The sequence below is a fragment of the Histomonas meleagridis genome (genome assembly GCF_020186115.1).
Source record: "Histomonas meleagridis strain 2922-C6/04-10x chromosome Unknown contig_27, whole genome shotgun sequence".
In the NCBI taxonomy this organism is placed as follows: domain Eukaryota; phylum Parabasalia; order Tritrichomonadida; family Dientamoebidae; genus Histomonas; species Histomonas meleagridis.
This window is the reverse complement of record NW_027150844.1, coordinates 47,938-192,116: the sequence shown is the minus strand read 5'-3', so window position 1 is coordinate 192,116 and position 144,179 is coordinate 47,938. Positions and strand designations below refer to the sequence as shown.

Genomic DNA, 144,179 nt, shown 5'->3' with positions numbered 1-144,179 from the left:
AAAAAGATACAATCACCTTCATATCAACCCTTCATGGTGGATAACTAGAAAACAGTAAAAAGCATTTTTTACATATCACAAAATCTCATTTTATCATTTATTTTTTCACATTTTTTTGGAAATTGATTTATCAGATTTTTACTCAATTTTATACAAATTATTTTCAACATAAAATTTATTGTTTACTTAAAAATTATATGATATTGAGTTAATGAATTCTTTGAAATAGACACCAAACGGATCTTCTTCAATATCTGATATTCGAACTCCAGCTTCAAATGTAACTTCGTGTTCATTTTCTTCGATGTTAAATGCGTTTGTGAAATTTACCATGAATACGAATTAATAAAGCAAACAGCAATAAAGTAATAATGATTATTACGATCGAAACAGATACATCTATGACTGTTGCTTTATACGTAGCATAATTTTCAGGTATTATGTCATTCACATATATAATTATAGATGAATTTACATAATAATTATTGTAAAATGAGATTTCAACAATTGTGGATTCATAATAAATACCTTCTGTTTCGATATACGTTAACATTGAGTTGTATTGCGAAGCAGTAAATAATTTCTTATACGTTGAATATTAATTAATATTGATACTGTTTGTGTGAATGAAACTGAACGTGTGATTGTGAGTGAAAAAGAAATGTTACTTAAATATGTCGATTGAAAAGTACCTGAAGAAGATTTAGTATATGTGTTTGATTCAATTTTCGAAAATGATTAAGTGCACTTAAAAAAGAATTCAAAGAAAAATTAGAATTTGAGAATATATTTTACCTTCTGTTTGGATGGGGACACAGCCACCAATGATTGTTCCTTTACTTACATCAAAATACCGAATTTTTCGCCCTGGTATTCATTTGATACCATAACTGAATTAACAGAAATATTATCAAATGCATTATCACTAATTGTTGGTGTATTAGGACAAATCAGTTTTTCACAAATTCTTTCAATTTCTCGAAGCATTCATCGACGCTATATCAGGTCTCTTCATTTTTTGATTATGCCAACTCTTCAATTTGATAATAAAACTAAAACTAAGGTATATCAAATATATGATTATATGTTTATTTAAATATACAAAAACAAATTAAATGAAGCATTGTTTGAAAGTATTTTTAAAAATCATTGACGATCTTTAAATTTCAGATTTAAAATGACAATTTGGAAAATGAATTCTCTGATATTTCCTGTACAGAGTTTTCTTTGATTTCATCTCCAAGCTTTAGCATTGCTTCAACAGTGTTTGCCACATTTGCAAGGTTACAATTCTTGAGCATATTCTTTTGTTCATTGAATTCTCTAATGAGCATTTGCTTTTTGAACATTTGTTCTAAATTTTTCGTTCTTTTTATAATTTTCTGTTCTTTTTCACGATATTTTTTAATTCTCTCCGTTAGTAATCGTTTTTGTGCTTCCATAAATTTTAATTGACTTTTATAAACAGCTAAATTATCAATTGATTCTTGAAGTTGTTCTCTTGCATCATAATTAATTTTATTTGTTTCATTCAACTTATTTTTTTTCTTTTCCAGAATTGAAGGAAAGCTTTCGAGATTTTGATTGAGCTTATTGTGTTTCTGCTGAATGATTTGTAAATTTCCTTTGGATACAAGTAAATCCAATTGTGCACAATCACGTTGAGATTCAATTTCCATTAATAAGTTGCGAACTGTTCCCTTTTTTGATGTTTTCTTATAAAGAATATATTTGTTAAGTTCTATAAGTTGTTCCTTTAGGTTTGAAATAGTGTTTATATGATTTTGATTTTCAGAATTAAGATGCGTAATGTCATCATTAAGCATTTGTATAATTGCTTTTTGATGTTTCAGCTCTAACTCTTTCGAAGCAAGTGATTGAAGTTCTTTAAGATAGTTTTCATCGATTTTTGGATTCTTTTCAAAGAGTTTAATTTCTTTGTTGCGATTCACATTTTCATATTGCTTTTTGGCTTTTAATTCACGATTTTTTGCATCTGATAAAGAGCTTTTAAGAGTTTCATTGAGTTTAAGAAGAGCTTTAGTATCAAAAAGATCAAAAGCAATTAATCTTTTTGTTCGATCTATTTCTGTTTGAGTAATTGCATAATTGTTTGTTTCATTAACAAAATGAATTTCTTCCTCTTCATTTATTATTTTATCATTTAGATTTGTGGCTATTTTATTGATCTCATTATTTAATTCTTCAATTGCTTTTTCCTTTTCTTTTTTGAAAGATATTAAAACATCTAATTTTCGCTTTTTCCCATTTAATGCAGAAACTATTTTTCTATTTTCCATCTCAACTGGTTTCATCATAATAGAACATTGATTTTGTACATTGATAAATGCTAATTGAAGTTGTTTTAATTGATCATCTGTTGTCAATACATCTGTTTCTTCATCTCTTTGAAGAAGTTCTCTTAAACGAAAAACCTCAGACTCCTTTTTTTGAATTAAATTTCGAAGTCCATTTACAATTTTAATTGCTTCTTCTCCACCTTGATTTACCTCTTCAAACTCAACCTTCATAGTTTGAGTATAAAAATTTGTATCAGGATTTTGTGGATTTATGCTTTTTTTCTGTTTTTTCATTTCCCATTTTTTTCTAAACGTCTATTGCACATCCGAAAAAAGTGACGATACACAAAACGGTTTATTTTCAAGGTTAATAAAAGTGCCATTGTACCCTCAAAAATAAACATGTCAAAACTTCCAAAAGTGAATGTGGTTTTCTCCTTGGAACCGATATGTCCGGAAGTTCAAATTTTGATAACTCCCTTCTCAAAAAACACCTCACGCTATTCAAAAAGTTTAAAACCGAATTTTCGGCTTAATTTTCAGTAGGGCGGTCATCACTTTTATGCTTGCTTCAGCACCATCTCGCTCCTTCGCCAAAATCGCAAAGGACCTTTCCACCAACTCAATTACCATCGACCCATCCAAATGTGTTGGCTGTGGCGTTTGCGTTAAAACATGCAAGACAGTTGCCGGACAAGGTGTATTAGCTCTTGTTGATGTAAACGGCAAGAAGAGAATCGGTACAGCTAATGGAAAACCACTTCAAGAATCGACTTGCGTCAAATGTGGTCAATGCACACTTGTTTGCAAACCATCAGCTCTCTCTGAAAAGGACCAAATTTCTGAAGTTGAAAAGGTTCTTAACAATCCAAACGGTAAAGTTGCTGTCTGCCAAACTGCACCAGCTATCCGTATCAATCTTTCTGATGCACTCGGTCTTCCAGCAGGTACTATCAGCACAGGCAAGATGGTTTCAGCTCTCCGCAAGCTTGGCTTCAAGTATGTCTTTGATACCAACTATTCTGCTGATCTTACCATCATGGAAGAAGCAACTGAATTCGTTTCCAGACTTACCAAAGGAACAGGTCCACTTCCAATGTTCACATCCTGCTGCCCTGCATGGGTTAACTATGTTGAACAAAGTGATCCAGATCTTATTCCAAATCTTTCTACATGCCGTTCCCCATTGGGCATGCTCAGCTCAATCACACACTTCGATTTTGCTAAGCGTAAAGGCATTGAAGGTAAAGTCTTCAATGTTGCCATCATGCCATGCACAGCCAAGAAAGATGAAATCGAAAGACCACAATTCTCAACCAAAGGCTTCAAGGAAACCGACTATGTCATTACCACACGTGAACTTATGCGTATGATCAAGAAGCATAAAATAGATTTCAAGAATCTTCCAGATTCAGAGTTCGACGTACCATTCTCAGAAGCCTCTGGTGCCGGTGCTATTTTCTGTGGCTCTGGTGGTGTTATGGAAGCAGCTGTTCGTACTGCATACAACATTGTCACTGGCAAAGAACTTCCAGGAACTGATCTTGTTGCAGTCCGTGGTCATAAGGATGGAATCAAGGTTGCAAGCGTTGATATTGAAGGCACAAAAGTTGGTGTTGCTGTTGCACAAGGAATTGCAAATGCTATGAAGCTCATTAAGATGATCAAAGACAAGGATCCAAAGGTTGCAGATGTCAAATTTGTTGAAGTTATGGCATGCCCAGGTGGATGTGTATGTGGCGGAGGATCCACAAAGGCTAAGACTAAGAAGGCAACTGACGCACGTGTCGACGCTGTATATAAGATTGACACACAATCAAAGGTTCGTTGCTCACACCAGAACCAACAATTGAAGGAATTGTACGATAGATTACTCGAGAAGCCAAACAGCCACCTTGCACACGAATTGCTTCATACACATTACACAAACAAGAAGAAGTAAAAAAGGTTATTCAATCATAATTTGTCTTCGTAATTTGTAAATGCTGAATTTGTAATTGGGCTATTTTAAATCATTAAATTGGTTAACATAAAGAATGTATGCGATTTGCATAGTGTCTTTTTCTTTCTTATGTTGGACTTTTTTTGTAAATTTGATAAAAATGAGAAATTTTAAATTCGTAGTAACTTAAGAGTATATAGAAAAACGTTATTGGTATTCCGCTTGTTTGAAGTATATTGGCTCTGTAAGGCTATTTGAACAATTGGTTTCGAGAAACAAGACAAATGTCGGTTTTATCGTCATAATGCAAAAGGGTTCAACAAAACAGCCCTTGCATTATTTATACCCATACATACTAACTTACACAACCAAAATTTTTGGTATATTGTACAAAGCTCAAAATGTTTGTAAATCCAAAGATTATGGATTATTAATTTCAATGATTTTATATTGTCTATGCATGACCGTAATCACAATCATTGAAGAATGTTTTTCTCTCGTGGTTGGGATGAAAAACATTTTTTTTACACTAAGAATTTTGATAAATATTGGCCTATTTAATCCACTTTTCAATTTTGCAATACACATATATAATCATTTTATTTTGCCAAAGCTTAATGATTCAACACGATTTAAGGAAGTAGAGTTACCCCACAATAAAATCAAATTGATTAATTACAAAAAAATTGTTAATATTTATAACAAAATTTTCGACACGTTACCAAAACCATATACAGGCGAAGACAGTAGCCCTTCAGGTGAAGATGAATACTTCTTAAACCTGAGAAAAAACTAATGATTTATAAAGCGACTTTTTTTCACTTTTTTTCACATAACAGTTAATTTTTTCACAACAATTTTATGCTGCTCTTTTCTCTTTTCCTGAGGATAAAAGATCCACTTGGCCAATATACCACAGTAGTGCGTATTGATGAGAAAGAGCTTCAAAACAAAATTTCTAAGCAAATGACTTCAGTTGTTATTTATACAAATTATACTTCTCCATTGCTAGACTTTATAAATTTCGGTGTGATGAAATATAAAAATTCGATTGATTTTATTATTGCAGAAAATAGTACTAAAAAATCAAAAAAAGGTTATCCTTTAATTCAAGCATATAAAAATGGTAATGTTATCGATCAATTTGATGTATTTGGAAGTGACATTGCCTTTGCTGATTGGTGTAGAAAATTAAGTTATTCAGATAAAAGTGTTATAACAATTTATCATCCAGAAGAACTTCGTCTTATTTTTGAAAACTCATCTACTGTTCTTTTTGGAATTGATCTTCAAAGCCCACCAAAAGAGTATCAAAATGATCTCAAATATTATCAAGTTTCATCATATCTTTTTTCTTTTTTTAATCTTTCTGTTGTCTCAGGTCTTTATGTTTACAGAGGAATTGACCGACAACTTATTCAAGCAACCAAAAATTATCATTCCTATCTCAAAACGCCGATTGTTAATCCAGAAACAACAGATCTCACAAAGCGACCGTTTTTCGCCGGTTATTTTCTGACGCCATACAAAAAGGAGGCGAATTCAGAGGAAATGGCGGTTATCAGGCGGTTAGCCACAGAGTTTCCAGAAGATTTTTATTTTTCACCACTTACAGGAGCCTTATCTTCACTTTTTGCCATACTTTCCAAGTTAAAATTCATGTCATTTCCGTTATTTGTTGTTTGGAACACGACTCATTTTGATGAAAAACGGTTTATAATTAATGATCAAAATTCTTTAAATTTCGAATATTTGAAGAAGTTTTTGACACAAATTAGAAATAACGAGATCGAGCCTACACCAGTTTCGGAGAAAGTTAATCCTAAAGTTGAAATGCAATTAGTGCGATCTAATTTTGCTTCGAAACTTAAGTCGAATTCACTTGTTTTATTTGTTGGAAGAGAAGACGAAAACACTGAAGAATATATGTTGATACTGAATTATATGAGAAACATTCTGAATAATGTGCATTTCTTTGTGTATAATGTGTCTGTGAATGATGTTCCAATCGATTTCGATATCGATGACAACGTTCCAATGTTTGTGTATTTCGCTGACGTTAAAGCGCCTGTTTTCTTGAGAACAAGCAGCATAACAGTTGAGAAACTCGTGGGCTTCGTGGTGGACAACTCAAACAGTGCTGTGAAAAGGCCTTCCGCGGACTTGGAGCGAATTCAAGACGACGTCAGAAAAGAGATGAGAGACAGGAGGACAAAGAGACAATTAAACCAATACGTAGATGACGAACTTTAGAAATAAATAAATTTATCTTTTATTGTAACTTTAATTTTCGTTTCATACAAATATTTGTATTCATAAATTCCCAACGATAGAATCGAATGAATGAAAAATCATCGGATTTAAATTCAAAAACTGAGGTGTGGGAAAGCTCAGTTCAAAACCCTTTGAACAAACTTTTTCAATTTGAACTCAAAGCATTCAAAAGTGTCGCATGGATGAAGCTTTAAAATCACAAAATTTTTTCATTTTCCTACATCAGCTAAATAACACACTTCAGTAACATATAAATAATTACTAACCATGACAATTTGATATAAATTTCAAAACTTTTCCATTTTACGATGCGACAAATAATTTTCATAGCAACTGGCGTTTATACATCATTAGGTTGGTCATCCTGCGCGGGGTCAGCGAGCGGAATATGGTCCTCATCGCGTTGTTCCTTCAAGTGTTTATATCTCATTATAATGAAAACAATAACGAAAATGACAATAACTGCCACAACGACACCAACGATAATGCCAACGATTTTTTGGAGATCTGACATTCCCTCATCGGGCATAATATCAGTACCTTCTGCACGTGATATCATTGCACCTCGAATCCAATCGATGCGGACATTATCAATACTTGTGATGAACTGTATTGACTTGGCGTTAGGGTCACAGCCAATGCCACGTTCGAGGAAATTGTCCGTTATGGCCATTTGGAAGCAATAATCGCCTGCATATGAAGATTGACCATATTTGGATATCAATTCATCATAACTCATATTGCAGATTTCAACACCACTTCTCTTATGGTCATTGATGGACGAAAAGTTTTCTTCTAATTGGAAGTATTCGGTTGGATATGCAAATCCACTTGTTGCAATAATCTCATTGGTGCCAGCGGCAAGTGGAATATCGATGCCTGACACAAAGCAATATCCGGATTCGCATTTGGATGGATTTTCAGGAAATGTATAATTTGATATTAATTGATAACAATGATTGTAATCGCCACTGCCATTGATACTGATGCCACCTGTTTCGCTGTAGCCTTTATTGAAACATGGTGATATGATTTCGGATGTATTTTGAGATTTGGCGATAGATTGTGTATGATTATTTTTAGAGTTGGATGTGCCAAGTGTGCTGTAATATGTGAAGACAGTGATTGTCTTGTTGTCATAATTTACTTTGAAACGATTATCTTTGTATTTATCATCGGTTGAATCAGTTGCATATGTGAATTGAAGATTTCCACCATATGTTGCAACAATGACTTGCTTATCTGTTCCAAGATAGCCAAGAATGGAATTGACTGATATCCAGTAGTAAATACTTTCTTCAATTTGGTTAAGTGTTTCAATGTAACTATCTTCGATTTTGAAATCACAGTTTTCTTTTAAGTAGGTTCTTACCTCATCTATAAGGTTTGTTTGCTCATCATCGTTGAGGCTTCTGAATCCATTAGTTCCAAATAAGTAAAGATCTGAATTTGGAATTTGTTCTGCTGGAATAACTTTTTTAACTTCTGTAAGTAATGGCTCAAGTATTTTTTGAATAAGAGTTTTATCATATGCAGCATAATGAAGCGGGGTTGAAACAGTTCCATTTTCTCCGAGATCTATTTCGGTAATATTAGTATGTTCTTCCCAGCTAAAAACATGAACAGTAGTTTGCGTAGCACCTGCGTCGAATAAAACACCATAATTGATGGAGAAAAAGAAGGAAAGAAGAACCGACAGCATTGCGAGTTATTTGAATCCGGCAAATGTAATGTTCAGAATTTTTCAATTGAAGCTTGTGTTGAAGAACCGTCAAAAGCAAAAATTCCGTTTAAAGAACGTTAGGCCCGTGATGAGAATAGATGTAAACATTGAACCTTTTTTAGAGGAAATTTGGAGGAAAATTGGCTTCACTGACGAAGAAATAGAAGAAGAATATGAAAGGCTTAATCAAAGTATTGCAAGTTTATTAAAGAAATTTCTTAAAAAATCATATGATCATCAACAAAAATTAATGGAAAATATATCTTTAGCAGAAAATGAAATAAAACAAATTAAAATTGATAGTGGTGATGAACTAGAAAATAATTTCGATCACTCTCTTTCGTTAAGACAACAAGTAGAAAATCTAAATTTTCAACTACAAAATTTAAGAAAAAAATATATTAAAAATCAAGATCATTCTGACCAGGAGCTTGAACATTATTTTGATTTACTTGAAATTAATAATTCCAAAGATTTAATTAAAGAATCAGATTCTCAAAAAAACAAACTCATTGTTCGTGTGAAATCAGAGGTAGCAAGAAGATCCGTATTAATGAAGAAGCTTATATTCAACATTCAAGAAATCAGAGATCAACTAAAATTCGATCCTATTGAATGCGTTAATTCTTTAAGTGATGAAACATTTCGCAAACTTGAGTCAGAACTCTTTTCCCTCAAAAAGATTCAATCTCGAAATAAGTCCAAAATCAATAAAATAATTTCAGAAATTAGAACTCTTGAAAATGATATGGAAATAGATGAAGTTTTCCCAATTGACGAAGATCCAAATGATTTAAGCTATTCGCGAATCAAAAAACTGTCAAAGAGGCTTAACGGTCTCAAAAGTGCCGATACAATTTCTCAATCGATTGATCACTTCAAACTCGAATTACATCAATTATGGAGTGAATTACGTATTGAAATTCCTCTTAAAGAATATGTACCAGAGTATTATAGTGATTTATGTAATCTTGAAACATTATATTCATTAAAAGATAAAATGAGAAAACTTGAACAAATCAAAATGAAAATATTAAATTTAACAAAGAAAAAAGAAAAAACACTTCAAAACATTGAAATCCTAAATAACGATGATGGCGGGGAATTCATAAATATTGTCAAAAAAGGTGTTTTAGTCACAAAGCAAAAAGAAAAAGTCCGAAAAATTCTCAATGACAAATTTGAAAGCATAAACAATCAAATAAAAACAACATTAGAAGACATAAAATAATGCTACCACTTAAATCCATTCCAACATATTTATAATAAATTGTTATATTAATCACATACATTTTTAAATTCAAAGTATTTTGAAACTGAAATTTATCATTACAAATAATTTCCAAAATTTTTTTTGTCAAAAAATTATTAAAATTTTAAAATCAAATGTTTGATGTGGTGATTAATTTTTTACTGATGGAAGTTTACATTTCGTCATCTTCCTCTTCTTCACCATCTTCGACTGATTCAGAAGCAACTTCATCATAATCCTTTTCAAGGAGTGCAAGATCTTCACGTGCTTCAGGGAATTCGGCTTCTTCCATACCTTCACCAACGTACCAATGAACGAAAGCTCTTTTAGCATACATAAGGTCGAACTTATGGTCGAGTCTACTCCAAGCTTCGGCAATAGCAGTAGTGTTGGCTAACATGCAAACAGCGCGTTGTACCTTAGCGAGGTCACCACCGGGAACAACAGTTGGAGGCTGATAGTTGATGCCCATCTTGAAACCAGTTGGACACCAATCGACGAATTGGATTGTACGCTTTGTCTTGATCGTAGCGACTGCGGCAGATACGTCCTTAGGCACGACATCGCCACGGTACAATAATGTGCATGCCATATACTTACCGTGACGCGGATCGCATTTGACCATCATATTCGCTGGCTCGAAAAGAGAGTTAGTGATTTCGGCAACTGATAATTGTTCGTGATATGCCTTTTCGGCGGAGATGACTGGCGCATATGAACAGATTGGGAAGTGGATACGTGCATATGGAACAAGGTTTGTTTGGAATTCGTTGAAATCGACGTTGAGTGCACCATCGAAACGAAGAGATGCAGTAAGGGAAGAAACAACTTGACCAATCAAACGGTTCAAGTTGGTGTATGTTGGTCGTTCAATGTCTAATGCACGGCGGCAGATGTCGTAAAGTGCTTCGTTATCGACCATGAATGCACAATCAGAATGATCAATCATAGCATGGGTGGCGAGAATGGAGTTGTATGGCTCGACAACCGCTGTTGAGACTTGTGGTGCCGGATAGACTGTGAATTCGAGCTTGGACTTCTTGCCATAATCAACTGAAAGACGCTCAAGAAGAAGTGAACCAAAACCAGAGCCTGTGCCACCACCGAAGGAGTGGAAGATAAGGAAGCCTTGAAGACCAGTGCATTGGTCAGCGAGTTTACGGATACGATCAAGAGTAAGATCAATGATTTCCTTACCAACGGTATAATGACCACGGGCATAGTTATTAGCTGCGTCTTCTTTGCCGTTGATGAGTTGATCTGGATGGAAAAGTTGACGATATGTACCAGTACGAACTTCATCCATACATGTTGGCTCGAGATCGACAAAGACTGCACGTGGAACGTGTTTGCCTGAGCCTGTTTCGGAGAAGAAGGTGTTGAAGGCATCATCGCAAACGCCGATGGTCTTATCTGATGGCATTTGACCATCAGGTTGGATACCGTGCTCAAGGCAGTAGAGTTCCCAGCAGCCATTACCTATTTGAACGCCGCATTGACCGACATGGATCGAAATTACTTCACGCATTTTGAAGAATGAAATGATAAACGCACGAAATTGAGACCACTTAAATATAAACGGACGAGATAATTCAATAGTTTATAGCCATGAATTGTTCTTGGTTGCTTAAGCAACTTTATCTATTTGTATACACATGGATTTGTCACTTTTATTTTGGAATAAATTCTCTTTAAAATTTTCTCGAAGTCGCTCCATACCCATCAAATATACCAGCACTCCGGGTCATTTGTTATTGTTTTTGGAATTTTTATCTCCCCACTTAGTTTGTTTCAACGTCACTTTCCTGTAAAGTAACCAATGAAATTGAATACTTTACTTGATTTTAGAAATATGTTTTAATAATTTGGAATATGTTTTAATAATTTTATATATGTTTTAATAACTTGGAATATGTTTTAATAATTTGAAACAGCACTTCATATAGCAGTTAAAAATAATAATATAGAAATAGTAAAATTACTTTTAGATAAAGAAGGAATTGATGTTAATGCAAAAAATATTCATTTGAATAATTTGGAATATGTTTTGATAATTTATAATATGTTTTAATAATTTGGAATATGTTTTAATAATATTTGACAGCACTTCAAATTGCACAAAAGAAAGGTTTCACAGAAATAATAAATTTACTCCTTGAAAAAAGTACAAACGAAAATTCTAATTCAGATTCCTCTTCTACAAATATCAAATCTTCATCTTCAATAAGAAATAGAAATGAAGCGCATATTGCTAATAATCAAAATCAACTCAAAGATTGAATGTATGCAGAAAACAAAAGTTGATATAAACATACAAACATATGAAAATCATCGAAATGGCAATATACAACATAACAAATATCCCCACAAAGCAAAACGTAAATTTATAAACACAATAATATTATAAAGTGCATTATAGAAATAGTAAAATTTTGAATACAAATTAAATAAAACCGTTAACGTAAAATAAACGTTTATTGGGGTAACCCCCGCAATATTAACCGCTTTCATTCGATTGAATAAACATTAACTTTATTTTTTATGAATATTATTTTAAAGTGGGATGGATAAACATTATCAGTTCAATGAAATGTTTGATAAATGCAAGATTAGCGAGTGAGTATAACATTTAAATCATTACACAGAAATTTCATGATCAAAATTAACTTTATGATTTCATGTTCAACGTTTTTAAAGAAAGTACTGTTTTTTGGAAGATATTGTTTAATTAAAGTTTGTGTTCCTCAAGGATGTAATTGTTGATCCTCTTGACTCTTGCAATTTCATAGTGATTCAAAATCTCACTGTGCCCTGTGTCCAAGGTTGCGATTTCTTCCATTTCTTCTTTTGTCAATTCGAAATCCCAAACATCAAAGTTTTCTTCCATTCGGTTTTTGTGGACAGTCTTTGGAATTACCACAACGCCACGTTGTATATTCCATCTTAAGGCAACTTGTGCAACTGTTTTATGATGGTTATCTGCAATCTTCTTCATTATTGGATTTGTAAAGAATCCATGGCCGCCTTCAGCAAATGGAGCCCACGCCTCAGGTTGAACGCCGTATTCCTTCATTACGCTAAGGGCATCTTCCTTTTGGAAGAATGGATGACATTCAACTTGGTTAACAGCTGGAACTATTTTGTTGTGCATAATAAGGTCAACAAGTCTGTCTGGATAGAAGTTTGAAACGCCAATTGCACGAATCTTACCTTCAGCATACAATTCTTCCATTGCTCGCCATGAACCATAGTAATCACCGAATATCTCATGGATAAGATACAAATCAATGTATTCAAGTCCAAGACGATCAAGTGATGCTTGGAATGCTTTCTTTGTGTTTTCATATCCTGCATTTTGTACCCAAACTTTAGTAGTAATAAAAAGTTCTTCACGTGGTACGCCAGATTCTTTGATAGCTTCGCCAACAGCTTTCTCATTAAGATAGACTGCGGCTGTATCAATCAGACGATATCCTGTTCGAATTGCATCAAGAACAACTTGCTTACATTGGTCATGATCTGGAATCTGATAGACGCCAAAACCAAGTAAAGGAATTTCAACACCATTGTTGAGCTTTGCTTTTTGCATTCCAAAAAATGAAGTAAAGAATTCGTGTAATGCTTTCAAAATTTATCGGATTGGTCCAGCCAATAAAAAAACAACTTTTTCACATGAAAATTAATGTATTGAATTATTGATATGTATACAAATTATTGAATGAGTTTGTGAGTTTATACTTAATTAAGTATACTTAATTGATTATTCAACAGATGTCAATTTTTTCTGTGCATACCGATGAAAAAATGGTACTTTTTGGTGGTTCATCGTGAATGCCTAACTGTAAGGCATGGCCTAGTATCTACAAGCTTTTCAGAAAATAATAACTCCTATTTTATTGGGCCAAAACCCACTTTCTATTTGTTAATAAATGAAGGATTCGTAATCTAATGCATTTTCTGTTGAACTATCATAAATTTCAAATAGGCTCTATCCTGGAATATAAATTTGCCTAATACATTTTATATTTATTCTAAAAAACTGTCAATCAGAATTCCTAAAAATTTGTAGATAAACAAATATGTCCAAAAATGTGAAGTTAATTATTTATACTGCTTAGTTTAAAAACGCGTATCAAATAAATTACACATGTTTCAAAAATATTAAAATTAAAATTTTAAATATTTAAATTATCTATTTTAGTATAGTGTTTATTATTATTTAAAGCTTGTTAGGCTTCGACAGTAATAACTGATTTATAAAGAAGACTAACAATCTCATCTAGATGTTTTTCACCATTCTTATTTTGTTCCTTTATCAATTTCTTTGTCTTTTTCATCATCTGCTTTTCTTTTTCATCATTTTCTTTTTTGAGGGAAGCTTCTAATTCTTTGAGTGATTTTGCATTTTTGGTTTGAATTTGCTGAATATACTTTTTTGCTTCATCATGTGTCTGACTATGAAGTTCATCTTGTCTTTGGATGGCTGCGTCTAGAACTGCATTTACTTTTTTCTTATTTTCTTGAAGATCTTTGATTACTGAATCCATTTATTTTGTCACTTTTTTGGATGATTGCAAATGACAGTGACTGTGAAAAAATTGACTAAAGACACATATGCTAATCATGCTAGTGATTATGATTGATATGATTTTTTTATAGTTGCAATAAAGATTAAGCCAATCTTCTGGGGTTTAAAAAAAATTCTTAAAACGTTGATTTTTTAGACATTTATTGCTTTTATTAAAAAAATTTATTATGTTGTAGTAACCAATCTTTAGTTATTTTAGAAAAAATTATTTTTTTGTTCTAGCATCCAAGAAAATAGGTTTATTTTTCTTTTGCACAAGATAAAAGCTCCACTGATCAAAGCTGTATTTGTTGGGGATCATGACGTTGGTAAGACATGCTTCTTAATAGCGTTTAATTGTGGTACCTGCGTGTGCAATGTGATCTCTACATTCCTACAGTTCTTGATGGACTTGGAAGCAAACTAATAACCTTAGAAAATCATGAATCTTATATGTTCCAGGCATTTGATTCGCCAGGTTCTGAAGAGCATAAAAAATTGCGGCCATATATTTATCTGAATCCATATACAGATGTTTTTATACTTTGTTTTTCACTTGTCTCACCAAAATCATTTAAAAGTATTCTAGATAACTGGATTCCTGAAATAAAGGAAAGTTGTCCATATATTTTAGTTGGCATGAAAAGTGATCTTCGAGATGATTATATGGATGAATATCTTTGTGTTATTCCAACGAAATAAAAAATATAATCAAAGCACATGATTACATAGAATGTTCATCATTTAAACAACAAAACATAAAAGGAGTCATTCATTCCGCAATTCGTGCTGCTGTAGACAGACGTGAAAATGGAAACGACAACAAAACAGTCAATAATAAAAAGAAAAAGGAACAATGTTCAATTAGTTAAATTAAATGATACATTTGTTTCTCATGATGCAATATATTTCCTTGTTAAAAAATATGAAATTATGAAACTTTATAAAGTTGATTTTGTATTTGCTTGGAACAAAAAGCTTGAGAAAAAAGTCATTATCTCATACGTAAAGATTTAGATATTGTTGAATTTTTTCATTCATTACTATTTTTTCATTTGCGACGTGTATTGCATAAATTTCTGTAAGAGCAAATTGAGTTGATTTAATATATTTTAATAGAATTTAATAATATAATAAAAATTAGAGTATTGATATATAATTAAAGTATATTAGTATTAATAAAAAAAAATATTCATTAATAAAAAAAATAAATGATTATTCACATAAAAATTATTGAATTATTAAAAATGAAATTTTGTGTTTTAAGTATATTAATATATCCCTTTTGCCAAAACATTCCATACGAAGGAGAAAAGCTTTTTGTTACTATATGCCCATTTGATTTCTTTTTCTGTTTTACAAAAAAAACATATGTTGCTTGATATAATTTGCACAATTTGTATCACTTGAAGAAGCATTAATTCTTTTCTCCAAAATATACCTATTCTTACATGAAAATAGCCAAATATATTAAGGTGCCAATTTCATAACAATTTTTATATTACTCAAAATGTGATATTTAGTTGTTTTGCACAAGAAAAATCAAAAATTTAAATTTATAATAAGATCAAGAAATGAAGTTTGTTGGAAAATTTTAATGAATTTTACGATGTTTGTTTAATGAGTTGCAACTTCGAAAACTGTCTTAAGACCAGTTAAGCGGTGGTATGCAGCAGCGAAACCGTTAAGACGATCTTCAACACGTGTCTTGTCATGTGCGTCAAGAGTTACATATGTTGTTTGCTTGCCATCGGTGTCATAGTGAGTACGCTTGGCAACAATGGCAGTTGGGTAAACAACATCATCAAGAAGTCCTTCATGAACAGCACGAAGTGTACGGCCTGCATTACGGATGGCCTTGTAGCGACGGCCTGGTTGTGGTGTCTTTGGAAAAGCACGACGTTTAGCAACGATGACAACTTGTGAATTTCCAAGCTTCTTTTCAAGTTCTGGAACAAGAGCACCTTGGATTTGGTGGTAGGCTGAAATTTGTTTGTATGGAACTTCTACAATAACAACTTTGAGGCCATTGATTGAAACTTCTTTGGCACCTGTGATCTTAAGGAGATTCATAACTTTTTCGTTGGCAGTACCTTTAATTTCGCTGAATGCAGTGGCAACTTGTTGCTCAAGAGCTGTTGCTTCACCCTTTTTAGCTAAAACGCTCATTTACAGAAAGGGCCATGCATAACCGTTAAACCTTCTTTTGGAATTACCCTTTTACCCTTTTTTAACCGATTGAAAGTGGAAAAACCTCATACAGAAGTTATGAAAAAAAAATCATTTGATATTTACTATAACAACAACAATAACTGAGGAAGGACAAAAATTGATGTTCTTTTGGCTAATCTAAATATGTACTAAAAAAATTTTTTTTTTAAAAATTTCATCATAATTCGAAAAGAAAAAATGTTCACCGTGGGGTTCGAACCCACGCCCTCTCGGACTAGTGCCTTAAACTAGCGCCTTGGACCACTCGGCCAGATGAACTTTCGAAAGCTTTTATTATATATGTAATAAAATATATATTTTTAATAAAGCATCACAAAATTGTCTTTATCTATTAAATCACCACAATGTTTTTCTCCAAATAACTATCTATTCTATTTATTCATTATAGATTTAAACACGCTTTTGAATTTTTCTATTTCAGTTGATATGATAAATATCAAAGAAATCATTTGCTGATGAAGTCTATTTTGTATTTCGACATGCCCATCAATATCATTCGTATTTTCGAACTGTACAACAGCTTCATTGAACTGTCGAATCAAATATGGGTCTTCAAAGTTTAATCCGATTGCCTCGAATGCAAGCGCAAGAGATATTCCGAGTTCTGTTGGCCTTAAGCTTCCTGCGTTACGCTTAATAAGTCCATTATTAGCAAGTGCATTAATGCAATTAATTGTTTCTTTCGCATTTTCCATCAAACCATTTTCTTCATACATTTTAATGATATCGATTTCACTGATCGTTTTCGGTAATGTTTTACCTTTGTTTAACTTGATAGATTTAATTGTTAATATTTCTCCATCAAATAAATGATTAGGTTTTTGTTCTGGATATTTTTTATAATTAAAAATATTCAGCCATTGAGGCGATTCGAGTTCCTTAACGGTTGTTTTGAAAATTTCTGAACCTATTGAAAAAGAATAAACGGTCTTCGTAAAAGTGGCATTTTGAGAACAAGTTGCTAAAAAGTGACGCGCAATGAGTTGGTACAATTTAAGTTTTTCCGAGCCAAAATTAGTGTCAGGTGGTACCTTTGTTGGATAAACAGGGAGCTGAGATTCGGACACGTATTTTCCTATTAGAGGTGGATTGATATTTTGCCTTAATGAAGCCGAGATTTGGCTTAAAGGTTGAAATAATGCAATTGTTCTTACAGTGGTTTGGAAGTCGAAATCATCAGGATATGTATCACAGTTACTGAATGGGTATGATATGTATCCTTCTTCATATAGATCATTTGCATATTGAAGTATTGTTTTACTACTAAGATTCAAATATTTCATTGCCAAAATCACCATTTTTGTGCAGTTTAGTGGCAATGGTTTCTCTTTTATCACCTCTTTTTGATTTATTGCAACTTTCACATTTGTAGATTCCGCATTTCTCAAAGATAATGAATAAAGAGCATATGCTGAAAGCTGACAAAAAAGATGCTTTCTAGCCCAGTTAAAAGTTATTTGTTCTTCTTGATTTGATTTACTTGCTTCGACTTTTATTTCGTGGAAAACTTCTGTTTGAAAAATGTTTTTTTCGATTTCGCATTTAACAATTTGCGCAAGAATCGAAAATTGTTGAAGAGAAAGAGATGGCGATCTTTTACTTGTTTGGTAATCTTTAAGAACATCACCAATGACAAAAGAAAGAACTTTGGAAATTCTGAAATTTGTTAATGTTTTGAAGTTGAAAGAGGCTGCTTTAAAGTCATTTATTTGCGATGGAAATTCCATAGCTTTTGTAATGTGATGATGTGATAATGAATTGAATATTGGCCGAAATATTTCGAGACGATTATTACAATTTAAACAATATGTTGCCACTTCTTGAGCCATTAAATCTCCTTCACAAGTGTTCTCGAAAAATAAATAAAGAAGTTCGCTTTTGGCCGAGAAGTCTGATAAAGTTTGAAAAAAAGATTTTTTAGACGGGATCATTTGTATTTCCTTATTAAAAATTTCCAAGGGTACATTTTGGTCAAACTCTATTACAGGTATTAAGATATGACCTTCAACAGATGTAAGCGCAAAATTGATATTACTATCCAGTAGATTTATTTGAAATGTGTAAACCGGATAATTTTTTGTGTTTGAATCACTAACTGCAAAATTATTATTTGACATAATTGCTGCAATAACTTTGGCAATTTTGGGAGTTTGAGCTATCCCAAAAGCCTTTTTTTCCATCCTAAAAATGGGGCGCCCTATTCAATTTCAGCAACAACAAAAAGAAACATTTCATACACATTACTTCTTCTTGTCAAGCATTTTATTCTCCATATAATCGAAACCTTAAAGTTATGCATAAAAATAGTTGAATAATTAGAGATTTCCCAAAATAAAAAGAGTTTTTTTAGTGTTTAATAATTGAAGAAAAATGATAAAAAAATCGAAATCTTAGATTTATTAAGCGTGTGCTTTCCTTACCTCTGCTAGAATAGCTTGTGCATGCTTTAATGCTTCTATAAGTTGTACACACTTGTTTCGTTTCTCTCTTACAATTGGGTCCTCATTAAGATCTGGATTAAGAACAAATCTTTCCACAAGGCGAAGACGTAAGTCATCAACAGAATCCGTGAGAAGGTATTTAAATATTGCCTTTGGAATTGAGTCCATGACTTCTTTTCGTACAACGACATAATATCTGTGAACCAAATCGATAAGTGCTGACACATTGTTCATGACAGAGCCAAAGTCAATCTTGATACCCTGGAAATCTGGGTGAGATGTGTTAATGTAAGCAAGTTGAATATCGATTAATTGATTAATGAATTTCTCGGCTTCTTGTGTCGCTTGAATAACACTGTCTTGAGCCAGAAGTACAATGTTATCTCGAAGGGAGCTGAAACGAGAGAGTTCTGGAACATTAACTGAATTATGAATATCAATTAATGCTTGTTTAACTTCTTGAACACAATCAATGGATGGCTTACGAAGCTTTTCGATTTCGTGATCAATTAAGGTCTGGAATGTTTGTTGCGGGAAGAACATAGAGGTATTAATACCCGCATTGTTTGCAATTAATTTCTGCACTTTTTCAATTTTAACCTCTTTAACCGATGGAATTGAAAGCATTTTTTGAGGGAATTCGTCAACAATAATTGAGATGATTGATGACCCGCCCTCGAGACCGTTTGGCGACAAATTGCTACTTGAGCCATGAAGGAGACCGTTAAATTCTTGCATGTATTTGCTGACAAGATCAAAGAGAAGAAGTTCCTGTTCTTCGAGCGAAATACCAATCGATGCACCATATGTTTGAAGTTCGTTTTTCTTTGCTGCTAAAAGATCATTAACTTGTGCATAAAGTGATGGAATTTTGGATTTAATGTGTTTCATTAAAAGTTCATTAAGAGAACGTGCAAGATATGCAGTACCACAGTTGTCTGCAATATCAGCATATGCTGGATTGCTTGTAAAGAATTTGCGCTCGCTTTCTGCTGCATCTTTAACTTTCTTGTTTGAATTGATATCTTGCTGTGAACGATTGACAACACCAATATAACCAAGCTTTAATGGATAGACACGATTGAGAAGAACATCACGAGCATCTGTGCCTTTATCCATGATATCTAATTTTGTCAATACACCAATTGTACGATTACCTTCTGGGTCAACTTTACGAGCAGCAATAAGAGAATCAGAGTTTGCAAGGTCGGTATTAGCAGGTGTAATTGCAAGGATAATAGCATTGCTTGGTTTGATATAACTCATGACCATATTCTCTATTTGCTCTGAAATATCTTTGGGTTGATCTTCGACAGCGATTTTGGTTAAACCAGGAAGATCAACTAATGTAAGATTGAGAACTGTTGGTGAATAAATTCTTAAATTAATTGGAACATCCTTAACACCTTTGTTTTTACCGCATAAACGATCTGTTTCTGCTTCAATCTCTTGGCGAATCTTGGTGAAGTCAGTATATTTATGACCTTTATCATGAAGAAATTCACCCCATTCACGTGGGTTGTTACCTTCTTCAATGTGAACAAGCTGTAAAATCAGTGGACGACGTGTACAGATACCAGCATTACGTGGAAGGAAATCTTTTTGAACAATAGCTTCTAAAACAGAACTTTTACCTGCAGATTGACAACCAACAACAACAATCTGTGGGAGATCTATTGCATGTGACCCAACTGTTGAAAAAACGTTCTGGAGCTTGTTTAAAACAGGAATTAAGTTTTGCATGGTTAATTATATAAGCGGTTTGGTATAACGATAGGTTTAGTCGAATCTAATTTTCGGTAAACCGTTATTTTTTCGGTGGTCTATGTAAAGTAATGAAAATTGGTTGGGGGTGCCCTGAAATGTGGTAATCAAATAATAATTTGTATTTTCTCATATAATATATTCTGTAAGATAATTCAAAACAGAAAAAAATGAAATGCTGAAAAACATTGTATCAAAAAACCAGAAATATAGAACAAATCAAAATTAAATTTTATGCATTTTTTAGCATATTTTTGCTGTATTATTAAAAGTCATTGTGTAATAATTGGGAACTTCACCAGAAAGAATTAAGTGATTTCATGAAATTACAAAAAATTCTTAGTATCATAACATCAACCGCCAGGTAAAATGAAATTTTTATTTTAGGTCATTTTATGATAAGGTAAAAAATGTAAAAAGGTTCTTCTTCTTCTGGAGTGGTTTTTTGTTTTCATGGAGACGATGAGTTGTAAAGTTTTCAATCGTTGGCTCCAAAAATGGGTGAAGATTCTTCACAACGAGTATTTAATGTACGAGTAATTGACAAAATAGCAATGTTTTTTCTAGGAGTTTTAAATAACACACCTTATGTCATTGGAATTGCATCTGCTCAAAGAATTGCAGCAAGTTATCAACTGGATTCTTATCTTGGAATAGTTCTTTGGGCCAACACTATCAGTGGAATTTTCTCAAGGTTTATCAACAATTTTATGGTTTCTGCAAATGTTTCATACCTAATCAGTTTCTTTATTAATATTGTAATTATGTTATCAGGTTTACTTATATGTGCATTTTCAAAAGTGTTTTGGTTTACATGCATTGGAGTATTTTTTATAGGTTTTTCTTCAAATCTTGGCGAAACAATAATTTTATGTTTCATAACATACAAAAGAAAGCAAATTCTTCTGAAGCCATGGGGATCAGGAACAGGTGGTGCTGGAATTGTTGGTGCTAGTTATTCTCTTATTTGTTCTGCACTCCAAATATCTATTTTTTGGTCATTTATTGCAGCTTCTCCTATAGTTGTATTTTATGGTCTTCTTTTCTATTTGATTGTTGCTCGTTCGCCTGAAGAAAACGCTCAATCTATTGAAACGCATCTCCTTGCCTCCGATTCACCGCTGATCACCACGCAAGAAGAAGAAAAAGTGTCAATGTGCGACTGTCAATATTTGAAAGGGTCGTGGTTCACAATTATGAATTGCGGAGCCGTTTATTTCCTGGAGTACGTTATCCAAGGTGCATTTGCAGATAATTGTCTTGTTAAAGAAGAAAAGAAGAGGTATCAATATATGTACCCACTGTTGAATCTGATGTATCAGATTGGTGTTACTATTTCTAGATCATCATTGATATTATTTACTTTTACAAAAATTTGGATATTGACATTGTTCCAATTAGGAATGTTCATCCTGTGGCTATTCCATGCATTTTACCATTTCATGCCAATTGCTGTTATGATCCCATTAATGATTGTTGTTGGATTATTTGGAGGATGCTCATATGTCAATGCATTCAATATTATAATGAATAACCCAGCTCTAACAACAAAGCAAAAGGAAATGGTAACAAGTTGGAACTCATTCTTCACATCTGTTTTCATCGTTCTTTCCACTTTATTCACGTTTATTGCAGAAAGAACATTTTTGATTCCACCAAAGATTGATTAGAATAAGAATTGTTACTGAAATATAACTATTAAAGCGCACACTTTCATAATTTTTTTTTTCTTTGAGGATAAATTGTCATCAAATAATTTGTCATAAATTTCAAATTCAATGAAACTCTCATTATAAACACATAATACACATTTTAATACTGACTCATGAGCATAGTAAAAGAAAAATAACGATAAATTATAATCGATGGTACTATTTATCACTCGCGATACTTTTGCAGTGTTGGGGGAGGAGGTGGCGGTGGAGGTGGTGGAGGAGGAGGAGCGCCTCCACCTGATGAATCAGCCTTTGGTGCTTTCTCTGCTTTGGCAGGAGGAGCTGGAGCACTATCCATAATAAAAGAATGGAAGTCGTTGCATCCTTCTGTACCTGTTCTAGCTTTCGATGGATATTCTCTCTTTGCTTTTTTGAATGGTGGTGGTGGCCTTGGTGCCTCAGGAAAGGTGTAAGTTGGTGCTACTGGTTTTGGAGGTGGTCTTCTGCATTGCATTGGATCTCCTTCATCTTCGTCGTTAGCAGGCATTGATCCTGGCATTGGCATTCCCGGTACAAAGAGAGCAACTGGAGGAGGGCCACCACCGGTGCTTGGTGGTGGAGGTCCAGGAGTTTGGAAGGTACGAGCAAGGAGCGCCCTTCTTTCCGCGAACGTAGACATTGCCAAATGCTAAAAGTATTGAATTTTTTTTATGATGTTTATTTCGTCACCGCCACAACCGCCGCCAAATTTCAATGTGATCTGTGCTTCCTTTTGAATGAAATAAAACGTTTCTCGGAAATTGAGAAAACTCATTTTCGCTTTTTTTCTCCAGGTTTCTCACGATCATATCGAAACTATAATTAAAAACAATGGAAAACTTATGTGATATTAGTTTTGTGTAAAGAAAATCCAAGTAAATCTTTATCTTATATGGTTAGATTTACAAATTTTAATTTATCATCACAAAAGATAACTAAAAAATATTTAGCTAGACCATAAATTTCGGCTAAAGCTTCAAGAATTTTTGAACTAAAAGTGAAAAATTTTTCATTAACATTGTGTGTACAGAGAAATTAACGTACAAATCTGTACGTTAATGTTAAAAAATGAAAAAAATTTATTCATGGAAAGAATTAGAAAACCTTGGAATATACAAAAAGAACTCCCTTTCGTTTGATTTATCTGCTGTTGAAGTTGATAAGTTTCAAATATTCTTAAATTCACTTTATCAATATGGAAATCTAATAAAAGGTCTTGAATTTAACAGAGACTTATTTGAGAAAAATGGATTTTCAGAAAAGGAAAATAAAAATCCGAAGCCAAAAATTTTAACGCCAACAGGAAATGATCCAAATTCATATCAAACCTTAGTGCGTATTGTTCCAGATTTAATAGGTCTTTTATCAAGAATACTTCCTAAAACAGAGTGCCTTAAGAAACTTAAATTTTGTTCAATTCCAATATTTTCTCCTGAAATTGATGTTTTTTGTCAATCAATGGAACTTTGCAAGTCTCTTCGTGTTTTATGCTTTAGTGGAATCAAGCTTTATGACACTGGCTTCAAGAGGCTATCCCGTTCTCTCCACAAACGCGGAATCATAAAGTTAAAATGTAGAAATTGTGGACTTACCGATGCTATTATTCCGGATTTCATTTCTCTTCTCTCCTGTCATACAAAAATACAAAAAATTGCAGAAGCAAAGGATCAAAGTATTGGAATTATTTGTTTGGCTTCTTTTGATTTTCGAGATAACAATTTCACCAATAAATTTGTTAATGCTATAGAAACTCCTCTTGATGAGTCCCCAGCTCTTATACTCGACCTTAGAGGAAATTTAGAAATTCAACCAAATGATGTCAATTCCCCAAAAATCAGAATTTTTGATCCAATAATTGAAAGCGATAGCTTATCACAGCTACAAAATATCAGTGAAAAAGACCTTATAAAAGAAAATCAAAAATTAAGAGAAAAACTCTTTTATTTGTTACAGCAAAGGAATTATGCATTCATAACAAACGACATTATTGCAATTGGTGATAGGGCGCAAGAGCTTTGTGAATATTGTCGTGCTCTTGAATTTTTAAGTTCAAAATTGGAAGAAAATGTGAAACCAAAAAAGAAAAAGAAGAATATAAAAAGAAAAAAGCATGTTTACCTCAAAAGAAAAAAATCAAAGAAATTAATAAATTGATTTTAATGTGTGTCATGTTTGTTTTTAATAAAGCAATTTCTAAAATTTTTCAGTATATTTTTTAGTTTAAAATGGAGAAAGTTTTGATTATAATCAAATAAATTTGTTGTAGAAAAAAATTATTGGATTGATTGGAATTTTCATTTAACAAAAATATTTGATATAAAAATATAATGTATCATCCATTTATTGCCACTGTATAAATATTTAAGGAAAAAAATAAGTCCCGAATTTTATAATGTTAACATATGTTTTATTTCTCAAAGATATTATAATTGTTGATTATGAAAAAAAATTATTTCGTTTTATTGATTCTTTACTTCTTATTCACAAATGTTATTTTTAGGGCATTTATATAATTTGATATTTCTTCATTATTTTTCACGAAAGGCAATGACCAAATATTATTTTGTTTATCGGTATCTGTCACCAACAATTTTATCACCGCAACAAGTCCGAATGGGTGTGGTGGAGGAGTTGAAGCTCTTTCGAACAAAACCTTCAAGATCATTTCGGAGATGTAATAATTTTTATTTTTATTCTCTGCCGCGTCACTTTTGAATAAAGCAAACAAAAGTCGAATGAATGCATTTGTTTCTTTACAATCGTTTTTAAGTCGATCGAACAAAAGATTAATAATCATTAAAGAGAATTCGGTTGAAGCAATTTGGAATATATTTAATAATATATTAAAAGTATTTGTATCTTCTACTGAATTACTTTGTTTTAAAGAAGGAATTGAATTTGTAATTTGATTAATGAAATATTTTTTGATATAAAACGAATTTTCTTCTTCGAAATTTTCGATTTTATTAATTAAATTATTTAATTCCGTTTTATTAATTTGATTTGATTCCAATAAATTAGTGACATTATTAATGAAATCTTTTGGAATATATTTAATGATTTCTTCATTCGAATTATATATAACATTTTCATTGTTCGTTGGATTAATACTTAAAATTATATTTCGTATTTGAATATAATGAAATGGAATTATTGTTAACATCATTTGCGAGATATAATATATGAAATCTTTAAAGTCATGAATTAATATTAATAAAAACCTTAGAAATGAATTATATATTTGTGTAAATGTATCTTTCGATATAGTATCATCAATACGCGTTAATATTACAATGTAATCAATGAATATTATACTGTACGAAATCCATAAATTTCGATTTTGTAACATTTTATAAACAAAATATTTATCTGTGATTAACTCAATCCATGAAAATGTAAATGTTGGAATAATTAATGGCCGTAATTGATGTAAAATGATTGTATATGTTTGTAATATTTCATTATCTTCTAAACAAAATGTTAATATTAATCGTAATATAAAATAATATTTACGCATATCATATCCAATAACATTAGAATTACCTTTAATAATATACAATAAGGAATCTAATATATTACTAATAATATTGTGATTCATTTTCTCAACTTGATTTAAACATTGAATAAATTGATAAATTATTTTTTCGTTCTGTGTAAAAAATAAATATATGAAAAAGTTCTTCCCTTTTTGAATACACTTTGATATGATTTCTGATAATTCAATTTCATTGATTTGAGAAGAATTCAATAAGTTTTTGAAACTTTGTAAGCCGCTTTCAATTTCATTCAAATCCATTGAAATTTCTTCAATTGGATCAAACGTTGAAATGTTTTGAAGTTTTGTAGAGTTAAATAATTGATTTGAAGGTGTTTCTATATTATTATATAAATCTATTAAGTCCTTAAAGTAATTATATACTTGATTATTTTGGTTTAATTGGTTTAATTGATTTGGATAATTTTCTTTTAGAAATCTTTGCTTACAAGAATTTAATCCTTCTAAAGTCGAAAAAACATTTTCAGGATGAACTTTATCATTTTTTTCCAACAATATATGTATCGTATTAATTATGAAACAAACGTTTTTAAAGTTAAATGGATCAGCGTTTAATAATTCGGAGAACAAAATATTTAATTTATTTATATTTATTAATCCGAAATTTAAAAACTTATTAATGATAAAAGTCGATCGAATTATAGTTTTAATCCACGAAATTGTATAATTTTGTGATTTAATTATATAAGAATTAGGTATTGATTTTATAATTTTATATAAGAATTTACAAATGATTTCTTCAAATACTATAGGTAAACCTTTTGTTAATGACTTATAAAATGTTTTTAATATACTTAAAAATCGTTCAAATGTAATTGACTTATTATTAAAGTCGGGAATTTGATTAAGGAAATTATCAACAACTATTTCATTTGGTAATTCGATTACATTCTTTTCATTATTTGTATTACTTGAAAATAATTTAAATAATTGTTGTAAGTAATGATCGAATTCTTGATCCGATAAAATTTGTTTATCTTGATTCGGCTCTGTTTTAGGATAAGGTTGAATAGTTAAATTAATACCAATTAAATCATTATATATTTGTAACATTTGATAATAAAACTCTTGTTTTAATTGATAACTATGATGATTTATTATTGTTACATTAATGTTCATTTTCTTTCGTGTTTCATTCGGTTGTTCAATTGATTTTTGTACATTCTTCCATGAAAGGATTTTAATTATATCTCGTAAAAATTGTTCAATCCATGAATAATTAATTTCGACAATGTTTTCGATTAATTTATGTGTAACTCCTTCAATGTTTAGTTTTAATATACTTAAGAAATGTCTTGAGATTTCAATCGGTGAAGTAAATATCGTTAAACCAGATGATAATTGATTTGTTAATGTTAATGCCATTTCCATAATATAATTAATATCTGTTTCAGGATATAATATAAAATCTTTTAATATTAATGTAGTAGCTGTAGATGAAGCAATATTTGAAAGTTTAATACCTTCAGAACGTATTAAATTTATAATTTTTTGTATTAATAATTTTTTAATTTTCTCTTTTAATTCATTATTATTATTAAATAGTTTTATATCGGGTAATATTAAATATTTCGATATAAATTGATATAAAAAATTCTCATCGAAATTAATTAATAATTCAATATCATTAATAGTAGAAACAAAACTTTGTAATGAAAAATATGGTAATATATAATCGAAATTATTAATAATTTTATCAGGATATAATAATGGTATAGAATTAAAGTCATTTATAGTTACATGCATTCGATCAAATAAACTTAAAATATGATTCTTAATTAACATCTTAATTCCATCAGTAATATAAATTGATGCTAAAATATATAATATTGATGATGTATAAGGATTTGGAGGTAAGAAATATGTTGAACTTAAGTTAAATATAACACAAATAAATGGTACAATTCCATATAATTTGCCTTGTAATATACCATGTAAAAGTATTTGCTTTAAGTCTAAATATTTGGATAATATCGGTCGATTAATTGCTAATGTAATGTTTCCAATTAATTGTCCTAATATTAATAACTTTCGATGAATAAAACTTCCTTCATATTGATCAAAGTCTTTCGATTGAATATGTTGATATACTTGAAATGAAGCAGCTTGAAATATATTATTAATGAATTTACCAGAGCTTAAGATTGGTCGTATAATATATTTAAGAAATTGTGGAATATCTTGTATTAAATTTATGATATAATTAGCTATATAATCATGATATGTAGGAAATGTAATTAATATCGTGGATAATTGTGTATAATCATTCTTAATTTCTTGTATAATTTTACAGATTTTTGGTGGCGGTGAATTTAATGTTTGGAATCGTTTAAGTATTGGATTAACTTTTAATACATTTGCTTTGTTCGATTTGATAGGTTTATTCAAAATTTGACTCACTTTTTGTACTTTATCAAATAATTTTAAATTTATTTGTCGTAATTTAGTTTCATGTATTAAATCAAATACAAAATGAGGATATTGATGTAGTTTTGGTATTAATTCTTGTATTATATTTGTTACGAATAAAATTATTTCAGAATTTGTTGAATTATTTAATGAATTTTTTATATAATTAAATATAAAATCGATTTGTTTTGATTTTAATAAATGATTTATAATTAAATTACCAATTAAAATCGATAATTTTTGTATATCAGAAGTTACATGTTTTTCAATATAATTAAATTCTTCTATTAAATAATGTATAATATATGAAAACAAATAAGGATCAGTTGTTTTATATTCTTGTAATATATTTATAAACTCTTTATTAGTTATTTCATCTAAAAATAACTTCGAGAAAATCGATTTCGATTCATTTTTCATTTCATTAATTTTTTCTTCTGATAATTTTTGTACAAATGAAAAACTTTTTATTTCAGATCGAATTGATTTACATGCTCTATAAGTTCTTTGTATTGATATTTTCACATCTGATGGATAATTCTCGAAATTATTTGATAAGTATTCGAACAATGAATTTAACACATCGTTTTGTAATTGTAAAGTTGAAGGAATTGTTTCCAAAATTCGATTTTTTATGAATTCCATTATTTTTATTATAGAGTTTATAGAATATTTATTAACATAATTAATAATGAAATCTTTAATTTTATATTTATAATGGAAATCAGATAAAAATGCTAAATCAGTTACAAAGTTTATATCAGGCAAAAACAATAATGACTTTAATTTATCATTAAATATTTCATATATTAACTCGATTTTACTTTGGTTTTTATTATATAAATTTAAAATTAACATTTCAATAAATGATTGTGAATTTTTCCATAAAAAATTTATTACATTTTGCGACGAATTTTGTAATACTTTTAGAAATGGATTTAATGAAATTAATTTAATTTCATTTGTCTTTTCTATGTTTTGTTGTCCTAATAATGTAATTAATAATGCCGGATATTTACTTTCGAGTCCATTTAAATATGTTTCTAATGATGTAATATCATTTTTTATTAATGAAATAAATCGTTCTGCAAAGTCATATGATAACCAACTCTTATTAATTTGCGAAAATATATTCGATTGTAATTCTAATTGATGAAGATTTATTAAATTAGTTCCTTTAGAGAAATCTAAATTCATAATGTTAATCTGTGTAAATGAACTTAAAAATGAAAATTGTAATGTTTCATTTTCCCATTTTCGTATGAAGATTTCAGATGGTATTAATTGGCGATCAAAAAAACAACTTAAACATGAAAATATTAAATGTATCGAATCTGTTGGTAATGGCTGAAATTTTGGTATATCAAAAAATTCAACCATTTTCGTAAAGTTAATTTTCTTTTCAATAAATATTTCTTTATATATATTAAATATATTATTTCGTTGATGGACTTCAAGTTTATCAAAATATTGTTTTATGTTACTTCCAGGTATAGATATGGATAACACAAATGACGCTGCATGGCTTTCATTAAAATCGGGATAGAAATTAAAGAGTTGCCGGAGTTTAGTGAGTGATACCAAAAATGACGTGTCGGTTTCTGACATCACTTTGATAAGGGGAACGTTTATTTTGGGCGGTGAAAAAATTTCTTTTTGGATCAATGGAATGGGTGCGTAAACAGATAGATATGGTAAGAATGAACGAGCTGATAACTTATCTTTGTTTAATTGTGTGAAAGAAAACTTTTTGGTGATACTACAAATATTATATATTAACTCATCATTTAAAAAGAAATTCTGCGTTTTAAGATATTCTGGTAAAATTGTGTTCTCGAAAAATGAAATTGCTACTTCTGAATGAACTGAAAAACATCCATAAACTGAAAGGATAAATCCTGTTTCATCTGTTAATTGTTTTATGATTTCACTAGGATAGGTAGAAAATGAATCAAAGAATTTTATCATTAGTTGTTTGAAATGAGGATGATCTTGAAATTTTTGAATAATTATCTTTAAACATTGTTTAATGATTTGCATTTTTTGGTTCGAGGGATTTTCTCCGATCATTTCGAAAAATGTATTTAATGAATAACACAAAACATTCATATCTGTGTTTTGAATAACGGAAATTATTTGTTCTGATAAAATTGTTGGGCTCAAACGATTAAAATCAGCTTTGATGATTTTGTTGATGTATTGGGATCCATAAATGAAAGAAGAAGGCGAATGAGCTGAATGAGACATTTTGACCTATGTGTCACTTTTCGAAAAAGTGCCGGCCGTTTCGTTTTTTTTGAACATTTTTTGCACGAAAAATTAGAAAAAAAAATATTTATATTTTAATCAGATTCATCTGGGAGCTTAGCAGGAATTTCTTCTTCTATATCAAGGAGTTGTTTCATTCTTTTTGTTTCCATTTCTTCTCTTCTTCTTGCTTTTTCTTCTTGTTCTTTTTCCATATCCTTTTTAATCATATCATCAAATTTCTGTATTATTTCCGTTGCCTCATCCATGAGGTTCCGTGGAATCTTTAATTCTTCGCATTGGTTTGGTTGTTTCTTTTCAATTTTTCTCTTTATCTGTTTTTCATGTGCTTCTCCAATAAGAGATATAGCAGTACCAGGCTTTCCAGCTCTTGCTGTTCTACCAACTCTATGAATATATCTTTCTATTTCATTTGGTATTGTAAAATTAATAACATATTCTATGTCTGAAATATCTAAACCACGTGCTGCAAGATCTGATGCAAGAAGAATCCGTACCTTATTTTCTGTAAAGTCTTGAACTGATTGTAGACGATCTGGTTGTGGAAGATCTGCATGAAGTTCTGCTGCTTTCAGACCTGCATAATTAAATAGCAAGCAGGCATAATGCGCTAACTGCTTTGTTGGAAGAAAAACAAGTGTTTTTCTTTGGCATTTGTTTTTACATAACGCAACCAAAGCTGGCATTCGTTTTTCAAAGCTTTTAACTTTGACAAATTGCTGAGTTAGGGTGGGTGAAACCTCCATAAAGTAGTCAACGGTTATTTTGAGTGTGTTCTTTTGGACTTTGTTGATCAGCTTGTTAACTTGATCTGAGAGTGTAGCAGTAAAAAGAAGTGTTTGATGTTCTTCTGGAAGTTTGGAATTGATTGCAGTTAGTTCTGCTTCGAATCCTCGTCCAAGAAGTCTATCTGCTTCATCAAGAACATAATACTTAATATGATTGGCTGTAATTATGTTGTCGTTAAAAAGTTGATCAACTATACGTCCAGGTGTAGCAAAAATGATATCTGGAATTGGATCTAAACGCCTTGCTTGTTCTTCTGCTGAAACACCACCAACAACAAGTGCTCCTGTGACTCTGGAATATTTAGAAATTTGTTCGAAAACTTTGTGAAGTTGAATTGTAAGTTCACGAGTGGGTGACATAATTAATGCTTTTGGTCCAGGTAATCCTCGGTATGGAATAAGCATGTGAATAATTGGAATTAAAAATGCCGCTGATTTACCAGATCCTGTGATGGCAGTAGCACAAACATCATGTCCCTCAAGAATTGGTTTAATGGATTTTAATTGAACAGGCGTTGGATTCACATAACCCATTTCATTTATTGCACGAATAATTGGACGGGCAAGTTTGAATTCTATAAAAGAGTGTCCATCATTATTTTCTTTCATCAAAATCTTGTGGTCAAGAGAAAAACCGTTTAAAATCCTACTTTTGTCAACAATTTTTGTGAGAAAATAAAAATGTCTTCTATCTGATGCAAGATCTTGCATTAAGGTGTATCCACACCGTGTCGACGAAGAATTGCTAAAAAATAATTGTTTTTGTAACCAAAAGAAAAGCTCTATCATAAAATATGAAGATATGAAAATTTTTTGGATCAAAGTTTAATGTTTAAGCAGTAAGAGCAGATGCTGTTTGGGCGTTGTACTTCCAGTTTGGTGCAATGATACGCCTTGCCTTGTAATAACGAGCAAGACGATGGATACGAGATTCGATAAGGATAAGTCGATACTTTCCATCAATATCATGGCTAGACCTTTCGAGGTGCTTGCGGACATTGACTGCCTTCTTAATTAAATAATATAATTCTTCTGGAAGAGCTGGTGCTAAGCCGTTGGCCTTTAAAATACGGAGAACCTTGTTACCGGTAACTGCGCGAACTTGACCAACTCCGTGGCTATCACGAAGCTTTTCACCAATTTGTGATGGTCTGATTCCTTTCTTGGCATAATCACAAATGAGTTGGACAACATTTTCGCCTGAAAGTTGAAGCCAGTGTGGAGCTGTTCTGCGGTATGGGATGGTTGAACCTGAAATACCTTTGCCTGGGGAATGGAGACGACCCATTGTTCGAAAGGCTGACCATAACCGTTAATTTTGCACTTTTGGAAAATTTTCTTGGAGAAACTAATCTAAAATAAAATGGGTATGAGTTGTATGATTTGTGTGTTGGTATGGTTTAAATTGTAAATTTGTTGAATTAAATGAAAACTCTTGAAATATTAAATGTTAAATTGGTACTTCAAATCTTATTGGATAAGACTAACGTTTTGTAAAAAATTTATTTCGAGCAAACGAGTTTTTATCTGTTTATTTAAAAATACATGGTAAAGTTTAATTAGCTTTTTGCATATCTTCAACTAGGAAGACCGGAAGACAACAAAATGGATCATCAAAGAACGACAAAACGTCTATTGAGCTTGACGCGGGAATCATTTGTTTTGGAGAATAAAAGGATGTTGGATCGACCAAAGATGTTTCTTCAATATTAGGAGAAGAAAACGTATATGATTTCGAATGGTGTAGCTCTTCTTCTAGTATTGGCTGTGGTGTTACAGGAGAATAAGCTTTAATTGACCATTCTCTAGCTTGACTTTGATCTGCTTCCAATACTGGAATCACTTCAAATAACTCATTAAGTGGTTTGGCTGACGGAACATATCCAATCTTGTTCAATGACCTATTTAGATCAGAATTTGACATTTTAAGGAAGGAACAAAGGGTTCGAGAATTAATAGCAATTCCTGATGGTACCCAACAAATGCCACAAGCGAGTGCTCTTCTCCATTGATTTGTAGCACCATTTTGAACGAATGTTTTGATTTCGGATATTTTCTCCAAAAATGTCTGTTTTTCTTCTCGTATCCTCCTCCTAAGCTCCTCGAATATGTATTTCTCTTCACCAATAAGCTCGATTTCACTGTTATGCTCAAAGGGTATTTGACCTTCCATCAAAAATTTCCTTATATGAAAAGTGAGGAAGGGATTTGAGAGAGTTTGAAAAGACTTCTCAAAAAATTGAATTATTTTTTAATTCAATTTTGAACGAATGTTAAACAGCTTCATTCTGGTAACACCACAATTTTTGTTCACCAACCGTATTTGAAACCGTTTTTTAAGGCTGATCACCCCTTATTCAAATTTGCCGTTCTCAAAGCAACTTTCGCAATCGTGCGAGATGAGTGGTTTGTAATTATTGCCTTATTTTTCAATTCGTTTTTAGGCATTGATAAAGATTTAAGATTTCCTTTCATTACGTAATGAAAGAAGAATTGTCTTTTCAATGTCATCAATGGGTACAATAACCGCCGATACCGTTTGTTCACAAAAAACAACAAAATTTCAAAGGATTTTTCAGAAAATAAAAAACAACAAAATTTTGACGAATTTTTATTTCATGATTTGCTTAACAATGATTCTAAATTTAATATATTTAGAAATGATCAACAATGGTACGGGTCTTGGAAATAAGTTGCTGCTATTACATAATCAAGATGATATCGTCCAAATGTTAGAATCTGATATAATCAAATTTAAAAGTCAACATAATAAAAATAATTCTTCTAATTTGTGTATCCGGTGTTCAGACTTTTTAAGGATGATAAGACATGAGATTTTATATCAAGATTTATCTTTTCACACAAGGAACAAAAAACAGACATTATATAACATGTGGATTTCCTATAATAGCTTAATCAAAACAGCTTTGTTTGAATGTCATTTTAATAAGTTTTCACAAAGGAATAACTCAGAAATAATTCATTATATAACAAAACAGCCTCAACAACATAAACATATATATAACACTTATTATAATTATCTGTATTATTTAGCAATTTTTGTTTTTATTTATTGTTTCTTTAATGTTTTCTTCTGTAATATAAAGTGTTGGGCGAAATTAATATGCACTTATTAAAAAAGTATTTTCTTTTTATTTTCTCTATGTTTTTTATGCATTCTGAAGCAATATTATTCGATTCTACAACAAACACACTAACAATCTCAAGTACTGATAATATTTCAGACTCCCAAAATTTCAAAGAAACAGTTATTAAAGTAATTTTTTTAAGTGGAGTTACATTAATACAAACCAGTGCATTCTCCAATTGGAAATCACTAACGACAGTTGAACTTTGTAATACAATTGTAACAATTGGTAATTCCTCATTTTATAACTGTTCAAGTTTAAAAAACATAACAATTCCAAATTCAGTGTTATCAATAGGACGAGCAGCATTTCAACAATGTATAAGCTTAGAAACTATTAAAATTTATGGAAATATTTCATTGATTGATGATTATACGTTTTATATTTGCACTAAAATGACTTCTATAATACTACCAAATACAATATCATCGTTCATTTGAATTATGCTCAAGTTTGAAAAATATTATAATAGAAAATGTTGAAATAATTGGATTAAGAGCATTTGATGAATGTTATAATTTGGAAATGATTATTATTGGCAATAAATTAAAAATAATTGATTATTATGCATTTAATTACTGCATAAGCTTAAAAAATTTTACAATTCCAAGTTCTGTTACTTCTTTTGAACCTGCAGTATTTCAACATTGTTATAATATGGAAACTGTTGAAGTTTATGGAAATATTTCATTCATTAGTGTTTATACATTTTTCAATTGTAGTAAAATGAATTCCATAATTCTATCAAATACGATAATATCAATTGCTCAATATTCATTTTATTTATGTTCGAGTTTAAAAAATATTAGTATAGAAAATGTCCAAGAAATTGGTTATAACGTATTTGTTAAATGTTATAATTTGGAAATAATTATTATTGGAGATAAATTGAAAACAATTGGAAACTTTGCATTTGATTCCTGTACAAGTTTAAAAAATTTCTCATTTCCAAATTCTGTTACCTCAATAGGAACTGCTGCATTACAGTTATGCTATAGCATGGTAATTATTGAAATTTATGGAAATATTAGATTAATTAATGATTATACTTTTTCTACTTGTAGAGCACTAACAAATATAACAATTCCTAAACCTGTTACTTCCATTGGTGATTTTGCATTCCCAGCATGCACAAGTTTAGAAACAATTATTATTGAAGGAAATTTAAAATCAATTGGAAATTCTGCATTTCTATATTGTTATAACTTGACATGTATATATTATTATGGAAGCAACTCACCAACTGTAGGAACGAATGCATTTTCTAACATTAAAACACAAACAATAATGGTTACATCTGTATATATGGATGTTTCATTTGGTACACTTAATATAAGTAACATAACAATTAATGAATGTCTTTCTCCATCACTTACATTTACACAATCAAACACATATTCCAATTCATTTACAAAATCTAATACCTTTACGAAATTCAATACATATTCCAATGCATTTATACAATCAAATGGATTTACAAAATCAAATATATTTAAAGAAACATTTATCTATAATACAACTATTTCAATTTCTATAACTTTAACGAATACTTTCTTAATCACAGAATCATTCTCATTTTTACGAACATATCAAATGAGTACATATACACTTTCAAATACTAATTCTATAAATACATATATTTATGTTACATTCATTTATTACGAATATACAGTTGTGAGTTATTCAACATATCACAATTTTAATTCAAGTTTTTATGTAATTTTCCAATATAGTGAACAAATAAAAAGAAATAATATGACAATTTATATTGTTATTAGTGTTTTAATTGCAGTAATTATTATTTCATTACTTATTGTTTTAATAATAAGGCTTCGACAACGTAATAATAATAAAATTAGTGAAGAAGTTCTATCAGAAAATTCTAATGAAATAAATGCAAATGGTGATTTCTCAATAGGATTTATCCAACATAATATTGAAGATGATCCATTTGCAAAGGATTTTAACGAAAATAATATGATCAATAAAATTTAAATTATTCTTATCTAAATTACTAAGGTAAATTAATTAGTCACGAACAACGTCAATACAAAAAACTATAGATAATTTCTATTTAAAATTTGTTCATAAAAAATATTTCTGTTATTCAAATCGCTGAATATAGTTTAACTATTTAAGTTAAACATTATTGTACGTTCCATCTTTTCATACTATTATTAAATCAAAATAACTGAACATTGTTACATATTGATTGGTATTATATTTGTTTATTTTAAGAATCAATATCAATCAAACAGATTTATTATTTATTTTATATCAAACAGCTCTTTAATACTTCAAAAATCTTCTTACTTAAAATATATTTCGAATCACATAAAATATATATTTTACTTATCTAACTCGTTTTTAATTTTCTCCAACAACGCATTACTTTCATTGCAGTCCTCGTTAAACTGCGCCAACTTCAGTGCCTCATTCATTCTATTATCCATTATCATCAACTGTATCGCCATTGCGTGCGCCTTACATTTCCCTTCTATAGAGTCAGCAGCGCAAGTTATCGCAACGTTTAATTGTTTCTTATCTTCTTCTTTATTCTCCAACTCGAATTTCTTCACGAATTTCGCAACGCCGACGAAACACGGGAAGAAACGATTACCGTTTTTCAAGAAGAGAAGTGTAACAATTGGGAGGAACTCCGCAACGTACACGTATTTATACAAGTACTTACACCAATCGAATATTATCTCAGACATCTCATAACAATCACATTCTATTATACCATTTTCTAGCCAAGTCGTTGCTAGATTTAACGCGTAAATTTCACGCTCATTTATATCGATAGAAGAAGTCATAACTTCTTGGATATCCAAATATGTTTGGATGAAAGTTTTTGAGTTTTTTAATTCGTTTATTACTTTTAATATTTCTGTGTTTTGTTCCGATATTTTATAGATGTTATATAAACATTTATTTAATGCATTAAATGATGCAAATGTTAATGATGAAAACAATTTATTAAAAGAATTTAATGTTAAAATTTGTTGTTTCTTTAATTCGGCGTTATTTAATATTATATTTATTGTATTATAACATGTTTCTGTTATTGGATATATCAATGAAAACTGTAAAATCTTTTTAAGTATTAAATTATAATTATCTTTAACAAGTAAAATTTGTTTGTTTTGATAATTAGTTAAAAAGTCATTAAATATTCGAATCCCAAATAAAAACAATGATGGATAAGAATTAACGTCGAAATATATATTAAAAAGTTTTAATAAAGTTTTAAGATCAAAAATATTATCTTTATCACATATAATTAATGATTGATATAATGGACAAAACTCCGGCGAAATAGGCGAAAGATTTGCCATTATAATATGTACTAACGAAATGATTTTTACATTAACAAATTTAGTGGATATTAAATATAAACATATCGATGATTGATATGAAAGTTCTAATAATGTTTTACTTTCGATAAGTTGTAATAATGCATCGACAATTTCTTCATCAAGTTTTACTACTTTCGAGATAATAATATTTAAAATTGTCATACAAAAACGTAATTTGTTTTTGTTTTCAATGATTTGTATGAACTTTATCATTGATTTGATATAATTTGTTTCATTAAGTTGAATATGATAAATACTTTTTGTTAAGTTATAAAAATGTTTTTTAGTTATTTTATTTAATGAGATTAAATATTCCAAATATTTATCGGAATCAATTGATATTAATTCTATCATTAAATCAATTGGAATTATATCATAATTTTGTGTATATATATTATAATAATTATTAACTTCAGGAGAATTAATGTTTCGAAGATATTTAATAATTTCTGATGCAATATTAATAGGAAATGTTATATTATTTTCAGTGAAATTAATTAATATTTTATTGTTAATGGAATATTGAAGTATAATTTTTATAGTTTTAATATCATTTTTCTTAATATACATTTTTAATAATTTCACAATTTGTTCTTTCGTAAATTGATATGTATTATATTTTAATTGTATTATAATTGTTGGATCATTAATTAAATATTCATTATATAAATTAATTTTTTGGTATTTAAAACTTCGATTTTCGCCTTGTAATTTGACTTGTTTATGTAAAAGTGAATCATTTTCTTCTTTTTTATAATCATTTGAAATGAAAACATTAAAAGTATTTAATTGTTCTTCATTTAACTTAATATTTTTCATTGAATAATCCACAAATTCAATTAAAACTTTTTTGCAATCTATTAAATCACCATGTTCACATGCATATTTCATATAAATATTACATAATATTCGAACGTATTCCATATCTTGAATCATACATAATACTGAAATAGCAGAATCAATACCAATAAACATTTCTTCTGTCGTGAATAATATCCAATATTTTTCTATTAATTTAAGTCCTTCAATAGGAAACAATTTAATAATTTGTTGTACAAGTTTAATAGCAAATTTCCCTTCGATTGCAGTATGCGGAATTTTTAACAAAAACTTTAACGCATTATAAGCAGGCGATAATAAAATTTTGTGTTGTAATGAATGTTCTGATATCACATCAAAATTTTTACTTTGGATATCAATTCGAATCATTTTCATTACTTTCTTTAGATTAAAATTCGACAAATTAATTTCCCATGAATTAAAACCTGAAACTTCTTCAACTGATCCAACAATGATTAATAATGATGACAACAAAAGGTTTTGTACTGTTTTTATATCTAAACTTGAATCATAACAACTTAAAAAGTTAAATATCGATGAAAGTACATTAATATTCTTCATACAAAATGAATAATAATCAATGAATAAATATATTAAATAATTTAAATGATCACGTGAATAATATGGAAATGAATTTAAGATGTATGATAATGTCTCTAAGATTTTAACCATTGATTTCTCATTATAAAAATCAATTTGTTGTGCTATTAATAATGTAATTCGTTCGAAGTTTATTGGCGTAATAAATGATTTAATTAAATCACGAACGCGTTGTAATATTCGATCATTCTTCGATAAAAGTAAATCAATTAATATATGAAGAATTCGATTAATGTCAATGAATTCTTGTAATTTATCTTTCGGTATAATACTTATTAACTTTAATATATCATTTGTTAAAAACCAATTGTTCTTGTCGATCTTTCGTATGATTTTATTTAATATATTTGTTAGTTTTTCATGTTGTACATTCGCATATAATACATTAAAACTTTTGGAAATGCCTTGTAATGAAGCTGAACAACAATCTGAAAATTCTTTTGTAATATACTTTGATAAAATATCTAATACTTGTTCTGATTTACTTGGATCAATAAACAAATAATTCGATAATGCTTTGATTTTTGATGCTTTTGTTAAACTTCCATCTGTTTCATTAGGAAGACAAAATTCATATGGACAATTTAATAAATAAAATGAAGGCCTAGTTAATAAGTTATGCGCTTCAACTAATATAGTTTGTTCTTCTCGTGATGTCTTAAGTGTGATTCGAAATGTTTCTTTTTCTTCGTGAATCATTTCAATTGTAAACAAATTTGACTTAATTGACAAAATTTGAATTGCGCTGTCGGTTTCTGTGAAATTTGATGAGGGGTTTGAGAGGATAAAAAGAGATGCCTTTAAAACAGATGTCAAATGAAGATCGTCTGAATTAGTGTTAATGTTTGTTAAGATAAATGCTATTAATGGTAAATATTCCTTGAAGTCACCCTTGGATTCAACATATGAAAAAACTTCATTCATTAATTTGACTTCATCATGTTTGATAATGGATAATACAATTTTAAGGATGTGTCGGTTAGATGTGTTTTTTGTTGTTTCTAAAAATGATTGAAGTAATGATTGATACCATTCAAACCCAAGATTTCCTAAATTGGATATAATGGATGATAGGTGTTCAGAAAAAACTGGATCTGATATTTTGAAATGATGAAAAACTGGAGTCGTGTCAAGAAATTTTTCTAAATAAGGATACGCAACATGATTTGAGATAAAGGCAAACGAAGCAGCAATGATTCCGGAGCTCTTAAGATCAATAGTTGAATCCATAGAAATATCAGAAAATGTTTCCTTTATCATGATTGGATAATATGGAAGTAATTTCAAGAGAAATGCACCTGTCGATCGATATGAAGCAATACGAACGCTACTAGATTGATGTGATGCAGCAAATAGAAGGAATTTCCAAATGCTTTTTAATGCTTTTTCTTTTTGATCATCTTTTAAAGACTCAATAAAAGTTGAATTAACTTTATTTTGAATATCAACTAGCAGACGCATTATTTCATTTGGCTGAGCTGATTCATTTTTCGCTTGTTCAATTTCCCCCAGCAACCTTTCCATCCCCAACTGTAATTCAGTACTTTATCCAACTGCTATCGTCTGCTTTATTTCTTTTGCGTTCCAAATTTTGCACAAATATTGTACTCAATTTTCCAGTTTTTCGTCTTCAATGGTTTATCATTAAATATGTAATGTGATGTGAAATGATGACAAATATGAAATATGAAAACAATAAAATTTTATTATGATCGTTTAAATATTATAAATTTATCAAATTACTGTATGAATAAATTGTAGTTATCACATTTTTTGTAGCAATAATTTTTTTATTAAATTTTGCATCAAAACCCAAAATATTGAATTTATTGTAGATATAAAAAGCTCGATTATTCAAATCTTTTTCTTTTGTAATTTGTATAAGTAAAGGAGAAAAATGAAAGATAAAAAAGATTGATTTAGATTCATTTATCTTTTTCATGAATTAATTTAGATACATCATCAAAACCTTTTCTAGAAAATGATGCTATCATAAGTACTGTTCAAAATATTTTGAAGAATTTCCAAATATCATTTTAAAATATTTTAAATAAATATTAAATAAAATAAACAAATATTTTCCGCATTAATATCAATTCCTTCTTGTTCAAGAAGTAATTGAACTATTTCTGTATAACCTCTACTAGATGCATAACTAAGTGCTGTTTTAAATAATATAAATAATTTCCAAATATAATATTGAAATATAAAATTATTAAAATAAATTTTATATAAAACAAATAAGTATCTTTAGCATTAATATCAATTCCTTCTTGTTCAAGAAGTAAATGAACTATTTCTGTATAATGATTTTTACAAGCAATCATAAGTACTGTTTCAAATAATTTATGCAATTTCCAAGGATTATTTTGAAATCCAAAGTTTTTTATTTAAACTTTATGTAAAACAAAAAAGCATCTTTAATATTAAAATCAATTCCTTCTTGTTTAAGAAATAACTTAACAATTTGTATATGATTATAGTAAGTTGCATGATAAAGCGCTGTCCAAAAAAATTTAAATAATTTCCAAATATTATTTTGAAACATTAAATTATTAATATAAACTTTTAATAAAACAAATAAATATCTTTGTCATTAATATCAATTTTATTTTGTTCAAGAATTAATTTAACTATTTCTATATGACCTTTTTCAGATGCCATCATAAATGCTGCACAAAATAATTTAAATAATTTCCAAACATTATTTTGAAATTTCAAAATATTTAAATAAATTTTATACAAAATGAATAAATATCTTTTGCATTAATATCAATTTTATTTTGTTCAAGAAGTAATTTAACTATTTCTATATAACAATATTTAGATGCATACATAAGTGCTGTTTTAAATAATTTAAATAATTTCCAAATATTATTTTGAAATTTCAAAATATTTAAATAAATTTTATACAAAATGAATAAATATCTTTAACATTAATATCAATTTTATTTTGTTCAAGAAGTAATTTAACGATTTCTGTATAACCTCTACTAGATGCACAAATAAGTGCTGTTTGAAATAATTTAAATAATTTCCAATTATTATTTTGAAATATAAAATTATTAAAATAAATTTTATACAAAACAAATAAATACTTTTAGCATTAATGTCAATTCCTTTTTGTTCAAGAAGTAATTTAACTATTTCTGTATAACCATATATAGATGCATAAATAAGTGCTGTTTCAAATAATTTAAATAATTTCCAAATATTATGTTAAAATCACAATAAATCATGAAAATAAATATTTTTAGCATTAATATCAATTTTATTTTGTTCAAGAAGTATTTTAACTATATCAGTATGACCATATTCAGATGCATGCATTAGTGCTGTATCAAAAAATATTAATAATTTTTAAATATTATTTTGAAACATAATTAAATTATTGAAACAATTACCTTTAGCATTAATATCGATTTTCTTTTGTTCAAGAAGTATTTTAACTATATCAGTATGACCATTTTTGGATGCATGCATTAGTGCTGTATCAAAAAATATTAATAATTTTTAAATATTATTTTGATATATAAAATTATTGTAATAAATTTTATTTAACACAAAGAAAGATCTTTCGCATTGATATCAAATTTTTGCTCGATAAATAATTTTACAACTTCAAGATGACCTTTTGAGGATGCTGAAATAAATGCTGTAGAAAATGATTTAAAGAATTTCCAAATGTTATTTTGAAACATATTATTATTAAAATAAATTTTATTCATTAAATTACCAATTTTATTACTTTTTATTATGTAATCAACAATTTCAAAATTCCCAGAGTTTGCACATGAAAGGAATATATCATTTGTCAATTGATAATCTTTAAGAAGACATTTTATGATAAATAAATTTCCTGTTAATGATAATTCATTAATAAAAGGATCCAAATTCATTCCTTCTTTTTCTATCAGATAATAAAAAAGTTCATATGAGTTGTTTGTAATGCATTTTTTCAATAAAATATTTAAATTTATGGTTTTAGCAATATTATTTTCATAAAGATATTTGAATGATTCATTTTGGTGCAACTTAATCGCTGCTTCATATGACCAATAAAATGAAGAATGGTTTTGTTTACATAAATGAATTATTTCAATGTTTCCGCCTGCAATTGCATATTTACCTGTGTTATCTATTGAAGAACCATTAATAAGTAAATATTTAAAACATTTTATTGATCCAAAAAATGCTGCATAATCAATTAACGAAACTTTATATTGATTAACAAATGAACATCTTTCATAAAGTGATGGTTCAATCATTTGATTAAAATTAAATTCTTCTTGTGATGATATTTCTTTAAGTTTTTCTATTTCGTCATTTCGAATTATTTTTGCAATTTCATTTGGATTATGTCCTTCTTTAACTAATTGTTTATGAAGTTCATAATCATTTGCCGAAAGTTCAGCATAATTTTCTATAAATTTACTTTTTAGTTGTGAAAGTTCTTTAAAATCTTTTGTGATATGCGAAAAAGTTTTAGTTATATTTTTTAATTCATTAATTTTTTCTATTTTCAAATATTGCATAAAATATAAACAACATTTTTTCGATAACACGCTATTATCAATTAATTTATTTTCAAAAAGTTTTTCTAAAAGATAATTTGATTCTTGTGAATTTATAGAAAGAAGAAATTTTGTAAATATATTTATAATTTGATAGTTACATATTTTCTCATATTTTTTTTCTAATGTTTGGAGAAAAGTAATATAAATATTAAAATTTTTCATACGTGAAACAAATGCTGAATATGCTAATTTACATACAATCAAAAAAACTGAATATAGATGATTTATGCCTAATAAATCATATATTGATTGTACTGATTCTTCAATATTCTCTTTATCCAAATTTAAAATAATTCCTTCAATAGATATAAATTTTGATATTATATCCTTAAATTTGGTTGAAATTTCATTTTTTGATGTTCTTCCAGATTTCATTGTTTTTCATTGACAAACGTATTCTTAAAAACGGTTTGAAATTCAAATTTCTTTTCTAATGTTCCCAACGATAGAATCGAATGAATGAAAAATCATCGTATTTATATTCAAAAACTGTAGTGTTTTGGGGTGCCCTTTCATATGATAGTCTTTTTAAAAACATTTTGTCTTTCTCTTTCATAAATTTATGTGTAAAATATTTCTAAAGGCCAATGATTATTTTCTAAATAAGCTTGTGACGATCATAATTTATAGTATATACTGAAACAATTTAATGCATATTTAGAATCCAAAAAACAATATTTCGTATCTCATACTTTTATTGACACATCAGAACTTTTTATTTTTAGTTTTATTCAATTATAGCATGAGAGAACGTTATCCGGCTTATGTACTATCTTTTCGTATGCCTTTTCGAAGTCCTTTGGCAATATCACGTATCTGTTTCTTCTTACAGCGTGCATTCCTGCTTCCATACAAATGGATGCAATGTCTGCGCCGCTGATCTTGTCTGGTCGTGAAACATAATCTTCTAAGTCCACATCGGGACTTAAGTTCATTTTATTAGTTAACACGCCAAAGATAAGTCGCTTTTGCCTTCGATCAGGAAGTGGAAACTCGATTTTCCTGTCAAGTCGTCCTGGACGCAAAAGAGCGGGATCTAATGTGTCAGCGCGATTTGTCGCCATAATGACCTTAACGTTCGTCGTCTGATCGAATCCATCCATTTGCGCTAAAAGCTCCATTAAGATGCGTTGTATCTCGCGGTCACTTCCGTGTTCGGCATCAAACCGTTTTTGCGCAATGGAATCGATTTCATCAATAAATATGATCGAAGGAGCATGCTCACGAGCAAGCCTAAACGTGTCACGAACCATTCGTGGACCTTCGCCAAGGTATTTTTGCACAAATTCACTGCCGGCAACTGCAATGAATGCAGCTGATGTATGATGAGCAACAGCTTTAGCAAGCATGGTTTTGCCTGTTCCTGGAGGACCATAAAGGAGAACTCCTCGTGGTGGGTCTATACCGATTTGTGTATAGAGATCTAAATGTGTAAGTGGTAATTCAACTGCTTCACGGATTTCTTGTTTTTGCATATCAAGACCACCAATGTCTGCATATGTTACGTCAGGTTTTTGTTCGATAATTTGTACGGCAGTGGTTCCTTCTGGTGGAAGAACATCAACAATTGAATGTGCAGTACGATGAAGTGCAACACTAGTGTTTGGTTTGAGGAGGCGACGGTCAATAGTTTTCATGACACGTACAAGTTCTTTTGAATCAATGAGTGCATAATTTGGATCAACCATTTCAGAAAAGTTTCCTACCTTAAGCGGTACTGACTGAATGCAGGTGACTTCATCTTGTGCACGAATAAGTTCACGACGAAGATAACGAATTTCATCTTTGATATATTCCTCTTTGATATTAAGAAGTTCAAGTTCATCTTCAAGTTCTTTCATGCGGTTGTATTGACTGATTGATTCTTCTTGTTCATTTTTTGCTTCTGTGCTCATTGGTTAATAAAGTAACTATTGTCAAAACCGATTTATAGTTGGCCAAACAAAAAATTATTGGAAACTTTAAAAGTCCAATCAATAAATGAAATAAAATCAACCTCAACACACACACACAAAGCTTTGGAATTGATGATAATAGATTTATAATTTTTTTTGTAATACATATTGATTATCAGAAAAGGAAAATCAAGCGCATTCCTAAGAAATTTATGATTTTTTGGATAAACAAAACAAAAAATTGTAAAACAAAAGAAACAGCACAAAATATATTTTCTGTTGAAAATGATCTCATGGAGAATAGGATATCCATTTTCTCAAGGTTAATTTTGATATTACCTATGAAAATCACTCAGATAAAATGTATAATTTGAAAATAACAAGAATCAATTCTAATAAAAAATATTGTTTTTTTTTTTTTTTTTTATTTAGATAGTACCTGGTATCATATAATAATAGTGTCTGTAAATAGCGTGTCTCTCACGCAATCGTATTGGGGCTCCTGATCTTCATTACTTTCACAATAAATTAAATTTAATGGACGAGCTGGACGTCTGAGTGAGCGACCCAATATTGCTGGGTCCTCTGCAAAGAGAGCATCGTTTGATTTGTAGATCGGAGCATCGAAGATATTGATACAGGACTGCATTTGGGATCGCAAACTGAAAAACCGTGGCCAACAACAGATTGAAAATTGACTTAAACTGAGGTGGTTATATCATAGAATTTAAATTTTCGTGTCACTTTTGATGGTATTAACGGTCGGATGAGATTTATGTGCGGTTCAAAAACTTGTGCCAAAATCAAATGGACTGCCCCAAACTGCCTCAAGTCAGACTTTTTGGGTGGATACGATAAAAACGCACACAAATTTTGTGGTTAGATGTAATTGAATACAAATTACACACAATCTGACAACACAAAAATATATTTAACGATCTACATGAGCAAGTAATTATACTCAATAATTATAAAAATAAATAAAGTATACTTAGTAAAAGTAATATATATTCATTTAACCTCTTCCATTTTATCGTTAAGAAAATAGGCTGTACAATAATACTTTCAATGCATTACAAATAAGGAATGATTTAATATTGGAAATTATTAAAGCCATAAAATTTAATTGATAATTATATGAAACAATTAAAAAATCATTAAAAAAGCAAAATTTTTAATCAAGGAAACAAATTCAAATTATTTTGAAATAACTAAAAAAACATTTATTCCTTTACAAACACATAAGTCGGGAACATTGGCTCTATTCTTTTCTGCGCATTTTCTGCCCAGAACTTTAGTGGATGATACCCTACAGCCAAAGGCAACAACGAAATATCAATTGTTGTTGAAGAATTCGGTTCAATATTTGGAACGTGTACTCTTTTAGCAACTGGCTGAATATATCCACCCTCAAACACCAAGTCAATACTTTTAGCCACGTCATTTGCATTTGTTAACCTAAAAGGCACCGTTGTTGTTTGATTCACCTTTGCGGTTATCGGCGGTATTAGTATTGAAATCCCAAACGTCTCCTTCTCAATGTCTGTCGTCCAAACGGATTTGAACGATAGGCTCTTAACGTTCCAGTTGATGGAAAAGTTCGTTATCAAATGCGGCAGCATTGACGCGCCGATTGACGTGAGTGGAACGAATATAAATATTGATGACAAACTCATCTCGTTTTTGACGGTGCATTTAATGTTGCTTGGATTTGTGATCTTTATGTTGGATTGAAAGTCATGGAGAATTTGTGGATTTTCTGCTTCAATTTCAACATCAGTAGACTCAAGTTCAACAGGAAGATTCATACGTAAGTCACACTCAATGTTAAATTGGAGTATAAGTGAGCCTGTAGTGGGTTCTGACCTGAAGAACACATTAAATGGTGAAAAAATTTGTAACGTGTGAGATTGGATCGACTTTGCTCGTCCTGGTATGTATGCTTCGATTTTAAATTGTGTGCGCATTGTGGGTGGAATAAGGATTTTTAATGGATAAATGATACAATCTGAGTCTGTACGAAATGGTGTCATTGGTGGGAAAGAATGGTTAACAATTGTTTTAATTTGATCGAGATTTGTCATTAATGAAGTTGACATATGGCCAAATGTACTCCTTCTTGATGAAAGGTGAGTACCAACTATTCTCACATTGAAGGAGAGGCAATTTATATGGAAAGCTGATGGTGACGTTTTAATGAAGAGAAATAAATCTTCTCCAGGAACAGCCCATCTTCGTTGAGGGCAATTATCAACATCTTCAAAGCAATGTTCAGGATCTTCTGGTATGATTAATTCAAGTGAAAATGATTCAATTAAATCTGGATCAGCGGGTAGACTTTCCATGTAATTAATCACTGGGAGACGTTATAATAAACTTTTCAAAAACAAAAAATGACATTTCTCACTTTTTGAATTAACCACTTCACAACAGATCAAAAGATTTAATTCTTAAAATATGTTCAGAAAATATTTGTCTAAAATAGACTTTTATTATATACTTTTATCATATTCTTGAAGTAATTTCATAATATCATGGTTGTAATTTTCTTTTGCGATATCATAAGCTGTTTCACAAAATTTGTAGAAATTCTAAATAATATTTTCCAACACAAAAAATGTCATTAAAACATTAATTAAAATTAAAAAACATTTTTGGCCTTTATATCAATTTCTTTATTTTCAAGTAATAACTTCACAATTTCTACTTGATTTGAATTTGCTGCTACAATAAGTGCTGTTTCATATGAATTATGCAAAACTTGGAATGTTGATTTCAAACATCAAATTATTCATATAAAAATCAAATAAATAAAATATATATTACGTTGATTGATATCAATTCCATTTTGACCAATTAATTCTTTAACAATTTCACTAAACCCATTTCTAGCTGCCCACATAAGTGCAGTCCAAAACGATTTGTTTAAACTCCGAATAATATTTTTAAATCTTAAAAAAGAGAATAAAACATTAGTTTTAGTATTAACATCAATTCCCTTTTGTAAAAGAAGTAATTTTACTACTTCAATTTGATTATATCGAGTTGCTAACATTAGTGCTGTCCAATATAACGCATAATAAATCCCATCAAAACTTTATAATAAACTTTAAAATTATTATATTTATATTTTTCGCATTAAGATCAATTCCTCCATGATTAAGAATTAACTTAATAATATCAACATGACCATTTTGTGCTGCATAAGAAAGTGATGACCTAAATACCACAAAGAAAAACCAAATAATTCATATAAATATCAAATAATTAAATTTGATATTAAATAAAGATTTAAAATAGTTTTAATATTAATATCAATTCCATCTTGTTTAAGAAGTAATTCTACAACTTGAACATTACCAAATTGACATGCACGCATAAAAGCTGTACAAAGCAAAACAAAAAAATTCCAAAAAATTAATTAATCAAAAATTATATATGTGAAATTAACATCTTTTTCATTTATATTAATTGTTCCTTTATCAAGAAGTAATTGTATAATTTCACAATTTCCATTGTTAGCTGCAGACATAAATGCGTTAATTCCAAACAAAAAATATCAACATCGAAAATTTGAAAAATACTTTAACAAAAATCACAAAACATTTTTTGCATTAATATCAATTCCTTCTTGTTCAAGAAGGAACTTAACAACGTCGATGTTATTTTTCTGTACTACCCATAAAAGAGAAGTTCTAAACAATTTATATAAATTCCAAATTTTTCCAACAAACCCAAAAACAAAGAAACAATTTTTAAGCAAACAAAATTTATATCTTTTCGATTTATATCAATTCCTTTATCAATAAGATATTTAACAAGATCAACATTACCAGAAATCGAAGAAGAGATTAAAATTTCTTCCGGAACTTTATTTTTCTCAAGAAAATGAATTGTAAGGAAATAATTTCCACATTTTGCGGCATTATTAATCATTGATTCTCTTATTTCCATTCCTTCATTTTCTAAAAATGATAAAACCTCAAAATTATAATTCTTAAGACATAAATTCCCAATTTCACATAAATCTTTGATTTCAATGATTTTATTTTCATAAAGATATCTAAAGATATCATTTCGATGAAATTCGATTGCGAAATTATGTGCCTCATTAAAAGATAAATTCTTTTGTTCACATAAATGAATAATTTCAAGATTTCCACCAGCAATTGCATATTTGCCTGTGTTATTTACTTTAGATCCATTCATAAGTAAATATTTGAAACATTTAACAGCAGAAAAAAATGCTGCATAATCAATTAATGTAACATCTTCTTTGTTAATAAATGAACATCTTTCATAAATTGATGGTTCTATTGTTTGATTAAAATCGAAATTACTTTGTGATGATATTTCTTGAAGTTTTTCGATTTCATCATTTCGAATGACTTTTGCAATTTCATTTGGATTAACTCCTTCCTTAATTAATTGCTTATGAAGTTCCCAATTATCTTTTTCAAATACGGAAATGTTATTAATAAAGTTTTGATCTGCTGTAGTTGGATTGATTTCATATGTCTTTTTGATATGTGAAAAATATAATGTTTTGTTTTTGATGGATTTTGCGTCAATTAAATTATTGTTTATCATCTCGCTTAAAAGATAATTTAACTCTTCGCTCTTGGAGTTAAGATTTAGAATAAAATCAACAAAAAACGTGGTGATTCCAGTTAACTTTTTTTCAATTTCTTTGAAAAAATGAAAAAGTAAATTAGCATCATGTGATTGAGAAATATAAAATGCATATGAGAGTTGACTAATCACGCTGAAAAAAGAATTTGTAACGTGGCTATCAAATAATTGAAGAATTGATAGAATTGAAGATTCAATATTTTCTTCTTTCAAGCCGAAAATAATTTGTTCAATGGATAATAGAGTATTCAAATGCCCTTTTTTCCCAGGTAAATCTTTGGTGCTCATGAAATTGTTTATTAGCAATTATTAATTCAAAACTACCACTTCACTTGGTGAACTCACACTTTTTGATAAATCCCATATAATATTTTCTTAGCCGAAACAAGATAATTCTGTGAAGTCCTTGTGAGGATGTTGGGGATTTTCTAAGTTTAAAAATTTTATTCAAAAATACAATTTTGATTATGTTCATCCAAATTTATAACAGTACTTATGTGTTCAACTTCTATTAATAATGTAGAAATTAAGTTACCTTTTGAAAAGGGAATTGATATTAGTGCTAAAGATATTCATTTTATCTGAAGTTTATTTGAATAATTTCGTATACGAAATAATATTTGGAAATGATTCAAAAAATTAATAACATGCACCAATGTATGCATCTGGAAATGATTATAAAAAATGGATTATTCAATTAATAACAAGCTTAAAATAAATTTGTATGAATAGTTGTTTAATGATAATCAAATATATTAGAAAAAACATATAATAATAACTTTATTTTTGCGTTATAACAATGAACAGTTTAAATGTGTAGTAATATTAAAAAAAAAATTGATGAAATCAAAAAGAATTTTCCCACAAATAATCAAAATGTTTACTATTTATTTTTATTTACCTAATCATTTGTATCACATGTTCAATCTTATCACGATTAGGATATAAATCTACACCGAAAACATTTTTCACAGTGAATTTTGGTGTTTCTGTTTCCTCATCCAAAAGAATTTGCTTTGCGTCAAACGCAAAACTCTCAGGCTTATTTCCAACGAAAATTAATTTGGATACAGATTTACAATTCCTCAAATCCCACAAAATTTGCTTTTTAATTCCGCGATTTGGCGGATCCAAAATCACAACAAAAGAATTTTTTTCATATTTTTTGTCATACAAAACAGTCGGCAAAATTTGTTCTGCTCTTCCCAAAACAAACTCTGTATTTAATATATTATTATATTTCGCATTCTTTAGCGATTCTAAAATCGATTGTTCATCACAGTCAATTCCAATTAATTTATTATTGAACGAACAATTATTTAATAATGAAAGTCCTAAGATCCCAGAACCACAATAAAGATCAATTATAACATTATTATGCTCAAATTTTATAATGTTATTTAATTGTTGAAGTAAAACTTCAGATGATGATTTGTTAATTGGAAACTTAGAAAATATATCAAGCTCAATGCTTAAATTACCAATAGAATCAGAAAGATAATTGTTACCACTTAAATGTATAATAATGGGATTTGAACCATACCCATCTTTACAAAATGTTTGCGCAAGATATAACGAGTTAACGGATTCAGAAAATTCTGTTTTAACTTTTTCAATAATGTTTTGATCGGCTTTGCCATAAATCCCAATCACTAATAAAACATCATTTTCAGAATTGGTTCGAACATGTGCAAACTTCCAAAAACCTTTTTCTAGGGCACGATCAAAAACAGGAAGGTTACTACGAATTGAAAATTCCTTCAAATGATTCGCAATGGTTGGAACACAGATTGGAATTCCAATACAATCATCAACAGGTACAATTATGTCATCATTACGAGAACCAATGTGAAATCCAACTTCAGTTTCACCATTAAAATTAAAGCCAAACAAAAGATCGGTTTTATTTTCGTAATGTGTTTGATTTGGAGATGGAAATATAAAAACTTCGGAAGATAGAGGAATAAGTTGATTTAGAGAAGACAATAGTTTTTGTTTTTTTATCGATATTTGTTCTGAATATTCAACTTTGAATAATGGTGTGATTAATTCATTAATGTTTTTTTGATTGTTTTGATTGGATAGTCTGGCGTTCATACGGTGGCACACTTGTGTTGTCATTGAAAGACTTTTTCGAAGTGGAATGATAATTAATTGTTCATCTTGTGGCTCTTCATTAATAAGTATTTGATATGCTCGCCTCCTTTCCTCGTTGCTATCAAAACGAACAGCTCCATAATTTTGGTTCTTTTTTTTATTTACAGATAAAAAATTGATTTTAAGATAACGCAACCATTTCTCTAATCTTTCTCTATCCCATCGCTTATTTATACCTTGGATATAAAGACCACATGGGTCACCAGGTTCTGGATCATCAATTGATTTTTGATTTAAAGATGTATTTGAATTTTCTGGTAAATTCATTTGAGGCACATTATGTGTGCTTGGTGTGCTACTAGTTTTTATCTGTTTCTCTGTGATATTTGTCTTTTGTGGTGTTGAAAAAATACCACCCATTTTTCTAATCAAATAAACGGTATTTCCTTCCAAAAATCAAATCTTTAAAATTATTATAATTAAATAAACCTGAGTAAAATACGTATTTTACTCTTCAAATTTGGTGTTGGAAAATGTGCTAAAATATTTAAGAAAAATAAATTATATGAATTTGTATTAATTAGCTCTGAAATTCATTTTAAATTTAAAAGCATTACATCACCGTGAGTGGAATTATCAGTGTTTCATTTATTACTGATAAAAAAGCTGGATTTTAGTTTGTTTTTTCTTTGTTGTATAAAAATGATGACATGTAACATGAAAAATTGTTTAATGTAAATAAAGATTTGATCCAACCACTTATCTTTGGAAATATTATGAAGATATTCAAATAAAAAAAATTCTTCAGAAAGAAATCGAAATTAATGATAACATATTTAAATTATTCCAAGAAATGAGAACAATTCTTCATTTGCTTTGCTTGCATCGACACTATTACGTATCCCTAAAATGGATAATCAAATTATTTCACATAAAAAATGAAATATTTTACTCAACAATTTCGTCATATCCAATTGTCTTCGTCTTCTTTTGCGAGCTCTTCCACTATGCTGTCGACATCGTCGTACTGCTTTGTCGTTGACGTCGTTGTCTCCTTAAACTGCAGCTTCACGCTCGACTTTTCCTTTCTGTTATTACTTTTCACCAAAAACGTAACAGCTGCGACGACAATCAAAACGAATGCGACGGCGCCGCAGATTATTCCGATCAGCGCCGCAGTTGTCATTCCGCCCGATGCATCACTTGGACTCAGATACACATACGTGAAGAAGTTCGAGTAATAGCTATAATATGTCGAATATACAATGACTGTGTAACTGTAGTATATGAAATTTGTTTCAACATAAGTTATCATCGAATTACTCAAATAATACGAAAGCGTTTGCGTGCCAAGCGCAGAGTACGTCAGCGAATATGAAACAGACAAAGTAACTGTCAATGTAAACGAAAATGTCTGCGAAATATCGCCGCGAAGTGAAGCAGCGAACGTGTTCGAACTAGAGAATGTGTTCGACGGCGCAAATGGAAGCGTCGGCATCGGCGCGCAGCCTGCAACTGTTGTATCAATGCAAACAGCTAAAGTTCCAAAACATTTATCTTTATATTCACTCAATACCATTACTTGTGTAGCCGTAACATTAATGAAAGCACTATTTTCAACGTTTGGTTCTTGCACTCCATAAAAGTAAATGCACTTTAGCATTACACAACAAGCAAATGCAGAACCCCCAATCTCTTTTACGTTCTCACCGATGATAACATTATATAAATTGGAGCAATTGAAAAAAGCATAACCTCCAATTGATGTAACTGAAGAAGGAACTGTAACATTTGCCAATTTAATGCAATTTGCAAATGCAGAACCCCCAATTTCTTTTACGTTTTCGCCAATCAAAACAGTTTCCAAACTACTGCAACCACTAAAAGCAGAAATTCCAATTGATGTAACCAACGAAGGAATTGTAACATTTGCTAATTTAATGCAATTTGCAAATGCAGAACCCCCAATTTCTTTTACGTTTTCGCCAAACAAAACAGTTTCCAAACTACTGCAACCACTAAAAGCAGAACCTCCAATTGATGTAACTAAATTTCCGATGTAAACATACTGCAGTTTTGGCCATTCACTGAATTCTCCAGAACTAATTGGCAAATTTGCATATATGATAACACAAATAATTGAACTAGAATTTTCATTTGCAAAATCGCTTTCGTTGTATATTATAAGTGTATTGTTTCCACTGAAATAAATTTGGAATGTGTTGGTGAAAAACAAAAGAAAAAGAAATGGAAACAGAACTGTTTTGGAATTTTTTTGCTTTAAAACTTTTTTAAAGTCAAATTTTATGTTTAAAAAATATCTTTTGAAAACAGAAAAAATTACTGTAAGATATCGATTGGAAATGAAAAAGAAGAGACAACAGAGCCACGAAGATAAATAGAAACAACAAAATGAGTCTTTTTGTTTATAATAATCAGAAAATGATAATACACGAATTGACGAAAATATTTTAAAACAACTGATTCCTGTATGAAGCTCATGAGCTTTCATTGGTTTTAGGTTACGAAAAGAACTTATAGAAGATGAAAAAAGAAGATTGAATATGCCTGAGAGATAAAGAACAAAATTATCAATAGTATCATACAAGAAAGAAGAAAGAGCGCAAGATCTTCTCTCATATATTGAGATATTATTTGGTTTGCTTTTACATGTTGATAAAAATAAGAATTTGTTGAGTTGTTTCTGTGTAGAGTTAATTGTGCGGAAGAAATTAAAAGCACAAATAGTAGTAAACGCGTGGGTTATTAAGGTGGTAATCATTAAAGTTGAAAAAAGTAAGAAAGTTGAAATAAATTTTTCAAAAGGTTGCTAGTCTTTGTAATACGATGCTGTGGAGGCAAGGGCCAAAAGCAAAGAGCCAGAAAGACTTTAGAGAAAGCCGAAGAGCATAGGAAAAAGATGATCAGTCACTTCGAATGGCCTCTAACGGTCGTTGTTAATGAGCGTTTTGTCTTTTTGCTCCTCTATTTCATAAAGGCCGATTTGCACAATTTGTTTATCTCTTCCATTTCGACCCCCCTGAAATACGATTAATTCACATTTAAAAAAAAACGATGTTCATTTCAATTTTAAAAAGTTTACATGATAGATTATCTATTATAACTTTTGATGCTTATAATTCATTTATGAAAATTATTTTAAGTGTTTTTACAGGTAAACATTTTATATTTAATATTGCTGTTAATATTTACAATTTTTTTGTTATATATTGTGATTGATCAACAAAATGAAATCTATTTAAAACTAATTTAAAAATGATTAAATATTAATACATATAATACTTTTATTAATTATTTGTTTTAATAATTCGATGTTTTATAACTTCTGCAAACCAATAACACAACATTTCCATTTTTGACACTTTTCGTTGTGAAATATCATATGAAAAAAATACAGGAATGCTAAATCTATCTCTTTCGAATTCGTTTGGAGTTTCCACATTTTCCACACTGCTATTTCAAATTAGTACCATTTCTGCATCAGGGGTTAATTTAAATCGACCACAATTATCAAAAAATGAATTTCAAAATTTCATTCGGCAAGATGTTCATCTAAACTCAGGACAGTTCACTCCGCTAGCTGCTGTTAGTACTAGCAAAGATATGACGACAAGTGTCATATATTTAGGCTGTTCTTTTTTAGTTGCAAATTTGTTAATATTGGCATTTTATTTCTACACAAGGCGTAACGTAAAGAAAGAGCTCGAAGAAGTGGTTGCAATGGGCGTTCAAAATGTTCCGCCTATGAATGAATAAAACAAATGTTTGTTCGAAATCGCATTTTCATATTTCATACAAACAAAAATTTTTATTTATACAAATAATTCAAAATGTTCCGTGTTGAATCGAATTCGTTAACTATCATTCGGTTGTTCTTGCTTAGCTTCATCTTTTTCTTGATTTGTGTTTTATCTTTCTTCATTGTCTTCTTTTTCATTTTGCTTTGTCTTCCGCATTTGTGTCATTTTGGTTTTGCTCATTGTCTTCTCTTCCGTCATTTTCACCTTCATTTGTTTTATCATCTATTTCGCTTTCTCTTTCATCATTTGCTTCATTTTCATCATTGCTTTTGTTTTCTCTTTCTTCGTTTTCATTTATTTCATCGCTGTTTCCACTGTTTTCATTGGGTTTTTCTTCATTTGTTTCATTTTCGCTTTTGTTTTCGTTTTGCATTTCGTTGTTTTCTCTTTCTTCGTTTTCATTTGTTTCATTTTCGTTTTCATTTTTGCTTTCTTCATTTACTTCGTCGTTTTTATCTTTTTCTTCTTTTTCATTTTCACCATTTATTTCATTATTGTTTACATTTTCATCATTACTTTCTTCATTCGTTTCATAATTTTTATCTTTTTCTTCATTATTTTCGCCATGTTTTTGTTTTTCTTCATTTTCATTATCTTTTTCTTCATTTTCATCATTACTTTCTTCATTCGTTTCATCATTTTTATCATTTTCTTCTTCATTTACTTCATTGCTATTTTCTTCATTTTCATTATTACTTTCTTCATTCATTTCAACATTTTTATCATTTTCTTCATTTCCGTTTTCTTCATTTGTCTCATTACTATTTGCACTTTCGCTTTGATTTTCATTACTTTGATATATTTTCTCTTTTTTTTCATCTTCTGCGTCTATGAAATCGTATGGAAACAGCTCTGTCTCTTCGACAAGTTTCCTCAGTTCCGATGCGACTCCTTTATATTTTTCATTTTCGTTATCTCTTCCGGAACTTATTGAAAGTTTTGTAATGTTTGCGACTGATTCTCCGATTTGTTTTTCCATTTCCTGAATTCTTACATCGAAATCCATTACAATTCTATTCGACAGTTCGATCATTTCTTCGTAATCAATTCTTTCTGTTTTAGGTAAATAAGAATCGATTTTTTCGATCATTTTATCGATTTTATTATATTTTTTATTAATGTTTTCTTTTAAGTCATTAAATTTCGTATTTAAATCATCAAAATTGTTCGAAAGTGTCTCCAAACTTTCTCTCATTTGTTGTGCGCCGGAATTTGACATCGATTCGATTTCATTGATTTTCATTTCAAGTGTTTGTAATAAGTTTGATTGACTATGAATAAATGTCATCTCTGTTTTTATTGGTGAAAATTGTTCTTTAATAATTTGCTCACATTCATTTTGTGTATTATTCACAAATTCATTTATCGCATTGTTTTGAACTTCAATTTCTTCATTTATAACATCTTGAAAATGATCAAATTTTTTGATGATTTCTTTCGAATGTGTTTCACGTGTCTTTGATTCAGAATTAATTGCATTGTTTAGTTCTTCGATTGATTGTTTCGAATTATCTCGAATTACTTGAATCGTTGATATGATTTCAGTTTGTAAAGATTTAAAGTTAGCTTCTGAATCATTAATAAGATTATCAATACTAAGATCAATTTTAGAGATCATTTCATTGTTTTCGTTTTGGGTCGCATCAAGTGCGCCCGATATGGAATTTGAAAGGGATTGTGTGGACTCTTTGAAATTTGACTGAAGAGAATTTGCAAGTGAACTGAACTGACTGAAATATTGTGAGGTCTGACGGTTAACTTCTTCGGTTTGGGAATGGAGTGAATTCACCATGGAAATGCGTGTGTTAACTTCGTTTTGGACTTCTTGGCTAAGGTGTTGTGTAACAGATAACATTAGAGATGATGAGTTGCGCTTTAATTTTCGGAAAAGTTCTGATATTTGATTATCAATTTCTTCAAATTCACGATTGGATTTAAGGATAGAAGAATTAGAACTGGATTCACGTGCTTCAAGTTGACTTATTTTTACGAGTGAGTTATTTGATTGATCAACATTTCGATTATTACTTGCTTTTAATTCAAGTAAATCGGATTTAAGAGAGTCTGATGTAGTAGAAAAATGTGATGAAAAATTTGATAAGTGAGAGTTAAGTTGTTGGATAGGATCTTTAATTTGATTAAATCCATTTAACGAATCTTTAATAAGTGATTCAATGTTATTTTTTTGATGAGAAATTTCACTTACAATAGGTCGTGTTGCAGAAATAATTTTTGAATTTTGAATGTCATTGATGTTTTGTTCTAAATATTCAATTGATTGATAAATAGATGGAATTAAATCTTGATTAATTCTGGAAGCTGATTCAGATGTTTGAGATAAAAGTGAATTTTGTTGATGAACTTCTGTTTCAATTGAACGAATTCTTTCTGGAAATGAGTTGACATTATTTCCAGAATATCTAACTTGTTTTCTTGGAAGAATTGGTGTAGGAACAAATTGTGTGGTTGGAGTTTGAAATTTTATTGATGGAATTATTGTGGGATTTAAATTAGATTTTTTTTGAGTTACATATTTCGAAGTAGAAGATGAAGATCTCGATGAAGTTTGTGGAGAAATAATTTGAGGTCTACTTTTTTGAATTGAATTTTGAGTGGGTTGATTTTTAAAAGAATATGAATCTGAATTTGTTGTGGAATACATTGGTGGTGTTTTTAATTTTTGATTTCTTTCATCAATTTGTTGTTGCAAGTCCATTGCATATTGTTTGGCTTGTTGTTGCCTCATCTTTTGGATTCTCTCCCCTTCAAGCTCAAACATTTTGGAATAACGAACAAAAAGTGACACCGAAATATGATAGAACGATAGCATATTCACATGTAACCAAATGATTGATTTTATGCCTTTCGAAGCTCGTCTTTTATTTCTTGAATACAAAATTTAACAAGCTATTATTTAGAGCCAAACTGAAGAAAGATTAAATTTGATATTTTTTTTTTTTTTTTAAATTTTGAATTTTGATGCATCAAGAGATGGATACATATTTGTTGAGAAAACCAAAACTATAAGTCAATAAATATATGCATACATACTTAAGAAAGAAAAAACATGAATGTATGTCAAATAAAATATTTAACAAAAATGATAAATCGCATCATATAAATATGCAAAAGTTTAGGTTTCATTTATAGTGAGATTCCACTAGTATTATCTTTCGTTTGTTTGAGTATTATTCTAATAGCAACAACAGTTACTGCAATAACAGTTATTGCACCAATTACAATTCCAATAATAGCACCACTTCCTAAAAAATTATCTTTTTCATTAGCATCTACTTCTTTATTTGTATTAGATATTTTAAATGCTGGTACATAATTTATTTGATAATTTATATTCTTTACTTCCATTCCAGTGAAAATATGATCCAAATAATGAATTTCTGAATTTTTATCTTTAACATATAAATATAAATCAATTGGGAAATCTTCTACGAATTTATTTGAATTTTGATCAAATTCAACAATTTTATTTGTATCATTAATATATGAATAATAAAACTTAGTTTCATTATAATTATATTTAAATTTAATATAAACGGAATAAGTCTTATGATCATAATTATATTTATAATTTGGATCAGGGTCTTCATCAACAAATTGAACTTTCTTGTGAATATCGCCAAGCGTATAAGTATAATTACGATTTGGATCTGTAAAATAATCAATAACAACTTCGTCTTTAAGGAAACCTGAAATTGTAATACTTCCATCAGTTACATAAATTTTAACTTGATGAGAAGTTTTAGAATCAATTAAATGATAAAACAATACTGAGCGAAAAGCTCTTGAAGCATATTTAAGTTTCCTATTATCTATTGTTGGAATTATTGAATCATGAATTTCTCCAATTTTAACATCATCTAAATAAACATCTGCATAACCAATTCCTTTATAATAATCCCCAAGAATTCCAAATGCACGTTGACCTATTGGAATTTGATATATAATTTCTTCTCCTGGTTTACCTATGAAAGCTTTACCATTATAATAAGGACCTGCTCGAGTTTCAAGCCATTTTGATGATTTCTTAATAACTTTTGTATTTGTTATTGGAATAACTTTATGCGTATAAAATTGATATCCAACTTTAAGTTCGCTTATTGAAGTACGTCCTTTTCTTCCATCTTTCCAAGTTTTAGTGTTATTATAAAATTTAAGTTTAAGATATTTACCTTTATTTACTTTACCTAATGAAATTGTTGGGTTTGAAGATTGATAATAACCTTTCCAAACAATTGATGAATCTAATTTTAATTTTTCTTCTGAATTAGAAATACTAATTTCTAAATAACCATAAACATCAAAATAATTTGTGTTCTGTGACACAGCTAAATAAATAGAATCAAATTCATTTAAATCACCCAAATCAATTTCATAAATATGTGGGAAATCAGGAATTGAATTTTTCCAATAATCAGTTCTATATTCAGTTGCTGGATCATTATCAGTTAAAACAGATTTAATAATATCAATTGTAGGGTCTACTATTTGATTACCTTGACTTGAAGTAGTTACATCTTTAAATACTGAACCTGTTTGTGGGTATTTAATAACTTTCCATTTTGATTGATCATTAAATAAAAATGATACATCATCATAAAGATCCATTCCATATATTTTTTCCTTTTTTGGGATGAATTGACTATAAAATTTATCTTTATCAGGAATATCTTCTTTAACAAACCAATATTCTTCCATAACACGTATATCATTAATATTTCCCTCATAATAACTTAACCATCCTCTTGTAGCTGCATTAGTTGTATACATAACAAATGCAATGTTATATACTTCATTAGTTTTAAGATCAATTGGATCACTTTTACGTGAATTACCCCAATAATTTGCTGATTCTGTTTTCCATACAAAATCTTTTGATGGATCATAATATAAATCATTTTTTGATATATAAAGTTGTGAAGCTCCTTGCGCTTTAAGTACAAAACGATATGTTTCATTTTTAGGTGGACGAATTCTAAATCTGATTACGTCAACTGTGCCATCTGATCTCTTTGCTAAATTAGCATCAGTACTTGAGATAGGTATAATATCATCAGGAACTTTTCCTACAGTTGTTTGATATGCACTTTTTACATTTAAATTAGTTGCAATATTATAATATCTATATGCATAAGCATTAGGTACATATTCTTTAAATTGGCAGATACACCGAGTAATTTCATTAGTTATTATATCTTTATAAGAAACAATTACTTCTTCAACATCAATAATATTTGTAAATGGTAATCGAATATATTTTCCTTTATCTTGTTTAATCCAAAATTTGTCTCTAGTTGATTCAAATTTAGCATCAATATATTCAAATTTACCAAAATTATCATGTGAAATAGAATACATTGTTGTAATAAAATCAATTGTACGATTAATGTTTGGTAAATAAAAAGGTCTTTGAGTAATAAACCCTTGTGTATCACTAGAAAGAAATCCTGATCCATAAGCAGTAGTTACTGGATGGAATTCAGGAAGTTTCATTTTTTCGATTTCTTCAATTGCTTTTTTAGTCAATGCATTATCATCAATACCTTCCCAATTATAATGGTATTTCATGTTTCTACCAAAAACTTTTGAAGCACGAAGCATTTCAGCACCAGCAGTGCCATAAATATTTCTAGGGTAATAACGATCATATTGATCATCATCAATGAATTGTTTCATTTTTTCAATTCCGAAATAATGTAACATAATCGAATATAAGCGTAATTTATTTACTTTATTATTATTCAAGACAGAAAATGAATTAGCATAAGCTAACCAATCGCTAGCACCATCAATAGTTCGAGTTTTGCTTCCTTCATTAATTTGTGCATAAATAATTAAGTTAATTACATTATTAGTAACTTCAAGCCACCCATTATTACTAAGCGCCTTACCCCATGAATCTTGTCTAAGATGATTCATTTCATGTACAATCATCCATGGGTGATACATTAATGAAGAATGTCTTACAAATGAATTAATAGTACCTATTGGGAAGAAACAATTGTTTTTAGCAACAATAGCAACCGCTGATCCTGCAGGAATAAATGTTTCAGAAGTAAGTTGTGGTGGATTAATTATATGCCAAAATTTCGAGTTATCTGAATAACTATCATGTGCTGTCGTTTGTCCAATTTGGTATGCACTACGTAACCATTCACCACAATCATTTATTCGTTGTATAGGACTATTAATTAATGTTTTATATCCTACAATTTCTATGTTGCCGGTATAAAATACAAATATTGGGCCTTTGAATAATGATAATGAATTATTCCATTCAGTATCAGAATGAACTCCATAAACAAAAAATGGATTAATAATGACACCAGTAATGTTAATTTCAACCGGATCATTAGAACTAATATGGAAATATATACTTCCTCCATATGGACTTCCCATAGTACATTTAGATTTCGTAAGCCTCATTTTTTCAAATAAAATTTCATTCAAACGTGTTTTGGATACACCTTCACCATTTGATCCTTTCCAAATCGTTTCAGTGTTTTGATTGAAATCGATTCGTATGTTCTTAGATACAGCTGCTTCTGAGATTTCAATGGTTATTACTTCACCAGGTGGTAAAAAGAATGGAGTTGTATGACGTTTACGTTTTGGTGCTAAAATATATCGAACTTTAACACGTTCCATTTTATCGATTTCTTCTTGTGTTGTATAATATTGCTTTGCTGCAACTGGATGCCAGTATAATTCTTCTTGCTTAACATTTAACGATATATATTTTTTCTTTACATTATATGTTTCAGTTGCTAAAAGATCCCATGTACATGTATTTCGATATGGATGATCTGGCCATGGATAATCATCGTCTTTAATAATTATACTTGTAAAATTAGCTTCTTTGATATGTTTACGTGTTGGTATTTTCAAATTATGTTCCAATATCTCAAATCCATCATGAAATTGAAGATTAACATCATCAATACCAGGACTTCCATAAACAGATCTCCCAAAATTCTCTGCTTTAATGAAAGTTAATAACAATTGAATAAGCATTTTAGTTAATAATAAAAAAAGAATTCTTTCTACATTTTTGATAATAAAACTGAGAGTAAATAACAATTTTATAAATCATTAAACTTCTTTACTTTTGAAAACCACACAGTTACTATAATTTAATACATTCTTTATCATAAATATATTTTATATTTAGAAAGAGACATAAGTATCTATAAATTTGAAAATAACTTATTACTGATTAAAATTTTTAATATAATATATATGTTTTTGAGAAGGTTTGCAATTGAACAAAATATGCATAGAAATTTAGTACTGAAGAAAAAGTGACTCGAGTTAATAAATGGGGCACTCCATTTTTTGTCGATTCAATTCAATTTTTTCTATGCGTTTTATCAAAATAAAAACATTTATGAGAGTAAATCTATTTTATTTCAATCATTCTGCTGCTGGCCTTCTAAAGCATCAGTGGCAAGGGAAACATATTCCTCGGGTGAGGCTTTATTATTTCTGAATGCAATTACCTGACCGATAATTGCAAAATCAAAGAAAAGAAGACCTGCAGCCCCAATAACCCAAGGAAGCTGTCCCCATATATATGGCCAATGATAGTCCTTGCAAAATATTGAAATTGTATATGTAGCATTTCCCAAAATTGCACATATGGAAAACTTGTATGAAAACCCAGTAATCATCCTCCTTTTACAGTTTTTGGCTATCTGAGGTATACGTGAAATAGCGTAAGAGACGCATGAACACCAGCCAAGGATTGTTCCAAATATTTGATCTGAGTCATACGGACCAGATTGTTTGGTAAAAAGGCTAATTGCTGAAGCAGCAGAGGGAAGAAGCAATGGGCTAATAGAAAGTGGATTTTGTTCGTCTATAATTACTTCTTCTTTTTTGGAACATTTGCCTTTAAACCATCTAAGGTAAATATATTGGAATAAAGTGAAAGTATCCACAAGAACATACCATGTCGCTGTTATAATTTGAGTAACTAATTTATGATTTATGATTGCACCTACAAGATTACAGGTATCGCCAAAGAGAAGTAGGCAAATAAATGCAAAAGAAAATCCTTCAGTCTGACCGGTTTTGAAGAATAGGATGATTTGTGGAATTTGAGCATACATCCAAAATAAAGTAGAAGCCAAACCAAAATAAAAACTTGCATTATCTGTTGCTGTAACTACGCATTCACCAAATACTTTATGAATCCAAACGACGTAATTTCCTTCACAAGTACCCATTTGTTGTTTTTTGAAATTTATATGACATTTGAGGTTAAAAGTCAAAAAATTTCAGAAACGTTCAAAAATAAACTATAGAAAAGTGATCACTGCTTAACGTTTAGAAATTAACGTGCGTTACACATCACATCGTTGTTAATTAAGCTTTAACAGTTTTAAAAATAAAAAACAATATAAATCTGAAGTGCTTACATGATCTTTTCTTTATGACGCGATTTATCACCACGTTCGCATACGTTTTTTAAATAGTGTCATTCGGATGCTATGAGAACTCTTTTTATTGTTGCATTACACATCTAACAAAACAATATCTAAGTATTCTTTTAATAAATACAACGTTGATGATATATCTTTCCCAACATTTTTTAGACTCGAAAAATACATCATAAAATCAGATTTCAATGTATTAAAATAATTTATATTCATAAGCGATTTAAATATATACCCGTTGCCTACGACACCAAGAAATTTAAGTTGTGTTCCGGCTTCAAAACCAGAAGCCAAAAATCTCTTAAAAATCTGTTCACCACTAAATTCGTTCTTAGAAATGCATATATATCCTGGAATAAAAAAAGATCGTAGAGAGGGAAATCTTGAAATACCTTATTTAATGAATATGTAATCATAAAAAAAATTATTTTTTACTCAGTGAATTATAGAGATTATTTACCGAAATTTAATTTTAATTCAATAATAACAATATTATATTTATGCATACTCACAATGTAATTTGGAAAAATTTCACAAAATAATTGAAAAAAAATATTATATTAAATTTCTTTTGTTCATAAGAGATGATTTTCTCAAAACATTATTTTGTTTTTTTGATGTAATATATTTTGTGAGTATATCTTAACTCGAATAACACATTTGTTAAAAAGATAAATTCGTTTTAAAATCGGGAAACGTTAAGTCACTTCACATTGTCTGCCTCTGTGGCATTTTTTGAGTGAAATAAATAATTCAAATATAAAAAGTGTTATCACAAAAAACACTCTGCAGTTCACATTCTATTAAATTTTTTTTAAAACATTTTTTTCTTGATTCACCTTTAACGATTAACGTGTTTTTTTATAATTTAGGATTAATATATTCATGAAATTTTATATTTGACAGAAATTAATTAAAATATATTAAGAAAATGAAAATAAATTCATTTCATCAAAAATTTAAAATTCGGTTTGCACAAAATTACAAAAAACACTTCACATCCTTTGACTCCCTTCCATGGAAACTGATGAAGATTTGCTTTTGGATCTTCCCCCAATTGGTGACATCTGTATAGGCAAAAGAACGTCTGACACCGAAGATATATCTTTTCTTTTTAAGATATATCCTTTTGATGATTTTGATTCTCAGGAAAAAGATTTAAACCATCAGCAGCAAGGAAAAGATCCAAAACACTATAATAAGGGAAGGTGGACTGAAGAAGAAAATATAGCATTGTTGAAAGCTTACAAACGGTATCAAAATTATTGGAATATCATTTCATCGCATGTTAAAACACGAACTGCAAGACAGTGCCGTGAACATTGGAAAAATGTTTTGGATTCCAGAATTATAAGAGCCAAATGGACAAAAGATGAAGACAAAATTCTTCTTCAAAAGTACTGTGAATATCCAAATAAATGGACTTCAATTCAGCGATTTCTGCCTTGTCGTTCAATATCTTCAATTAGAGCCAGATACAAATGTTTGAAACTGGGAAAAATTCCATCTGAATGCGGGTCTTTCATCACTCCGCAAATTCCTCATCAACCGAATACTTACAGCCGTAATCGTTACTCAAGCTATGACGTGTTCAATGAGCAAATAAGTTTTGATATCAAATCCAATTCTTTGTGAGAAAATGAACCTCACTCAATCTAGAAATAAACCCAACTTATATACGAATTCTTCTGTTTCTCCAAAATTAATTACCTTTTTTTGATTTCTTTTTTTTATTAAATGTCTGTTTTAATTAACTATATAGTTAAACTCGACTTGCGACTTTCACCCATCGTATATAGCGATCATCCTACGATCTTGATATCATAAATATATAATATATATACATAGTTGCATCTATGATTAATGTAAATCTAAGAATTATATCATGATTAGCACGAGATAAATTTATTCTTTCATTCCAAAAAGTGACAAAAATCGACTTTTACATGGTTTACATTGAACGATAAAAGCAATGATAAGTGACGATAGAAGCGAATTTGAATGACAGTAAATATTATCAAATTTTTACCCATTTCTCAAAGAATACGTTATTCATGTCCGAAAAGTGTATTAAATTTTCATAAAAGCGTGATTTGTTATTCATTTCAAATAATTATATGGAATCCTGACTTTTTTGATAAGTGGTCCAAGAAAATTTAAAACGAAAATATCTCGAAAACGATCCATAGGTGTATAGTAAAAACTTAGTGACATTGCTTCTATTATGTGTAGAGTATAAATAATTCAAAAAATCGAATTTAAAATTTTGATCATTCCATGCTAGCAGATGCGCATCTGTAATCTCAAAATGTTCATTTTCAATTATCTGTTAGAACAACATTTCTATGTAGCTAGTCATTCTATATATCAAGCATCAACATGATTTTTTCTCTCCTTTCATGAAAAATCAATAGAACAACTTGATTTACTTCTCGAGAAAGATGTACCACTACAAATCGCTTAGCCACACCTATTAACGTAATCTATAAACCTAAGTCTAAACTATATATCAATGTGAAAATGTTTTCAACGTCCAATATCAAGAAAACTAATAACAAAATCATTTCATCATGCTTTCTAATATGTAAATAGAATAAAACTTCTATATTTTTTATAATTAATTGCATGCAATTGGATATCTTTTAGCATAAGAGTGAGGTTTCTTGTTTATATATTCTAGGAAGGTCAATTAACGGTAATAAAAATTAACAATCAAACACTGTGCTTTTTATGCAATAAAATTACATAGAATGATACACCATCACTCTTTGATCTTTTATATGTTATAAACGTAGTGGCAAGTGAGAGAGATAGGCGCAAAAGCTTTTCTTTTCACTGCTTCTTAACTTATGAACGATAAGTTTTTCAATTCATAACGATCATGTTAAATCTATTTTGACAAATTTAATGAGCAAAAAAAACAGAGAAAGCGACCCTTTCCAGGCAAATTGGTAGGCTTAAAAAGGATATTTCTAATCTTGAACAATCACTGGGGTACTACAAGAAAAGAACCCAGATACTCGAGAAAATATTAAAAGATTATGATCCCACATTACTTCCATCAAGATATTTTAAGGGTCAAAGGGAGTTTTATGAAGAATATTTAAGGAAATTAAAAACGGTTGACGAGCCCGTAAACAAACCCATATCTTTTGGGGAACAATTATCATTTGAATCACAGAACAATTTTAATTGTTTTCTCAAATCTCGGCAATGGAGTCCCAATGTAATTATATTTTGTTTCATATTAAGAACTCTCGGAAGTAAGTGTTATGACTATCTTCGCTCCGTCATAACATTGCCATGTAAACAGACGCTGTACAATCACTTTAGCCAAATTCAAAATTCGTGGAAGGAGTGTTTAACCAAGTGTTAGGAAACAATCCGCATTATCAACCTATTTAGAAGAAGACATAACATTCAGTATTCTGAAAAAGTGGATATTGTTTTGGGTATAGATGCTATGTCAATGGAACCTGTTACAAAAGAAATTTATGATGCAAAGAGAAGGGACAATAATGCATTTTCAATACGTTTACAACCTTTATCATGCAAGTATAAATGTCTTCTTTTACATGTGTTACCATACAAGAAGGGCAATGCAGATGAAGATGTCAGAATTCGGCTAAGATATCTTGCTGGTTTTTTAGATGCAAATGGTTTAAATGTTCGCTGTATAGCAAGTGACGGTGATTCTGGATACTCTATAATTCATCGCGAACAGTTCAACAAGTGGTGGCCTATTTTAAGAAATAAGGAAATTGAAGATGCACTTGGGATTCTGCAGAATGATGGATTGATAATTGGCAACTTCTTACATCTATTGAAAAATGCTAGAAGCATAATATTATTGAATGGACAAATCTCAATATGTACAGACGGTAAGCTAGCCTTCACCGCGCTCGATATGGAAAAAGTACTACAGCTTGGAGCTCCATTAACAGACACGTCACCAAAGGGAAGGATGAAGGATCATTATTGTTTGAAGATCTTTACTATGGAAAACTTCTTCCAATTGTTACATTCTAGCCACATTAACATGGCGTTTTACATACTTCCGTATGCTCTATGGTCACATGCTATTCGTAATTCATCGCTGTCACCTCAAACACGACTGGATTATCTTTGTTCTTCACTTGATATTTTTGCATATCATGCAAAAAACTTAGACAGGCTAACACCAAATGTACAACAAGTGAAACGTGGTCATGGTACGCAATATTGTTGTTCACTCAATCAATGCATTCGAATTATGAACACATTGATTGGTGTTTTGAGAGAGTTCAGAGCAAGGTCTGATGATCTGTGTCTGGAAAGATTGGGAACACATAATGTTGAATGTCAGTTTGGTTTAATACGTATTATGTGTCATAACAAACACAGCTGGGAAAAGATTATGAGTGCATTTTCACGTCTCATCTTAATGAATGATTTGACAACTGTGATAGGTCGAAAGATCAACATAAGAACCAGGATGAATGTAGGTGGAGTGAAACTTACTGAAGAGCAGGGCAATGTATTTGAGGAGTCAGCCCAAGAGCTAACTATGGAACAAGTGTTTGAGGCTGTTAATGTCGTCATGGAGAGACAAGCTGGAAGTGTAGATATACCATTTGAAACTGCTATTGAGTTATGCCCTGACCTGGCAGAGTTTGTGATGTGGTTGAATAGGATTCATGCTCAGTGGAAGGCGACAGGTGTTAGGTTGGAAGAAACCTACCAAGGAAGTCTAATCAGCAATTGTACAATCTTAGCCAGACTCATTTCATTTTGCAAACATGAGCCTATCTATGATGCAGACCTTGGAGATGAGGATACCAAAGAACAACAATCAGTAAGGTTGAAAGAAAATTTGTTATTTGAGACAACCACACCTACCAGAAACGGATAATAAACGACCGTTTAAATTATAAATCGGGAAAATCGAGCATGTTTTTACTTGTTTGAGTAACAAAGACACGATAACAGGAATAATGCTTTTTATAAACAGAATTAAAATATGAATTGAGACTTGAAGAATAAATAAAAAAAAAAAATAGACAAATTGCGATTCATTATCTTCCAAACCAACGTTGTCATCTATGATATCAACATAACTATCTAACATACTGAGGTACTAGGTAAGATATTGCATGTTCTTTTTTACTTTCCAAGTCCTTTGGTGGATTGGACCACGTATCTTTTCTGAAATTATTTTATTTAATATTAATTTGATGAAAAAATAAACTATATAAATAAATTTCAAAATATTTTAATGATATACTAATTCAATTCAATTAATAATTAATTAAGCCTGATCAGAGAAATTGTTCCACCTTCCGTATTCAAACCTCTCAAATATTGAATGCAGGGTGAAACATCTTTTTTTAACACTATTTTGTGATGTTTACTAACTAAGTGGTTCCCATATCGTTTTAGAACTTTACTCAGTAACCATTAGGCCCTCCTTAATGATTTATAACTTCCTGGAGCCTATTTGGCATCGAATCCACCAAGTTCTTAATGGTGTTATCATCAATTTCATTCTAAAAAGATAATGCAATTTCTATTATTTAGCGTCATGCTGTTGACTCTATTGATAGTGGCATCATTTACAATAGATGGTCTTCGAATTGGAGTAGTTTGAGTGAATACAATTTTATAATTTAAATCATTTCTACCTTTTCTCACAAATTTTCGACAATGTCCAGTTTCCCTGGAAATTTGGGTATTGTTTTTTCCTTGGGATATCGCCTGAATGATTTCCAAACGATTCTTTATCATAGATTCTGGCATCTTGTATTCTATGATTGATAAAATAAACGGTACCCTATCAAATTGGTGGAACAACCTTTTTGATCAGGCTTTAGTAGGGTGAGCGAAAATTCCACAATGGAATTTTTATATAACTCAAAAATATTAATAAACATAGTAATTAAACCCTATATCTCATGTCTTTAATTGGATTCATTCGTATATTTTTTGGATATTTTGATTTTTTGATTTCGAATATTCGCTTGCTTACAAAAAGTTAATATTGCACACAAAAACTGCATTATCACAAAAAAACATGTTGCCACAACCTTTTGTTCATTTTTGTTGAAATAAAGTAATTGTTTTTCGTAAAAATTATTCAATATTTGTTTCTGAATTGGGTTAATTCAATTTATTTCCGATTTTTATCAAAATTTACAAAAATTTCATTTCTTTGTTGAAATGCATTATTTTAATGAATAACTTCGTTCAATAATGATAAAAATTCTTCTGATTTTTATAACAAAGAGTAACATTAATTTCATTTAAATCATTTTTTTATGTTTTTGTGATATTTGATAATATTTTTCAATTCACATGTCACATCATTATATTGAAATTTGTTGTTGATTAAATTAAAAATTTCTCTAAAATATATGCAAGAATTTTGATAAAACTTATATAAATACAAAATATTGATTGTATTCTATGAAATGGTACTTCAAGTTTTAAAATAACATTATGGAATTTTTTGTAAGGAATCAAAATAATATCATATGAAAAAAATTATACATGGTGTAAAATTTTATATAATAAAAATTCCACTATAACTTTATCATTATTTGATAATAAATGAACCAAAATATTCAATTATAATGAATATATTTCAGTATTTTAAGAATTTCGAAAAAATCATTAAATTTGTGATTTCAAATTTTTTTTCTGAATAAATTACAAAATTATATTTATTATGGCACCTCTGTGAAATGGAAAGAATTTGGCTTGATTTCATTCAGGATAATGTTCAATTTTTTGAAATTTTTTTTCGCTTACATCACTCTTCAATAGTTATTATAATATTTTCTGTATATACATATACTTGAAAGATCTGGGACAAAAGATACAATATTTTTTGCATTTTTTTTTTCAATTTTTGTATATTTATAAATATGTTCAATCTGATATATGAACAAATTTAATAGAAAAAACATCGTAACACATAATGTCAAATGATCCATGGATGTACTCTGCAAAGATGCGAAAAACGAAATCCTGAAGCATCATGTAAATATGGGTTTCCCAAAATGTCGTGCAATGAAACTAACTTAGTGTGACATCTGATGGGGATTTGTTACTTCCAAGAAGTGATGAAGACTAAGCCGGCTTAGTTGTAAAATATTCACCTTATTTCTTGATGAAATTGATAAGGCATTGTCATATTCATATTTTGCGAAATTAAAAGCATGCTCATTGTTCTCCAATGCTATTCATTACATTGTATAATTTAATTTCAGAAGAGCTCTTCTAATCTTCGAATTCAGATGGCCCCTCAGATTGGTGAATATCAAACAGCATTTCATGCTAGAATCGTTTCTGTCGATAAAGCAGCCACGAAATTTTTAGGCACAAAGTATTTTGGTTCAGACTGTATAAAATGAAATTCTATTTCATTCCATCAATATATGTTTCTATAAAATCTCCAGAAGCACGTCAAGCAGCGTATTTAGATGGTCAACAAATTCAGATCACGTGGGTAGAAAAATATTTTAGACGTCCTTCTGAACTTGAAAAGATGGGTATTCTAACATTTTTTTCATATTACAATATAAAAAATTTAGGTGTGACAAATGGACGATTAATACAACATATGAAAAATATTGCAAACGAAAATTATGAAGAATACTTGAATCCTCCTATTCGTCCGTTTCGTCCAAAAAATACATGTCGTCCTGCATCGAATTGGGAAGATGAAAATCTAACTCCTAGATAACTTATTTATACAAGGGATCTTTTTCCTGATGAATCACTTTCAGATGCCAAAGCATTATATGTAGAACTTCGAGATTCTCCTCAGATTGTCATAACTGAAAGGTTTACATGCAGATCTGACATAGAAGAATTTGCATATGTTTATATATGCTAAACGGATCATGGAGGTCGGATGAGGAAATGAAAGCAGGCCAGTCAACATGGTTGAAAGCACTTGAATACCATGGATTATCCATTCCAGATGACGATAATTTGAAACAGTATTATGAACTATTAATTAATTATATGCTTAATTACTCAATGTATGATCAATCTGATTTAATCCGAACCATTTCTATGATGATTTATGATATGACTTCTTATCTAAATAATAGCAAAGATCAAGTTCATATGGAGCAATAGGAAAGAATTCAAGAAGTAATTAATGAAAATATGATTCTTTAAAATTATAATGAAAATGTTGAAGATATATCTATAATCCCTCCAGATGTTCTATTAAATGAGCATATAAATTATTCATGGAGGAATGAATTCAAAGCTTTTGCTAATATCAAATTTAACATTAACAAAAATTTGTCAAACGCTGGCCAAAAATATATATTTGGACGAATAACAAAGCGAATATCAAGTGGTCAGCAACTAACAGCATTTATCAGAGGTAAGGCAGAAACAGGAAAAAGTTACCTAATTCAAACAATTATATATTATCTTATTGCTTCTTCCATTCCACATATTGTATGTGCTTCAACAGGTATTGCGGCATGCTTAATCAATTGTAAAACAGTACACTCGGCCTTCGGCATATATAGCAAGAAAGATTCTCATAAAGAAGAAACTGTCTATTGCTCTCTTGATGTTATTAGGCCAAAAGGATATGCGATGACATTTGTTCAAGTGATTATTATTGATGAGGTTACAATGATATCTGATAAGGTCCTTAGTGCTATTGATTTTGGTCTTCGCAAAATAATGAAGCAAAAGAATTCTGGATGTGGTCTTCGACCTTTTGGAGGTAAAAGTATATTGCTGTTTGGTGATGTTGCACAAGTCCCCGCTGTAACCAGCGCTAAAGATGATTTCATTGAAGCATTAAGACAATTTAATGAAAGTGAACCATATATAAATTTAATACAATGGAAACTAAATCAGATTATGCGACAGTCTGAAGAAGAACAAAGTTTCAATAAGTTGCTCGAGAATATTCGTAAACATGATGATGGATCACCATTCAGCGAAGATATTGAATTACTACTGAAGCAAAGATTCATTCCAGGTAATATGGATGAAGTAATTGTCAAAATTGATGAATCCCTTCAATATGACAACGAAAATAGAATGGTAATAACATTTCTTAACAAAATAGCATTATATTATAATAATTATATTTTGATCAAAAGATCAAATATGAACAACAATGTTCGGATAAATCTTCAGGCAAAATTTTGTGTAAGAGAAAAATCTGCATTTTTAGGGCAATTTGATGAATATGATCGAAAGCAAGCACAACCTGCATCTTTAAGATTGGCAACTCAAGGTGAAATTGAAACATTATGTGGTGCTATTAAAAAAAGGTATGTAAATTCAATAATTCCATTTTCCTTAAATATAATCACTGGTGCACGTGTCATCCTTTTTCAAAATATCGATATATCTTCTGGTTTGATTAATGGGACAAGAGGTAAAATGATTGAATACATTGCACAAATAGATGTCATTTCAGTTAAATTCGATCATCAAAGTGAGAACGAACAACCAATACTAATTGCAAGAAGAAAATCCGTTGAACATCAAATTGCTGATGGAAAGGTGATTTTCATGTATCAATTTCATTTGAAATTATCGTGGGCAGTAACAGCCCATAAAAGCCAAGGTCAAACTTTGGGAAATGTTGCAATATATATAGATGAAAAAGCTTTTGCTCATGGATCATCGTATGTTGCATTGTCCAGGGTTAAAAAATTGAACAATGTTGTTTTGTTTGGTCTAGAAGAATGGAAAATAGGTGGGCCAGATTATCATATGAATGTATACATTCAGGCAAAAGGAAATGAACAAACTGAAAATATCGTTTGATCACTAACCATAATACATAAAAAATCAAATGATGATTTTAAGCTCTGAAAAATATATTTAATGTTATAAGTAGTGCATTTTCAATCACATGTTCTAAAAATTATTTATATATGTACTATTGTCACAAATACTTGTTTTTGGAAAAAAAACATTATAAAAATAATGGTGCTATATGCAGCACGTACATTACGTTGAACCCATCTTCTCAATCTCAGATATGAGGAAGACATAAAATAAATTGATCTGGAATAAAATATTGTGCTACAAAGAAAGAAGATAAAAAACTTAGAGATCGAAGCGGCGGCTTTGGTGGTAATATCAAAAAATTAATGAAATATTATCCTTATCGCTCTCCAGGATTAAAAAAATAGTAAATAACGAAAATGAACTTTAAGTAAAATTCTTAACTTTACTTCGCTATTTTTTGTGATAATAATTGGTCGGAAGCAACGGTAATTTCCCGTTGTAAAAAAACATAGAGAATTTGAATGGAAATTAAGCGACATTTGATTCCTCTCAAATATTGATCGTTCATTTCTGATTACCCAAAATATATATGGATAAAAAAAGCGAAATTTAGAACTCCATAAAAAAAAATCTTGAAATTTGCTTGCATTTCCAGAAATATTCAAAGGGTAATTGAATCATATATATAATTTCTTATAAACTATATTATTCATTGAGAAGAAGTAGATCATTTGGATTTAGGATGATTTTTGGTTTGAACATTATTCAAACAAATTTTTACCTGTTAGATAAAAATCAATAATACTTTTATGAAAATCAGAATATGTAATGCCCTTCTAAATTCTTCTGAAATTTGCAAAAAACATTCAGTATTTATTTTGGGACACATTATGCAATTTTAGGTATAAAATTATATATTATAAATGATCCAGAATTATTTTACCTACACAACAGTTATTTTCAATATATAATAATATTCGGAAGGGGATATATCTATAGTTTTCCAGAAATTACTTTTTGTTATTTAAAATAAATAGTGTAATAAGAAATTTTGAAACTTTTTAAAAAGATTTTCGATTTTTTCGAGTAAACCTCAGAAAAATTAACGTACAAATTATTACGATTTGAGTAGACTTTAAAGTTTCATACTCTTACAAAAGAATTTTGAGTTTTGATAAAAATAACGAGATAAAAAACATGTCGTATGCAATTTTACTGGCCAACAATATATTCATGAAATTGAACGAAATTTCATTCGGTTTTAATTCAATGATACTCAATGAAAACGTGAATTACACTTTTTCTGTGAGTTTAATTGTTTCCGGTACGCTCTTTGAGATTCTAATTGCTTGTTTGTGCGAATGTGCAAAAAATAACACTAAAAATAATCAAACAATCATGATTTTCTTTGTGAAATAATCTATCGGCTTTTCAAAAAACATTAATCAAAAAGTATAACACATCTACATCATCATTTTCAAAAAGTTAAATTTCTTTAGATCCAAAATCTTCATTAAATTGAGGCTCAAAACAAACAATGGATGATTTTGATGAATTGATTAATGACCCACAAGCATTTAAACATGCAAACTTTGAAGAGCTTGAAAGCGCGAATCCAAAACTTTTTGAAGAAAAACAAGAGATTTTCTCGAAAACATCATCTCTAACTCCTGAAGAAAATCATAAGTTCAAAAACCAGCAAAAAACGAGGAAATCAATAGAAAGATGGGACGAAGAAGAAGACAACTTATTGTTACATGCTTATGAAAAATTTGGAGGAAATTGGTGTGAAATCGCAAAAATTTTTAAAAATCGAACAGCAAAACAATGCCGTGAACACTACAAGCGTGTTTTAGATCCAAACTTAAAAAAAGGGAACTGGACTGAACAAGAAGATATAATCATTTTAGAATTGTATCAAATGTTAGGACCTAAATGGCAAAACATTGGGAAGCAACTTCATCGTTCTGACAATGCTGTTAAATCCAGGTTTCAATATCTTAATAACAAGATTAGTCCGAATATATTTCATAAATTCCAGAGAAATTCTGTTCCGATAATACACTCACAAGCTTCTTCCATCCCAACAAATTTATATAATGGCCATAGCATTGAACCATATTTTGATTCAATTGAATCAAACTATTCATACAACCAAAGTCATCACTCAATTCCTGCTCCTATGTTTCACCAGCAGCCCAACAATTCGTTCGATTCGCACAGTTTATCGCTTGATGGTGTAATCAATCAACAACCAAATCATTCATTTGGTCAAAATCGCAATTCCTTTCCAGTCCCAAAGATAAGCTACCAGCCAAGCAATTCATTTAATCCCAGTAATTTGTCATATGAGCCCACAATAAATCAAAATCATTTATTTGACTCACATAACATGTTCGCAGCGAACCAAACTCAGAACCATTCGTTTGGACATAATTCGCTTCCTGTTCCTGAGTTAAATATGCAGCAAAACAATTCGTTTGATTCGCATTGTTTGCCTCCAAATGACCATCTTGATGACCAATTTGATATCCCTTTGACATATCCATCTGAGCGGAATGAGATGGGTATCAATAATGACTTTGCTTTAGATTTTTCGGATCAAAATTTCAATGATATGTGGCATTTCCAAAACCAATTTTTATGATTGCCTTTACATCAAATTTGTTTGTCGTAAAATTCATTTCAAATCATGTAATTAATAAAAATTAATAATATACTGTTTTGAATACTTTACCTATTATCCACTTTTTGACAAACTTTGTCTACAGTTTAACGTGCTTTACATTTGTAGTTAGTAATGGTGTTTTTGGGAGACGCATTAACCTTGTAATTATTTTCGGTGGTGAGTATCTTCTGTGCAATTTAGAGGGATTTTTTTGAATTAACAATTGATCAAATAATGAAATTATTCGATTTAGATTTCCCATATTCATTTAATAAAATTATTAGTAATTTGGTTTATTTTGCATTTTATTCTAAGAACGAACTTAATATATATTTAAATTATTTGGAGACAATACAAATAAAAGAAAAAGAAATCCAAAAAAATGTTACAAATATAACAAAAATTTTTAGTAATCATATAAGTATAATAGGTTCGAAAGAATCATATTATATACTTGAGGAAATGATTAGACGAAATTTGTTGATTCTAATATTACTAAAAATATTCGATCATTTTATTTTATGCATTATAAAGTGAACCCTGATATTTATGCTAAAATTTTTAGTCCACCTAATGAAGCATTTTTTACTTATGAAGAACTATCAAAGAATGATTATGAACTTCATAAGCAATTAATTAAAGAAGGACATAATCCAAATGAAATTGCAAAAGTAATTCGAAATGATGAAATAGAAAAACTTCAAGAAATATCATCACAACCAAATTTTGATTTTAATCAAAAAATTGAGCCATCACTTTATGAAAGATGTTCATTTATTAACAAAGATAATGTTACATTAATTGATTATGCAGCATTTTTTTCATCCATTAAATGTTTTAAATATTTACTTATGAATAATGCTAACAATAAAAATATTTATTGGTTTTATATATTATTTCAAAATAATATTTGAAAATTATTTAAATTATTTTATGCATCCATAAATGATGCACCTGAAAATGGTCATATAAAAACAGTTACTTACCTTATTGTACAAGAAGGAATTGATATTAATGCGAAAGATATTTATTTGTTTTATTTAATATTTATTTAAATAATTTCCTATCTCAAAATAATATTTGGAAATTATTCAAATTATATCAAACAATTCATATTGAATTACCTTTAAATGGACATACAGAAATAGTTAAATTACTTCTTGAACAAGAAGGGATTGATGTTAATGCGAAAGATATTTATTTGTTTTATTTGAAATTTGTTTTAATAATTTATTATTTCAAAATAATTTTTGGAAATTATTTAATTTATTTAATACTGCACTTATTTGGGCATCTTTAAAAGGTTATACAGAAGTAGTTAAATTACTTCTTGAACAAGAAGAAATTAATATTAATGCTAAAGATAATATTTATTTTAATAATTTCATATTTCAAAATAATATTTGGAAATTATATAAATTATTTAGAACAGCACTTATTTGGGCATCTGAAAAAGGTCATATAGAAATAGTTAAATTACTTCTTGAACAAGAAGGAATTGATATTAATGCTAAAGATAATATTTATTTTAATAATTTTATATTTCAAAATAATATTTGGAAATAATTTAAATTTTTTAATACATCACTTATTTTGGCATCTAAATATGGTTATACAGAAACAGTTAAATTACTTCTTGAACAAGAGAATATTGATATCGATGCTAAAGATATTTATTTGTTATATTTAAAGTATTTTTAAATAATATGATATTTCATATAAACATTTGGAATCACTTTCAAATATATAAAACAGCGCTTATAATAGCATCAGAAAAGAAAAATGCAGATATTATTCGATTATTTGCAGACAAAATTCAACGTCATAAATGTGATGACATAATAAAACTAAAAGATTCTCAAGGATAAAAGAGGAAATATTTAAATATTGAAATAAACATTTCCTAAATTCAGTTTGAAATATTTAAAAACTAATTCAAGTACTATTGTACTTCTGAGGTACTTGTTCATCAATATTATGGAGCTTCCAGTTGCAATCGTGAAATTAAAGATTTTGTAAAGTGACGAGATTAGGCTTATTTATAATTTAACATGACATCCAAATGGAATGAGTTAAAAAAGCTTTATTCGAAATGTGACTCATTATTAATAACAAGCATCATGTCACTTCATTCGTTGTGTATGAGCATTGTAATATAATATAATTGGGACCGGCGTTACGAGTACTTATCAATAACAATTTTTTTACAATTTGTACCCAACTTTTAATATGATGATAAACTTCATGCAAATAAATAATAGCCCAATATTTCTTGCTCAGCAAATGATAACTCAAGGAAAATTTCAAATTCCAATCTTACCTCAAACACCAAAGATACCCAAACAAATTCCATGTCAAATGCCACAACAAATGCTACAAAAGATACAAAATAACCCGTATTATGTGTCAGAAATATCTCAAGAAAATCTCAAACAATCATTTGATGATTTTAGTTTTGCAAAAACCTGAAGCAGAAATCTTATTATATCCATTTAGCTTTGAAAAGCCTTTAACAGTTTGTGATTCCATATATGAAGGTGATTCCATCATTGAGCAAAAATTCTCTTGGATTGAAGCTTCAATATTGATAAATTCCAGAGCATCAAAACGCTTACTCAGTTTTCTGATTATGTCGAAAAAAGTCACGAAACAGATCCTTCTAAAGATTCATGAAATCACATATGATTGAAAAAAAAATATTTGGAAGGTACCTATAAATATTCGTAAACTGTTCTTCAATTTTTTAACCTTTAATTTGATTTATATGAGTGAAAACAGTCAATTTATTGTTTTTCAAATTTCATTCTTTGAGTTTTGGAAACCGTTTATTTTTATCTCCATGAAACCAAATGAAAGACTAAAGAAGCTACGTGAACAAATGATAGAATTCCATGAAATGTTAAAAAGAGAAGTCAAAGAAAAAGAGAAAAAATCAGCAAAAAAGAAAAAAGTTTCTTCAAAATTAAATAATTATGAATTCAAAAATAAAAAAATATATTCAGATCCAAAGCAAAAATTATCCAGACCAATTAAAAATGAAACACCTAATGAAGATTTAATTCAGAGAAATAAATATAATAAGAAAAAAAATCCATACATTTTTAAAAAAGATTCTTCTTCATCTAACTTCAGTTCTGATAACGATGGAATATTTTATCACACAGCAAAGTATCCAAATCCAAATCCAATTTCTGAATCCCATAAGCAAAATAATAAAATTATTTCTATATCATCTTCTGATTCTTCAAGTACTTATTCCAGTTCTGTTACAATTTCAAGTATTTCATCTTCCTTTGATTCATCTGATTTTTCATCATCAATATCAGATCCAATTTTATTTCATGTTGATCCAAAGTATACTCAACCAAATACATATCATGACTCCTCCAATTCTTCATCATCTTCAAATGATTATTTGAAAATTAGAAAATTGGCATCAAATGCAGCCGCATTATCAATTGCCAAGGATATTCGCATCCAATGGACACCGAAAGATGACACAACAATTCAATCTCCAATTCATGATGAATCTCAATCGCCGATATTAAAACCATCAAAAAAGGCAAAATGCAGTTCTTTAAGTGATGGAAACGAAATCGCAAAAAATTTATTTGGCGAAACTTCATCTTCAGATGAATCACAAAATGAAGATGAAGATGTTGAAAGTATTGCAGATGAATTAATCGAAAAACTGAGATTAAATGTAAAGGAATTAAATTTATCTGATTCCTAATTAAATAATATTTTATAAATAAAGCATTTTCTTTCCATAAATTTTAATTAAATTTATGTATTTAATAATTTTTAATGAAAATGAGTAATCAACATTTAAACCATAAAAAAATTCGATATATTTAAGGATAAAAATCATTCATCGAGTCACAGAAAAATTTAGAATTGTGTATACATAAAATTGAGAATCACATAAAATTCATTGAATCATTTTATCTCTTTAAAGAAATTTTTTAAATCAATGATTTATCTATAATGTTGCATGGAAAACATCAAATCAGATTTTTTATATATTACTGGATGCTTATTTTATATGAAAAACTTCAAAAAGAAAACTATAATGGAGATATTACTGTTATTTTACTAAATGTTTTCGGTAATTCCTTCCTTTTGTTTAAGTAATTCAGCTATTTCATTATTATGATTATCAGATGCATACAAGAGTGCAGTTTGAAAAATTTTGAAAAATTCCCAAATAATTTTTTAAAACATAACATTTTTAATACAAAACTTAAATAAAACACATAAGCATCTTTCACATTAATATCAATTCCCTCATGATTTATAAGTATTTTAACTATTTCAGTATTTCCTTTTAAAGATGCAATCATTAGTGCAGTCCAAAACATCACAAATAATTTCCAAATATTCACATAAAATTTCAAGTTACTGAAATAAATACCAAATAATTCAAAAAAATGTCTTTGGCATTGATATCAATTTTTTCATTTTCAAGAAGATATTTTATTATATCTATATGACCATATTCTGATACATACATAAGTGCTGTTTGAAAATGTACAATCAATTTCCAAACATTATTTTTAAACACCAAAATATTGTTTTGAACTTTTAATAAAACAAAAAAATATCTTCAGCATTAATATCAATTTCTTTTTGTTTAAGAAGTAATTTAACTATTTTTGCATGACCATTTAAAGATGCATACATAAGTGCTGTTTTAAATATTTTAAATAATTTCCAAATGTTATTTTGAAATATCAAATCATTAATATAAATTTCAAATAAAACGATAAAATATCTGTGGCATTAATATCAATTCCTTCTTGTTCAAGAAGTAATTTAACTATTTCTGAATTACCCTTAAAAGATGCAATAATAAGTGCTGTCCAAAATCATTTAAATGATTTCCAAATATTATTTTAAAATTAGGTTATAATAAAACAAATTCGAAATAAAATAATTAAAAATTTTTAAAATTAATATCAATTTTTTTGAGTTCTAAGATATATTCAACAAGTTCAATGTTTCCTGATCCTGATGAATGTACTAAAATATCTTTTGAGATTTGATTTTCTTTTAAAAAGAGTTGGATAAGATATAAATTTCCAACTCTTGCTGCTACGTTAATAACAGAATCATTAATTTTCATTCCTTTTCCTTGTAAAAATAAAAAAATCTCATAATTATGAAATAAAATACATTTTTTCCCTAACTCTTCTAAATTATTAATTTCGCTAATTTTATTTTCATAAATATATTTAAAAATATTATTTCGATGGAATTGAATTGCTGTTTCATATGCATCTTCAAATGTTGAATGATTTTGTTCACATAAATGAATAATTTCTTCATTTCCACTTGCAATTGCATATTTGCCTGTGTTTTCTAATTTTGCTCCATTCATAAGTAAATATTTAAAACATTTAATGGATGAAAAAAATGCTGCATAATCAATTAATGTAATATCCCAATTGTTAATAAATGAACATCTTTCATAAAGTGATGGCTCAATTTTTTGATTAAAATCAAAATTTGGTTGTGATGATATTTCTTGAAGTTTTTCTATTTCATCATTTCGAATTACTTTTGCAATTTCATTTGGATTATGTCCTTCTTTAATTAATTGCTTATGAAGTTCATAATCATTCTTTTTAAGTGAATTTATATTTTTAAAGATTTCCCGATTTCTTGGATTTTTCAATTCGTTGATTTCATCATTTGTCATATATTGCATAAAATATAAATTTTTTTTATTTTTTATGATGTTTGTTCCAATCATATTTTGTTCTATCATATTTACTATGAGATAATTTGTTTCCGAGGAATTAGATTTATTCAGATATTGTGCAAATACATCCAATATTTTAAATTTAGATTGGATTCCTTCTTCAAATGTGTTAATGTATTTAATAAAATCTAAACAAATATCAATGTTATTTTGTTTGATATCAATTATCATGTTAATTATTTTTAAAAGAATTATGTTAAAAGAATATGAATAGCGATAATCAAACACATCAGTGATTGCTTTTAACGATTGTGAAATATTGCTTTTATCTAAATTTAAAATTGTTTGCTCAAGTAATTGAAGTAAATTCCATTCATTCATTGTTTGACCGACTGATTACATATACAAAATTTTCATGTTTCAATAGTTTACACTGAAGGAAAATCTAGATTTGCTAAATATTTCATAAAATTATGTATAAATGCATTTATACATGTGTATTGAGCAAGAAGTGACATACTGAATGCAGTTTAAAATATATATTTTAAACAAGAATTTAGATTGGAAACTTTGGATTAATTTTAAAGAAGCAATTTCCATATTATAATATTACACAAGAAACACAAAAAATTTCTTTATAAATAAATACAAATATTTATAATTTATTTATAGTCGTAAACATAAAATTTATTTTTTCATCAAATCGAAGTAAGAAGTGATTTTGTCGCTTGACTTCGATGATATTTTCTGTGATTCTGATTTTCTTTTATTAAAATAAGGCGACAATGGTCTCGACATACTTTGATCGATTTTTTGGCTACCGCTAATATCTTTTCTTCCAACGAAATAAGGTGAAGTTTCGCCAATGTTTTCGTTAACGATTGGCGAAAGTGTTCTCGTATCGATTTCGCCATTTACAAGTTTTATTAATAAGTCATTTGCTAAATCAGGGCCTAAAAATTCGGGAGATTCGCCTTCTATAGGCTCCAAATTTTTCAGTGTTTTGTCCCGTGGGTCAAATACTTTTTGTGATTTATATGTCAAAACTGCATTCGAGATTTCTTCGGCATAATTCTCGGGAACTTCGTACTTGGATGGTATTCCTGAGAGTAATTTGTCGATTTTGGAACTATAAATTTTGACATATTTGATCGCTGATTGAATCCCCATTCGATTGATATGATGTTCTACATAATCACAACCGGAGAGACAACATACGACAAGAAGTTCATCAATGGTTAAGTGAAGATGTGATAAGACATCTTCGAATTTAATGCATGTGACCATACAATTGTCATCGAACTTAAAAAGTGTAATTGGTGTTTGGTAAGCAATTAAATCACTGTCTTCGGTTAAGACTATATCAACATAACCAATACGTGCAAGATATGCCATTTCTGCATCGGCTTCATATGGTGCTACAATATATTCTATGTTAAATTGTCGGAGTTGTTTGATCCAAGTATAAACTGTAAGTGATGTTATTTCAACGGCTCGTTGATAATATGTATATGCATCAGTAAAACGCCCTAAAGATTCTAACTCTAGTGCCTTTCTTTTGTTTTCTTCGCGGTCTTGATGACGTTTAGCATTGGTATTAGCTTTTTGTGGAAGGCTTTGACCATCAAAAACAACAACAGGAGTAAGTCCACAATTAAGAACTTGGTTAAGCCTACGCATACAGAAGGAAAGAATACGTGTTGTTCCTGGATTTTCAACAAGCTGTTTAGCACATGATATTGCACTACGATGCAACCAAACAAATCCATCAATGGCAATCCTTTTACCTTTGAATTCGCTAAGATTCATACGCTTAGAAACAGAAGAAAGGAGAGGCAAAAGGTTTTGAACTCCCATTGGCACAGAAGTGAACTAATCGATTATTTACGTTAAAAAACGGTTTTGTAAACTGTTGATCAAAAATTGAACTAAACAACAAACTGTTATTTTTTCCTCATTAGAGATATTATATTTATTCTCCCCATTGAAAAGCAAATGAAAGTTATACGCGGATCTCAATTTTAAGTTATAGCTTATAATAATGAAAAAAAATGTGAGAACAGATTTTTCATATTTTCTCGTAAAAATAATTAAAAAAATTGAAACTATTATTTCTAGAATTGCAATGTTTTTCATGAGATATATTCTCATTTTCATCATTTTAATATCAAGAAATGCTCAGATAAACCCAAAAAATTAGAATTTTTAACCGTCCTATCGGCTGCCATTCATTCCACCGTTAAAAGTCAAATTGATAACTAGTGACTTACAACAAAATTAAAGCAATTGACATTATCTATGGTCTAACTAATCTAATTTTTAAATTGTTTCTATGAAGCATAGTCAAAATCGAAATAACATTTTTTAAGACGGATTTTTTCAACTTCACTTTTTAAGTTGATCAACTTCATATCCTTACAAGTATCATCCTATTTTAACGTCACTATATATTTTCGAACTTAAAAAGATTCTTTAAGAGGAAAAGCTATTGATAGTGTGATTTTAGGTAAAAACATTTTTTTGAATATTGCATGGCATTTTGTAAACGTTGTGTACTTTCATTTGAATGATGTTGGTTAAACAAATCGACTATTTATATTCTGAAAAAGTCGAATTTCGTAATTTTTTGTCTCTTAAATCATTTGAAATCACTTTTTTATGCGCAAGTTCAAGGATATTTTATATTCAACGGCTCCTTCCTACTATGAAGAATACACTCACCAAAAAGAAATTTCCAAAATTGATGATGAAGAATTCAAGTCTGCATATCTTCCACATGAGATGAAATGGTATTACTATCTTTATCAATTCATTTGTTTCTTTGTCTTTCTTGGCCCACTTCGTATCGTTATTTCACTGACGGGGTGTATTCTTCTCTTATTGCTTGTTGTTATTATTCGAACAATATTACATCTTACTGGCCATGCCGATAAACTCAAACATTTTTGTTATCGGCTTGCAGTTCTTGGGTTCCGATTTCTTGGTTTTGCGTTTGGAATTCTCTATGTTCATTGCAAAGGAGATGTTGATCCCGAAACACGTATCTTTTTTGCCAATCACACGGCCTTTATTGATCCCTTTTTAGCCTGTACCACGCATTATTTCAGCAGTGTTATGAAGATTGAATTATCACGAAATAAGATAGCCAAGTTAATCTATGAAAACGCCTATCCAATCTATGTAGATCGAAGTGTTTCCACCGGTGCTACACATTACATCATCGAGCGAGCTAATGATCCATCTTTACCACCAATCTTAATATATCCTGAAGGAACACTTACGAACGGCGATTGTTTACTAAAGTTTCATCGCGGCGCATTCTTAACGCACAAGAAAGTGCAGCCGATATCCGTTAGATATTGGCAGCCATTTGTTCCGAAGGGATGGAACACATTTGCGTGGACAGAGCCGAACATTATTAAGCATTTTGCGAGCTTATTGTCTATGCCATTTTCATTTGTGACAATCGAATACATGGAACCAATAACACTCGATAAAGAAGGAGAAGGAGATGTCGAAAAATTCACGAATTACGCGCAGTTGCTTCTGGCGAATAAGTTGGGCGTGAAGGCTGTGAACAGGTCAAGTAACGAAATATTCAAAATAAAGAAGGAAAGTAATGATAAAGTGAAAGAAAAAACGGAATAAAAATTAGTTATAGAAATAAAATGACTTTTGTTTTGCATAATGTTTATGGTTAAATTACTTCTTAAAAATATTATTAGTGATTATTATTGGTTTGCATTTTTACAATTAAAATTTTTCTTTTGGGTAACAGCTTTCTTAACATATGAAATCATTTCTTTAAATATTCGCGTATAATTGAGAAATAGCATTCCGCCAAACCTAAGGCCAAAAATGGGTAGCAAGTTGAAACTTTTTGTTAGACATTCTCTTGAAATAAACTGGTTGTAAAAAATTAGCAGCACTTTTCGATCGGTTTTAATATAATCGCGTTCAGAAAGTGAAAGAGCATCTGAAGATTTTTTGCCGGTTATGCTGATGTTTTCAAAAATCCGTGCAGTCGATAGATAATAATTCAAATTAGTAAACCGTATTGTTCTGAAAATTATTTATCGTTAATAGAATTTTCTATCGTTTTTACTTTTGATTCTAAATTTATGCAAAAGTGGGCTGAGCCACTGATTTTGATCAAAATGCCTAAAAAAATCTCTGAAGACATTACAAGATACCTAAAAAAATCATGTGATATGGAACATATTGTATTTGATTTGAATAAAGATAATGTTGAATCATCTGCTGACGCAATGATGAATTTTTTTGATTCAGTATATCCAAATGCATTTAATAATATTATATCTCAAATGACTTTTTATGCTTTTATTTCAAATTCAAACGATTTTGAGCTTTATCTTGCTTTCATGAAATCTCTGGAAAATAAAGAAAAAGATATTGTTCCAAATGATTACGAAATAATTGAAACATTTATACATTTTATTGATTCTATTGATTCATTTGATACTTATTATATTATTGAAAAATTAATTGAACATAATTTATATAAATTCAAAAAAATTAGCAGAAGATACACTTACAAAAGAATTTACTTTGCGCATTATTTATCAAACTCAGAAATTCAAGGAATAAGAAAAGAAATGTGTATCAACAAAATATTAAAAAACTTAAATTTATTGCATAACAATCCTATTTATAATTTTTTTAGGAACATTGAAGAACTATCAAAGAATGATTGGGAGCTCCATAAGAAATTAATTAAAGAAGGAGAAAATCCAAATGAAATTGCAAAAGTAATTCGAAATGATGAAATAGAAAAACTTCAAGAAATTTCATCACAACCAAATTTTGATTTTAATCAAATAATTGAACCATCACTTTATGAAAGATGTTCATTTATTAACAAAGATAATGTTACATTAATTGATTATGCAGCATTTTTTTCATCCGTTAAATGTTTTAAATATTTACTTATGAACAATGCAAAAGTAGAAAACACAGGCAAATATGCAGTTGCAGGTGGAAATGAAGAAATCATTCATTTATGTGAGCAAAATCATTCATCATTTGAATATGCATATGAAACAGCAATTCAATTCCATCGAAATGATATCTTTAAATATCTTTATGAAAAAAAATTAGACAAACAAAATTATTATTGCTATTTTTATAAACAATTGCTAATCAACTCTGAAAAAGATTATAAAAATCTTTTAGAAATTAAATGTATTCAATATTCCAATTATGAACTTTTTTCATATTTAAACCAAAACAATGAAATAAATATTGACATTATCAATGAATTTGCCGAATCCGGCAACTTATATTTAATCAATTGTTACTTTAAAAACAATAAGATACCAAAAGATATATTAATAAGTGCATCAAAGTCAGGAAACGTAGAACTTGTTAAATATTTTATTGAAGAAAAAGGAATGAATGTTAATACCAAAAGTGACGTTGTTTTTCTGAAATTTAATGTATTCCAAATATATTTCAATTTTTTTTAAATGATTTGTTACACCCCTTATAGCTGCATCTGAAAAAGGGCATGTTGATATCGTAAAATATCTTCTTAATCAAGATGGTATTAAGATTAATGAATATTGTGTTCTTTTTTTTTATAGCATATATAAAAAAATTATTTGTTTCAAAATTATATATGGAATTCCTTAAATTTATTTAATACAGCACTTATGTTAGCGGTTAAAGAAAGTCATAGTGAAATTGTTAAACTACTTCTTCAACAAAAAGGTATATATGTTTATGGTGAACATATTTTTTTGTTATTTTTATCGTTATTTTTGATTCTTTGAAGTTTATATTATTTTTTTGATATTTTTTCTAAAATAATCCAGTTTTATTTATATTTTTGGTATTCATTTTATTTATTTGAAACAGAACTTTCATGCGCTTGTATTAATGGGGATATAGAAACTGTGAAAATGCTCCTTGATCTTAAAAGTTTTGCTTTAGGTAACGGTATTACTTTTTTTTAGTTGAGGTTTCTTAATAAAATTTAAAACAGAAATTGCTTATGCTATAAAATTTGGTTATTTTGAAATCGTTAAATTACTTTTAGATTATGAATATGATGAAAATGATTTTGTTTTTAAAATTTTTATCGATTAAGTTTTAATATTTTGGCGTTTCATATTAATATTTAAAATTTATTTAAATGATTTAGAAAAGCACTTATTAATGCTATTGAATATGGGCAGATTGAAATAGCAAAATATCTTATCGAAAAAAATGAAGTTGATATAAATTATAAAAACGAATCTTATGATTTTAGATATATTTTTTTATTTTATTTAATATTTATAATAATAACTTGATATTTTAAAATAATATTTGGAATTTATAAAGAATATTTTGCACTGCACTTATGATGGCATCAAGAAAAGGAAAAATAGAAATAGTTAAATTACTTCTTGAACAAGAAGGAATTGATATCAATGCGAAAGATATTTATTTGTTTTATTTAATATTTATTTTAATAATTTATTGTTTCAAAATAATATTTGGAAATTATTTAAATTATTTTGGACAGCATTTATGTATGCATCTGAAAATGGTCATACAGAAATAGTTAAATTACTTCTTGAACAAGAAGGAATTGATATTAATGCGGAAAATATTTAATTGTTTTATATAGTTTTTATTTAAATAATTTATTATTTCAAAATAATATTTGGAAATTATTTAAATTATTTAAAACAGCACTTCTGATTGCATCTTCAGAAGGTCGTACAGAAATAGTTAAATTACTTCTTGAACAAGAAGGAATTGATATTAATGCTAAAGATAAAATAAATTTAAATAATTTTATCTTTCAAAATAATATTTGGAAATTATTTAAATTATTTAAAACAGCACTTATTTGGGCATCTGAAAATGGTCATATAGAAATAGTTAAATTACTTCTTGAACAAGAAGGAATTGATATTAATGCGAAAGATATTTATTTGTTTTGTTTAATATAATTTTTAACAATATAATATTTCAAGACAATATTTAAATTTTTATTAAATGTTTTGAAACAGCATTTATTTTAGCATCTAAATATGACAAAATAGAAATAGTTAACTTACTTCTTGAACAAGAAGGTATTGATATTAATGCGAATGATATTTATTTGTTTTATTTATTATTTATTTTAATAATTTGATATTTCAAAACAATATTTGGAAATTATTTAAATTATTTAAAACAGCACTTATTTGGGCATCTGAAAATGGTCATATAGAAATAGTTAAATTACTTCTTGAACAAGAAGGAATTGATATTAATGCGAAAGATATTTATTTGTTTTGTTTAAAATTTCTTTTAATAATTTGATATTTTAAAATAATATTTGGAAATTATTTAATTTATTTAATACTGCACTTATGTTTACATCTGAAAAAGGTTATATAAATATAGTTGAATTACTTCTTGAACAAGAAAATATTGATATTAATGCACACAATTTGTTAGGTATTTCAGCAATTTTTAAAGCAGCAAAAAGAAAGCATAAAAATATTGTTGATATTCTTAAGAAAAAGGAAGGAATTGAATATGATGAAAAAGAATTAAATAAGGCATTAAGAGCAAGAACAAAACGTTTTTAAATAAACAATGATAACAGAAATGCCAATTTTCTTTTAAAATTTTGTCTTCATGTAAAAATTTAGTTTGAAATTTAGACTTATGAAACATGTATTTAGGGTTATTCATAGTTTTGCTTTTAATAAATATAAATTTTTTACAATTTTATATATATCATAATTTTTATTAACATTTTGTTTTTTTATGGTTATCAAAAAGAATAATCAGAATCACTAGATTCCTCATATTCGAAGTACTCATCAAAATAATTGTCAATGTCATGGAAGTCATTGTCATCAGCATATTCCACGTCAATATTCCTTTCTTCAGGATATTCATTTTCATCTTGAAGTTCTCCATATTCATTTCCCATGTCTTCTTCTTCGTAATGACTATCATTGAAGTGGTCTCTTATCTCTGCGTTTTCTGGTGTTTTCTTTTGGATTCGAGTGATTGGTTTAATTTTGATTTGGTTTAATTCTAAGTCATCTATAATCAAGGTACTACCTATATATTCAGTATTGATTTTGCTTTCTACGCGTACTCCAAACTTGGCTTGAGTTTTTCGTTTAATTGGATTTGGTCGAAATTTTGGGAGATCAACAATTTTCATTTTTTTAAAAGACTCAATAACTTCACTTTCATCAAAGTCATTGTTAAAGTACTCGCTTCCAAGAATTGGAAGAGGAGTTGAGAAAGAATTTTGCATTTTCTGTTATACAGTCTTGTTTGGTATTAATAAAAACTCACAAAATCCCAAAAAATTGAAAAAAAATATTATGACATTTTCAAAAATTTTAAACACAATAAATCACATTTTTGTTTGGATAAATGAAATGAGTCCTTGTTGTGTAATTCCTTGTGGTGAATCTGAAATCAGTGATAACATTTCTTGTGCATCTTCTTGAGTTATTTCATGTCCATTTGATTTCATTAATGAAATAATATCTTGTACATCAATAAATGAATTGTTGTTGACATCCATTGATTTGAAAGTTGATTTTATTTCCTCATCAATTGGAAGTTGTTTGTATTTGCGAGTCATTAAAACCACAAATCCATTAAAATCAATTTTTGCTTCATCCCCAGCGACGTCGTTAAATATTTCTTTTAATTCTTGCGGTGTTGCTTTAATTCCTATTGCTTTCAGTAACTGTGAAACTTCATGTCGACCAAGTCGTTCATCTGCAGATTTGCACAACCTTTTAAACAATCTTTTCAAATCTCTTGTGTTAAAAAACAAACATACTCTAATTGTTCTGTCTTCACGCCATTCATTGGGATGAAATGTGTTAAAATCTCAAACGGCTTTTACGGTTAGAAAAATCACTTTTTTTTTCTTACAGTGCCGGCCACAAAAATTTGACCATTGGAAGCTAAAAATTGTCCACTTTTTCACGCAAAAATATCTGATCGTCTTTTAGGCATTAAAGCTGTCCATTGGACATTAAGAAATTGTCCACTTTTTTGGCAAAAATTTTTGATCGTCTTTTTGGCGTTAAAGCTGTCCGTTGGACATTAAGAAATTGTCCACTTTTTTGGCAAAAACTTTTGATCGTCTTTTTGGCGTTAAAGCAAAAACTCCGGCACTGTAGAAAATTCATTATGGAATTGGATCCACAAATCATTATATAATCAACATAAATAATATTTGGAAATTATGAACTCTAAAATATTATAATTGCTTATATAATTTTCATTTCCGCAAAACATTTTAGTTTATTCGTCAATTTCAGGAAATATTGAACTTGTTAAATACATTCTTGAACAAGAAGGAATTGATATTACAGACCGTCAAAAAAAGCTGTTTCAGACAAAAAAGGGTTCCTCACAGTTTTACGTTTAAAGAACATTTAAAATACATTATTTAGAAAAATTAATATTTAAAGCTTAATGAAAACAGGATACAGTGCTCTTCCGCTAGATTACGAAACATTATTTAAAAAATTATAAAAGAACTTTCAGTTGTTACATCTAGATATGTGATTCGAAGACTTAAGCTTAAAGATTACCAATCTCGAATTGAGCAAGCAATTGAATTATTTTCGATTCTACGTGAAGATTTAGATATAGATATTTCAATACGACGGGTAGCATGATATAATTTGGTTGATTAATCGAATTTATCGAAACAGATCAGAAATTTCAAAAACAAAAAAGTTCCAGGAAGACCTCCGACGATATTAACCAAGGAACAAGAGAATGAGGTATTAAATTTAATTATTAGCAATGCAGCTAACCATGAAGCATTAACACCTAAACAACTTAGGTGCGAAATTCGAGAAAAATTCAATGTTGTCGTTTCAAGATCATGGTACATAAATTTCCTCAATAAGCATAGTGACAAAATCACTACATGCACAGCATATCCACAAGAAGAAGAGAAACTCACAGTTTCCAAAATGACAGCAAAAGTCCATAACGAAAATTTGATTAATTTTGTTCAAGATACACCCACAGAGCTCATAATTAATATCAATGAAGCTTCATCAAGCGATTGGGCAGACAGGAAAACAAAAAGAGTAATAGCTCCAATTGAATTCAATGGATGAAGAGTTCAGTTTTCGATCAAAAGAGCAAATAAAAAAATTTCAATTTGTGCAGCGATTTATATGGCAGGTGATGCTCTTCCTCCTCTTATAGTATCAAATAGAAAGACTCTTGATGAAGAACTACTTAATTCAGGATATAGAGAAAATCAGGATTTTGTCTATTCATATCAGGAAAAAAGTTATGTCACTACAAATATATTTCATGAGTATTTGAAAAATACAATAATCCCATACATACAAAATACTCGAAATGCAATGAAATTGACTGATTCTCATGCAATTATTTTAATGGATAATTGTTCTTCCCATGTGAGTCAAGAAATACTGCAAACGTTAGGTTCATACAATATTAGAGCAATTACATTTCCGCCACATACGACAAATTTATTCCAGCCTTTAGATTTGGTTACTTTTGGTGTGTTTAAAAAAGAAAAGGCATCTTGCAGATCAACATATAAAAAAGAAAGTCAAACTGATCTATTTCACAGAAATATTTATAGCATGGAGAAAGCTACGATATCTTCAAATAATAGAAAGGCTTTCTATCGTGCTGGTTTGGAGATTCAGGCATCAGTTATTCCGAATATTGCAATTATTCGCAAGGATTATCTTGAAGATATTATTAACAACTCCGATTTAAGTGATAATGAATCACTATTTCCCCAAAAAGAGTTTGGCTGGATTAACAGAGATTATTGCAATTAAAAATACCAAAATTGAGTCATCTCAATAAATAGCCAATCAAATTATTTTTAAATTATTATATAATATATATATATATAATTACTTTATAATTAATTTTAGTTTTTTTGAAAATAATTTATTGTATGTCTAGAAAAATTAATTTTATTTGAAAAAAATTTCTGTCAAATTCAAAAAAGTGAGGAACCTTTTTTTGACTGAGGAACCTTTTTTTGACAGTCTGTAATGCAATAATTATCATTTTGTTTTATTTAATATTTATTTTAATAATTTAATTTAAAAAAAAATATTTGGAAATTATTAAAATTATTATAACAATGCATTTAAATTTGCATCTGAAAATGGGAATATAGAAACTGTTAAGTTACTTCTTTAGAAGCAATTGACACTAATGCCCAAACTCAAATTTATTTTAATAATTTGATATTTTAAAATAATATTTGGAAATTATTTACATCTTCACATGCTCATACAGAAACAGTGAATTACCTCATACAGAAACAGTGAATTTCCTCATACAGAAACAGTGAATTTCCTCATACAGAAACAGTGAATTTCCTCATACAGAAACAGTGAATTTCCTCATACAGAAACAGTGAATTACCTCATACAGAAACAGTGAATTACCTCATACAGAAACAGTGAATTACCTCATACAGAAACAGTGAATTTCCTCATACAGAAGCAGTGAATTACCTCATACAGAAACAGTGAATTACCTCATACAGAAACAGTGAATTACCTCATACAGAAACAGTGAATTTCCTCATACAGAAGCAGTGAATTTCCTCATACAGAAACAGTGAATTTCCTCATACAGAAACAGTGAATTTCCTCATACAGAAACAGTGAATTTCCTCATACAAAAGACTCAGTTCAAGCACGTCCGCACTAATGCTGTTCAAACTCATACCAAAAATCGTAGCAAAACCAAATGTTTACTTATGAATGTATCGGCTTATCCAAAACTGCCTTTGCTGCTTCCATCAGCGCTTCGCTCAGTGTTGGGTGCGGATGACATGTTTCCGCGATGTCTTTGATGTTCAGCTTGTTTTTAATTGCAATGGTGCCTTCCATAATTGCCTCTCCAGCGTTTGGCCCTACGATATTTAATCCGAGTACATTACCCTTTTGGTCGCAAACCCATTTAACGAAGCCATCAACATCGAATGTTGCCCTCGCTCGACTGTTCGCCCTGTATTGGAACTTTCCGATTTTCACTTTGATTCCTTTCTTCTTCGCCTCTTCTTCGTTAAGGCCGACTGCTGCAAGTTCAGGTGATGTATAGATCACTGATGGAATTGGTTCTGTTTCTGATGATTTTCGCTTTCCGGCAATCATTTCAACGCATTGGATACCTTCTTCTTCGGCTTTATGTGCTAATTGTGGTCCTAATGTGATGTCGCCAATCGCATATATGTTTGGTATTGAGGTTTCAAATCGTTCGTTGGTTTGAATAAATCCGTTTTTGGTCATTTGGAGATTCAAATTTTCGAAGCCAAAGCCTTTCAAATATGGACGACGTCCAATGGCAACTAATACTCGATCGACAGTAAAATGTTTGTCGCCAACTGTAACATCAACGCTGTTATCATTCTTTTTAAGTGTGGTTTTATATTTGCCAAGGATGAAATCAATGCCATGTCGACGAAGAACCGACATAAGGACTTTGGATGAATCTTTATCAACGGATTGTCCACCAATGTATGGGGAACGACCAAAAATTGTGACTTTAGAACCAAGGGAATTCCAAATAGAACCAACTTCGAGACCTATGACACCAGGGCCAATAACAAAAAGACTTTTAGGAACTTCGGTGAATTGAAGTGCACCACGTGATGAAACAATAAGTTTCTCATCAATTGGATAATCAGGTATTGAAGAAACTTCACTACCTGTGGCTAAAATTATCTTCTTTGGATGGTATTCAACAGAGGTGCCATCATTACGTTGAACTAAAATTGTTTTGGAATCGACAATTTTGGCTAAACCTTTTTCAAGAGTTGCACCATATTTTGAAAAAAGAAGTTCAATGCCTTTAGCATTGGTAGTAACCACTAAATCTTTTTGCTTTTGGACTGTTGATATATCAACTTTCGCAGGTGAACTTAATTTAATTCCTAATTGTTTAAGACCATGGTTTGTCTCATAAAACTTATGAGCAACATTAAGAAGGAACTTAGATGGAATACAACCTTCTCTAAGGCATGTTCCTCCTAAGAGATTTTCTTTTTCAACACATACTGTTTGAAGGCCAAGTTGTGCAGCACGGATAGCTGAAACATAGCCTCCTGGGCCTCCTCCAATTATAAGGAGATCCGGTGTTGTTGAATGATTTCGCTTGAAAAGGGATGAAATCATTTTGTGAAATGACTGTAAACGAATTATGACGTTGACCAATTGAAAATTTCTGAGAGATTTCACTTTTTGTGTTAACGCTACGTGTATTTTTAAGAAAAAAAATTTTTTATACCAAAAGTGTTATCTGTTTTATGATCTAAAGAAATATCCAAAGTCCTTATTGTTCGCCTTAAGCCATTTCGTTAGCAAGGTTCATTGCTTCGACTTCTTCTGGAAGACGTACATATGCTTTCTTAAGGAATTTAGGTGTGATAAGTGTTTTCACGCTAACTGGCTTAACATGGTAAAGGCGGTTGATAGCAGCAGCAATTTCTGGTTTCTTAGCTCGGATGTCAACATAGAATGTCATTGTGTTTTCATCTTCAAGTTTGCGTGATGCTTTATCTGATGTAACTGGGCCTTTGATGATCTTGTAGTCATTACGTTTTAATGAAACTGGTTGAACAGCCTTATGTTCATATTGTGGCTTCTTTGCGGGAATGGTAGCCTTTGGTTTTTGATACTTCTTGAAGTTCCTTGTCTTTTTAATTTGTTTTTGTTGTCCCTTTGTAGCAGCAGCGGCGGCAGCTTCAGCTTTACCAGACATTTCCAAAAGGTCGGCCAAGCCGCCATTTTTGCGGTTATGACGTGTCACTTTTCTCTGTGCAAGGGCACTTTTTATATAAACCGATTACAAATGTTTTATGTTATTCTTTTCTATTTATTTAATGCTAAACCATTAACTAATGGGGAAAAAATTCCTGTGTTTGGAAGCCAAGCATATCCTTTATTGAATCCATTAGAAATTTATGATTACTCAATAATTCCTTTTAGTAATATTGGAGAAATAAAGTATCTCAAAAAACCATCTTTCTTAGGAAAACTAATTGGAAAAAGGTTTCACGAAATTCCTGTTTTAATTAACTTCCTACAACCTGTTTCTGATAAACATTTATATAGCTTGAAAGTTTCACCTGAAGTATATGAAACAATGATTACATTAATTAAAAGAAAATTTATGGGTCAGTTATATATTGGGAAACTTCCTGATGTTCATCAAGTTGGATACATATCAAAAAATGTTTCTTTCATTTATACACATATTCGATTTATTTTACACTATAATGATAACCATGTTGTAGAAGTTAAAGTTACTGATGAAAAACCAATTCCTTTTCAAGTTAATGATGAAATTAATTTTGACTATTCTGTTGAATGGATAAAAAGTAATAAGAAATATCGCCAAAGATTCGATCGGTATTGTGACAAGAAATTTAGCTTCAATAACATCAGAAAGTATTCAAGTATAAATTCCATAATCTTAACGGTCGCCACGATTTTAATGTTTTTCTTTGTAATTTTCCATTATATCGGAAATGATGTTATTCTTAACATCCAAAGTGATGATGTTCTCCATGAAATGGAAGAAGATATTCAACTTGATGCTGGATGGAGATTAATTCATGGCGATGTATTTCGAAGTCCAAAAAATTCTGGAATTTTGTCAACATTAATAGCAATTGGTGTACAACTTTTTTTAATTGTTTTTGGAATAATTATTTCGAATGAATTTTTTGGTCTTTATATGAGATATAAATCCAATGTATATTTATCTGTTTTATTATGGGTAATCACATCCTTAACAAATGGATATTTCATTGGAGGCTTACTTAAAAAATGGCGGAATAAAGGCCATTGGATACCAACATTAATATTTTCGGCAACATTAATTCCGATAATTTATATTTTATATAAGTTTATTACGTCTATTTTTGAGTTGAAAAACCCAACAAATTATTCGATTGTGATAACTTTAATTGTGATTTTCATTTGTGCTTTAGTAATTTCGATTTTCGGAGGTATAATTGGAAGACATTTCTTTTGCTTTGGTGAGGATCCAACAAATATTGCACTTATAAAGCGAAAGATACCTCCAACTCCATTTTATCTTAAAACATTTGTATTAACATTAATAATTGGTGTATGTTTTTTTTTAGTGAAAAATGTTTTTTTATAACATTTTTCACATATTTTTTGAACATTAGCTAACCCATAGTATATTGAATCAATATGTGTTTTATCGGAAATGCATTTTATTCTTTCTTCTATTTGGAACTATAAAAATCTTTGTTCATATTTCCCGTTATTTATTGTGTTTATAGCTATGATTACTAATTCTTCATTGCTAACAATCATTGCTGTATACTTTAGATTAAACGAGGGAAATTATGAATGGCAATGGATGTCATTCATTGCGCCATTCGGAATTTCTATTTATCTGTTCATATATTGTATTTCGTATTACCGAAATTATATGACTTATGATGGAATGGCACAAATGGTATATTTCTTGGCGTCTTCATCTTTAATATCTGTGGGTGTCGGCGCTGTTTGTGGAGCTGTTGGCTTCATTTCTGCTTATCACTTTGTTCGGATATTATACAATAACATGAAAATAGATTAAATTGTTCTATATAAACTTTATTTTGTTTTAAATTGATAAGTGTGAAATTTTTCATTTACTGTTTGTCACCACTTATAATGTTTAAGTAAGGCGATTTTGGAAATTTATATAAAAGACTTTCTTTAATCCATTTAGAATTTGACATAGAAAAGAGAAACCATTTATAACTCGATTATTTATAAAAACAATCTTAAAATATATTTTGGAAGAAGTTCTAAACATTTCCAATTTTAAGTTTTTTTCTAAATCATTTAATGCAAATAATATGGTAACGAACTTGGAATATATAAAAACATATTAGAGAATTATCAAAGACATTACAGGAATATGAACAATATGCTAAATTTGATAAAAGTTTATTGAATTTGGTGATACAAAGCGTATGCAGACTTGAAAAACTTATTCAATGTTTCGATATCATTAACATTACATGTTTCTCGCGCCGAAAACATTCCCCAAACAGGAATACCCACCTCGACAGTTCTTATTCCGTATTTCTCTGCAAATATTTCTCCAAATGTTTTCTTTCCATTATTGCGACTGACCATTGGCGATAGTTTCACATTTATCTTTTCGGCAATTTGTCGAATGATATCAACAGAATCGAAATCAGATGTTGACCAGTAATAATAAATTCCATTGCCAAGTTTAACAGGATGATCATTATCGATGAATTTGTCATATGCTGGATTATCTCCATGTACATTATGACAGGTAACCACAAGGGAATTCGGATAAAAAGAGGCTTTGCACCCAATTATGTCAAGAACTCTTGATAAAAGATTGGATTCTGGACCTGTGTAATCCACATCACTCGAAAAACCGACAAAACCGTTCAAACCGTTTGATGGCTCTTCAGATTCGGCAAAAGATTGCAAAGCCGCTAGTGACGTGGATAAATCAGTGATCCTTGGAGATGCCAGAATGTTATGATTAGGCCCTATTAGTTTGGGTGGGTTTGAATCATAAAATGTGATTTCAAAATCAATGATGTTTTCAGGTGATGTTTCGAGATGCTTAGAGATCTCAGAAACAAGCATCTGTGTGGTGAGTTGGCTTTTACCATCATTCGATAAATAACTAAAAATTGGAAATTGGATTAATTCATCGTTTGATTTGGAAGTTACTTGTTGTTTGCCTGAGGGCTGTATGTATCCGATTGCACCAGGTAATACAAAAAGAGTTGACTCAATTTTTCCGTTATTATTAATGAGTACACGACCTGCAATTCTTAAATCACGGTCTTCCCATGACTGCCAGTTACCTTGTCCATGAGAAATGGCCTTTACTTGTTCAGAACCAGAATTTATTAAACTACCATTTGTAGAATACTTTAAACAAGGTGCATCAATACATGTGGTAAATATCAAGCCGCCTTTGGTGTCTTTCATGGAAATCGCAACAATATTTTTTTCATCACGAACAACAAAAAATTTATTTGGAATTTTATCCCAGTATTCTGTGACACTTAGTTCAGTAAATCCTTTTGATAAAAGTATTTTTCTTGATTCTTGTATGAAATGCATTGGAGTTGGTATTTTTTCAATTTGATTGCAAATTTCTTCTGCTTGTGTGTTTGCTTCCATATAAATATTTCACATAACAAGTCACATTTTATTGTTATAGAATTCTAAATTCTGAATTTAGATCTGTTTTTGGAACTCATTGTTGCAATAAGCATAAAGAATATATAGATCCATAATATAACATTTCGTTTATACATATGATTCCAATTTTGAAATTTATTTAAAATCATGTGCTTTATGGGAAACAACAACAGATAACTTTCTTCACGAGAATAACAAAATTAACGAAACTTTTTTCTTCAAGATAATCTTCAAAAGTGCTTCATTAATGAAATATAAATAAAGAAGAAAGGCAACATCATGATTGCAACATATTGATATTTAAACTTAAGTATAACACTTAATATAATATGTTATAATTATCTGTAATTAAAAAAAAAATGAATAAAAAAATGCGAAGGGATGAAATTTATTAAAATTTATTATATTTATTGATGCGAAGCTTCGCATATTTCATAAGACAAAAATTAAAGTAATTGATCATCATCATTCAGCGGTATTTGGTTGCTATCAATATCATCTTTTATATGCTTTGCTTCAATGTCGTCTTTATCACTCGAGTTTTTTCCTTTTCTTTTATTCCTTATCACAAGAACTGTAACTAATATAGCAATTAATAAAACCAAAACAATTGCACAGCAAATGATTGCTATCAACGCTTCTTTTGAAATTCCATCGCCTGGATCAGTATAAAGTGTATTCGATGCATAAAAAGTATTACTTTGTGAATATGTATTACTTTGCGAATATGTATTACTTTGCGAATATGTCTCAGTTGGAGGTGGAAGACATTCAGTAATTATCTCTTTGCTTATATTTAATTGGCCAAATGTTTCACTGTCGAAAAGTTCATTTACCATTATAATATTTGCTTGAATTTGATCAAATGCATATAAATCAATTTGTGGTTCTTCAGTTCCATTATAATATACACATGTTAAATTACTTTGAGAAAATGCAAATTCTTCAATATGTTTTAAGTGATCACCAAAATGTATTTCAGATAAATTTAAACAATGCGAAAACGAATATTTTCCAATAGTTTCAATATCATTAAAATCAAATGAAATAATTGGACAATTATAAAATGCAAATGGTCCAATTTCTTTAACATTATTTGTAATGTTGATAATACTTAAATTCATACAATTATAAAATGAATAAGGTGCAATAACTTCAATTGTATCCAAAAGTTTTATTTCTTTTATGTTTTTGCCAAGTGGATAACAAATGATTTCAGTAAAATTATTATTATAAAGTATTCCATCTAAAGTTGCATAATTCGAATTATTTATGATATTAAGCGAAACCAAATTATTACAATTCGAAAATGATCCATATCCAATATATGAAATTGAGCTTGGTATTAAAACATTATGAACATTACATCCAAAGAATGAAAAATCACCAATACTTTCAACACTACTACTTAAACCTATATTCGTTAAATATTTGCAATTATCAAATGCATGTTTTCCAATACTTTTAACATATTCAAAAGAAACCTCTTTAAAAATACACCCATAAAATGCATAGTTGCCAATGCTTTCTACAGCGGACCTTAATGAAATTTCCTCAATATCACACTCATAAAATGAATAATCAGCAACAATTTTGGCGTAATCAAAAGTGACTGATGTTTTAGAGACACCTCTTAAGAAAAAAAGAAATGTGCCATTATGCTCAACGACTGAATTGATTTTGTTGATTTGAGATGAAGAAGAAAAATCTGATAAGTTATAGCAATTAGAAAATGATCCAATTCCAATACTTTTGATCGAACTTGGAAAATTAAAATATGAGAAATAACACCCAAAAAACGCAAAGTTTCCAATTACTGAAACATTGTTAATATCTACATCTAATAATTGGGTGCATAGATAGAACGCATAATCTGAAATAAATTGAACATTAGCTTCAAGGCTGTATTCAGTAATTTCTTTTCCATTTGGAAAACTGACAAGCGTGTCTTGGTTTTTACTGTAAAGAACTCCATCGGTTGTATGCGAATAATTTTCATTTTCATTATCAACTTCAAAACTTGTTAGAGAGCTACAACAAGAAAATGCTGCGTTACCAATACTTTGAATTGATGGTGGAATTTTTATTGATTCAAATGAGCAACCAAAAAATGCAAATTCTCCTATTGATGAAATATTTTGAAAATCAATTGTTTGTAAACAAACACATTCATAAAATGCATAATTTCCAATTTCTTGAACTGAGTTTGAAAAGGAAATTGTTGATAAACCACTACACCCATAAAATGCATACTCTCCAATCACTGTAACATCTTCGATAACAACTGACAAAAGCTGCTTCCATTTATAAAATAATTTGTTTTCAATGTTATCAATTTTGGAAATTTGAAGATATTTTGTTTGATATTTGTAATTTTGTATAAGTGGACTTTCTTCATTATAGTACAAAGTTCCACCACTGTCAAAGCTATTTTGAGAAGCAGAAGCAAGAAAAAAACATAAGAGCATGAAATATAAAAAGTTATTTAAAGTGATTTCTCACAAATTTTGGGAAACAACGATAACAATTTTCTATAAAGGTTCTGAACAAAAAGTTCATTTCCCTTTGAAACCCAATTCATCAAAAAACTTTTCTGAAAAAACAGATATCTCCCAGCATTCAAAATTCTGAACGAATAAATTTCTCAAAACACAAATTTTTACCCATATGAAGATCAGAAACAAAGATGTTTTAAAGTATTTCATTTTAAAATGTGGATTGTAAATGTTTTTTATCTATTTTAAGTAATCTTATTGGAGGAAAAGTTCACGACATTGACGAATTGTATCTTCTGGGTTCTTAACTGTGTGACCGTGGACGCGAGGATCATGGAAGATTTCATAGTCATTTCCTCCTTCTGCGGTCATATCTCCGAAAAAGTGAATTTCGTCATATTTACCTTCTACATAACGAAGGCAATAAACCTTGGTCCATCCGACTGGGAAAATATCAATAGAAATTTGACCACCGATTGAGTATTGAAGATTAAGATCAGGAAATGCGGCTTTCATATCTTCAACCATCTTCTTACGAATTCCTCTTTCTTGATCAAGCTTCCAGAATTCGATACGTTGCTCATATGTGCAGTTACGGCCAACTGGTGAAACGTTGATCATTCCAGTTCTAAGCTCAATAAAAGTTCCTGTCTTAACTGGAATATCAATATCGGCTATGTAGCGAAGAAGCCAGTCAATGAACTTCCTCATTTGTGCTGGTGTAAATTGATCACGGATTGAAGTTTCTCCAATCTTTTCATGGCCTTTGTAGGATACAAGACCATTTTCACTGAAAGAGTAATCGACAATATCAAGGACGTTTTCACCAAGTTGATCTTGTTGCTTTGGAAAATCAGAACCACCGACAACACCAATAACAACTTTTTGACGAAGTTCTTTCAGGAAAGAGAGCATCTCAGGGGAAGCCTTAAGTCTAGATGGTGTAAGTGTTCCATCAATATCGAAAAGAACAAGAATCTTTCTTTCGTCAGCCATTTCAAATGTGGTATGACTAATCATCAACTTTTTGAGTTTCCTTGTTCACATTTTTTTTGAATTAGTTCATAGAATTGTTTGAACTATAATAACCTTCTGTTCAGAAATTTTTCCAAGCTTGAAAAACATGAACATCCTTTTTTCTTTCCTAAAAAAAAAATAATATTTGTTTCATTAAGTACAGAGTTTTTGTGGTTTGGTTTTTATTTCAGACGATTTTATAAAATTTAGTAATGATTATTAACGAATTAAAATGATATAGTTTTATTAACTGTGATGTATTATTTTTCCTTTGGGTTATTTCTTTTTTCTGGGACGCTTAATTTTACTTGAAGCTTCATTCCTTTCGAATCAGTAGGTTGACCAGATGCCCTTAATAATGCTCTGAGTGCTCTTTGAGGTATATCAATGGCAACATATTTGGTATATTTTTCGTTGAATTTTTTCTTATCATTATCATCATTTTTATTTTTTGAGTTTACTTTCTTTCTATCGGGCGGCTCTCGATCAGTTCTTCTTCTTTTGTTTCTAGCTTGATCATCAAGATCTCTATCAATCTTATCATTAAGTTCTTTTGTGAACTTTCTGCTCATTTTATATTTGACAAAGTCTGGCAATATTTTGGGGTGCCCTTTAACACTTTCCCAAATAATATTGAGGCAAATTTACGGTTGGCCAAAAGATGGACGGAGGAGCAGGCGCTTTTCAATTCAAGTCTTATGATTATAAAAATGGAGAAATCATGGTTCTTGAACTTGCGGACAGTGTTTTAAAGGAAATTGCTGAACAAAAAGAAGGGAGTAATATTCGATCTCTTAATGGTATGATTAAAAAGTCTGATTTTGGATCCGCAATTACATCAACATCAGCAAGCTATCAAAAGGCTTTAATGAGTGAGCATAAAAAACAAGCACGTAAAGCTAAAAATAAAATTAAACATGAAGCAGCTAAACGTGCTCAAATTTATATTCCACAAACACCTGAAACAGCTCAATCATATGACATGCTTACATCTATTATTTCAGATTTAGTTGGTGGCATTCCAGATGACATTTTACATCAAACAGCATATGATCTTTTACGTCTATTAAAATCCGAAGGTTTAACCGATGAACAACGTATCCAAGGTATTAAGCAACAACTTAGTGTTGATGTTGATCCAGATACAATTGCTCATTTATTTTCATTAGCTAAAGAAATCAATGATTTTACCATAGATTCATCCATTAACCTTAATGAAGTTGATGAAGATGGCATTGTTGCCATAGCAGGAAGTGATGACGATGATTATTATTCATCATCATCTTCAGACGACGAAGATGAAGAACCTATTGATGATGTCAAAATTCCACTTTCAGTAACTGGCACAGGTTGGGACATCGAAAAAGTGAAAGAAATTTTTAAAGAAGAATTTAAAGATGAAAGTGATTCCAAACTTGACATTTCACTTAAGTTACTTCAAAACGAAGAAGGCTCACGACTTGAAACTGAGTTAGCACGTGTTATTGGATTCAATAAGCTTGATATTGTACGAAATTTAGTTCTTAACAAAGAATCACTTATTCGTAAGAAAGAAGATAACAAAGAACTTAAAAAACTTGACTTTAGTCAATTAGTCTTTGAACAAGGCAGTCATTTTCTATCTAGTGACAAAGTATTATTACCCGAAGGAACCGAGAAAATCGATACTGAATATTATCGTGAGATTTATGTCCCATTTCAAACGCCACCAGTAGATGCCGAGCCATTAATATCTATAGCAGAATTACCTGATTATGTACAATCAGCATTTTCATCATTTACCACGTTAAATCGAATTCAATCCAAAATATGTAAAACAGCATTAGAAACGGATAATAACATATTAGTATCAGCTCCAACAGGTGCAGGTAAAACTAATATTGCATTATTATGTATCTTACGAGAATTTCATGTACGACCAGAATCGAAAGTTATATATGTAGCACCAATGAAATCATTAGTCCAAGAAATGGTTGGATCATTTACATATCGATTACAAGAATATGGTAAAGTTGTTGTTGAATTAACAGGTGATTCATCTGCATCTAAATCACAATTATCTAAATCAGATGTAATCGTAACAACACCAGAAAAATGGGATATTATTACACGTAAAGTAGGATCAAGAGTATTAACAGAGAAAGTTGGCTTAATAATTATTGATGAAATTCATTTGTTACATGATGAAAGAGGTCCAGTATTAGAAGCTATTGTCGCAAGGATGAAAAGAAATGCGGATACTACAAGACAACAAATTCGATTTGTTGGTTTATCTGCTACAATGCCTAACTATGATGATATAGCACATTTCTTACGTGTTAAAGAAGGGTTATTTGTATTCGATGAAAGATATCGACCTTGTCCATTACATAAGCGATTTATAGGAGTTCGTAACAAAAGTGGTTTAGCAGCCAAACGTGAAATGAATGAAATATGTTATAATAAGATCTTAGAACGTATTCAAACATCACAAGTCTTAGTTTTTGTACATAGTCGTCGAGAAACTATTGATACAGTCCGTAATTTTATTGAGAAATCTATGGAACAAGGTAACAGTGAAATATTTTCATCACCTAATAGTCGAACTGCTGATATTTTAGCTGATTCTGTAACACGTGCACATAATAATGACTTAAAGAATATATTAACATCAGGTATAGCATTTCATAATGCAGGACTTGATGCAGATGATCGTAAATTAGTTGAATCATTATTTGCACGTGGACATGTAAAAGTTTTAGTATCTACAGCTACTTTAGCTTGGGGTGTTAACTTACCAGCACATACAGTTATTATTAAAGGTACACGAGTTTATTCACCAGAAAGATCACAATGGGAAAACTTATCACATTTAGACGTGTTACAAATGTTTGGACGTGCAGGTAGACCTCAATATGATACATATGGTGAAGGTATAATTATTACTGAATTAAATGAATTACAATATTATATCTCAGTATTAAGTCAACAAATGCCTATCGAATCACATTTCTTAAGAGATGTTTCATCACATTTAAATGCAGAAGTATCATTAGGTACTATAACTAATTTAAATGATGCTGCTGAATGGATTGGTTATACATATTTATTCATTCGAATGTTAAAATCACCAAAACTTTATGGTATTAATGAAAAAGATGATATTAGTCTTCGAACTCGAAGATTAGAAATTGTTCATACAGCAGCAATTGAACTTGATGAGAAAAGATTAGTTCGTTATGATCAAAAAACAGGAGAAATTAAACCAACGGAATTAGGTCGAATAGCTTCAAACTTTTATATATCTCCTGATACAATGAATAAGTTTGCACAATTTATTCGACCTTATATGAATGATGTAGATATCTTTCGATTATTTTGTGTTTCTAGTGAATTCAAAAATGTTGTTGTACGACCTGAAGAAAAACCAGAAATATCAAAATTATTAAATCATGTACCAATACCTATTAAAGAAAGTAATGATGATCCATCAGCTAAAATTAATGTATTATTACAATGTTATATATGTCGAATACCATTAAAAGGATTTTCATTAATGGCGGATATGATATATATATCACAAAATGCAGAACGTATTATGCGATGTATGTATGAAATTTCATTATCATTTGGATGGGCACAATTATCATTAAATTTATTATCATATTCTAAAATGATTGGAGCTAGAATGTGGAATGTACAATCACCATTAAGACAATTTAAAATGGTTCCAAGTTCAATAGTAGCACAACTTGAACGTAAATTCTTTCCTTGGGGTAATTATTTTGATTTAACACCTACACGTTTAGGAGAATTAGCTAAGTCACCTAAAGATGGTGAATTCTTAGCACAAATTATACGGAATTTCCCACGAATTAAAACTTCTGCTAGAGCTATACCAATTAATTCTAAAATCCTTAGAGTTATCATTGATATCTCAGCAGAATTTGATTATGATCCAGAAATTCATCATGATACAGAACCATTTTGGGTCTTTTGTTGTGATGGAGATTTAAATACTATATTACATAGTGAATTATTTTTATTAAAATCTAGATATCCACAAACTACATTATCATTCATAGTAACAATATTACAACCAATTCAACCATTTTATTATGTAAAAATTATTAGTGATCGATGGATACCTTGTGAAGCCGAATTTAATATACCAATAATATCATTAAATTTACCTAAACCTATACCAAGTTCTAATTTCATGAAAGGTAATATCGAATATCCATTCCAAGAATTTATTAATTGTGCTAATAATAATCCAGATAAATCAATATTTGTTGCAGCACCACCTAATACTGGTAGATCAGTTTGTATTAAAACTATTATTGAATCATCATTAAGTAATAATCATAAAATTGCTATTATTATACCTGTCTATGATAAATTTAAGAAACTTTCTCAACAATATTCATCACTTTATGGGTTTAAAGTATTAACAGGAGATATCGATTTAGATGAGAAAATTATACATGAATCTAGATTAATCATAGGTACACATTCTATGTTTATAACTTATGATCATTTTGATACAGTAATATTATTTGATTTACATTTAATAGGTGATGAAGATTATATTGATTATGAAATATTAATATCGACAATGAAATTCTTAGGTTGTGTTACTCGATTTGTAGGTATTTCTTCTTGTATATTAGATCCTAAATCATTAGGTTTATGGATTAATTGTGATCCTAAATTCATCTTTGCATTTACACCTGATATGAGGAAAATCCAATTTAAGATTCAAACATTTAATTTCCCTACTTCAAGATCAAGATTAATGTCAATGAGTCGACCATTATTTACTACTATTAAAGATTCAAACACGTCAATAATATTTGTACCTAATAATCAACAAATGTATCAAACAGCATTTGAATTAATTAATTATTCAAGTATTTTAGGGAATGATAAATTATTTTCACGTGGTGAACCACCATTATTTAAAGATGGAACACTTAATCAAATTAGTCAATATGGAATTAGTTTATTCCATACTAACTTAAGTGATTATGATAAAGAATTAATTACTGATAACTTAGGGCAATCTATAGGTTGTATTATATGTGTTATAGATTGTGTATGGGAATTAAATATTAGTGCAGATATAGTCGTAATGAAAGGTACTGATTATTATGATGGTATTACACATAATCATATTGAATATTCGATTTATAATATTATCGAATGTATGGGTTATACTTTAGATAATGGTACATTTGTCTTGTTCACTCATACGCCACGTAAATTGTTTTATTTAACATTTTTAACAGAGCCATTACCTATTGAAAGTAATTTCGATCGAATTAGTCAAATTGCTTTTAATAATATAATGGCATTAGGTATTGCACATACAAAGAATGACCTAATTAAATATGTAACAAATACATATTTCTATCAACGTATAATACGTAATCCTTCATATTATGGTATAATGGTTAATACACAACAAGGCATTAGTGATTATGTATCTGATTTAATTGATAATTCTGTTGATGAACTAAAATCATTTAATGCTATTGAAGAAAATGAAGATAATTTCACTTTGAACATTTTACCATTAGGTCAAATCTCGACAACTTGTTATGTAGATCCTTCTACAATAGAACTTATAGCTGGTTCTTTAACTAAAGATACTGCGCATAAAGGAATTTTACAATTAATATGTTCATCAACTGAATTCTCAACAATACAAATTAAATCACCGAAAACTATTAATAATTTATCGAATCATTTCCCTGATCTTTTAATTGAACCTAATGATCCTTCATCATATGTTAACTTAATCTTTCGTTGTTATATGTATCGAATACCTATACCAGAAGAGTTATATATTAACTTTAGAGAAATGTCAATAACATTTTTACGAGTTATAAACGCAGTTATCCAAATCGCAGCAATTTGTAATTGGTTAAAACCTGCAATAGCTGCGATACAACTTAATCAACGATTTGTTCAAACAATTGGTTTTGATCAATCGGAATTATTACAAATGCCATTTATCACTCAAAACATTGCAGAGAAATGTATTGCAAATGGTATAGTAACAGTGAATGACTTAAGAGATAAAGGAAGTGATGAAAACGGAGACGTATATTGTAAACAATTATTGGAAATTAATCCAAACGAAGAATATAAATGGACAGCAATATGTAACGCTGCAAATAGATATCCAAGCATTAACTTGGCCGCAAGAAAGGTCGGAAATAATACCGTAGAGGCAATGCTCGAAAGAGATATCGACGAGGACGAAAACGTCGGACTGGTGCTCGCCCCAAACTTCTGCTTGAGGAAAAGCGAGAACTGGTGGGTGGTGCTCGTCGACGGAGGTGAGAACTTGATAGACATACAGAAGGTAGCGTTCGAAAGAAAGATATTGGTGACATTCGAAGTAAGCCCTGAAATGATGGCACTCCCGTTGAGGATGTTCGCGCTGTGTGACTCGTATATAGGGTGCGATTTGGCATGTGACATTAATTAAATAAAGTGATAATAAGAAAAAATAATTTTGGAAAAATCGGTTTTTGTTAAATAAATATTTTATAATGAAAAACTATAAAAACAATGAAAATAATCCAATTGAAGCATTCGCATGTTATCTATTTCTAGTAAATTAATATTTACTTATACAAAAATATAATTATTAAATTCAAAGTAAATATTACTATTTCTAGTTCAGAATCTTCACACATATAATAAAGGAATTAATCTCTTATTACAATTCGATAGTTGATTAGTGAATTAATTCATTTAAATAATTTCCAAATTATATTTGCAAATCAATTACAACAAAATCAATGGTTCTTTGAATTGTTTTTATTGGAAAATGTAATTACACAAATTATAAGAAGAAAAAATTTGAATCCTAAATCTTTACATATTTTAATAATTAGATCGCTCATTACTTTACACATTATAATTCGAGTAATCTATCGATTGATAGCTCGACTTCGATTTCGATCTCGGCCTTGTATATGTGTAAGATCGATTCCGTCGGATGGTTTTCAGAGGCGATATTGTCAAGCTCGGTGCACCTGTCAAAGCATGCTGGACCTTGTCAAATTTCTGATTATATTTATTTTCGACATCTTCAGATATTTCCACATTCATTGATTTGGACTCGCCATGAACAACTAGGGCATCTGTTAGGTCTCCGTTATCCAAAGCTTTTGAGATCAATGCGGAATAAAGTGAAGATGTTACATCGGGCGGCATTTCGGGAGATGTGTTGAATAAATAGTTCAAATCATCAAACGACCCGTTTTCTTGGAGATAATTAAGTATCATTCCAACCATTGATGGGTCTGGTTCAGATCCTAATTCAATGAAATGTTTATATGCTACCCATACATTTTTGATTTGACCTTTGTAAAGCAGAGTATTCATGAAGTCCAATAAAAGGTTTGGTGGTGGTACAAAAGTTACTGATTTAATCAAAATTTCCCATGGAATTGATTCCATCTCATTAGCGGGCGTAGCTTTTGCTAACATTACCAAAGATCTAATCGAAGGTTTAAACCCACTGAACTTTTTTAATGGTGTTTTAGTAGAAACAAAAGACGAAATTATACAATCAGAAGCAATCTGACCAAAGTTAGTGAATTGTAACCGCAAATGGCTCTGAAAAATTTTTACAATGTAGTCAAACATGTCCTGCGAAGAAAGAAGCTCTAAAACCTTATCCAGGGAATCTATGTCAATTTGTTTTGACTCTACACATTGATTCAATACCTCCAAACCAAATTTTAACTCATTGTTGTTAAACATACATTGAATAATGCTTAATTTGATTTTGAATGGAACCAATTGATAATTCATACCAATCTTGGAACAAAGATGTTTGACTTCAGTGGAGTTATCAAATTTAGAGAACGCATGTATGTTTGCAAAGAATACTTGTTGTTGTATGTCATATCCAAAATCTAATGATAAGTTATAAACCCATTGAATGATGTGGAAATTACCCGTCTCCCCAGCAAGCTCTGCCATCTTAGCAAAAACTTCCTCACATAATAAGCATTTCATTGATAAAAATGAATTAATCAATTTTTGTGCCATTATTACTCGCTTAAGGTTTATAAGGTCAAGAACAGCTTGTGATGCCTGTAGCTGGGATAATTTAAGGTCGGAAATTGCTAATAATTCGAGAAATTGTGAGAGATCATTTGATGTTCGAACAAGTTGAACTGCTTGTAAAATTGTTGTTTGTGTAATAGAATTTAATTCAACTTTTAACGAAATCATTTTTTGTAGTACACTTTTCATTTTTCCAAGTTGATCAAATCTAATATATCCAGAAAGAATTGTATTAAATGTAACTGTATTTGGTCTGATGTTCCGTTTTTCTATTTCAGCCCAAACATCGTCTACGATGTGAATGTAGCCATTGAGAAGGCCTGCATTCATTATTGCATTGAAAAAATGTCGATTTACATTTGTAGATTTAACTTCGTTATAAAGTGAAAGAGCTAATGCAAATTGGCCACATTTGCCACACCCATCAATAAGGCTGGTGTATGTTACAATTGTTGGTTCGATATTATGAGATTTCATTTGATAAAAGAGATCAAATGCTTCTTTGAGTTTTTGCATTTTGACATATACATTTATCATGGTGTTGTAGGTAACAATATCTGGAGTAACATTTGATTCAAGCATTTTTTTAAAACAGGCACATGCATGATCAAATTGTTTAGCTCGACAATGATATGCAATTTCTTGGTTGAATCTAAGAGCAGCTGGCAGAGACATTGCTCTGTCTCTAGTTGGTGGACAATGTGGATTTTTACTTTCCATCTTGCCCGTGCCAAGAAATTTGGTATATATAAACGATTAAAATACATTTAATAACAGAAGTTAAATTGACTAGTTTACATATCTAAGCCATTAGAAAAAGATCTTAGATTAAACAACACTTTGCGCAGAAAATTTAATAACTTATAAATATGTTTGGTATATAGTTTGTGCAAAGCTCGTTCTATGTTTAAAGAATTTGATTAAAACCATTAAAGTATGTCCATTATTTTGGAAATGATAGGATTTTCTCATCTTAATATTTTGGTTCAAGTGAATTGTAGTCATCCTTTTCCAATATTATCAAAATTTTTTAAGAAATAAATTTATCTTAAATGTTTTCAACATAATAATTTTCATGTAAACATTTTCATTGCAGCCCAAAATTCTAAAAACAACGCAAGCGATACAAAAAGATACAAAAGCTTAAGCATCTTGCAAATTATACTCCTACAGATTTCAAAAAGTTAAATTTATTGAATTATCCGGCTAGTGGGCAAAAATCAAAATCGATTTTTATTGATAAAACTATAAGAGTACTCTAATTTTTCACATATCCTCTCAGGGGAATTGTCTTTATCACTCCTTCTGGAATGTCGATGTAATCGATTTTGTCGTCATTTTCTTCTGTTACGTCTATTTCGTTCTCTTAGCAGTGTCCGAGCTTTGTGCAAATCTCTGACTGTGAGGACTTGTTTCCGAGCCAACTCATTATTGGTCCCACTGATAATTCGATAATTGTCTTACAAAGTTTTGATCCGGTTTCATCTAGAATCAATTCGCATGCAGCGGAAGCGATTGTTTTAACTATAGCTTGAATAATACTGTTACCCATTGCATGTGAAACAAAATCAACAGCTTCCTTACAGATGGCGCAGGAATCGGAATTCGAAAGTCCAAATGGAAGTTCAATTTCTGTGACATAATCATCTTCGTCCATTTCAAGATAGAGCTCAAGATATGCATCATCATTGGCTTCGTCATTGGATTTGCAGGATTTGAGTTTATTGCATATTTCTGATGACGTGAGTTTTTCGTTAAGCCAATCCATAAGCTTTGAAAGAGATGTGGAAACAAGTTTGTTGCAATAGTCACGTCCAATCTTGGGGAATTTGGCACAAAGTTTTTGAGCTTGTTCAGTAACTTTAGTTTGGACTTGGGTGTTGATGAGAATCTTGGAAACAGCTGAAACAAGATGCTTACAGATGGAACATGCAATGCCATTTTCGAGACCTTCTGGGATTTCAACATATTCGATTTCATCTTCTTCATAAAGTTCATTGTTTGAATTGCAGAATTTAATCTTGTTGCAAATGTCAGCCTTTTGAATGCCTTTGGTTATTAATGAAATAATATCTGGAAGAAGATTATTAACAATACCATTACAAATACTACGTGCAATTTCAACGGAGAATTTATCGCATGTTAGCTCAGATACTAGTTGTTTAATATCTGATTGAATGTGAGAAGTCTCTAAAACGTAGACAATTCCTGTGATTACATTTTTGCAGATTGCACATGAATCAATATTTTCAAGTCCTTCTGAGATTTCCATTAGTTCTATCTCTGAGTCACATAAAGCACTCACAAAGAGAAGAGCGAACATTCTTTTGACAAAACAGATAAAAATTTTGTTTTAATATTGAATTCTAATCAATAAATTCAATTCTGAATGACATTTGACACGTAGTGTTATAAAAAGTAACGATCCGATTCTAGTCAATTTGTTTTCAAAAAGTTTCATAGTTTGCATTTTTTGAATTTGTTCAAAACTGGGCAAAGATGGAAAAATGTATGAATACATAAATATTGTCAAATGGTTCTACTGTGATTATCAGAATATTTTTTCCCATTAATCCTCTGATATTTTTTGTAATTAGGAAAAATTTCCCATAAAGTTGAGAAATATATTTTATTTATATTAATATAACGACATTCAAACTTCCAATGATTGACATATAAGTTTAAGATAAGGAATGACTTTTGAAGAAATTTTTACACGTTATCATTGTGCACACATTTTCCCAACATTAAAGCAAAATGGAACATAGAATCAAAAAGATTTCTTGTTGTCACTTTTGTTTTGAGGAAGTTTGTTTACATTTTTTACCGTTTATTATTTTTTACTAAAATGTTTTCCTATGCAAACAGCCCAACAACTCCGCGATCAAGAATGACGTCATCAACTATAAATAATTCAGATGATGAAGATATTGATTTAATGCAACTCATCCAAGATGTTACAGCAACGTCAGCTGACTACATAGGTAAAGATCAACTCAGTCAAATAGAAAATCTTAAAATTCAAGTAGAGTCTCTTGAACGTCAATTAGGTTCAGTTAAAGAATGGAATAGAATTCTACAATCTCAAATGAATGGAAGCATTGTTGAAGAGATTGTCGAAGCACTTCAAGAAGTATGTAATGACAAAAAATCTCTTGATCAAATAAAGGAAGAAAAAGATTTTTCAACTCAATTATTTTTACTCATTCAATTTATTCAATCAGAAATATCTCAAAAAGGAGACAACAGCCAAACAAAAGAAGAACTCGAAAATTCGCTTCGAACCAAAATCATAGAAGAACTCAGAGGAAAACTTCAAAAAGATCTTCGCGATGAAGTTCGAAATGAGCTCAAAGAAGAACTTGAAGAATCAGTTCGAGAAGAGCTCAGATCGAATTTGAAGAAGAAAGTTGAAAATGAGCTCAAAGAGGAACTTAAACGAAAAATCAAATCCAAACTTCGAGCCGAACTTGAGCCAAATATCCGAAATGAGCTCAAAGAAGAGCTTAAGGAAGCAGTGAGAGACGAACTTAAGGCCAATTTAAAGAAGAAAGTCGAGAATGATTTAAGATCAGAACTTGAAACCAAAGTTAAAAAAGAAGTCGAAAGCAAACTCCGGACAAATCTCAAAGGAAATGTCGAGACGAATCTTCGGAAAGAGCTAAAAATAGATTTACAAGAAGAAGTCAGAAATGAACTCAAAGAAGAACTTGAGCCAAATGTAAGAAGCGAGCTGAAAGCGAAACTTAAGAACAAAGTCGAAAAAGAACTTCGCGGAGAAATAGAGCCGAAGCTAAGAGACAGAATCGAAGCAGAACTTCGCGAAGAACTCGAGTCAAATCTCAGAGACGAAAAGCAAAATGTTAAATCCGAACTCCAATCGAAACTTAAAAAGAAAGTCGAAAATGATTTAAGAGCAGAACTCGAAGACAATATTAAAGCGGAACTCCAAACGAAACTCAAAAAGAAAGTCGAAAGCGAATTAAGAGCAGAACTCGAAGACAATGTTAAAGCAGAACTCCAAACGAAACTTAAAAAGAAAGTCGAAAGCGAATTAAGAGCAGAACTCGAAGAAAACATTAAAGCGGAACTCCAAACGAAACTCAAAAAGAAAGTCGAAAGCGAATTAAGAGCAGAACTCGAAAGCAAAATGCGGAAAGACATCAAATCCAAAATCGAAAGCGAAGAAGCCAAAGTGCGCGAAGACCTTAAGCAGAGCATCAAAGCAGAACTCGACTCCGACTTCCGCAGCGACTACAAGACACGTGTTAAGTCAGATGTCATTGAAGAGCTTAAGCAGACACTTGCGCCTAAGGTACGCAAGGATCTAACTAAATCACTTAAGGAAGAACTCGAGCAGAAAATTCGTCGGAAACTCGAAAGCGAACGTGCAAGTAATGACACTGATGTTCTTTCTTCATTGTTCTATGCTTTTTGCGATGCATATGGCCGCAACCAAACGCAGCAATATACATTCGAAGGGTTCACATCGATCACATCGAAAGCTGCTAAAGAAATTAAACACGTTCGAAAGAACTGCGAATTCGACATCCAAAAGAAGTTCCGACTCGTTACATTGTTCGATGGTATGCAACAACAAATTCAACACCTGGATCAGCTGCATACGCAAACAAGAGGTCTATTGGTGAGGCAATCAGAGATCATTAATAACTTACGGCCAAGTACCGCATGGATGACTTGGGCGCAAAGGTTATACGGACAACTTACGGACCATGAAAACAATGCGCCAAATGACGTGGACGAACTTAGGATGGAAATAGAGGAAATGATAACAAAGCCAAAGATGAGAAAAGTGGATATGGAAAAGCGGAGGAAAATATAAGTAATTTGTGATCGATAGTATTTATATATAAAGTTTGTGAACTTTGATGTTTTTGTATAGTACAATGTAAGGTTAAGAAGATATTTATTTGTTTTATATAAAATTTATTTTAATAATTTTATAGTTCGAAATAATATTTGAAAATTATTTTGATTATTTCATACAGAACTTATGTATGCATCTGTTAAAAGTTATACAGAAATAGTTAAATTACTTCTTGAACATGAAGGAATTGATATTGACGCTGATGATATTTATTTCTTTTATTTGTGATTCATTATAATGATTTTATTTTTCAAAATATTGGGTCAATTGCACCAGACTTGGGCAACGTTAAAAAAACGTAGCGAAAATAACGTTGAGAAAAGTGAAGTTTTTTTCGTTTGCGTTTTTTTAACGTTAAATAGCTACTTTAATTGCAATGTAACATTCCAATTGTTAATAAATGAACATCTTTCATAAATTGATTTTGGAATTATTTGATTATAATATTTGGAAATTATACAAAATATATATCATAAAAATCACAAAATCGAATTTTTATTATTATTATTTTGTTTAATTTTTCTTTTCCTTTTGTTCCTTTACCCAATCCAAAATCTTTTTCTTCAACTCCGGTAATTCCTTTGTTTTATCCGGGTCGAATGGCATTTGAGTCAATGGGTCCTTATTACCGAATAGGGACAAATTTTGTAGATATGTACTGTTATTTATTATCAAACCTGTTGACAGCATCACAGGGTCATACAACAATTCGTATGTAATTGGGTCCAAATAATCCGAAGGTGCATTTTCTATAATTTCTTGCGGGATATCGAATTCCAAATTTATATTATTTAAGTTACATATGAATTCCATGAAATTATTTTTAATTAAATAGAATTCATAATTATTTTTGAAGTTATCCAATTTCCCGATCGACAAATGAATGATATCTGTATTATAACCATATGCAGGGTCTTTGAAATACTTCAAAATGATTTCATTTCCCTTAAAAGACCCGACAAGTTTTATTAAGTTAATGAATAAGAATTCTGGATCAAATTCATTAAAATGAATTTTAAGTGTCATCGGATATAAATCGAAATATTTTTGTAACGAGAAATAGAACATACTTGGAAGTGAAACGAATTTCTTATCTTCGAATAACATTGATTTAGCTTCTGCGATTTTATTTAATAACAAAAGTGAATTCTTCATATCATTATAATCTAAATCATATAATTTATTTGATTGAGTTACAATATCTTCATGGAATTTATTAATATAATCAGTACAATCTTTAAACAAATAATATACAAATAATGAAATCGATTCATTGTTTGAATTATTGACAAAATAATTCAAACATTCCGGAAATTGTAACCAATAATTTAATAATTTGACGCAATTAGGCCGAAATTTATATTTATCAGAGTATTCTGAATGTGTTCCTGTAGCTTCACAACGTGAATAAAAATCAATGACTGATGGAAACGCTTTTTCGATAACAGATGTTATCAATAACAAATAATTTATTTTCTTGTCAAATAATATCGATGAATAAAATTGTACAATTTCAAATGCTAAAGTTGGATTAGGAATATAATTTCGATTAGAAAATAATTTCGTTATCATATTAATTAAATAATCATTTAACTTATTCCCAATCACATTCGCTCTCATCAAACAATTTAAGAATCGTATTGGCCCCGAAAATACATATTCTGGTATATGTTGATATATAATTGGAGGATATTCTTCAGGTGATAAATTCGATATTAAAAACTCAAATGCGCCAAATATTAATGAAACTTTGTTATCAACAGATGACTTCGATAGTAATAAATTATCAGCAAAAAAATACATTCGAGCAAAATTTTCTTTGATCCGTATTTTTTCTTTGCGGATATCCTCTGGTGTCTTTGGATCACGAATGACTGGTTCAATATCCAAAAAAACAATTCGATTTATTTGTTCCATCATTTTCATTATGTTAATAGAAACACATGTTAATGCTTTAAGTGAACAAAAGAAAAATTCAGATACAATAGATGGATCTTTTTCATTATTAGAATTAACAAGTTCAAACCATTCATTCTTTTCTTCTTCTGATATGGCATTAGAGCTTGATGACGTTTGATTTAAATTATCGATTTTCTCTTTGTTAGTAATATCAACCCAATATTGATCACCGCGAATTGCAAGAGCTGGATATGAACCAATTGGTGCAATTGTGTTTTTAAGATATGGTGTAAGTGGATTAACTTCATTCCATTTGTTTTTGAGAATAACCGCCAGACGGATCAAAACACATTCAAAATTATAACACACCATTACAGATTCAGGAACTGGGTTGGATGGGGAAAGATGGGTTTCAGCAAAGCTTATGAATTCCTTGATAAAGTCAAACATCTTGTCTTTCGTTTTAGTTGTAATGAATTTCCGAAAGATATCTTGGAGAAGATCATGATATAGAGCAATTACTTTGTCAAAAGATTGTAAGCCTTCATCAGTAATAGAACTGGGAACATTGTTTCCAAAATATTTGGCAAAAATTTCTGGTTCATCCATTGGATAAAAAGATTTGGATAAAAGTATTCTCAATGTTTGTTTAAAATGTGGTGAAAAACAAAACGATAATCTGATAGAATAAACAGACAAAAGGTCTTTGATTTTGCTTAATGTGGGTATACAATTATCAATTTTCTTAGAAGCAAACTTGGTGACAAGTTTTTGAAGAATGTTCGTAAATACAAACATGTTTTCTTGTTGGTTCTCATAAACAACTGCAGAAAGAGCAGATAGCCATTGCTGATTTATTTGGTCACTTAAATCCAAATTTAATATAAAATCAGATAACTTGCCGCAAAGTTGTTCCTTGGTCATATCTTCATATAAATCTGGTGTTGAAATTAAAATGTTTATCATATTCATTGCATTTAAAGCTGTGTTGCGAATCAAATCTGTACCATCTGTAAGAAGCGATAACTTAAGTAATAAATCTAATGAAGATATTTTGGATAAATCGAGTATTTCAATGAGATTTATTAGAAATATATCGAAATTTGATTCTCTGCTGTATTTAACCATTAACTTAAGAAGCGTTTCAGATGAAGATACAGGAAGGGTTTTTCCAAATGATAAAAGAGTTAAATTGGTTTTCATATTTGTGGCAAAAATTGAACTATCAGAAGCTTCTGTCCTGTGATGGTGTAATGCATTCAAATATTGAATAGTTTATTCATCAACAGAAGCTATTGAAATGTGGTTTCAGTGAAATTTATTCCAAAAGTGTCATGATAATGTTGTATTTCAAAAATCAAAATACAAATTTCTTAATATCTTATCAATAAGTTACAAAAACACATCAAAATAAATGTTTAAAAATAATATTACTATATAATAATTAAATTATTAATGAATATTTAATATGGATTTTCAAGGAAGGAGCAATCACGTTAAAAAGTGACACTGTTGTGGTTCCAATCAAAAAAATGAGCAAATGTAATAAAAATGCATTAGATTCATCCAAAACATCAAGCTAAAATACTTACTTTCAAAAATTGATTTCTTTTGAGCAGGCTATATTTAATTTAACAGAAAAATATATTGATTTGACATGACATGTTGCACAAACAATGAATTTATTTGATGAAAATTTTCCTATACATTTAATCATTTCATAATAGATTTTGTTTGTTCTGCATTTTTATCACGTAGAGAAACAATTGAAACATATTTAAATTATATAAATATAATTCAAACGAAAGAAGATGAAATTATTAAAATTTTTGTAGGTGCATTTGAAACAGCAATTAGATTTCATTGAAATGATATCTTTAAATATATTTATGACAATAAATTCGAAAAAATTAAAAAATTCGAAGAATTAGGAGTAAAATGCGTTTTGTATTTTAATTATGAAATTTTTACATATATAGAAAAAGATGGAATGAAAATTAATGAAAATATATTAATGAAGCAGCAAAAATTGGAAATATATTTTTTGTAATATTTTTAATTAAAAATAATCAACTTCCAGATAAATTTTTTAGTTTTTGCTTCATTTTCAGGAAATATTGAACTTGTTTCCTACATTTTAAAGCAAAAAGGAATTGATATTAATGCTAAAGATATTTATTTGTTTTATTTAATATTTATTTTAATAATTTATTGTTTCAAAATAATATTTGGAAATTATTCAAAATATTTAATACAGCACTTATGTATGCATCTGAATATGGTCATACAGAAATAGTTAAATTACTTCTTGAACAAGAAGGAATTGATATTAATGCTAAAGATAATTTTTATTTTAACAATTTGATATTTCAAAATAATATTTGGAAATTATTTAAATTATTTCAAACAGCACTTATTTGGGCATCTTTAAATGGTCATACAGAAATAGTTAAATTACTTCTTGAACAAGAAGGAATTGATATTAATGCTAAAGATATTTATTTATATTATTTAATGTTTGTTTTAATAATTTTATATATCAAAATAATATTTGAAAATTATTTAAAATATTTAATACAGCACCTATGTGGGCATCTGAAAATGGTCATACAGAAATAGTCAAATTACTTCTTGAAAATTCTGTATTTCTCCTGTGTAAACTATCGGCAAAAGTGTCGGTACACGAAAATCCGAGCTTTATATCATAGTATATTCTTAGTCAACAACTAATTATGTAGTCAATTTTTGCCAACGTAGAGGCCCTAATGAATATCTTTTAATATGCCATTTCATGTTATGTATGCACCTGAATATAAAAATACATAACAGCTGTGAATTTAATTGTGTCCCTGTATTTAAGTCTGTTCCTTACTTTTAAAATAATTTTTAATAAAAGAACCTAAATCTCGAAAATATCAACACACAAAAAATCCATATGAATTAATATCTTAATTATTTATCTTTTATTGACAGATCTGTAAAATTAGAAAAAGAAATCAAAGTCGATGTCGTAAAATGAATCATCTAATGGCTCAGGAGATTCATTGACATCTTGGTTGTATTTTTCGAAATTTGTTGAGAATGAAAATGATTGATCTTGATTAGTTTCTGTTAAGGCAACTTGTGGTGCATCATATGTACTTGTTTCACACATATATTCGGTGTTATCTTCAAATCCATTTGGTGCAGGTGACTCTTCTTGAATCTTTAAAGAAGGAGCTGGTTCAACTCTTTGACGAATTGTCCATTGGCGGAGCTCAGGGAAATTATTCTTTAAGAAAGGGAATGTGTTAATAAGATCACTTGAAGATTCAGCACCAACTGGAACCGTTCCATACCCAATTAATTGGAACGAGCCATTTATAGAAGACTTACACTTATCAGTGAGCAAGCATAATTGGTGTGTATTGATAGCAATTCCATGATCAAGCCATACAATTCCACAAACCAATGATCTTTGGATGATATTTCCATCGTCTCTAACAACAAAGCTTTTAATTTGGTCAATTAATGTTTGAAAAGTTTCTTTGCTTTTGTTTCTTCTATTCTTGTATTCTGATGAAGAAAACTTTTTTTGAAGTTCTAAGTACCGCACTTTGTCTTCTTCTGTGAGTAATTCCCAATAATTTGGCTTTTTGGTTTGGAGACAATTTGATTCTTCGCACATCGAAATTTTTGTTTTTGACTTCACTAAAATTTTCGAAATTGAATCGAATGCGACCAAATAAGGAAACGGTTAGCGGTTCTCCATTAAAACTTTTTGGATTAAAAAACCACCAAATTTAAGTGCAAAAAATGCCCTTTTTGGAAAACGATCGTTTAGGAGGTCACCCCAAAAACGTTAATAAATTTCTTTTTCGAAAAAATGAAAATCCAAAATTTATTAAATGATTTTAATAAAATCTTAGTAAAGTTTCACCCTGTATGGTGAAAACAAAAATATTGAAGTTTTGTTCCGATGAGAAATTCAAAAATAATGTTTTTTTTTATGAAACTAAAAGGAAAAGTATTGTTCAATTTTTTCCTTGGGAGCATATATTTTTTGATAAGAAAAGTCGCACGGTTCATCATATTTATATGAATTATTTTGTGAAATTCTTTGAACAGCAAGTGTAACATCTCCAGCTGCTTGATGAATTGCATTCATTATGGTTGTTATTGGTACTGTTTGATTAAAGAAAGCATATATTGTAAGAATTGTTTGATAATATGGATCATCAAAACCATATGGAATTTCTATTTGTTGTTCAAATTGAAGTTGTTGGTTACCTGTTTCTGTTATGTTTTGTTCATTTGTCTGTTGTGGAGGATCTTTTTGTTCAGTTGAATTTGTTGATTCTTGAATTGTATTAAATCCCATAACACTGTTTAGCCCTTCCTCACTTAAAGTTTCTGGTTGGTTTGGTTGCTGGTTAAATTGATGCTCAATTGGGTCGGTCATACGTACCGTTTTTTTGGGTTTTATTATAAAAATGGCGGCAAAATTGGACCTCCCCAACGTTGTCACAAAGTACTCAAAAAGTAAATAAATGAATAAAATTCGATCGTTTAACTCAGCCGTTACGAACTACAATTCAAAATAAATTTGAGGCTGATTCGATCGTTTTGGAAGTTTTGACAACCACTAGGTCCCATGGGTCGTCGTCCAGCTCGTTGCTATCGCTACTTCAAGAGTGCTCCTTATCCAAAATCCCGCTTCTGCCGTGGTGTTCCAGATCCACGTCTTCAACGTTATGAAACTGGTACAAAACAAGCCACAGCACACGTTTTCCCATATTGTGTTCGTCTTATCTATCTTGAACACAGACAAAACATTTCTGCTGAAGCTCTTGAAGCTGCTCGTGTTAGCTCCAACCGTTATATGATGAAGACAATGGGTAAAGCATATCACATCCGTATCAATCTTCACCCATTCCATGTTCTCCGTATCAACAAGATGCTTTCCACTGCAGGTGCAGATAGACTTCAAACTGGTATGCGTCATGCCTTCGGTAAACCAAATGGTATGGTTTCCCGTGTTAACCACCCACAATGCATTATGTCCGTCCGTGCACCAAAGGATGGCCTTAAGAATGCCATTGAAGCCTTCCGTCGTGCATCATTCAAATTCCCAGGAAAATCAAAGGTTATTGTTTCATCAAAGGTTGGCTTCACACCATATACACTTCAAGAATACAAAGAATACCTTGCTTCAGGTAAGATTGTTGAATGTGGTAATCACATGCGCCGTGTATACCGCCGTGGCCCAATTCCAAATAAGGCTAACTAAATGATTCAATAAAGGTATCATTTTAACTATGATTTTTTGGTTACAAAAGAAATTCTTTGATTTTTGTAATTTTGAAATAATTCAAAAAACAGAACATCCATTTTTTATGAATACAATAAGATAAATAGAAAGTAACAAGCAATAAAACGCAAACAAATTGCTGTTTCTTTGTGCGATCGATCTATCTGCAATTTCATTTTGTAATATAAAACTACAAAAACGCTAGTGAAATTGCATATTAGAACACAAAAAATTTAATAATATCCATTAAATAATTGAGCAGAACACCAAATTCATTTTTTAAAAAAAATTAACGGTCACTAAAATTAAATTTTTATTTGAATGACTTTGTTCGTATTTTTCGACCATTAATGAGTGGTTCTTCTCTAGATTTTGTGTTTTCTAATTTAATAAGTGGCACTTACAGTGGTGCCACTATTTGTTTTGATCAAAGTGGCGAAAAGCTTTTACTTCCAGAAGGAAATCGTCTTTCAATTTTTGATGTTTCACGAAGTCAAGTCCAAACACAAAGGCTAGAGCACAGATCAACAATTACACATGTTGCAGTATCTAAATGTGGAAATTATGTAATTACAGCAGATCGAAAAAATTATGTTATCATCAGTAATTTCTCAAATAATGGCTTCCACTATCAAAGACGTTTCAAGAAGCCAATAACGGCCTTAGCATTTGCACCAAACAAAAAAGGATTTGCAGTTGCTAGTTCAAACAAACTCACGATATACAAAGATCCCTCAGAAGTTACTGCATTAAAACCATTTGTTCATGAAAAGAGTGTTGGTGGTCATTACGATTCTATCAATCATATTGATTTTTCACCAGACGGCTCATTATTTGTAACATGTTCATCAGATATGACAATTCGTCTTTTTATGACTGATCCTGTTGAAGACTTTGTTCCTATTACTCTTGCCGGGCATCGTGGCAAACCTATTTTCGCTACCTTTATCGAAGATAACAAAACGATAATGTCACTTGGTCAAGATGGCTCTGTTTTTGTTTGGTCCATTTCCGATGATTTCACAGTACAAATTGTTAGCAAGCGTCGTCTGGATGAAGAGAACTTTGATTCGCCCAAGAACAAGTTCCAAAACATTGTCGCCGCATCATACAAAAACGGTTTTCTTGTCTGCGGTTTTACCGATGGCAGTTTCAAAGTTTATTCGGTCCCTAACCAACAAACGAACCTTAAGTCATCTGCATCTGTTACGTTTTCAAATGAGCGTGTGAGTTCTATTGCCGTCTCCGATAAATATGCCGCTATTACATCAGGTAAATTAGGCGAATTAATTGTATGGGATTTACAAAACGGTTCTGTTGCGCAACGAACGTTATCACATTTTGGAGGTGTTAAATGTTTTGCATATTCACCAAATGGCGTTGTAGTAGCAACAGGAGGTGATGATGGTAAACTTAAAATATGGGATACACAAACAGGATGTTGTCTTTCAACATTTGATGAACATAAAGGACCAATTAATGATATAGCATTTGGAGAAAGTGGGCGAACAGTAGTTACAGCATCATTTGATGGTACATGTAAAGCATTTGATGTTGTACGTGGAAGATGTTTCCGTACTTTCTCCATCGAAAATAATCATGTTGAATTCTCAAGAGTTGCAATTGATTCACATTGTGAATTCGTGGCCGCTTGTGGTAGAGGAGGAATGGAAATATATTTATGGGCAATGACGACTGGGAAACTTTTAGAAACACTTACGGGACATTCAGGACCTGTTAGTTCTGTAGCATTTACACAAATGATGAGATTAGTAAGTGGCTCATGGGATGGTACTGTTCGTATATGGGACTTTTTGGATTCACATTCTTCTGTTGGATTAGAAGCTCGAGGAGAAGTAACAGATATAGCTATATCACCTGATGGGAATACATTATGTATTGCTAATTCATTGGGAAGATTAATTATGTATAATCCTGATACTAATGAATATGTTGGCGAAATTGAAATATCGAATGATGCTCGAGGTGGAAAATTATATGATGAAGAAATATCAGCTAAGTCGACAAAGTGGTATTTCGATTCAATTGATTTTTCGCCTGATAGTTCTTATATTATATGTGGTGGTCGATCTAAGTTTTTATGTATATATAATGTCAAACGCAAATTATTAATGCGTAGAATTCAATATACTGTTAATGAAGAATATTCAGGCGTAGATGGTTATATTAAGAAATATCATGGGTCTGGTGTAGCACAACAAATCTTAGATGCTAAATTGGGTCAAAGGGAAGTAATTACAGCTTCAATCTTCGATGCTAAATGGTGTCCAACAGGAAGAGGTTTTGGAGTGGCAACACCTGAAGGGTTATTGATTTATGTTAGTTCGGATCAAATAATTGTCGATCCTATAGAATTAGAGACTGATATTACTCCTTTACATGTCAAAGAAGCATTAGAACAAAAGGAATATGTGAAAGCTATAATTATGGGTATTAGATTGGGTCATACTGAAAGACAATTGTTGTTTTCGACTTTGACAAATATACCTGTAGAAGGAATCGATTTCGTGGTAAGTCATATCCCTTCAAAATACGCTGCAGATTTTTTGCAGTTTTTGGCAGAAGCACTTAAAAACCCACAGGTGGAATTAGTGTTGAGATGGATCAAATCAATGTTAGTGTTTCATACGCATAAAATTATGAAGGATAAAACTGCAGTCCCTGCAGCACATTTGTTGCAAAAATCTTTGTCTTTTAGAGTGGATCAGGTGATGAATACTGCAAGAGCGAATTTGGACTTAATGAACTTTTTGTGCGGTCAACCAGATCCAGTACCAGAACTAGAAGCAGAAGAATAAAATGTAATGAATAAATGATATATAAATAAATGATATTACATCGTTTTGACTGTTAATGATATCAAAAATTAAATAAAAATTATTTGATTTGTAACAATATGTTTGAAATTATAAAAAATCAGCTCTATCAATACACATGGCAAATTGCAAATTTGAAAAAATTTAATTATAAAACTCATTTCTAAATTAACTTAAGTTAATGTTAACATTGCTTTATGAAGTGATTCATTTATGATTAATTGAATTGAGCATTTTTTACTGTACTAGCATCTTCTTTTATTATCTGATTCAACATTAAGGTCATAATATTATAAATATATCTTCACTCTTCATTATAAAATTATGCAATGTAATTTGAAAATTTTTCGACAAATAATCATATTAATATTATTGCTAGTATACTTATAATAATATTATTGCTATAGCTTTAAAAAAACACACAAAGACATTTTTAGACAGTTCAGTGAACTGAGTTCACAAATCATTCAAACTTTCCCTACGAAAACGATCAAAATCAAATCAAATTTTTACACATTTTTCGAAATTTCAATAACGTTCTTAGAAAGATTTTTTATGCAAAAATGCGTGGTGTATCGTTTATTAACCGTTATAGCAAAAATGGAAGAATCCAGACGACACATCTCTTTTGACCAAAGAAACGAGCAAATCGGTCTTGCAACATCGCGTGGATTCATTATCTATGAGTGCGCCAGTGGTATTGTCTTATATGAAGCCATTTTTCCAGGTGGTGGAGCAAATTGTCTTTCCATTCTCAGTGATTCTAATTTAGTCGCCGCCACTGGAGATGATTCATTAGAAGGGTTTAAGAAGTCAACCGTTGTACTTTGGGATTGTGTCAATGATAAAGTTGTTAGACTTATTGATTTAGACGATATTCCCATTTATGATCTTATTTTCCGTGCCGACTGCCTTGTTGTTGTTCATGGTGATCATATCAACTTCTATGATTGTTGTGATTTTGAACTTACATATACTACACTTAATCCGTCTCCTTCCAAATTTTGTGTTACTCTAGTTCAATCAAATTCTCTTAATCTTTGTGCCATTCCTTCACCCAGTGGTAACTCCATCATCATTGCTGATTATCATGATCCAGGATATACACTTGGGGAAATTCCAGTTCCTTTTTCACGAGTTAACTTTTTTGCTTTTGATTCTAAAGGCCAACTATTTGCTACAGTTGTTAATGAAGGTCGTACAATATATTTATGGTCCGTACTCGAACTCAAATTAATTGCCAAGTTTAAGCGCGGGCTTCATTCTGCTAAAGTAAGCGGAATAGCATTTGATCACCTCTCAAACTTCTTCATCATGACCACAAAGCGTGGGACAATGCACGTGTTTGCAATTCCAACACCTGCAGAACGCGCGAACAGTGAAGTAAAGTCGTCCATAAGATCGAAGTTTAACTATGAACTTCCAAAGGGAGCGGACTTCCACTGCCAATTCGATATTGCGGGTTACGTAATCACAGGAATTTCAGATGACGGATCATTCAAACAGTTTAGACTTGACATAGAGAAGGGAATGGTCGTACCAATATGCGATAGGAAATTGGAGGTTTGAACGTGATTTAGTAAAGTTTGTGGAATCTTTGTTTAATTTTTATGAAAATGCAAAGTCGAAGGACAAAAAACTAATTTTCTCTGTGCCGCGTTTTTCTGATAAAAACAATCTTTAATCATTGAATTTCCTATCAACTAAACCAAGACCAATCTATTATCCTAATATCTTAGTGTTGATTTTCAAATTTGCTTATTTCATTATGAATTGAATACTCATATTAAGATGGTCACTTTCGGTACCCTATCGTTACTAATAAATAATTGGATAATAATTTTCATGCACTTAAACGTTTAAGCACCAAAAGTGACAATACCGATCCCGAATGGGGCGCCCCGAAAAAAACTTAACCGAAAACTTGAATTTAACGGCCGCATTCAATGGGCAGCTGGAAATGAGTTCAGGTCAATCGAAATATAATTATCAGGCGCTCATTGACCAAGCAAAACAAATGAAAACAGATGAATATTCCAGTTTATCAACATTGTCACTTGAATCTCTTTCTCATGCCACAATGCAATCACTTTCCAGCATCCCAATAAGTCGCCAAACAACTGATCTACGTCAATGTATTAAAATAGCTTCTCTTGTTTATACCCTTATTAAACTTCGAAAAGATCATTATCCAAAATTAATTTCAATTTTAGATTCTTTAAATCCCAAACGTGATGAACAAGTTGGTATTTTCATTTCATTTGTATATTCCAAGCTTTTTAAATATGTTACACGTGATTTTGTCGAGAAAAAAATCAATAGCTGTCTTAATTATAATTCAACCAATGTCCTTCCAAGCGCCTTTTTCTTATATTTTCTAGCGAAGTTTTCACCAAAATCTGTTTTATTAAGTAACTCACTTTTTATAAATACAAACACCAAAATAATCTTAAATGATCGCAAGGATGTTCGAGACATTGGATACGAAACCCTTAAACTTTATTTACAGATTCATAAAAGAGCACAAGCAACTAATTCTCTTCATACCAAAATTCCACTTTTTGAACTTGCGCAACAAAATCTCAAAAAATCATTGCATCAACAACTTGGCTCATTTTTAATATTTGCCGCAATTATTGAGCATTGGCCATCATTAATTGGTGATCAAGCGTCTGAGTTGATGTATTTTTTTGCCAATGTATTAACAGATTCACCAAATGAACTACGTGAATTAGCCATTTATGACTTAGTTTTATTATCGAATGTTGAGCATATTACGTTTAAAGATTTTTATTTCAACAAAATCTTAAACATTTTATTTGAATTTAATCTTAAGCAAAATGTAAATTCTTTAATGACGTTATCATTATTGAAACTTATACAACAATATCCGAACTTAGATTATGAGCCATATTCGCAACAATTTGTTAATGTATTTACCAATTTATTAGTTAACTCTAATGAAGCACCATTTCCAAATGGGTTTCAATTATTAAAAGAATTATCAATTAATTGTCCGATTACAATTGTTCAAAACATTAGTAAATATGCTACGATCTTAATACAAACCAAAATCACTAAAGATTATGTCCAAATAATACCACCATTATTTACTAAGATACCAAATTTATGGTATCAAATCATGCCGACATTTATTGAATCATTACCTAAGAAGTTAAATGAAGTCGAAGGCACTGAAATACTTGAATTTATTTCATTATGTCCGAATATAAATTCACCAGAGTTAATACATCAATTAGATCTTTTATTATTAACATCAGATCCATTAATTCGAAGTTATGTACCACGCGCTTTATTATCTCAATTTAAATATGATAATAACCCAACATTAATCGGAACCATTTATAAGTTAATAACAATATCGTTGACTGATCCTGATCCTAAAGTTCGAGAGATGACATTAAAATCATTTCCTGAACAATCATATAAATTCTTAACTAAAGATGATATATTTTATAGTATTACATCATTAGTTAAAGATGAAGATTATAATGTAAGTAATGCTGCAATTGAATTACTTGGAAATATATCAAAAAAATCGCCAATTAATGCTTTAGCTTTTTTAAGGAAATATTTATTAGATTTATTATTTCTAATTGATTCGCCAAGACCTTTACGAATTAAAGAAGAAATGACACGTTCAATATTACCATTATTATCAGCTTCGACTGAAATATTACCAATTTATTCATCAACGTTATGTGATATATCATTTAGACAACTTTCTTTTACACCTATATCAGAAATTACATATTTTGAAGAGAATTTTATAAAGAAGATTAATTTGAATTTAATTAAAGCTATAGGTTTTATAGCAGAAATTAATGTTAAATTAATTGGACCACATTTAACAGAGTTTGTAGATTATTTCATATATTTATTACAACAACATGGATCTAAACAAATCAAATTAGCAATTGTTACAACATTATTTCCAATTATGAATAATTCGAATGATGATATAATAACAGAAGTAAAAAAGAAACAAATGTTAAATGCTTTAATTAGTATACCAAAGAAATATAACTCTAAGAATTTACTTGTAGCAATATTAAAGTTAATTGGTTTATTAGGAGCAATTGATCAAATCCCAAATGAAATGGAACAATCATCATTTGAAATCGAAGAAGTTAAGTTTAATAATCCATCATATTTTATGTCATGTTCATGTAAAGTATTATTATCAGTCTTAAATGATGAATCATTATTATTACATTATTCACAAACTATTAAAGCTTTAGTTTATATATTTTGTAATGATTCTACATCAACAGAAAATTATTTTAATGAATTTATGAATATTTTTTTAGATCAAATTAAGACACAAATGTCATCGGAATATATGGAATTATTATGTAAAATATGTATTGAAGTACCTTCACAATGGTTAACACCATATTCGACTGATTTTTTTGAATTAATCCAAAAGTTATTTGATACTTCTTTATTAACAAATGTATTAGATTTAATTCCAATATTATCAAATGTAATTAATGATAAATTTGCTTCTTTCATGTCTGAATGTATAACACTTTTATTAGATTCATTATATAATTATCAAGATTCAGACCCAAAAATTTGTCATAAGATTTATATATCATTAATATCATTAAAATCATTTTCAAGTGATTATTATTTTTTAATATTTCCTGAAATTATTAATATATTATCATCGAATTATACATTACCAGAAGTACAATTAGATTCATTAAATGTTTTAAGGATTTTCATACAAAAAATCGATTGTGGAATATTTTCATCATCATTTATGCGATGTGCATTAAAATATGTTAATACTAAAGATATACGAATTAAACAACAATCAATACAAATCATATATTCATTATTAATACGATTAAGGCCATTATTTAATTTTTATTCAACCCAAATTATTAATATATTTAAATCTAATAATATATCAACAAATTTTATTGATAATATATGTAATTCAAATTCAACAAATTTAAATGATTTTCCTTTTGTAGATCAAACGGATAATTTAACAATAAGGATTAATAAAAAAATTCGTGTAAATAAATCAAATGAAATTGATGAAGAATTATTATGTAAAGCGTTTGATTTAAAAGAAGATGAAACGCCATGGAATTGGAAAGAATGGTTTCAAAACTTAATATATACATTATTAAGTCAAAGTAAATCACCATCAATTAATTCATGTACATTTTTATGTAATTCATTATTTAATTTATCAGATACATTATGTAATCCGGCATTTTTATCTATATGGCCAAATATATCATTAAATACACAAATATATATATCAGCTTCTTTAACGAGAGCTTTATTAAGTGAAGCTTTACCAAGTACAATACGATCTTTTTTAGTGAATTTAATAGATTTCATGGAAAGATCAGATTATAAAATACCAATATCGAAACAAGTATTATGTAAAAGTTGTGAAATGTGTCAACAATATTCAAACACTTATTATTTCGCTATACAATGGTATGAAGAAGAACCAACAAATATTGAAGCAATTGAAACATTAATTAAATTAGCAAATTATATGGGACTTAAAAAGACTATTGAAGGAGTTTTTCGGAATTTACAAAAGAATAATATAACTTCAAATACTCCAAAATGGTTAGAAAGATTATGTCAATGGAGTTTAGCTTATGAAGCTTATCAACAAAAGCCTTTATCATCAGAATCTTTACAAGGGACATTATATTGTTTAAAACATTTACAAAGATGGGATGAAATTATTGAACGAATTCCACAATTTGAAGCACTTGATTTAAATGAACAAATTGATTTAGCTCCAATTATAGCTACTGCTTTATTCCATAGACAACAATGGGTTAAATTATCGAAGATTTTAGAACTTTGTCCACAAAACTCAGTTAAAGTATTAATTATAACTGCTTTAAATTATATTTCTCAAGGGAATAAAGAAAAAGCACTTGAAACAGTATCTAAAGCTTATAATGCATTATCTATAAATGCTCGAGGTGTCTTTAAACATGATAAAACAGCATTATATTCATTGTTAATTAAAGCACAACAATTATATGAAGTTACAGAAATAGCAGAAAATAAAGAAAATATCGAAAATTGGAGAAAACGATTATCAATATGTCGACAATCATATAAAGTATATCATCAAATTCTTTCGGTACATTTAACAGCATTTTCTGTTAAAGATTTAATGAAAGATGCATTAAAAATGACAAAACTTGCGTTAGAATCAAATGATTTCCAATTATTTGATTCATCAATGAATTTTTTATTTCCAAACAAATCGAATTATACAATTGAAATTGCATTTTTACATGCGAAAGGTAATTGGTATCGTGGTAAATATAATGAAGCATTAATTGAACTTAAAAACATAATCCAAAATTATCAAACTAATGACAAGAAATTAAAAGCAAAAATATATTTCACATATGGAAATTGGATAATAACATTAACGAAAAATGATAAATTATATAATACGATTGAAGGAGCAATGAAATTCTTCGAACGATCAATACAACAAGGTACACATTATTATCATGCATGGGAAACATGGGCATGGGCATCATCTGTATTATTTAACAACAACAAAAACAACAAAATTTATGCAATTAATGCTATAAATGGATTTTTGGAATGTATTCGTCTTAGAAAAGAAAGTTCATTATCACAATTATATCAAATGATATCATTATACTTTAATAGTGAACTTGATGATGAAACGTTTCAAAAGATTTCATTCAATATTTATCGATTAAATGATTCGGTTTTGTTGAATATAATTCCACAATTATTTAAGAATTTACATAAAGATAATACACGAGAATCGAAATTTTCGGCACAAATCGTTAACAAATTAATATCAAATCATTTTCATATATTGTTGTATCCATTGTTGTTTAGTATTAATACATATAATTGTCAAAGCGCTAAGAAAATTATCGAAGATTTTAACTTAGAAAACCCTTTAGCGATTAATCAAGCTCAAATTATTACAAATGGGTTAATAACTTGTTCAACTTCAATATTAGAAAATTGTAATGATTTAATTATTAATTCGATAAAATGTTTCCAAAGTAATAAATATATAAATATAAAACAAAATTTAATAAATTGTTTTAACTTATTAAAGAATTATAATAATAAAAATGATAACATACAATTTATTAATGAATTAAAGATAGAAATTAGTAACTTAATAAATGAAAAAAATGTATTCTTACAAAATAAAAAGTTACAAATTTTATTAATGAAAATTAAACAATATTTAAATACAATTCATTCGGTACAAATGGATTTAATTTCTCCCGAATTATCACAATTAAGAAATTCTATTTTATGTATCCCTGGTACTTATAGTATAACGTCAAATATCATCACTATTTTAAGATTTGAACCAATCCTGGAAATATTTAACTCAAAACAAAGACCTCGTTTAATAAAAGTTTATGGTTCTGATGGTATACAACATCGCTCTTTATTAAAAGGAAGAGAAGATTTGCGGTTTGACCAATTAATCATGCAATTTTTTCAATTGATAAACCAGTTAATTGTAAGTAAATTTCCCAAAGAAGACAGAAAACTGAAAATTTACACTTATTCAATTACCCCCCTCTCAAAAAGCGCCGGTTTAATTCAATTCATCGATGGGACCGATACGATGTTTTCGTTAATTAAAGATTATAGAATACAAAATAAAATCCCTTTATTTAATGAAAACGATATAATGGAAAAGGATTATGTTCGTAATATAGATATCCTTAGACCTGTTCAACGATTAGAAGCCTTAAGATCAACAATCGACCAAACAAAAGATACTGATTTTAGAGAAATAATATGGTGTACATCAAAGAATTCACGTGAATGGATCTATAGAGTATTATCATTTTCACAATCAGCAGCTATAATGTCCATAATAGGATATATTATTGGAATTGGAGATCGACATCCATCAAATATAATGATACATCGAAACAGTGGAAGTATTATACATATTGATTTCTCCGATTGTTTCGATGTCTTAAGTCGAAGAATTCAATGGCCCGAATTCATACCATTTCGATTAACTCGAATGATCACTAAAGCGTTTGGGCCGAATGGATACGAAGGAGACTTTAGAATAACATCCGAAGAAACATTGAAAATGGTTCGCGAAAGTAAAGAGAGCGTTATAGCTGTGCTGGGCATCTTCTTGGAGGATCCGGAAGAGAAGAAAATCATTTGCCAAGAAGATAACGTGTTGATTCCGATTGAAGAGTCAATCGAAATTGCGCATAATAAGATAAAAGGAATTGTCGTGGATGATAATGAGTTAAATGTACAGGAACAGGTCGAAATGTTAATTAATAAGGCGACAGATTTATATAATTTGGCTCATCTACATAAGGGATGGAACCCACTGTGGTAAGCAACTAACTGTTCTTATGTTTTTATATAAAAATTATTGAGAATAATGTGTTTGTTGAAACAAATTTAATGTTTTCCATTTGCATTTAGAAAGATAAAAAATTTTTGCTTATAGATTTGGTTCTGATTTTTTGATTATATTTGTTATCTTGATAATTTTAGTTGTATTAATGTGCTCTTGTTGATACAATATTTATTCACTATATTTTTGTTAATTAATATTGAAGATAAAAGAATTCGTAAATAATTTCTTCAGCAATTTGATAAAAAAAGTTTTCTTTATTGATATTTGTTTGTTTAACATATGAAAATCGATTTATTTAATATTTTATCCAAAAAGAATAATGGTATTCATTTCGCTTCAGATCACTATCCTCGTTTTATCCTAGCCAAATCATAGGAAATTCTTAGATCCGAGTGGTACCACCGATTTTCAATTATAAAAAATATTTGCAAAAATTATTGTAGATTGAATAAGACATTTCAATTTTGAGACATATTTTTTTCACTTCATTTTTAAAATGGTGAAGATAGAAAATCCAGTTGGTACACTAGATGATAAAGCAAGATCAGGTGTTAAGGATGATGTTAGATGTGGTTTCTTAAATTGGCTCACATCTTTTGTTGTCGAAGGTGATGATGGTGAAACATATTGTTGTGGAGGTTCAATACTTTCTTTAGCAGTTGGACAACTTGATATTCTTTCGATTGGTCTCTCTAAAGGATTTGGTAAAGCTCATCAACTTCCATCTTCCATTTATAAGGTTGGTAGATATCCAGGTTATACATTTAATGAACTTATCAAACAGCCAAAAGGTACACTTAATATTGAAAGATTATAAGATAAAGTCATTGTTACATGTGGCCCACAATTTAAAGTTGAATGTAATGCAGATCATTCATGGCATTTATTCATTGATCTTCCAGGAAAGAATTATAAAGCTTAACTTTGGCATCGACCACAAGGCTTTCCATTATGGTATGGAAGAGATAAACCTTCATATCTTACACAACATTCTATTACATATGGATATAATTGATCCAGTCAAGTTGATGGTTGGCTTGATTATGAAGGAAAGGCTTTGGCATGCGAGAACGTTATGTTGCTGTTGATAGTTCTGCTTCTGATCTTAGTGGTTGGGAAGATTGAGGATTCATTGCATTTAATGAAATCCACTCATCTTTATGTGATATGAGAATGGGCATGAAAGATCTCTCTGTTTATGATATCGAAAACAAGAAACACTATCCAGAAGGCAAAATGACTATTACACATGAAGATTGGCATTTTTACGAGAACTTGAAGGATTTATTCCAACAAAATATAATATAACTATTGAAGTCGAAGATGGCGTTTATGAAGTCCAAGTTGGTAACGCTACAACATGGGTGAGTTACATTTAAGGTTCCTGATGCCATGGCATGCATATCCAAATATTTTACCTCGCGAACTTTATATTGATGAAGTTAGAACAGGTGAAAAATTTGATACACTTTAAAGTGAAACTCTTACATTTAGCCAATCAGCAGTAAAAAATTGATTGGTAAATAATTTTTTAAAGACTTATAATATTTATATATATGAAATAACACAACATACATTTCAAATGTGTTAGAAGATCTTGTAAATGTTTATGAAAAGTTGATTAATTGTCGATACACCACCAGGAAAAGGAGATGTTCATCAGCTTATGAACATTGATTATGCTATGGTTGTTTTCACGACTCAAATGAATTAAGAAAATTGGCGTTAATAACTTTTCTGGATTTCAGTGTGGTTTTTGCAATATAAAAACAGAAATTTTTAAATCTCCAGAATTTGATAATATATTAAAATCACAAAATATCCCACTTCTTGATGAAAGATGGTTCAACGTTTCTAAATATTATTCCCATTTAGTTTGTCAATTACAGGACAATGATTGTTTCATGAATCACTGTAATACCAAAACTTCACATGAAAATTATATAATTTATATAAAAGTGTCATACCTCACAAGTTCAAAAAACGGTCTCTTGTCAAATGGCAATTTTCATAAACTGACCTCAGGGATGGAAAATCATAAACACGAGCTTGTTGGTGATGTAACAATTGATTCCAAAGGAATTGCAGTTTGTAATGGTGATTGCAGCATTTTAACATATGAAGATTCTGCTTTTTCATTCAACATTATACAAATAAAAACAGAAAAAAATCCAAAAATTGAATTTGGTCTAAAAACTCAAAGCGATAACACATTGAAGTTTGATTTTGCAAGTGTTGTTGGTCAGTATCGTCAAAAAAGCATTTATCCACAAATATCAATTGATGGAATCAATGTAATTATTCACATGCTCATAGAAAACTCAAACTTAGTTATTTTTATAGATAACACAGAAGTTTCTAAACATGAACTACATGAAATAGGCAATTACAATTTCTTTTTAAATATTTCAAACAGTCAAAAAACCATATTAATTACATCACTAAACACTGACCCACTTCCAGCCATTTTCTTCCTAAACCTCCAAAGCACTTTATGGAATTCAAAATTTCATCTTGGAAATGTTAATAACTTTATCACATACAACAGTCAATGTCCAGTACGTCCCACTAGTGCAATAGCACTAAATCCACTTAATCCAATTCCCGGGTCAAACGGAATTATTTATTTTGAGTTTACAAAAAGATTTGGAAGTAATCAAGAAGGCTATCTTTATAAAATTGGACTTAGTACTTCTTCAGACACCAGCAAATCGCCAAGTTCAATGTATTATCAGTCTGTCAATAATTCTATAGTTCTTGGAGAGAAAGTAATCAAAATCTCTAAAAAGCCCAAAACGTTTGGATTTGGGAATGACCCGCAAAAAGGTCCTTTCTATACATTGGATGGCGAAATATTTTATTTTGGAGTTGGTTATAACAAAACTAATTTTTATCCATTTTATCGAACCAAGCATTCCATTCAACAAGAGTTCTATTTGAACTATGGGCAAGTCCCTTTTGCTTATAAAGGGATACCAACCACCAAAGGTTGGAATTTGTTTACATTCCAACATATCCCACCAATAAAATATGGAATATATCCACATAGACATGTTCTTAACTTCTATACTTCTGCTGGAGCTTATGTAGACTATTGCTTACCAATCATGTTTGATAAAATAATGAAAGAAGGTTCATATGAAGTTCATCTTATATCAATGTATAAGGAAAATTCCGAGAACCTATATGGAATTGGATTTGGTGATGATAATTATAGAAGGAATAATATGATTGGATGGGATTCTAATTGTCTTGGCCTTCATTCTGATGATGGCAAAAGTTTTTACGATAACGACGATAAGCAAACGGTCGACCCGTCACTTTTTATACCAGGATTGACAGAAGCCGTTAACATTTCAAAGAATAAAGTTACATACTATATAGATAAAGAGCAATATAAAATATCTAAGGAATATCCTTATGAAGGATATCCAACTATTACAGTTAGAGGACCTATTTCATTAATTATAAATATGGGCGAAACTCCATTTTATTACCAAAATGAAGATCAAGAAAATGGGATTCAATTGTTCAACAAATTAAAGGTCGAAATGACAAACATGCGTCTTGATAAATTTGAGTTAGAAATTGGTGATATGCTTGAATCAAGAGATCGATCATTTAGAGGAACATTTGTAGGCGAGTTAAATGATCGTTTATATTGTACAATTCCAGGATTAAAAGGAGCATATCCCTTAGTAGAAACCGAACCATATGATTTCATGCTTAATTATCGAGTTATTCGACGAAACAACTCGAAACCACTTTTTCAATCATTTTTAATCGTCGATTCGTTTTTAACGGTCGATATATCAAAAAGTGACTTTCCAATGGTTTACGCCACACAAAGCGGTTTATCAACAATGATTGGTACATGTGAAAAAGGTTATGTTTTTCGACCTGTTCAAGATTTGTATAACAACAAAAGTCTTTGTGTTTATAAGGAATTACCACCGAAAGTTCCCAATTATAATCCAAGTTTTGAATTTCTTGATGAAGAATATTTTCTTTTTGATATTGTTCTTACCAATGGAAATGATGTTGTTATGCTTCTTGGCAAGAATGAACAAGATGAAATTGTTAGTTGGAATGGAAACGAATATATTACATTCCAAGAAAAACCTAAAAAAATCATTTGGCGAACATTCGGAATTGCGTTTATTCGAAAAAGGCTAATGGAAAAGAATTTGTACTCAAACGGAATGAACATTGGCGGAGTTTCATATCCGCGAAATGTTTTTGCGAACTCAAACGACGTGTTCCTGTACAAAGAGGACAACAGAGTTGCGCGAGGACTCAATCCAACGCCCGAACTATTCGAATATTTCACGTCAAGTTTGTGCGAAAAGTTATTAGCTGACGAAAATAAAGAGAAAGAAGTTAAAAACGAAAGCAAACAAGACGTAAATTTGAGTTTTGATTGGGTGTATTCTGTTGCAGATGCTGAATACAAACCTCAAAACATAAACGAAAACAAATTAACTAAAGAAGTAAAATGGTAATATTATAATTTTTTTGTTTGTTTGTGATTCGATTTACAAAAGAAAATTTGGAATTTTCCAAATAATTTTGCGTCACTTTTCAGGTTGCATAAGCCAATGAACGAAATTTTTAGCAATATCCAAAAATTAATAACAGAACAAAAAGTACAAAATTGGAACTACATCATTGGTAAAGAGTTACAAAATTTGGAATTACAAATGGAAGCTCATCCTGAACAAATTAGTGAAGATTACGAAATTATCTTATTATCGTTATTAAAAACAAATACACATGAGACAAGTCCTGTTGTTGCTCGGACTTTAGGATCTTGCTTATCATATTTCTATAAAATTTATAATAAATCATTTTGGCAATTTACATCAATCATAACAGAAGAAATTAAAGAAAACAAACTTCCAGCAATTATTGTGCTTGGGTTTGTAACATCTAAAATTGCAGAAGGTTTTAAATCTCAACTATCTTTTATGGTGAGTTTTTTATTACGTTGTAATAAGCAAGCAATCCTTCCATACGTTGTTCAATGCTTTAGAAGGATTTTGAAAGGAACAGGAGTCTTTTTAACAAAATCTATTTCTGAAATATATTCTTTCATTTGTCGCGAAATAAATTCATATTCACTTAAGTTACAAGCTGAATGCATTAAAACTCTTCCTGTTCTTCTTCGGGATGCAAAAATGCCTCTATCTAAACTCCTTCAATTGATTTCACAATTATTAAAAAATTCTACACTTCGATATACAGTTGCTAAATCACTTGCAAAACTTCTTTATTATGATCCAGAAAATTCTAATTCATTTTTAACTCCACTAAAGCATTACTTACAATTTTGTCAAATTGAAGCAAACATCAAAACAATCTCATCATCATTTGGCATATTTCTTCGATACTATCAACCCATATCAGTTGTTGAACACATAAAATTATTTGTTAATTTTTTAATTTCATTAGTTACTGACTTACAAATATCATTACCATATTTATTAGTATTAACTAATTCACTTGTTGATGCCATAATTCAACGAACAGGGGAGACTGTTTCAGAACTTCTATGCCATGAAATTCTCGAAGCTGTTTCCAAAGGCCCAACGACACAAGGAAAAGCCATCATTCTAATAACCGTCTTTTCAACTCACAAGTCATATTCGAAAGATTTACTTTCTGCTGGAAGAATAATTTTTCCATTATTAACAACACCACAAGAAAATTTGAGGAAATGTTCATCATATTTTTATGGATGTTTATCAAAATTTCATCATAAAACAGGCGCGGCATTTTTTTTATCATTTATTAATTTCTTAACAGATCAACAAATGACGCCAACATCGATTGAAGTTGATGGATTTTCTCAAGCAATTTCATCAATTATTTTATCCTTTAATATCCCAACTGAGAAAGCGTTTAATATGTCAATTAATTTTTTACAAACTATAAATGATTTATCATCGATTTATATTTCATGTTCATTTTTAATATTATCATCGATTTATTATAAGAATGATCCAATTATTAATGATGTAATAATGAAATGTTTAAATAATTTCTTTAAAGAACCAATTTCGAATCCAAAATATTATAAAACATTAGAAAACATTTCAATTTATTTACTTCAAGTCATTAAAAAGAAGCCGAATAATTTCAAAGATTATGAACAAATATTACGTTCATATATTAAATATTTCCCAACTACAATTCCACATTGTTCAACTATTTCGTTAATATGTTTTTGGAAGATAATTAAAGAATGTCAATTTGTTTGGCATAAAAACAAAAAAATTGCAAATGATATGACACAACATTCATATAATATCTTAAAGAAATTATATACAGATAAAGAAGTCGATCATATCTTTAAAATTCCATTTAATTCGGAGCCATTAAATGAATTATATAACATTAAAATCATTGATATAAACAATGATTATCTTAATAATAATATTAAATCGATTTTCCATTATTTAATTGAAGATATTAATATACCATTTAAAGCATTATTAATTAAAGAAATATTAAATGACTTCCAAACATGGATATTAATATCAGAGAAAACAAATATAATTCATTTCATAAATGTTTTGTTTTCTAAAGATAATTCGAATACTTTAATACATCTTTCATTAATTAGATCATTACTTAATAATAAAAAAATTATTCCTTATTTACCAAAAGATGGTTTACCATTTTTATTATCATTTGAAAACTCAACGAATTTAAACATTTATAGATATTCCGCTTCTTGTATTATTAAATGGATTAAACTATTTCCTGAATTATTAATAAGTTGTTTTGATTATTTAGAAAACTCAAAACATAATAAATTGTTCATTTCATATATAATATATGAATGTTCTAAATATAAAATTAATTCACAGATAATTTTACTTTTACATAAAATTATATTAACTGAACCTTCATCAGCTTCATTAATAGCATTAACATCTTTGTTAAGAAATAATAAAATTAATAATGAATTTAAACCAATGATATATTCCGTATTAGAAAATAATTTGTTTAATTATTCATTTAATAATACAAACACATTATATTTATGTAAGTTATGTCTTTTATATTTAAAAGAATGTAATTCATCAATAATTAATTGTTATTTAACATTTCCAATACTAAATAATTATAGTTCTTTAATTGGATATGATTTATTAAATTATTTTAATAAAACTATAAAACTTAATGAAATACAAAGAATTAATTATAATAATGAATTAAAGCCACCACTTTTAATATTAAACAAATTAAAGATATTTAATTCGATTAATGATGTTGAAACATTAATTAATTTATTACAAGAAACTAATTTAACTAATGTTATAAATGAAATTGTTTTATCCATTTTAAATAAATCAGATTCAATTGATTATTGGACTGATTTATGTAAAATCATTGTAATAACTAAAAATGTTCCACCAACGAAATTTAAAGGTGACATTAGAGTTATACCATCATATAATTTATTAATATTATCTATGCAAATATTAATAAATATAATCCCTAAAATTAAAAACATTAAACCTATTAAATTAAATGCAATTGATGATATTGTAGCAATTGCTTTTAATGCTACACAAATGAAAAATACTTATATAGATTTTTATTGCTTTTCTATCATACAATTAATAATTAAAGAATTTATCGATGTTCGAAATATCGATGGACCACTTTTGAATTTTTATATTTCACAATTTCATCCGATGTTAAATCATGCGTTTGAATTAAATAACATAAAAATTATTTCCGGTTTTTGTATTGAGTATCTTAATTTCCTTTATGTATCGAATAATTCATTGTTAAATGATGCAATTGAAATTATTACAAAAGGAATTAAGAAAATTGAAGTTAAAAAAGAAAATTTAGTAATTTTTTGTAGAATTATTTCGAAGTTAATCACTTTAACTAATTCGATTACAAAATATGAAAATTATTGGAAGATATTTAAAGAATTATTTGAGAAAATATGTAAACAAGAAATTAAACTTAAAGAACTGAATAAAGAATTAACAGATATAATATTTGTAATAATAAATTTAAGTGATAAATTAAACATTAACATTGAAATAATACCAATTTTATTATTAAAAGAATTAAGTCAAACTAAATCATTAATAATACTTAAAACATTTACTAAAATTATCACTAAAATACAAACGAAACAAGAAATCATTGATTATTCAATTTCAATATTTTGTAATTCTTTTAAATATGAACAAAATATTAATAATAAAAATGAGATAATTGATTCAACTGAATTTATAATATATCCGAAAAAAGAAAATAATTTTTATTTCGATTATTTGAAATCGATTTCGTCGATAATACAAAAAGATAAATGGGAAACAACTTGGAAAAACTTATTAAAGTTAAGTTTAAATGAACCAATTTGTTATTCATCATTAAGTTATTTATTAAAAAGTGTCTCCAAGAATAATTTCGATATATTAATTTCATCAATATGTACTAAAACTATAAATAATTCTAAAGAATGTATTTCATTATTTATACAATTGATTAATATAATTACACCTGATTACATTGATTATATTATTACTTCATTAATAAATTCGAATTTAATTGAGTATAATAATAAATTGGAAATAATTTTCTTCGCGTTAAAAGTTTTTGGTAATTATGAATTAAATTCGATTAATAATTTGTCAAAATTTTTGATCGAAAATAATTTGGTTCCAAATGGAATTAATTTCATTGGTTCTTTACTAATAAATAATAATAAAAACTTGAAAATTTCCGGTATAAATTTGTTATATAATGGAATTTTGGAAAATGTAATTAAAGCAATTCCAAATAATTTGAAAAGTTTCCCAAGAATTCTTTTGTTCTTTGACATATGTTTGGATGCTATAAAATCGATTTTTAATGAAAATGATGTGAAATTGTTCGAACATAATTTAGTTTCGATTCTTTTCACTTGCGTTTTATTAGTAAAAAATCAAAGAGGTATCGAACATATAATTTCGATTGCATGCGAAATTTTAAGGAAAATTAATAAGGAAACATTAGAGGAAAAATGGAAAATAGAAAAAAGAAAAGAAGATTTAGTAAACATAATAAATAAAGGAATGAAAAAGGATAACGGAGAAATAGAACTGAAATTGTTCGCTAACACAACACAAAGAAAATCTAATTCCGCATGGCAAGATCTGGAAATTTGTGATTAAAATATAAATTATATCGATAAACATTTTATAAAAATAAAATTTGTTTTTTTTAAAACATTT

General features: G+C 29.4%; 39 protein-coding genes across 39 annotated transcripts in view; 14 read left to right on the top strand and 25 right to left on the bottom strand.

Moving 5' to 3' along the window:
* The window catches only part of GO595_004535 (ubiquitin-related modifier), a gene marked incomplete at both ends in the record, with an annotated part of 291 nt that extends 247 nt beyond the window's left edge, over positions 1-44 (top strand). Inside the window, one exon of the mRNA XM_067917677.1 lies at positions 1-44. This exon is cut by the window's left edge and continues 247 nt beyond it. Within this exon, the coding sequence (XP_067775117.1) occupies positions 1-44 (44 nt within the window).
* A 2,818-nt stretch (positions 45-2,862) lies between these two features.
* GO595_004534 (iron hydrogenase) lies at positions 2,863-4,242 on the top strand (the record flags this gene model as incomplete). The annotated part of the gene is made up of 1 exon (XM_067917676.1): positions 2,863-4,242. One exon carries the CDS (start codon positions 2,863-2,865, stop codon positions 4,240-4,242), a length of 1,380 nt encoding a protein of 459 aa, XP_067775116.1.
* Positions 4,243-5,274: 1,032 nt separating this feature from the next.
* GO595_004533 (Thioredoxin family protein) lies at positions 5,275-6,495 on the top strand (the record flags this gene model as incomplete). The annotated part of the gene is made up of 1 exon (XM_067917675.1): positions 5,275-6,495. The coding sequence occupies one exon, from the start codon at positions 5,275-5,277 to the stop codon at positions 6,493-6,495; it is 1,221 nt and encodes a 406-aa protein (XP_067775115.1).
* Positions 6,496-6,856: 361 nt separating this feature from the next.
* On the bottom strand, positions 6,857-8,218 carry GO595_004532 (putative apyrase 6; the record flags this gene model as incomplete). Its single annotated transcript, XM_067917674.1, has 1 exon — positions 6,857-8,218. One exon carries the CDS (start codon positions 8,216-8,218, stop codon positions 6,857-6,859), a length of 1,362 nt encoding a protein of 453 aa, XP_067775114.1.
* Positions 8,219-9,663: 1,445 nt separating this feature from the next.
* Positions 9,664-11,019, bottom strand: GO595_004531 (alpha-tubulin 1; the record flags this gene model as incomplete). Its single annotated transcript, XM_067917673.1, has 1 exon — positions 9,664-11,019. The coding sequence occupies one exon, from the start codon at positions 11,017-11,019 to the stop codon at positions 9,664-9,666; it is 1,356 nt and encodes a 451-aa protein (XP_067775113.1).
* Positions 11,020-12,219: 1,200 nt separating this feature from the next.
* GO595_004530 (aldo/keto reductase) lies at positions 12,220-13,080 on the bottom strand (the record flags this gene model as incomplete). Its single annotated transcript, XM_067917672.1, has 1 exon — positions 12,220-13,080. One exon carries the CDS (start codon positions 13,078-13,080, stop codon positions 12,220-12,222), a length of 861 nt encoding a protein of 286 aa, XP_067775112.1.
* A 2,595-nt stretch (positions 13,081-15,675) lies between these two features.
* On the bottom strand, positions 15,676-16,227 carry GO595_004529 (40S ribosomal protein S7; the record flags this gene model as incomplete). The annotated part of the gene is made up of 1 exon (XM_067917671.1): positions 15,676-16,227. One exon carries the CDS (start codon positions 16,225-16,227, stop codon positions 15,676-15,678), a length of 552 nt encoding a protein of 183 aa, XP_067775111.1.
* Positions 16,228-16,661: 434 nt separating this feature from the next.
* Positions 16,662-17,573, bottom strand: GO595_004528 (DNA topoisomerase 3-beta-1; the record flags this gene model as incomplete). Its single annotated transcript, XM_067917670.1, has 1 exon — positions 16,662-17,573. One exon carries the CDS (start codon positions 17,571-17,573, stop codon positions 16,662-16,664), a length of 912 nt encoding a protein of 303 aa, XP_067775110.1.
* A 1,116-nt stretch (positions 17,574-18,689) lies between these two features.
* On the bottom strand, positions 18,690-20,474 carry GO595_004527 (Dynamin central region family protein; the record flags this gene model as incomplete). Its single annotated transcript, XM_067917669.1, has 1 exon — positions 18,690-20,474. One exon carries the CDS (start codon positions 20,472-20,474, stop codon positions 18,690-18,692), a length of 1,785 nt encoding a protein of 594 aa, XP_067775109.1.
* Positions 20,475-20,992: 518 nt separating this feature from the next.
* On the top strand, positions 20,993-22,165 carry GO595_004526 (CLN3 protein; the record flags this gene model as incomplete). The annotated part of the gene is made up of 1 exon (XM_067917668.1): positions 20,993-22,165. One exon carries the CDS (start codon positions 20,993-20,995, stop codon positions 22,163-22,165), a length of 1,173 nt encoding a protein of 390 aa, XP_067775108.1.
* Positions 22,166-22,373: 208 nt separating this feature from the next.
* Positions 22,374-22,829, bottom strand: GO595_004525 (uncharacterized protein; the record flags this gene model as incomplete). The annotated part of the gene is made up of 1 exon (XM_067917666.1): positions 22,374-22,829. One exon carries the CDS (start codon positions 22,827-22,829, stop codon positions 22,374-22,376), a length of 456 nt encoding a protein of 151 aa, XP_067775107.1.
* Positions 22,830-30,496: 7,667 nt separating this feature from the next.
* Positions 30,497-31,819, bottom strand: GO595_004524 (DEAD-domain-containing protein; the record flags this gene model as incomplete). The annotated part of the gene is made up of 1 exon (XM_067917665.1): positions 30,497-31,819. One exon carries the CDS (start codon positions 31,817-31,819, stop codon positions 30,497-30,499), a length of 1,323 nt encoding a protein of 440 aa, XP_067775106.1.
* Positions 31,820-32,042: 223 nt separating this feature from the next.
* On the bottom strand, positions 32,043-32,498 carry GO595_004523 (40S ribosomal protein S13; the record flags this gene model as incomplete). Its single annotated transcript, XM_067917664.1, has 1 exon — positions 32,043-32,498. The coding sequence occupies one exon, from the start codon at positions 32,496-32,498 to the stop codon at positions 32,043-32,045; it is 456 nt and encodes a 151-aa protein (XP_067775105.1).
* Positions 32,499-32,765: 267 nt separating this feature from the next.
* Positions 32,766-33,383, bottom strand: GO595_004522 (potassium/sodium hyperpolarization-activated cyclic nucleotide-gated channel 1; the record flags this gene model as incomplete). Its single annotated transcript, XM_067917663.1, has 1 exon — positions 32,766-33,383. One exon carries the CDS (start codon positions 33,381-33,383, stop codon positions 32,766-32,768), a length of 618 nt encoding a protein of 205 aa, XP_067775104.1.
* An 11,083-nt stretch (positions 33,384-44,466) lies between these two features.
* On the bottom strand, positions 44,467-45,630 carry GO595_004521 (26S proteasome regulatory subunit 6B-like; the record flags this gene model as incomplete). The annotated part of the gene is made up of 1 exon (XM_067917662.1): positions 44,467-45,630. One exon carries the CDS (start codon positions 45,628-45,630, stop codon positions 44,467-44,469), a length of 1,164 nt encoding a protein of 387 aa, XP_067775103.1.
* Positions 45,631-46,853: 1,223 nt separating this feature from the next.
* GO595_004520 (uncharacterized protein) lies at positions 46,854-47,975 on the bottom strand (the record flags this gene model as incomplete). Its single annotated transcript, XM_067917661.1, has 1 exon — positions 46,854-47,975. The coding sequence occupies one exon, from the start codon at positions 47,973-47,975 to the stop codon at positions 46,854-46,856; it is 1,122 nt and encodes a 373-aa protein (XP_067775102.1).
* Positions 47,976-53,323: 5,348 nt separating this feature from the next.
* On the bottom strand, positions 53,324-54,022 carry GO595_004519 (uncharacterized protein; the record flags this gene model as incomplete). The annotated part of the gene is made up of 1 exon (XM_067917660.1): positions 53,324-54,022. One exon carries the CDS (start codon positions 54,020-54,022, stop codon positions 53,324-53,326), a length of 699 nt encoding a protein of 232 aa, XP_067775101.1.
* A 2,291-nt stretch (positions 54,023-56,313) lies between these two features.
* Positions 56,314-63,212, bottom strand: GO595_004518 (Immuno-dominant variable surface antigen-like; the record flags this gene model as incomplete). Its single annotated transcript, XM_067917659.1, has 2 exons — positions 56,314-58,938; positions 59,970-63,212. The coding sequence occupies 2 exons, from the start codon at positions 63,210-63,212 to the stop codon at positions 56,314-56,316; spliced, it is 5,868 nt and encodes a 1,955-aa protein (XP_067775100.1).
* Positions 63,213-63,607: 395 nt separating this feature from the next.
* Positions 63,608-64,309, bottom strand: GO595_004517 (PQ loop repeat family protein; the record flags this gene model as incomplete). Its single annotated transcript, XM_067917658.1, has 1 exon — positions 63,608-64,309. One exon carries the CDS (start codon positions 64,307-64,309, stop codon positions 63,608-63,610), a length of 702 nt encoding a protein of 233 aa, XP_067775099.1.
* A 3,796-nt stretch (positions 64,310-68,105) lies between these two features.
* GO595_004516 (uncharacterized protein) lies at positions 68,106-69,527 on the top strand (the record flags this gene model as incomplete). The annotated part of the gene is made up of 1 exon (XM_067917657.1): positions 68,106-69,527. The coding sequence occupies one exon, from the start codon at positions 68,106-68,108 to the stop codon at positions 69,525-69,527; it is 1,422 nt and encodes a 473-aa protein (XP_067775098.1).
* A 13,930-nt stretch (positions 69,528-83,457) lies between these two features.
* On the bottom strand, positions 83,458-84,627 carry GO595_004515 (XPG I-region family protein; the record flags this gene model as incomplete). The annotated part of the gene is made up of 1 exon (XM_067917655.1): positions 83,458-84,627. The coding sequence occupies one exon, from the start codon at positions 84,625-84,627 to the stop codon at positions 83,458-83,460; it is 1,170 nt and encodes a 389-aa protein (XP_067775097.1).
* An 801-nt stretch (positions 84,628-85,428) lies between these two features.
* GO595_004514 (Acyltransferase family protein) lies at positions 85,429-86,418 on the top strand (the record flags this gene model as incomplete). Its single annotated transcript, XM_067917654.1, has 1 exon — positions 85,429-86,418. One exon carries the CDS (start codon positions 85,429-85,431, stop codon positions 86,416-86,418), a length of 990 nt encoding a protein of 329 aa, XP_067775096.1.
* Positions 86,419-90,547: 4,129 nt separating this feature from the next.
* GO595_004513 (uncharacterized protein) lies at positions 90,548-90,949 on the bottom strand (the record flags this gene model as incomplete). The annotated part of the gene is made up of 1 exon (XM_067917653.1): positions 90,548-90,949. One exon carries the CDS (start codon positions 90,947-90,949, stop codon positions 90,548-90,550), a length of 402 nt encoding a protein of 133 aa, XP_067775095.1.
* Positions 90,950-94,532: 3,583 nt separating this feature from the next.
* GO595_004512 (dihydrolipoyl dehydrogenase) lies at positions 94,533-95,951 on the bottom strand (the record flags this gene model as incomplete). The annotated part of the gene is made up of 1 exon (XM_067917652.1): positions 94,533-95,951. One exon carries the CDS (start codon positions 95,949-95,951, stop codon positions 94,533-94,535), a length of 1,419 nt encoding a protein of 472 aa, XP_067775094.1.
* Positions 95,952-96,120: 169 nt separating this feature from the next.
* On the bottom strand, positions 96,121-96,537 carry GO595_004511 (ribosomal protein L23; the record flags this gene model as incomplete). The annotated part of the gene is made up of 1 exon (XM_067917651.1): positions 96,121-96,537. One exon carries the CDS (start codon positions 96,535-96,537, stop codon positions 96,121-96,123), a length of 417 nt encoding a protein of 138 aa, XP_067775093.1.
* A 2,213-nt stretch (positions 96,538-98,750) lies between these two features.
* GO595_004510 (aspartyl aminopeptidase) lies at positions 98,751-99,980 on the bottom strand (the record flags this gene model as incomplete). Its single annotated transcript, XM_067917650.1, has 1 exon — positions 98,751-99,980. One exon carries the CDS (start codon positions 99,978-99,980, stop codon positions 98,751-98,753), a length of 1,230 nt encoding a protein of 409 aa, XP_067775092.1.
* Positions 99,981-102,751: 2,771 nt separating this feature from the next.
* Positions 102,752-103,492, bottom strand: GO595_004509 (Phosphomannomutase; the record flags this gene model as incomplete). The annotated part of the gene is made up of 1 exon (XM_067917649.1): positions 102,752-103,492. One exon carries the CDS (start codon positions 103,490-103,492, stop codon positions 102,752-102,754), a length of 741 nt encoding a protein of 246 aa, XP_067775091.1.
* A 682-nt stretch (positions 103,493-104,174) lies between these two features.
* On the top strand, positions 104,175-109,991 carry GO595_004508 (U5 small nuclear ribonucleoprotein helicase; the record flags this gene model as incomplete). Its single annotated transcript, XM_067917648.1, has 1 exon — positions 104,175-109,991. The coding sequence occupies one exon, from the start codon at positions 104,175-104,177 to the stop codon at positions 109,989-109,991; it is 5,817 nt and encodes a 1,938-aa protein (XP_067775090.1).
* Positions 109,992-110,416: 425 nt separating this feature from the next.
* On the bottom strand, positions 110,417-112,306 carry GO595_004507 (putative pentatricopeptide repeat-containing protein; the record flags this gene model as incomplete). The annotated part of the gene is made up of 1 exon (XM_067917647.1): positions 110,417-112,306. The coding sequence occupies one exon, from the start codon at positions 112,304-112,306 to the stop codon at positions 110,417-110,419; it is 1,890 nt and encodes a 629-aa protein (XP_067775089.1).
* Positions 112,307-112,952: 646 nt separating this feature from the next.
* On the bottom strand, positions 112,953-113,909 carry GO595_004506 (surfactant B protein; the record flags this gene model as incomplete). Its single annotated transcript, XM_067917646.1, has 1 exon — positions 112,953-113,909. One exon carries the CDS (start codon positions 113,907-113,909, stop codon positions 112,953-112,955), a length of 957 nt encoding a protein of 318 aa, XP_067775088.1.
* Positions 113,910-114,434: 525 nt separating this feature from the next.
* Positions 114,435-116,429, top strand: GO595_004505 (putative lysophospholipase; the record flags this gene model as incomplete). The annotated part of the gene is made up of 1 exon (XM_067917644.1): positions 114,435-116,429. One exon carries the CDS (start codon positions 114,435-114,437, stop codon positions 116,427-116,429), a length of 1,995 nt encoding a protein of 664 aa, XP_067775087.1.
* A 4,927-nt stretch (positions 116,430-121,356) lies between these two features.
* On the bottom strand, positions 121,357-122,040 carry GO595_004504 (potassium/sodium hyperpolarization-activated cyclic nucleotide-gated channel 1; the record flags this gene model as incomplete). The annotated part of the gene is made up of 1 exon (XM_067917643.1): positions 121,357-122,040. The coding sequence occupies one exon, from the start codon at positions 122,038-122,040 to the stop codon at positions 121,357-121,359; it is 684 nt and encodes a 227-aa protein (XP_067775086.1).
* A 327-nt stretch (positions 122,041-122,367) lies between these two features.
* Positions 122,368-122,814, bottom strand: GO595_004503 (AT hook motif family protein; the record flags this gene model as incomplete). The annotated part of the gene is made up of 1 exon (XM_067917642.1): positions 122,368-122,814. The coding sequence occupies one exon, from the start codon at positions 122,812-122,814 to the stop codon at positions 122,368-122,370; it is 447 nt and encodes a 148-aa protein (XP_067775085.1).
* A 192-nt stretch (positions 122,815-123,006) lies between these two features.
* On the top strand, positions 123,007-123,642 carry GO595_004502 (ribosomal protein RPL10; the record flags this gene model as incomplete). Its single annotated transcript, XM_067917641.1, has 1 exon — positions 123,007-123,642. One exon carries the CDS (start codon positions 123,007-123,009, stop codon positions 123,640-123,642), a length of 636 nt encoding a protein of 211 aa, XP_067775084.1.
* A 371-nt stretch (positions 123,643-124,013) lies between these two features.
* Positions 124,014-126,482, top strand: GO595_004501 (WD repeat protein; the record flags this gene model as incomplete). The annotated part of the gene is made up of 1 exon (XM_067917640.1): positions 124,014-126,482. The coding sequence occupies one exon, from the start codon at positions 124,014-124,016 to the stop codon at positions 126,480-126,482; it is 2,469 nt and encodes an 822-aa protein (XP_067775083.1).
* A 618-nt stretch (positions 126,483-127,100) lies between these two features.
* On the top strand, positions 127,101-128,069 carry GO595_004500 (autophagy-related protein 18a; the record flags this gene model as incomplete). Its single annotated transcript, XM_067917639.1, has 1 exon — positions 127,101-128,069. One exon carries the CDS (start codon positions 127,101-127,103, stop codon positions 128,067-128,069), a length of 969 nt encoding a protein of 322 aa, XP_067775082.1.
* A 6,502-nt stretch (positions 128,070-134,571) lies between these two features.
* Positions 134,572-134,907, top strand: GO595_004499 (PIKK family atypical protein kinase; the record flags this gene model as incomplete). Its single annotated transcript, XM_067917638.1, has 1 exon — positions 134,572-134,907. The coding sequence occupies one exon, from the start codon at positions 134,572-134,574 to the stop codon at positions 134,905-134,907; it is 336 nt and encodes a 111-aa protein (XP_067775081.1).
* Positions 134,908-135,427: 520 nt separating this feature from the next.
* Positions 135,428-135,748, top strand: GO595_004498 (uncharacterized protein; the record flags this gene model as incomplete). The annotated part of the gene is made up of 1 exon (XM_067917637.1): positions 135,428-135,748. One exon carries the CDS (start codon positions 135,428-135,430, stop codon positions 135,746-135,748), a length of 321 nt encoding a protein of 106 aa, XP_067775080.1.
* A 1,210-nt stretch (positions 135,749-136,958) lies between these two features.
* Positions 136,959-139,433, top strand: GO595_004497 (ran-binding protein 9; the record flags this gene model as incomplete). The annotated part of the gene is made up of 1 exon (XM_067917636.1): positions 136,959-139,433. One exon carries the CDS (start codon positions 136,959-136,961, stop codon positions 139,431-139,433), a length of 2,475 nt encoding a protein of 824 aa, XP_067775079.1.
* Positions 139,434-144,179: the final 4,746 nt, after the last annotated feature.